We start from the raw sequence: 108,585 nt of genomic DNA, 5'->3' as shown, positions 1-108,585 counted from the left end.
CAGGTTTGTCATTTCTGTATCCTGACTTTGCGAGACAGAAATCGCGTGAGTCGAAGGCCCAGGAAAGATCTGCACACACCACTGTGGGCTGGATCTCCCGCCCCACTTAAGAGGACTTTTGTACACATGTATATAGGAATCTTTTCTACCAGGCACTAATAGGAAGAGGTGGCAGCTGTTTTCTAATTTACACTTTGCACTGTGAACCGTTGAGTTTTCGTTGGGAGGCTGGGAACCCACGTGAGACAGAGAGGAAGAGTTTGTACAGAAAACCGGCACAAACTGAACCATTGCACATTGTCTGGTTCGATCCAGAACTCATTGATGACCCCTTCCTACCAGGAAAGGAAAAAAAGGAACGCTTGGGTTTTGATCGGGGATGGGAACTGGGGACCCTTTGGGTGTTGTTGGACTACAACTCCCATGATCCTTTGGAGATGATGGAAGTTGCCTGAAAGCCGCAAGACTCCCACCCACCCCAGCCAAAATAAAACACCAGCGAAATCCCACATGGAAAGGGCTGCGTGGGTACGTGCATGTGTGGATGTTGTGACCTGTCGGGCATGCATAGACATTTTTGTTAGCTCAGCCAGGCAGGGTTTACCTGAATTTCTAGTCGCCTGGATACAAACTCCTTTTTGCGTTTGGTAGAAATCAACACACACATCACACACACTGGTGCAAGCAATTCTGTGGGTGCATGAGAAAGGGGACCAGTTTGATCACCAGCAATTTTCTTCTTCTCTTTCGAAAGAGTTTAACAAAGGTGCGGGGAGAGAAAGAACAAGGAACCTCCATTTTTTCTGCCCTTTCTCCCTCGCACAAGTCACACACCAGCCAGTTCAGAAGTTCCAAGATGCTAGCCGTCCTCTCCAAACTGTCCGTCTGTCAACATCTCCTTAGGAAGCTAAGGAATGCAACATGGCCGTTTTTGTGGGCTTGCTGGGTTGCTGGCGGGGTGGAAAAGGGCGAGGGGCGCACCCCCCCCCCCAGTTATTACGAGGCGTTTGGACAGGAAAGGGGAAAGGATGAGATCTTGTAACCCGCCAATAATAGCTGCTGTTTGGATGGTGATACGCTACCAAGCCTAACGGGGGGAATATATCGTATCGGTGAATTACTGTCTCTTAATTGGAGCTTTTCTTTTTTGATTGTCTTCCAAGTATTATTTTTTATTGTAAGCAAAACAAAAAAAAATGTGAAATGTAATTTTTACAACGGCAATATGAAATATATTTTATAATAAAATGATATGGCCTGATAAACCTACGTTTCTCTGGGTTTTTCTTCTCCTACTTGCTATTACTGTATCATCATCAAGATGACATTTATACCCTACTTTTTCCTCAAAGAAACTGAAGGTGTCGTACATAATTGTCCTCCCCATTGCAACCCTACAACAACCCTGTGAGGTAGTTTAGGCTGAGAGGCAGTGACTGGACCCCAAAGCCACCCAGAGAGCATGCAGACTGAGTGGCGATTTGAACCCTGGTCGCCCAGGTCCTCGCCTGACTCTAACCACTACACCACCGCTGCCTCTCATTCCATTACTTCAGCGGAAACCCCTGGGGGATGTGCCTGTGTGCTTCAGGTATGTGTGCAGCAACCACAAGGCCATTTAGAAACAGCCTGACAATGTTTCGGACTTGCTCTGTGTTATTCCGATTCGATTCTTTATTTGGGTTTGAACCTGTTAAACCCAAAGCTCTGGTTTTCCTCCCATTGATTATATTTTTTTTGGGGGGGGTAGGATCTAAAAGGGCTATTAAAGTTTCTTTCCCCGACTTTATTACATTCCTATCCCACCTTCCCTCTCAGCACCTGAAGGGGCCACATGAAGCTCTCCTCCCCATCCAATACTCACAACAACCTTGCGAGGGAGGGTAATAATAATAATTTATTATTTGTATCCCGCCCATCTGGCTGGGCCTCCCCAGCCACTCTGGGCGGCTTCCAACAAAGATTAAAAATACATCAAAATGTCACACATTATAAACTTCCCTGAACAGGGCTACCTTCACATGTCTTCTAAATGTCATGTAGTTATTTCCTTGACATCTGGTGGGAGGGCTTTCCACAGGGCAGGTGCCACCACGAAGAAGGCCCTCTGCCTGGTTCCCTGTAACCTCACTTCTTGCAGTGAGGGAACCGCCAGAAGGCCCTCTGTGCTGGACCTCAGTGTCCGGGCTGAGAAATGGAGGTGGAGACGCTCCTTCAGGTATACTGGAACAAGGCTATTTAGGGCTTTCAAGGTCAGCACTAACACTTTGAATTGTTCTCCGAAACGTCCTGGGAGCCAATGTAGGTCTTTCAAGACCGGTGTTATGTGGTCTCGGCGGCCGCTCCCAGTCACCAGTCTAGCTGTCGCATTCTGGATTAGTTGTAGTTTCCGGGTCACCTTCAAAAGTAGCCCCATGTGGAGCGCATCGCAGTAGTCCAAGCGGGAGATAACTAGAGCATGCACAACTCTGGTGAGACAGTCCGCAGGCAGGTAGGGTCTCATCCTGCATACCAAATGGAGCTGGTAAACAGCTGCCCTGGACACAGAATTGACCTGTGTCTCCATGGACAGCTGTGAGTCCAAAATCCCACGCTGCGCACCTGGTCCTTCAGGAGCACAGTGACCCCATTCAGGACCAGGGAGTCCTCCACACCTGTCCCCTAAGAAAAAGTACTTCTGTCTTGTCAGGATTCAACCTCAATCTGTTAGGCGCCATCCATCCTCCAACCGCCTCCAGTCGCTCACACAGGACCTTCACTGGTTCTGATTTGAAAGAGAGGTAGAGCTGGGTATCATCTGCATGTTGATGGACACCCAACCCAAACCCCCTGATGATCTCTCCCAGCGGCTGCATGTAGTTGTTAATAATAATAATAATAATAATAATAATAATAATAATAATAATAATTTAATTATTATTTATACCCCGCCCATGTGGCTGGGTTTCCCCAGCCACTCTGGGCGGCTTCCAACAAAACACTAAAATACAATAACCTATTAAATATTAAAAGCTTCCCTAAACGGGGCTGCCTTCAGATGTCTTCTAAAAGTTTGGTAGTTATTTTTCTCTTTGACATCTGGTGGTGACATCTGTTAAAAAGCATGGTAGGACTCCCTCAGAAGGTGCCGGATTCTCCTTCATGGCAAGGTTTTTAAACAGATCGGGAAGACGATCGGGTTGGATTCTTCAGCTGCAGTTCCTGCGTTGCAAGGGGGTTGGGCTGGATGACCCCCGGGGTCCCTTAAAGCCCTGCGATTCTATGATTTTTACGCGGCCGTTCAGAGAGGCTGTGCTGGGCTTGGGTGAGCTGGGTTCAGATCCTTGCCTGCTCCGCCTCAGAGGTTTGGCAGTGCGAAGGGCGATGGAGAGCTCTTATTTTATAAAGTGCCTCCAGCCTCCTTGGCAGGCTTTGATTTGGGAAATTAAAAAGGGAGGGAGAAACAAAACATGCACTAGGGTGAGGTGCGGCCTGGGTGAGGCATCAGTTCCTTGCTTCCCCATTGGAATGTCCCTCCCCCTTCCTTTCAATTTCTATGAATTATGACTTCGTAGGAATGCAAACACCATCGCCCCGAGATGGAACACCTGGGCTTTGCTTGCAGGAAAGTAATTAAAAAGTGGTCCTGGGTGGCTCACACCTCGGGCCAATGTTTCTTGCGAGGTAGGGTTGCTTGAGCAAGGAGCCTCATGGCCAGAACAGGCTGTTTTCACCCCTGATTTTGGGGGGTACGTGTGTGTGTTGTACTTAAATAGTTGTTGTTGTTCAGTCGTTTAGTCGTGTCCGACTCTTCGTGACCCCCTGGACCAGAGCATGCCAGGCACTCCTGTCTTCCACTGCCTCCCGCAGTTTGGTCAGACTCAAGTTTGTAGCTTCGAGAACACTGTCCCACCATCTCGTCCTCTGTCGTCCCCTTCTCCTTGTGCCCTCCATCTTTCCCAACATCAGGGTCTTTTCCAGGGAGTCTTCTCTTCTCGTGAGGTGGCCAAAGTCTTGGAGCCTCAGCTTCAGGATTTGTCCTTCCCGTGAGCACTCAGGGCTGATTTCCTTCAGAATGGAGAGGTTTGATCTTCTTGCAGTCCATGGGACTCTCAAGAGTCTCCTCCATCACCATAATTCAAAAGCATCCATTCTTCGACGATCAGCCTTCTTTATGGTCCAGCTCTCACTTCCATGTACTTAAATAAGAGCCTCGCTTATTCTGGTCTCAAAGAGATCACAAGTGCATTTGTATCCGTAGTTTTTGTGCAGGGTGCTGGGAATTGTAGTTCTCTGTGGGTATGCTCAATAGTTCCAGGGATTCTTTGGGGGAAAGGTCATGAGATTTGGGTGGATGTTGCAAATGTCATGTCTGTGCAGTGCCAGATCACCTATTCCACCCTCACCCGCTGCCTTATGCATAGCTCAGCTGCTTAGAGCAGGGTGCAGACAATGCCATGGTTGCAGGTTCAATTCCTGTAAACAACAGTTGCATATTTCTGCATTGCAAGGACTTGGACCAGAAGGTCCTAGGGTCTACTTAAAGGTAAAGGTAAAGGGACCCCTGACCATTAGGTCCAGTCGCGGACGACTCTGGGGTTGTGGCGCTCATCTTGCTTTACTGGCCGAGGGAGCCGGCGTACAGCTTCCGGGTCATGTGGCCAGCATGACTAAGCCGCTTCTGGTGAACCAGAGCAGTGCACAGAAACACCATTTACCTTCCCGCCAGAGCGGTCCCTATTTATCTACTTGCGCTTTGACGTGCTTTTGAACTGCTAGGTTGGCAGGAACAGGGAGCGAGCAACGGGAGCTCACCCCGTCATGGGGATTAGAACCGCCGACCTTCTGATCGGCAATTCCTAGGCTCTGTGGTTTAACCCACAGCGCCACCCACATCCCTTAGAAGCCCTGTTTAGGGAAGCTTTTAATATTTAACGCTGTATTGTTTTTAACACTCGATTGGGAGCTGCCCAGAGTGGCTGCGGAAACTCAGCTAGATGGGAAAGAAAGAAAGAAAGAAAGAAAGTCATGCTACCATGAATCCACTAGAGGGAACTGTTGACCCATTTCCCCCTCCTGCTTTACCTACAACGCACTTCAATGTTTCTCCCACCAGATGGCAGTGTCTGTCCTTTCTCGTTCCCAGATATGAGGCTTGGCTTGAAAGCAGACACATCTATCTGTCTGTCTGTCTCTCTGCCTCTGTATTAGAGATAGAGCAATGGTTATGGAAGGTGTTTAGCCATCCAAATGTGAACTTTCTTTTTTCTTGCTCGGGCACTGAAAGGTAAAGCCAGGGTGAATATCATGGTGAAAAGTTTCAGATTAAGGCTGAACTCTTCCGCTCACTTTCTCTGATTGATTTCAGGTGAGACTTACTTCTGAGTAGACACATGCAAAATTACACTGGAAGACAAGCAGTCCAGGGATGCATTAGGGATGGGAGTTTGTTATGTACTGAGTTGAATAGGATCCAAAATGCAGCAGTCTGATTGGCCCTAGAACAATGGGATTCAGCATGCAGCAGTTTGATTGGTCCCCAGGAGCCACCCAATCCAACTCCGGGTGGAAGTGAATTCCATAGCTGTCAAGCATCCCTTATTTGGCGGGACAGTCCCTTATCCCAGCGCTGTGTCCCGCTGCTGTCCCTTATTGATGATGTCCCTTAAATTTCAAAGGAAGCAGCTCCTCTTCCTCCCTCCCTGCCGGCCAGGGAGGAGGGAGGCTCCAACTGTGTTGCTTGGCTGCCCGGCCCGGCCCCCTCCGGCCCCCTCTCACCAGCCTCGGCCCCCGGGAGCCCCTCCCCGCTGGGACTGGCAGGAGCCTCGGGCCCTTCCGCCGCCATCCTCCTCCTGAGTGTCTCTGCCTGGGGCCTCCCCTCTGCCCTACGCTGCCACTCTTGCTAGGACGTACTGCGGCTGCACCGCTGAAGGACCCAGATGAGATGGGCAGCCTGGCGCGGCCTATGAATTGATGAGGAGCCTTGAGAGGAGAGCGAGGGCAACCATAGAGAAAGCAGTTCAGAGAGAGGAGGAGGAGGAAGCGGAGGCGCGGGCAGGTGTTCCAAGGGCTAACCGTAGAGGAGGAAAGCGGAGGAAGGACCGCAAGCGCTTCTCACATAGATTTGTAGTGGTAGACTAGCATAGATGGTCTGACCGGCGGGTTTACTTCGGGGGCTATTCCCCCCCCCTTCTTCCCGCCCCGCCTGATGGAACTGAGAGCTGCAGATGGAGCACGAGAGAAAAGATACAGAACTGCAGCAGCATCTTCGTAGCTTGGACTTCATTTTGCGTGAAAAGTAGTTGCTGCTTGTAGTTCTTTAATTGCAGTGTTTCATTAGCTGGTGTCTTGAGCAGCAACCTCTGGAAACGAAGGGCCAAAAACCGGCGCTGCTCTCCCAAATTATCTGGTCCCTTTTAACTTGGTATTTCAGCTGGTTGACTAAAATCCCTTATTTTGGCTGCTGGTCCCTTATTTTCAAAGTTGACAGCTATGGTGAATTCACAACCTGATTGGCCTACAAGAGAATCCCAGAATTAGCCAATCACGTGGGGTCCATTGTGTAAATAATGTATATAAAGCAGACATTTCGGGGGAACTTCCATTCCTCCTCACCACTATAAGCTGAATAAAGAGCATGAAATCCACTCTCGACTCTGAGTATATTTCAGAGTTGTTCAGGCCACATCATGTTTTAATGCAAACCTTTCCCAAAGCAAGATATGAGACGAAATGCAGCTGTCCTTGAAATTCCCACCTCTCCGAATTTTGTGGGGCAGTTGCCCAAGCACAAAATGCATATATTCAGGGAAAGGGTGCAGTGAAGTCTCTCACTGTGGGGAGATTAGGGTGTGCATAAGTGCAAAATGGATATTGTAGAGTTGGAAAAGGTTCAGAAAAGGATCTGGACAGAGGAAAGCTTTTCTCCCGCTCTCGTAACAGTCATGGAAGTCCATTGAAGTTGAGGCTGATGGGAATTGCAGTCCAACAAAATATGGAGGCACCAGCTTGGCAAAGCCTGTTCTGCTGCCTCTGGCTTGCTTTTTGCATTTCTTGTAGGTATGTCCATTTGTTAACTTTTGCTTTGATCTATGTGTGATGCTCTGTCCCAGCTCCTGCCAACCTAGCAGTTCAAAAGCACGTCAAAGGGCAAGTAGATAAATAGGTACAGATCCGGCTGGAAGGTAAACGGCGTTTCCGTGCGCTGCTCTGGTTCGCTTAGTCATGCTGGCCATATGACCCGGAAGCTGTACGCCAGCTCCCTTGGCCAATAAAGCAAGATGAGTGCCACAACCCCAGAGTTGTCTGCAACTGGACCTAATGGTCAGAGGTCCCTTTACCTTTTTATGTGTGATGCACCGCTTTGAGGGCACAACATCATTGCATAATGCCTCAGCAGTCTATATGAGTTGGTGGCATATCCATTTCTTTTTTAAGGAAAATCACTGAGGAGGTCATAAATGGGAATAATTAATGAAAGTTCTTCAGTGCCTCTGAGCATGCACAGAGTACCTAGCTTCCACATCCGGCCCTCTAGCCCCATGTGCATCGGGATTAGGGAAAGGTAGACTACTTGCACTGTATCATGTGAATTCTGGCCTCCTTTGAGCCTTGCTGCTTTCTTTGCAACGGGTTCTGCTCAGTTAAAGAAATAATAATGTGTAGCAAATAATTCAGTCCCCAACAGAAATAAGCCTGTATAGCCAATAATTCAGCCCCCAACTTGGCAGCCTCATCTCGCGCCACGAACGACCCATAAATTTTCCCCAAACTACAATGAAGAGTTGTCATTTCCGCGCCTCTCCTCTTTCCGTGGTGTTGAGTTTTATGGGTCCCCTTCTGCTCCAAAACGCTCCGAATACAAAGGACTCAGACGCCATCTAGCATGCTCAAGTGCTTCCCAGAGCTCCTGATTCGGGGCTATCAACCCGTTCCAGGCTGCTGGGCCCGCCTGGCGATCTGGGGCTCATAACTGCTGTCAAACTCTTCTTTTCTGCCTGTTTGGGCTCCCTTCTCAGCGAAGGCAGCAGGAAACATTTCCCCCGTCTCTGCAAATGGTTTTGGGGGGGGGGGTTGGATGGAGAGGCAGGCAAGGAGCACTCCTGCCATAGTCCCGAAATGCCAGCACCTAATACAGTGGTTCTCAAAGTGGGTGGTACTGACCCTCGGGGGGGGGGGGCGAGAGATTATTGGGGCACTAGGAGGCAGCATCTTACAAAGGCACCTATACAGCATCTTAAAAAGGAGAGACATCACCTTGCCGACAAAGGTCCGTATAGTAAAATCTCTGGTTTTCCCAGTAGTGATGTATGGAAGTGAGAGCTGGACCATCAAGAAGGCTGATCGCCAAAGAATTGATGCTTTTGAATTCTGGTGCTGGAGGAGACTCTTGAGAGTCCCATGGACTGCAAGAAGATCAAACCTCTCCATTCTGAAGGAAATCAGCCCTGAGTGCTCACTGGAAGGACAGATCCTGAAGCTGAGGCTCCAAGACTTTGGCCACCTCATGAGAAGAGAAGACTCCCTGGAAAAGACCCTGATGTTGGGAAAGATGGAGAGCACAAGGAGAAGGGGACGACAGAGGACGAGATGGTGGGACAGTGTTCTCGAAGCTACCAGCATGAGTTTGACCAAACTGCGGGAGGCAGTGGAGGACAGGAGTGCCTGGCGTGCTCTGGTCCAGGGGGTCACGAAGAGTCGGACACAACTAAACGACTAAACAACAACAACAACAGGAGGCAGCGGCGGGAGCTGGAGGTGTGAAAGCTGTGACTTTGGAAAGCTGGATCAAGCCCATCAATTTTGCTGAATTCATTAAACTAAATAGTTTTAACTTGGTTTTGCACAAATGTGCAACGGAAAGGCGACCACTGCCTTTCGCAACAGGGTCATTCCATATAAAATGCTCCAACTTTTTACCTCACGTCATCCAATTTTATTAATATTTTGTGCACCTGTTGAATGATCAAAACCAAGTTTAAATCTAAAATGTTAGCTTTTTATCTCATCCCGTTTTTGAGTTTCGAGGGTTTGAAATTTCAAATAAAAAGATGGTTTTAGCCTTGTTGGGCTACACAAAAGCCTTAAAAGCTCAGCCCAGCATTGAGATATGTCAAAACTGAAAACACCAATCTCTTCAGAACGCCATGGGCTTTAATATGATATGTCACAAGAGGGACTTACTTTAAATTTTAAATTTAAGTTAAGAAATTTAAAAAGTGATTACAAAAATTAATATAATTCAAAAAATATGTATTACATAATATTTCCAAGATCTACCCACAAAATTTCATTTTGGGATCTCAATGGGATCACATGGGGGGGGGGGATATTTAGCCGCTCCAAGCCCGGCCTTGGCTGGGGAGGGCGTGGTATAAATAAAAATTATTATTATTATTATCATTATCATTATCATTATCATTATCATTATCATTATCATTATCATTATCATTATCATTATTATTACATACATGTCTGCCTTATTGGGTTCTGTTTAGGATAAATGGGTCTTCTTGGAGTAAAATATAGCAGAAGAAACAAGAACTTCCAACTAGAAGATCAGGCATTTCTTTAGAAAGTTATATAATTAAAAGTCATCTGAAAAGCTAGTCAGGCTTTTATTTTAAAAGACGTGTACCAAAGGAGATTGACAGCTTGCTGAAGTTTTAGGTTGAAACTTAGTTTTGATCATTTGACAAGCGTACAAAAATATTAATAAAATTGGATGGCACAAGGTAAAAAAAGTTGGATCACTTGATATGGAACGACCAAACAGTGTGTCCTTGGCAATTCTGCTATTGAGATGCCTGCTTTGTGGTGGTGGGGGCCCTTTGCAGTTCTTCGATTCCAGTATGTTTCCGAGCACAATTCAAAGTGTTGGTGCTGACCTTTAAAGCCCTAAACGGCCTCGGTCCAGTATACCTGAAGGAGCGTCTCCACCCCATCGTCCAGCCCGGACGCTGAGGTCCAGCGCCGAGGGCCTTCTGGCGGTTCCCTCATTGCGAGAAGCAAAGCTACAGGGAACCAGGCAGAGGGCCTTCTCGGTAGTGGCACCCACCCTGTGGAACGCCCTTCCAGCAGATGTCAAAGTGATAAACAACTACCTGACATTCAGAAGACATCTTAAGGCAGCCCTGTTCAGGGAAGTTTTTAACGTGTGATTTTACTGTATTTTTGGTTTTTATGGAAGCCGCCCAGAGTGGCTGGGAAGGCCCAGCCAGATGGGCGGGATATAAATAATAAATTATTATTATTATTATTATTATTCGATTCTAGGTTCTAAGATCTCCCTGCTATGGATTGCGAGATATGAGGGAGGAAGGAACAGAGTCCAGGAGCTCCCATTGTGCCACGGCTGCCTCCTTCCCGCACTCGCCAGCTAATGCTGACCGGGCAGGAATATTAATCGGTGGAATTCTGCATCCCTGTGCGCTTATTAAACACTCCCCCCTCCCGCTAATTTTGCTAATACAATAGATTGGAGACCTGTCAGGTCTTCTGTTTCTGCTCAATGTTGTGGAAAACGCAAGCTGGCTTCTTTCTCGAAATTAAAGTATGACTCAATTACCTATTGGCTTTGATTGCTAATGAGGTTACAAAAGAGGTGAATCCCGGGTTAATTAAAGAGGGGTGTGTGTGCGTGTGAGAGAGAGAGAGAGAGAGAGAGAGAGAGAGAAAGAGAGAGAAAGAAAGAAAAAAAGAAAGAAAGAAAGAAAGAAAGAAAGAAAGAAAGAAAGAAAGAAAGGGGTTGAATAGGATCCAAAATGCAGCAGTCTGATTGGTCCTAGAACAATAGGATTCAGAATGCAGCAGTCTGATTGGTCCTAGAACAAAAGGATCCAGAATGCAGCAGTCTGATTGGTCCTAGAACAACAGGATTCAGAATGCAGCAGTCTGATTGGTCCTAGAACAATAGGATCCAGAATGCAGCAGTCTGATTGGTCCGTAGGAGCCACCCAATCCAGCTCCGGGTGGAAGTGAATCCGCAACCTGATTGGCCTACAGGAGACTCCCAGTATTAGCCAATCACGTGGGGCCCATTGTGTAAATAATGTATATAAAGCAGACATTTCGGGGGAACTTCCATTCCTCCTTACCACTATGAGCTGAATACAGAGCATGAAATCCACTCTCGACACGAAAGAAAAAAAGAAAGAAAGAAAGAAAGTTAGTTTAAAGTACCCAGGCTCAAAACTGAGCTGTGTTCATTATGCTTTGGCCATAGGTGGGTGAAGGCATTGCAACAATCTGAACAGAAAACAAAATGGGCATGGTCCATACAAACACAAATCAAGAATGCCGTGCCTTTAAACAGTAAAGGTGCTTAGGATGGCAGTGAAAACAGACTTTTTAATAGAATAAAATAAACCTATCTCCACCTTCCCTCTTCCCCGAGTTCTTATTTGCAGATTCTCCTCTTCTTCCTCTGCCTCCCTCCTTCTAACTTTGCTTCCAGGTTTCAAGTCCTCTCCTCTCTGAGCTCATAGAATCCAGGCTCCCGTAGACTCCAGCCTTGGGCTGTGAAGGGTGAAATCACCTAGGCAAGACAGAGAGGCATCCATCGCCTTGCGTATCAGAGGCACAAACACTGCAAGGTTGAAGCGTTTTGAAGTACTGCAATAGCTGCTATCTCTGGACGGTGATGAAAATGACGACGATGATTTCTAATCAGCCTTTCTGGCTTAGGACTCTCAAGGCACTTCAAAGTGAAAAAGAAAAATGTTAAAACAGAAAATTATTCTACGTTTTCCTTGATATGAATCCTTTCTCCCACCCCCACCCAAATTTTCTACTGTTTTAGCTTCATTGTACAAGAAGCAACCATTCAGCAGTTCCCTGCAACAGAAGCACCAAATGTCTACTTAATTGCATTTAACTTTTTCAGTGCTTTCCGTTTTCAAGAAAAGGCGTCATTCCTCAAGTTGCTATGTGCCTATAGCCAGTAGTACGACTCATGCAACACATTGGTGACTAATAAAGGTAAAGGTAAAGGGACCCCTGACCGTTAGGTCCAGTCCCGGACGACTCTGGGGTTGTGGCGCTCATCTCGCTTTATTGGCCGAGGGAGCCAGCGTACAGCTTCCGGGTCATGTGGCCAGCATGACCAAGCCGCTTCTGGTGAACCAGAGCAGCGCAAAGAAACGCCGTTTACCTTCTCACCAGAGCGGTACCTATTTATCTACTTCACTTTGACGTGCCTTCGAACTGCTAGGTTGGCAGGAGCAGGGACCGAGCAACGGGAGCTCACCCCGTAGAGGGGATTCGAACCGCCAACCTTTTGAGCAGAAACCCTAGGCTCTGTGGTTTAACCTACAGCGCCACCTGCGTCACTTGTAGGTGGCATAATGGTAAAGGTAAAGGGACCCCTGACCATTAGGTCCAGTCGTGGCCGACTCTGGGGTTGCGGCACTCATCTCGCTTTACTGGCCGAGGGAGCCGGCGTACAGCTTCCAGGTCATGTGGCCAGTCGAAACGCCATTTACCTTCCCGCCGGAGTGGTACCTATTTATCTACTTGCACTTTGATGTGCTTTCGAACTGCTAGATTGGCAGGAGCAGGGACTGAGCAACAGGAGCTCACCCCGTAGAGGGGATTCGAACGGCCAACCTTCTGATCGGCAAGTCCTAGGCTCTGTGGTTTAACCTCAAGTTATATTGATGCATCCCTATTCCTCTTATTATTTAGCGTTCAACTGCTTTGCACGTGGCATGATGCAGTACCCCAAAGCCACACTTTTGGGGTTTTGCTAGTTGTAATAAAAAGGGTGTGAGGGGGAGATATATATTTGGGGAGGGCCAGCCGGGGATTTGAACTGCCGACCTTCTGATCGGCAAGTCCTAGGCTCTGTGGTTTAACCCACAGCGCCACCCGCATCCTGCTTGGTGACTAATATACACACAATAATTACCAAGATGATTATGCATTCTTTATCAATCTTCTGAGAAAAATACAAAACCTTATGCAAAGCCACAGAGACTTGCGAAGTACCCATCTGAAGATGAACTTAAAATGTCTGATTTCAATGGATTTTTCAAGTGCTTAACTCAGTCTATAGCCAGGCTGATTCAAAAGTAGTGATTTTTAGTGAAGCAGGTGATCGATCTCCTGACTCCTTTTCCTTTCAGCGCAAACAGAACTGAATTCCCGCCCCCTGCACCTCATTTTAGCTGGCAGCACCTGAGTTCTGGAACTCGCCCCCCCCCCCCCCCAAGTTCACAATCCCATACCCTCCAACATTTCTCCGATGAAAGTAGGGACGTCCCATTCCATAATGATTATCTTAATTTAAACCCCACCCATCTTCCTGGGTTGCCCCAGCCACTCTGGGTGGCTTCCAACATATATAAAAACACAATAAAGCATTAAATACTTTAAAGAATCTTCCCTATACAGCATTGCCTTCAATGAAAATAGGGACATCCCTGGAAAATCAGGACTTCAATACCAGCTCTTGCTGAATGCCAAAGCACCATGGCTTTACCCTGGCTTTTAACACTTGGGGGGATGTTTTCAGAATGTGCCCTCTTCCTGGGACTGTAATTAACCTTTTTAAAATACTGAATTTTGATATATATTTTAAAATTCAAACAGTTTACACACTGCTTAAGGACGGTCTTTTCCAAGCGGCTGAAAGGTAAAGGGACGGACCCCTGACTGTTAAGTCCAGTTGCAGACAACTCTGGGGTTGCGGCACTCATCTCGCTTTATTGGCCGGCGTACAGCTTCTGGGTCATGTGGCCCGCCGGAGCGGTACCTATTTATCTGCTTGCACTGGTGTGCTTTCGAACTGCTAGGTTGGCAGGAGCAGGGACTGAGCAACGGGAGCTCACCCTGTCGTGGGGTTTTGAACCGCCAGCCTTCTGATCGGCAAGTCCTAGGCTCTGTGATTATGCAAAAATTGGATGCTTCTGAACCACAGTTCCTGGAAATCAAAGGAAGGGAGAGGGCTCTTGTTCCCGGACCCTATTTGCGGGTTTCCCACAAACATCAAGATGGCCACTGTGAGAACAGGATTCTGAATTAGAAGGGCTATCAGCCTGATCCAGCAAGTTCTTCGTCTGTTCCTGTTAACAATAAAATCTAAGGGCCACCAAAGGTCTTGTTCTGGTACCTGAGTCCCTGGTTTCCCTTTCTGCTTCCTCCATAACGTTCAGGCTGAGACCATTCCCCATCTCTGCTCAGTTTTTCCTCTTCCCACCTTCCTGCCTTTCAGTTGTTTTGGAGACGATGGAATAGAGCGTGACAATATTAAGACTGCTGGATCCTTCTTTTTTCGGAACTGCAAAAATAGACCAAACCAGACACACATACAGTCATACCTCATGTTACATACACTTCATGTTACGTTCTTTCAGGTTACGTCCCGCAGCGACCCGGAAGTACCGGAAAGGGTTACTTCTGGGTTTTGCTGCTCGCGCATGCACATATGTGCAAAATGACCACGCGCATGCGCAGAAGAGGCGAATCGCAACCTGTGCGTGCGCAGATGTGCCGCTGCGGGTTGCGCTCCTTTCATGTTGCGAACGGGCCTCCGGAATGGATCCCGTTCACAACCAGAGATACCACTGTATCTACGTAAGAGAGGAATAGCAGGGACCTTGACCATTCATTCAGTCATTCCATCTACATTCCGCCTTCCTCTTCCAAGGATCTCAAGGTGGCGCACATGTTTGTCCTCCCTATTTTATTCTCGCGACAACCTTGCGAGGTAGATGAGGCTCAGGGATGGTGACTAGCCCAAGGGCAACCAGTGAGTTCCATGGCTGAGTGGAGATTCGAACCCTGGTCTCCCAGGTTCCAGTCCAGCACTCTAACCATTACGCCACACTTCGCTGAAGTGTCAAGAAGCAATGGTTGAACTGAAAGACTACAACGCCACCATTATTTATGTGCAAAGTCAGAACCATCCCCTTAGGGCAGTAGTGGAGAGCCTTTTTCACCCGGAGGCTCCAGGCAACTTCCGAAGAGCCACATGTAATTACTACTGTAATTCGCTCTACGTGGGTCTGCCCTTGAAACTGTCCCAGAAACTCCAGCGGGTGCAGAATGCTGCAGCCAGGCTCCTCACGGGGTCCCTGCCATGGGAGCATATTCACCCAGTGCTTTATCAGTTGCACTGGCTCCCGGTGGAGTACAGGGTCAGGTTCAAGGTGCTGGTTTTGACCTTTAAAGCCCTTTGTAGCTTAGGGCCCTTGTATTTACAGGACCACCTCTCCTTGTCTGCCCCACAGAGGACCTTAAGGTCCATGAATAACCATAGTTTAGAGGTCCCAGGCCCTGAGGAAGTCAGACTATCCTCCGCCAGGGCCAGGGCCTTCTTAGTGATGGCTCCGACCTGGTGGAATGCTCTGTCCCATGAGAAGAGGGCCCTTCAGGATTTAACCTCCTTCCGCCGGGCCTGTAAGACAGAGCTATTCTGCCTGGCTTTTAATTTGAATTCAGTCTGATTTTTTATTTCCCTTCTCTTCCCTCCCCCTCCCCTTTTATGAAGATCACCTGCCCTGAGACCCCACAGCTAATTCTCCCCTGGCCTCCTCACTGGCCCAAGTAGGACCAATTCAGCCAGCTAGCCCTGGGGAAACCCAGCCAGATGGGCGGGGTACAAATAATAAATTATTATTATTATTACAGTGGTACCTCTGGTTACGTCCGCTTCAGGTTACAGACGCTGCTAACCCAGAAATAGTACCTCGGGTTAAGAACTTTGCTTCAGGATGAGATCAGAAACCAGGCGGCAGTGGCGCGGCGGCAGCAGGAGGTCCCATTAGCTTAAGTGGTGCTTCAGATTAAGAACAGTTTCAGTGTGATGGCCTGGGAGTCTGATTCAGAGGCTGAACCGGAGGAATCCCAGCCTGCACAGGAGTCCCCGCCTCCAGGGCCAGCTGAACTGGGGCAGGGCCTTGATTCTGAAGCGCCTGCACCTGTGCCGGATCCTCAGGAGCAGGAACCAGGTGAATCCACTCTGGCTCCGGAGGTGCTTGAGGACTCAGTGCCTACAGGTGAGTCCTCCCCTGGGTCCAGTAACCCTCCAGCCTCTCCTGAGCTGCAGAGGCTCAGGGCAGAGAGGCGAAGGGAACTGGTTTCTCCCAGGAGGAGTGCTCGTCTTAAGGCCAGGAGAGGCGGGTCACCTGGGGGCCGGGACCGCCCCTGGCCTCAGAGAAGATAAAGGCCAGTCAGCCCGGTCCCAGGTTGTGGGAGCAATGTCGTTGAAGAGCTGTTTCGGCCAGCGCCCAGTCCTGTTCCCCCAGAGTTCCTGTCCTTGCCCGGCTCCTCGCTTTGGACCCCGCTTCGCCTGTGGAGGACTGTCTGCCGACCCTCGACTCAGGTCCTGGACCTCGCCCCACGGTAACCTCCCCCCGGGACCAGCACATTCAGGTTAAGAAAGGACATCCGGATTGAATTAAGTACTTATTCTGGAGTCACAAGGACCACCCAAATCCCAGGAGGAAGGGAAGGGCATCCCTGTCGGAGGCAGATCTCCCTCTTTTCGTCTTCTTGAAAATCTCCCCGGAGCTAATATTGAGCCATAGTGAGGATGATGTTGTGCTTGATGGGTCTGACTCAGCCAGGAGATGTGCAGTTCCTTGCTGTAATTCTCAGTGCAGAGAGAAAGGAGGAGAGTAGACGTGGGGAATGTTTTTCTACACACCTGGGAAAACTCGCGGTGGCGAGCGAGGATTTTTGGTAGCTCTTGCAGACGAACTGCTTGACAAACTGCCAGGGGAAAAGCTTTCTGAGCTGAATAACCTAGAAATAACAACAACAATACTTAATGATGCTTTACAGGCAAACACAATGGACTTCAAGGTAGGCCAGCACTCTGACCCCTTATATTACAGAGGTGGGGGTGGGTGTCTGTGACTCAGAGGGGGCTTCACCTGTTCACTCTGTTCACGGCAGAGGTCTGAACCTGGGGTTTCCTAATTTGTCGCCCAGCCTCTTGGCCACCAAATCTCAGGGCAGCTGTCTACCAGCTCCATCTGGTGCGCAGGATGAGACCCTCCCTGCCTGCAGACTGTCGCGCCAGAGTGGTGCATGCTCTGGTTATCTCCCGCTTGGACTACTGCAATGCGCTCTACGTGGGGCTACCTTTGAAGGTGACCCGGAAACTACAACTAATCCAGAATGCGGCAGCTAGACTGGTGACTGGGAGCGGCCGCCGAGACCATATAACACCGGTCTTGAAAGACCTGCATTGGCTCCCAGTACATTTCTGAGCACAATTCAAAGTGTTGGTACTGACCCTTAAAGCCCTAAACGGCCTCGGTCCAGTATATCTGAAGGAGTGTCTCCACCCCCATCATTCTGCCCAGACACTGAGGACCAGCTCCAAGGGCCTTCTGGTGGTTCCCTCATTGCGAGAAGTAAAGCTACAGGGAACCAGGCAGAGGGCCTTCTCGGTGGTGGCACCCGCCCTGTGGAACGCTCTCCCACCAGATGTCAAAGAGATAAACAACTACCTGACATTCAGAAGACATCTGAAGGCAGCCCTATTCAGGGAAGTTTTTAATGTGTGACATTTTAATGTATTTTTAATCTTTGTTGGAAGCCGCCCAGAGTGACTGGGGAGACCCAGCCAGATGGGTGGGGTACAAATAATAAATTATTATTATTATATTATTATTATTTCTTTGTTTGCTATGGCTGGTATCCAGCCAAGTCATTCTCAGAGAAGGCTTGGTCTGAGTTCACACTGCACCTTCAAAGCACATTCAAAGCAGATTTTTCACCCTCAAAGAATTCTGGGTGCTGTAGTTTATTAAAGGTTGCTTGGAACGGCAGCTCTATGAGGGGTAAACTTCAGTGCCCATAATCCTTTGAGGGAAAGGATGTGCTCTGATATTTTTTTTAAAGGTATTGTGTGTACACAGTCCGACTCTTGACTTATCAAGACCATTAATTTCAAAGGGTCCACTTTACAACATAGCCGGATACTACCCTACATTAATTCTATACACTGTAAAAATATATCAAGACTTTTTCCAATTTCCTTCCTCATGAAAAAGTCACCTGAAAAAAATTACCGGTAATTGCAAGGGGTTTTTTTTATTATTAAAAAATCTTAATAATGTAGATTGTTGGTATTCAAGGCTTTGGCAAATTGCCCTTTTTGGAAAGATATTTCTTAATGTATCTAAAGCGCAAATCTCAAATGACTCTATATATATGGCATGGTTTTATTTCTCATACAGACATTGCAGCAAATGTTCACTCATCGCCACCAGTAAATGCAAATGTCTTTTAGATCCTTTATTCTCAATAATAATGGAACTTACAAGTAGAGAACACTTTTATTTTTTTAATAAATCTTTATTATTTGTAAAGGGAATATTTGCATGAGTCAGTACTTCATTATCTCTTTGTAGCTGCACTGTAGCTTTGTACTTTTGTCCTTCCAATCTGTGATGCTTTTATGATTTAAATTTTTGATTCTTTTCTGCCCCCCACCTTTGTTATGCTTGCACTATTTTTGTTAATAAATTAGTTAACTGAAAATTTTATTCTACAACTAACTGACATTTATCGGTTCCACTTGCCTAGGCTTGTATTGTTTGCTATGTCACTAATTTTAACTTATGAAAATTATTTTTCCAAAATTGGGGCGGGTGCGGATTTTTGGAAAATATAGCAGTGGAAGATTTTCTAGAAAATGCCCCCCTCCCCAGCACTGGTTAAGTTTGCATTTTACATCTGCAAGGCTGCCATCATCCACATCTGCAAATGTTGTCAGCTGTTATATTAGTGACAGCTGGACGATGGTCCACCAAGGGTTTATTATCCCATTATACATGCCTTGGTAAAGATGAGCACATTGTAATGAACTCTACATGGGGCTTCTCTTGAAGATCATTTGGGAAAATCATTGGGCCCTAAATGCAGTTATTAACCAGTGAAGGTCCCACGGGTCGTGTGACGCTGATGTTTAAAGAGATCTTGGCTGGCTGTGTCTTTGTTTCCCTGCTAAATACAAGGCCCTGCTGAAAGCCCAAGACGTGTCATCAAATCACAGAATTGAACCCCCTGCAAGGCAGGATTCAGAGCTAAAGATCCCTGTTAACCTCTGCTTTAGTTTTTAATGTGTGATATTTTAGTGTATTTTTTGTTTCTATGGAAGCTGCCCAGAGTGGCTGGGGAAACCCAGCCAGATGGACGGGGTACAAATAATAAATTATTATTATTATTATTATTATTATTATTATTATTATTATTTACTATTTAAAACCTCTAATGAATTAGAGCTGGACCATAAAGAAGGCTGATCGCTGAAGAATTGATGCTTTTGAGTTATGGTGCTGGAGGAGACTCTTGAGAGTCCCATGGACTGCAAGAAGATCCAACCTCTCCATTCTGAAGGAAATCAGCCCTGAGTGCTCACGGGAAGGACAGATCCTGAAGCTGAGGCTCCAAGACTTTGGCCACCTCAGGAGAAGAGAAGACTCCCTGGAAAAGACCCTGATGTTGGGAAAGATGGAGGGCACAAGGAGAAGGGGACAACAGAGGACGAGATGGTGGGACGGTGTTCTCGAAGCTACCAGCATGAGTTTGACCAAACTGCGGGAGGCAGTGGAAGACAGGAGTGCCTGGCATGCTCTGGTCCAGGGGGTCACGAAGAGTCGGACACGACTAAACGACTAAACAACAACAACTTGGATGCAGGTGAAGACTGTCTCAACAACCCCACCACAAGAGTCCTCTCTACCAGCCTTCCAAAGAACATTTTATTAGTTTTATTATTCCCTGGATTTCTGATTCCTCCGCAAGAAACTGTGGCAAGATAATAGCATCATGGAATCATAAAGTTGGAGGGGACCCAACCAGGGGTCATCTAGTCCAACCCCAAGTTGCAATGATAACTAAAGGAATGGAGTTGAGAGATGACCTAACCTGGGGAGAAAACAGCAAAGACCTGATGAAGAGAGCACAGCAGAGGTTATATTTTCTGAGAATCCTCCAGAAAAACAATCTCTCAAAGGACCTGTTGATGGCATTTTACCATTGCACTATGGAGAGTGTATTAACTTATGGTCTGTGTGTGTGGTTTGGGAGCTGCATGGTCCGAGAAAAAACAACGCTGTTCAGGGTTGTCAGAGAATAATTGGGTGCACTCTTTCCACCTTGGGTCAAATCTATGCTTCCAGGTGCCATAAGAAAGCTGCAGAGATAGTGCAGGATAGTGCGCACCCCGGAAATGATCTCTTTCAGCTTCTGCCTTCTGGAAGAAGGTACAGGGTTATAAAGACTAGGACTAGCTGCCTGAGAAGCAGTTTCTACCCAAATGTGATTTTGGTTTTAAATGCAGTGTAAGGGATGCGAGTGGTGCTGTAGGTTAAACCACAGAGCCTAGGACTTGCCGATCAGAAGGTTGGTGGTTCGAATCCCTGCGATGGGGTGAGCTCCCATTGCTCGGTTCCTGCTCCTGCCAACCTAGCAGTTCGAAAGCACTTCAAAGTGCAAGTAGATAAATAGGAACTGCTCTAGCAGGAAGGTTAATGGTGTTTCTGTGCAGTGGCGTAGCGTGGGGGGTGCAGGGGGGGCCAGCCGCACCGGCCGCGACTCCTGGGGTTAGGGTTAGGGGGCGCAAATTACTTGCCTTGCCCCGGGTGCTGACAACCCACGCTACGCCACTGTTTCTGTGCACTGCTCTGGTTCACCAGAAGCGGCTTAGTCATGCTGGCCACATGACCCGGAAGCTGTACGCCAGCTCCCTCGGCCAGGAAAGCGAGATTAGGGCCGCACCCCCGAGTCGTCCATGACTGGACCTAACGGTCCAGTCCTTTACCTTTATGGTAGTTTCTATGGGAGTATATTGTATTTAATTATGGGGTATCGGAGTTTTTCGGGGGTTAACCAGGCTGGGATAGCTGGGGTAGCAGGCTTGTGGGTTTTTGAATGTTCAATGTAAATTTTTTTTCAATTTCGTTGTTCCGTATGGGACAGTGACAATAAAGATTATCGTATCATATCTGTCAGAGCTGCCCCTAGGTCCCAGCTCACAGAGGACCAACGCCAGGCTGTCGTTATATACAAAAGTCTTTATTGATGTTCAGTTTCCATTTCCAAGCCACAGCGCGCAGCTCTACGTCTTAACCCTAGACCGGCGAAGTCCCGTCTGAGTCTCCTCCCCTATGACACCAGTTTAAGATCCTAGCCCTGCTCCAACTTTTACGCTGCTCTCTCCTCCTCTGGGTCCTCCTGCCCGCTGGGGCATTGCCCTTTCTGGACTCTTCCGACGCTGAGTCGCTTAGCTCCTCCCCCTCCCTCCGGCGGGCTTTAGGACCCGGTTCCCAATCCTCATTCTCTGCTGTCCCGCGCTCCTGTACATTTGAACTTGCCTCTCGCGCCAACCCAGTGACCTTCCTCCTGACCGTTACACTACTTCTGTCACCGCTTCCCTCTTCCGGGATACTGGCCGGATCTGACCTCCCCTCCGTTGTCTGACTCTCCGATGGAGGTGTGGTCAGCCCTGCCTTATCTTCTCTCCCTGGTGGGGAATGCACTGGCCCCGATCCTTGGGACTCTTCCCCCCCACTCTGCTCTCGTGGGGAAGCTGGTCCTGATTTCCAACTACTGCTCTGGGAGTCCCTGCTGCCCCCTTGCTCCTGGGGCGTTCCCCTTGGGAACCCCCTACCCCTGGCCACCGGCACCCCCTTCTGTGAATCTTCCGATTCGCTGGAGAGGCTCATGGAATCCCTCGGTCCACTGTCCTCTTCTCCTACGCTCCCCTCGGATTCTTCCCCTTCGCTCTCCATCTCCTCTCTTCCCTGTGCCTCTGCTCCTGAACCCCTGACAATATCGTATCGTAAAGACTCTCTGACAGATGGCTATCTGTCTTCTGTTTAAAAGCCTTCAGTGGATAATCCTAGAATTGTAGAGTTGGAGGGAACCCTCTGCCAACCCTCTGCAGTGCAGGAGTCACAGCTAAATAGTCCTTGGTAGATGGCCATCCAACCTCTGTCTGAAAGGATGATATGGATGACCAGCTGACCAAGTGGTTAGAGCAGCCTTCCCCCTACCTGGCGCCACGCACGCTGGTGGGAGTCGCAATCCAAGACATCTGGAGGGCACCAGGTTGGGGAAGGCTGAGTCTGAGACACGGCGTAGGAAATGTAACGATTCAACATTAGAGGCACCTTGTTCCGTCCTCTTCTGGTCTTACTTGGGGGTCTTTGGCAGTGTGGGGACGCTGTCGTAGATCTCATAGCTCTCTGCCCTCACGTACAGGTCCCTTAAGCTATAGTGGAACCGTCCTTCTGCCTCTATCGCTTCCCTCTCCTCTGTGGAATACTCCTCTTCCTCAAAGAGGATGCGGCTCTCAACAGGGCTTTTCACTGCCTCCTCTTTCTCCTCCTTCTCCACCTTCTCCTCTTCTGGCTCCTCCTCTGGAAGAGGAGAAACCTCCTGGAGTTCAAGGTGTAAGGGGAAAAAAAGGGAAGGAACTAGTCAGATGTAGCAGAAATGTCTGCAGAGGCAGATAATTTTTTAAGAATGTGTTTATTCACATTCCTCATGCAGGAGCCCAAGGCAGTAAACACACCATGATAAAACAACACTTTAGTTGCACCATCTACTTCCCCCAAGCAACTCATTATTGCATTGTTGCTTGCTCTTGTCTCCAAAGAATTGTAGAGTTGGAAGGGACCAAGAGGGTCACCGAGTGAGTGCAACCTCTTGCAATGCACAAATCTTTTTGCTCCACACGGGGTTCAAACCCATGGCCTGAGACTGAGACTCTATTCCTCTACCAACTGAACTGCCTCTCTCTCTCTCTCTCTCTCTCTCTCTCTCTCTCTCTCTCTCTCATTCAGAAAATGAAATAAAAGGAAGGAAGGAAGGAAGGAAGGAAGGAAGGAAGGAAGGAAGGAGACAGAGAGAGAGGGGAAGGAAGGAAGGAAAGGAAGGAAAGGAAGGAAAGGAAGGAAAGGAAGGAAAGGAAGGAAGGAGAGAGAGGGGGAGGAAGGAAGGAAGGAAGGAAGGAAGGAAGGAAGGAATAAAAGGAAGGAAGGAAAGAAGAAAGGAAGAAAGGGAAGGAAGGAAGGAAGGAAGGAAGGAAGGAAGGAAGGAAGGGCAAGAAAATGACACATGAAGGGGGGAGAGAGAACATAACTAAAACTCTATGGTACCATGAGTAAATTAAAAGGAAAAACACAATAATTTACATTGTCATTCCTTGCAAGCCTTTTCCCACCTGGCCTGGGAAAGCCAGACATTGGCAGGATTGGCAGCGACAGCAGCAGCAGATAGACTCTAATGTTTTATCCTCTTGCTAATTATGCCGCTTCATAGGGTGCCTGCAACTCCCCTCGCCCAATTCTGGCCCAAAACCGCCCCCCTGCGAAGTCCAACTCATACTCACAGCTTCATCGTCGCTTGGGAAGACGCGGATGCTGAGATTCTCCAGGACGGCGTAGGATTTGGGTTGTGGTTTCAGGTAGCAAGGAGGCGGGTGCTGGAGAAGGTAGACCAGGGAGAGCCAGCGGTCAAAGACGGGCTCCTCTTCCTCGTTGGTCGCATGAAACCGAAGGTAATAAGTGCGCCCATTGATCAGCTTGATCTTGATGATCCGCTTCTCCGGGTCGTGAATGGAGATACGCACATATCTCAGAGGGATGAGCCTGTAGTGGCAGCAGAGGGGGTGCAGAAAGAGAATATTCAGGGCAACTCAGCAGAAGGATGCGGGGAGCCACTGCCTTGTACTGAAGGAATGGGTTTCCCAAACCCCCAAACTGCACCAAAATCCCTATTTTTCCTTAGCTAAAATGCATAAACTTGAGCCGTTGAGCAAATGTATAACAAGAACACAGCTCTCCCCTTATCAGTCCGTGGCGGCAATGAGTGACCTTGCCAAGTTCCAGTAGAGCAGGGATGATGTGTCTGTACCTTATCTTATGTGCTGGCCACAAAAGACGCACAGACCCAATCTGGGAACAGTTCCAGAGCGTGTTCTCGGAGATGACGACCTCTTCCTCCAAGATAAGAGTAGGAAAAGGAAGATCCTTTTATGGTCAGAAGTACAGGAAGGAATACCCTTTTATGGTCAAGAATACCAGAGCAAGAACATATGTGATGTCAACCTGCGTACATAGGCTGACGTGGTTGGATTCCTGGGGAAGGAGGGAGAAGGTGCCTGGAGGATATATATACTGCATGAAACTTGTCATTTCTTTGGCCTTGCTGTGGACTTGATCATGCAAGTGCCTTCTGCTATCCGGAGAGCAGAATAAACTCTTTCTTTGAATCAACCTCAGTGTCATTTGACTTCCTTCCTCCTGTCCCGGAGCAACGCAGACCCAATCGGTGAACTCCAATAAGGCTACAGTACCTAAGCCAAGAGGACCGATCCATCTAGCTTATCAAGACAGATAAAAGAAAGCCCTTCTTGCAGGGCATACTTAACCTGTGGAACTACCTCCCACTGGAAGCAGTGATTGCCACCAACTTGGATGGCTTTAAAAAAGGATCACACAAATTCATAGGGGAGAGGGCTATTGTTGGCGATTAGCCAGGATGGCTCTGCTCTGCCCAGTGGTGAAGCTGCACGCTCCGAAGAATGGATGGTTTTGAATTCTGGTGCTGGAGGAGACTCTTGAGAGTCCCTTGGACTGCAAGAAGATCCAACCTCTCCATTCTGAAGAAAATCAGCCCCGAGTGCTCACTGGAAGGACAGATCATGAAGCTGAGGCTCCAATACTTTGGCCACCTCATGAGAAGAGAAGACTCCCTGGAAAAGACCCTGATGTTGGGAAAGATGGAGGGCACAAGGAGAAGGGGACGACAGAGGATGAGATGGTGGGACAGTGTTCTGGAAGCTACCAGCATGAGTTTGACCAAACTGCGGGAGGCAGTGGAAGACAGGAGTGCCTGGCGTGCTCTGGTCCAGGGGGTCACGAAGAGTCGGACACGACTAAACGACTAAACAACTAAACAACAACAACAACACAGCAGTACTTGGACGTGATGCCTTAACTTACCTGGTGAGCATTGGTTCCTCTGTGTCCTCAGAGGAGACTTGGCCAGCAACAACAGGGCGAGCAATAAACATCAGGGTGGGTAGTGGCAGCTTGATGTTGGTGGAGGCAATGCCAATGATGGCCTCGTTGCACTGGTTGTGCATGAAGATTTGCCGGCCCCTTTTCGTCACCTGGGGTAGCAGAAATAATAACAATAACAACAGCAACAGCAACAGCAACAGCAACAGCAGCAGCAACAGCAACAGCAGCAGCAGCAGCAGAAACAACAACAACAACATATTATTATTATTATTTATACCCCGCCCATCTGGCTGGGTTTCCCCAGCCACTCTGGGCAGCTTCCAACAAAACACTAAAATACAATAACCTATTAAACATTAAAAGCTTCCCTAAACAGGGCTGCCTTCAGATGTCTTCTAAAAGTTTGGTAGTTGTTGTTCTCTTTGACATCTGGTGGGAGGGCGTTCCACAGGGCAGGTGCCACCACTGAGAAGGCCCTCTGCCTGATTCCCTGTAACTTGGCTTCTCGCAGCGAGGGAACCGCCAGAAGGCCCTCAGCACTGGATCTCAACGTCTGGGCAGAATGTTGGGGGTGGAGATGCTCCTTCAGGTATACCGGGCCGAGGCCATTTAGGGCTTTAAAGGTCAGCACCAACACTTTGTATAGAGCGTATATAAAAGCGGGCTCAACACGCACCCCTGCGGTGTTCCCGTATTCATGTTGAGATCCGCAAAGACGTGGGAACCTTTTGTCCCGCGAACTTCCCCGACTGCTAACTGCTAACAGATGGGGTAAACCTGTTTGCATATGGTTGTAACTTTAAGCCTAAAGCCTGCCTTCAGGGATCACGCTCTGGTCTGCCTGATCGTGAGTAAACTTTCTTTTTGTTCCTTATGAATAAGACTGTGGTGACTTTATTCTTTAAGGAGGGTTTCAAGGGGCCTTACAAGGAACATATTAGAACACATTTCAAACTGGACAAGCCAGATTGTATTGTGTATTGTGTATCCTCTCCTGCCGCCCTGAACGTACCCACAAAAAGAAGCTCAGATCCCAAGGTGTGGTGGTGGGACACTGAGGACACATCAGACGGGGAAGGAAGGGAGGAATGGTTGCATGCTGAAGAGGCAACAGGCTTTCGTAAGCAAGAGGAGCCAGGCGCAGAAAGCGGTTCAGATTCAGCAGATGAAGCAGAGGTGGAGAGGACACAGGCTGCAGAAGCTTGCTGCTCCTACTGTATAAGCTCAACCTTGTCTCCAAGGACACGGAGGTCTTTGTAGCAGAACAAAGAACACAGACACACACACCCCATATAGTTTGAGGCTGGGAAGGAGACTTGGAGGAAGTAGAAGGCAAAGACCTCCAGTTCTGGCAACTGATTCATAGGGGCCAGTCCTGTCTATAGGCATTACTACATTATACAGTTTCCTTGAATAAAGAGCTAACTTTTCTGCTCGTCTCTGCATCTTCGGTGATGACCTGCATCTGAACCAGCCCTGACATGATTTCTGGGTCAACCTTGACACTTCCATCCTCAGGAGAGACACTCTTACTGCCGTAGGTTCCCAAGGCTTCTTTTACATTTCCCTTTATTGTCCTAGAATCGTAGAACTGTCCAGTCCAACCCCCTGCAACTTGCTTTGACAAGCTATAGGAACAGAGGAAGCTGGCCATTTGTCCATCTAGCACAGTATTGTCTACACTGACAATACCTGGGACCTTCTGCATGCAGGAAAGATGTTCTGCCGCTGAGCCACAGCAAATAGGATGCCGGGTTCCAGAGTTAGTTGAGGTCATTGTAGGTCACCTCTCTGCAGTTCCATTTACCTGGAAAAAGCTGCTCTCAAACATGGCAACAGACCGAAAGTTCGGGTATTCTCCTTTCCCGAGGTATTTCTGCAGAACTGTCTCAATCGGGGACTGGGTCAGAGAAGAGAAGTCAATGTTTTCATGTGGGCTGTGGAAGAACTTCAAGATGCGGCCACCTACAAGGGAGATTCCACAGCCTCGGCATTACATGCAAAAGAGTGCAGTTTTTAATAATAATAATAATAATAATAATAATAATAATAATAATAATAATTTATTTATACCCCGCCCATCTGGCTGGGCTTCCCCAGCCACTCTGGGCAGCTTCCAACCAAATATTAAAATACAGTAATGCATCAAACATTAAAAGCTTCCCTAAACAGGGCTGCCTTCAGATGTCTTCTAAAAGTTTGGTAGTTATTCTTCTCTTTGACATCTGGTGGGAGGGCGTTCCACAGGGCGGGTGCCACTACCGAGAAGACCCTCTGCCTGGTTCCCTGTAATTTGGCTTTTCCCAGAGAGGGAACCGCCAGAAGGCCCTCAGCGCTGGACCTCAGTGTCCGAGTAGAACGATGGAGGTGGAGACGCTCCTTCAGGTATACTGGGCCGAGGCCATTTAGGGCATTAAAGGTCAGCACCAACACTTTGAATTGTGCTCAGAAACGTACTGGGAGCCAGTGTAGGTCTTTCAAGACCGGTGTTATGTGGTCTCAGAAGTTGCTCCCAGTCACCAGTCGAGCTGCCACATTCTGGATTAGTTGTAGTTTCCAGGTCACCTTCAAAGGTAGCCCCACATAGAGCGCATTGCAGTAGTCCAAGCAAGAGATATCTAGAGCATGCACCACTCTGGCAAGACAGTCCGCAGGCAGGGAGGGTCTCATCCTGCGTACCAGATGGAGCTGGTAGACAGTTGCCCTGGACACAGAATTGACCTGCGCCTCCATAGACAGCTGTGAGTCCAGAATGACTCCCAGGCTGTGCACCTGGTCCTTTAGGGGCACAGTTACCCCATTCAGGACCAGGGAGTCCTCCGCCCCCGCCCCTCGAAAACAGTACTTTTGTCTTGTCAGGATTCAACCTCAATCCGTTAGCCACCATCCATCCTCCAACCGCCTCCATTCACTCACACAGGACCTTCACCCTCTTCATTGGTTCTGATTTAAAAGAGTAATCCCATCAAACTGAATGGATCTCACTTCTGAGTAGACATGTCTACACAAGTTTGGACTGTTGTGTGTTTTGGTTGTTTAAAACATGTTTTTGTTGTTGTTTGCTTTCCTATGTCTGTTTTTTTCCTGTATTCCCCTTTCCTCCCCTTTTACATATTCTATTTTTTGTTTTAAGAATTCTGCAAAATACTCTGGGAGGTTGTTGAAAAGAGTTATATAAATGCCGGAAATAATAAATTGTTTATTAAAGTATATGAAGCTCTGCTGTTCAGCCTGGACACTGAGGTCCAGCTCCGAGGGCCTTCTGGTGGTTCCCTCATTGCGAGAAGTGAGGTTACAGGGGACCAGGCAGAGGGCCTTCTCGGTGGTGGCACCCGCCCTGTGGAACGCCCTCCCATCAGATGTCAAGAAATAAGCAGCTATCTTATTTTTAAAAGACATCTGAAGGCAGCCTTGTTTCAGGAAGTTTTTAAATATTTAATGCTGTATTGTTTTTAACACTTGATTGGGAGCCCCCCAGAGTGACTGGGGAAACTCAGCCAGATGGGCGGGGTATAAATAATAAATTAATATTATTATTTGCATGTGCACAACACGTTTAATCCAACCACTTTTATTTTGGAGAATAAAGCAGTCCCAGAATGGTTTCGCTAACCATGTGGAACAGATAAACTGCAATTTAGTTGTATTTTGTTCTCAAATTTCAGCAGCGTTAAAATCTTCCATCATTGTTCAAGGGCCCCCTGTCAAAAATGGCACCCCTAAAACCGCCTCTGCGAGGTAGACCATTGGTCTGATGCAGTACTTACAGTGGTACCTTGGTTTTAGAACAGCTTAGTTTATGAACAACTTGGAAATAGAACACTGCAAACCCGGAAGCAGGTGTTTTGGTTTGTGAATTTTGCCTTGGAAGCGGAACATGTTCCGCTTCCTGTTGAGTGTGTTCCATTTGTAAATCGAGTCCTCCGCTGCTAATCGGGCTTCCTGTTGAGTCTGTCGGCTGTTGAGTCCCAAGCACCCACGCAACACAGAGGTAGTAGTTGGAGCTTTTGTGTTTGCTATTTTTTGTGCTTTTGTTTGTGTGGCTTTTTCTTACTGTGACTTGTTCCTCATTTTATGGGACTGTCATGTGACTGTGGCTCATGACTTCGTTTTTGTGACTTGGTTTTTGTGACTGTGTGGAACCCAGTTCAGCTACTGATTGATTGTGTGACTGCGGAAATGGATAAAAGCCCCCCATCCAAACAATGACTATCATCAGTGTCTAAGGGACGCAGGTGGCGCCGTGGGTTAAACCACAAAGCCTAGGGCTTGCTGATCGGAAGGTCGGCGGTTCGAATCCCCGCGACGGGGTGAGCTCCCGTTGCTCAGTCCCTGCTCCTGCCAACCTAGCAGTTTGAAAGCATGTCAAAGTTCAAGTAGATAAATAGGTACCGCTCCAGAGAGAAGGTAAACAGTGTTTCTGTGTGCTGCTCTGGTTCGCCAGAAGCGGCTCAGTCATGCTGGCCACATGACCCGGAAGCTGTACGCCGGCTCCCTCGGCCAATAAAGCGAAATGAGCGCAATAACCCCAGAGTCGGCCACGACTGGACCTAATGGTCAGGGGTCCCTTTACCTTTACCTTACAATACTGTCTTATTTATTTCATAGTCCAGCACAATGATTAGTGCTTTCATTTTATGGATCAATGGTCTTGTTAGATAGTAAAATTCATGTTAAATTGCTGTTTTGGGGGTTGTTTTTAAAAGTATGGAACGGATTAATTCATTTTGCATTACTTTCCATGGGAAAGGGCGCCTTGGTTTTAGAGCGCTTTGGTTTTGGAACGGCTTTCCGGAACGGATTCAGTTTGGGAACCAAGGTACCACTGTATAAGGCATCTTCCTAGGATGATAACAATTCATGCGCATGATGTATCAGGCTGCTTGCGCATGAAAGCTTAAGCTATAATCAATCTGTTTGTGATGAAGGTGCTCCGAGACTTTTGGGTTTTTGTTGCTTTTATTTTGCAGAGACAGACTTGGCAAGGCTGCTCCTCTGGTCGATGAAATATTTGCAGTGTCTAGCAGCCAACAAATAAAGCATGAATCCAGCCTCGCCATTTATAACAGTGACATTTCCTATCAACACCTGTCCTCACACTAGCAGTAACACAAAGGTAGAGAGAGTCAGAGATAGGATCTATAGATTCAACTGTGCAGCATCTGTTCTGCACCATGTAGGGCAGCCAACCTGGTGTCATCCAGATGTTTGGGCCCACAACACCCAGCAGAGTGCTGGGTGGGGATCATGGGAGTTGTAGTCTAAAACATCTGGGGAAAGAGAGTATCAATGGCTTTTTCCACCTGCCTTGCCACACCCCCTCCAGCCCGAAGAGCCTTTCTCAGTCCATGACTTTGGGAACAGCAGAAGGAGCTGGGAAGGGATAAGACAAGGACAGGGATATCTTATAAAAATAATTGTATGGGCATTGTGACTTGTTGTTATTTTTATTGATTATAGTTTAGTAATTCTTTTGTTGTTGTTTAGTCGTTTAGTCATGTCCGACTCTTTGTGACCCCCTGGACCAGAGCACGCCAGGCGCTCCTGTCATCCACTGCCTCCTGCATTTGGTCAAAAGTAATTCTTTACTTTTCCAGAAAAACATCTACTTCTGCCTGGAGACAGCATCCACTGTCTGGTCGTGCATCCACAGCAGTGGCCAGAGGAGGAATGACCGCTGGGAGGAGCACAGAGAGAAGAAATGCCAAATCTAAAAAAATGTAGTATAAATGCCGACAATTGGGAACCACTGGCCTGCGAGCGCTCCAATTGGAGAACAGCCTTTACCAAAGGTGTCCTGGGCTTTGAAGACGCTCGAACTCAGGATGCAAGGGAGAAACATGCTAAGAGGAAGACACGCTTGGCAAACCCTCACTGTGATCAACTCCCGCCCGGAAACCAATGTTCCCACTGTGGAAGGACGTGTGGATCCAGAATTGGCCTCCATAGTCACTTACGGACTCACTGTTAAGACCGTGTTCGTGAAAGACAATCTTACTCAGCTATGAGTGATCGCCAAAGAAGAAGAAGAAGTTAAACTGTGGAACTCACTGCCACAAGTGGCAGCAATGGGACCAATGTGGATGGCTACAAAAGAGGGCTGAACGAATTCATGAGGAAGAATGTAGGAAGCAATGTTTCTGAATCCCAGTTGCACTTGTGCTCCAATCCTGCTTGGAGATTTCCCACAGGCATCCGGTCAGTCCTTGTCAGTCCAGAAGAGGATTCTGGACTAGATGGTCCATTGGCATGATCCAGCAACCTCTTCTTACCTGTGCATGTTCTTAGGTACAGAGCACCTTGACTCACCTGCATGGCCTTGGAGATAGGCCTTTCCCCCCTTATGATCTTCTCTGTCTGACGCAGGCGACCTCGGCCGGCTGTTTTCTCCCCTTTGAAAGCCTGGTATCCTGGACAAAATTGACATCTGCACAATAGAAAGGTCAGAAGTGTTGGAATTTTGGGGGTTTCCTGTGCTGACCTGAATGTTTGTTGTTGTTTTTTTGTATTTTTCCCATTCTTTATCATCACAGTTTAATCCAGTAATGTCGAATAACTAACCAAAAAATCATTGTTGAAAATCTAACAATAACATGCATCAAAATCATCCTATTAGTTATACATAACAGTATATACTTTTGTCCCTTCTCATTTATCCTATTTTTTTTCGCCTTCCTCCCTCCCTCCCCTTTAACCCCTTCCCCCAAAACTTGTTCTCTCTTCAAATGTTTAACCATGTGCACAGATTATTCATTCTAATTTGGATGCTTGGGTTGGCTTTCCCCCCGTGCTGTCCATTTCCTATAACTTGTCCATTTATTCAAAATCTTCTGAGATTTATTTTCCCATGTATCTTCCGTCATTACCTGTTCAGATATATCAGATTGTATATATTTAAAACCATAGTCATTCCATTTTTCCACTGTCCATTTATCCTTTTCTATAAGGGACGCAGGTGGCGCTGTGGGTTAAACCACAGAGCCTAGGAATTGCCGATCGGAAGGTCGGCGGTTCGAATCCCCACGACGCGGTGAGCTCCCGTTGTTCGGTCCCTGCTCCTGCCAGCCTAGCAACTGTAATCAACAAATTACACTAGTAGGGCTACAAGAAGTTTTGGAAGGAGAAATATGTGAAATATTGCAAAGAAGAGAAAGAAGAGAGATATTAGTTATGATATATCAATGTAATAGTGAAAGTAAGAAATGTTAATTGAGTGGAAAAGATTGGAAAATTTTCAGATGTGATTGATGGTAGTCAAAAAAATTGAGTAAGATGTAAAGTATGTTTAATAATTGTTGAAAATGATATGTTTTATATATATATATATATATATATATATATATATATATATATGGACGCGGGTGGCACTGTGGGTAAAACCTCAGCGCCTAGGATTTGCCGATCGTATGGTCGGCGGTTCGAATCCCCGCAGCGGGGTGAGCTTCCGTCGTTCGGTCCCAGCTCCTGCCCACCTAGCAGTTCGAAAGCACCCTTAAGTGCAAGTAGATAAATAGGTACTTTATAGCGGGAAGGTAAACGGCGCCCTCTCCGATTGCATGGAGCCCGGACAGCCCCGTGGTTCTCCCCGGAGCTGAGGGTGATGAAACAATCGTTGAGACGGCTAGAGCGCCGGTGGCGGAAAACTCATTCTGAATCAGACCGGACACGGGTTAGAGCTCAACGTCGAGCCTACCAAGTGGCAATGGCGACGGCGAAGAGGGCCTTCTTCGCCGCCTCCATTGCATCTGCAGAAAACAGCAGCAGGAGACTTTTTCAGGTGGTTCGCAGTTTATCGGAACCACCTGTACCACCGGGGCCTGGTAGGGACCCCAAGATCTCCTGCAATGCTTTTGCAAAGTTTTTTGCAGATAAAATCGCTCAGATTCAGAAGGAAGTAGACTCCACAGTGGGAGCAGGGCCAGGGCGGGAGAGTGCTAGAGTTCTGTCTGGTCCTGTTATATGGGATCAATTCCAATCTGTTACCTCCGAGGATGTGGACAGGCTGCTTGGACGAGTGAAACCGACCACCTGTCTTCTTGATCCTTGCCCATCCTGGCTGATAAAAGCGAGCCGGGAAGGGCTGGGCGATGGGCTTTGCGGGGTGGTGAATGCTTCCCTCTGTGAGGGAGCCTTCCCAGACCCGCTGAAAGAGGCGGTCATTAAACCGCTTCTTAAAAAAACATCTTTAGACCCGGCCAATTTGGCCAACTATCGCCCAGTCTCAAATCTTCCATTCTTGGGCAATGTGATTGAGCGGGTGGTTGCTGAACAACTCCAAGCACGCCTGGAGGAAACGGACCATTTGGATCCCTTCCAATCGGGATTCAGGCCTCACCATGGGACTGAAACTGCCTTGGTCGCGCTGGTTGATGATCTCCGGCGGGCTAGGGACAAAGGTGAGAGCTGTTTCCTAGTTCTGCTGGATCTCTCAGCGGCCTTTGACACCATCGACCATAACATCCTTCTGGACCGTCTAGAGGGGCTGGGAGCTGGGGGCACTGTCCTACAGTGGTTCCGCTCCTTCCTCCTGGGCCGTGTTCAGAAAGTGGTGGTGGGGGATGAGTGTTCAGACCCTTGGGCCCTCACTTGTGGGGTACCTCAGGGTTCCGTCCTCTCCCCCATGCTTTTTAACATCTATATGAAGCCGCTGGGAGAGATCATCAGGGGGCTTGGACTGGGTGTTCATCAGTATGCAGATGACACCCAGCTCTACCTCTCCTTTAAATCAGAACCAGTGAAGGCGGTGAAGGTCCTGTGTGAGTGCCTGGAGGCGGTTGGAGGTTGGATGGCGGCTAACAGATTGAGGTTGAATCCTGACAAGACAGAAGTACTGTTTTTGGGGGACAGGAGGCGGGCAGGTGTGGAGGATTCCCTGGTCCTGAATGGGGTAACTGTGCCCCTGAAGGACCAGGTGCGCAGCCTGGGAGTCATTTTGGACTCACAGCTGTCCATGGAGGCACAGGTTAACTCTGTGCCCAGGGCAGCTGTCTACCAGCTCCACCTGGTACGCAGGCTAAGACCCTACCTTCCCGCGGACTGTCTCGCCAGAGTGGTGCATGCTCTGGTTATCTCACGCTTGGACTACTGCAACGCGCTCTACGTGGGGCTACCTTTGAAGGTGACCCGGAAACTGCAATTAATCCAGAATGCGGCAGCTAGACTGGTGACTGGGAGTGGCCGCCGGGACCACATAACACCGGTTCTGAGAGATCTGCACTGGCTCCCAGTACGTTTCCGAGCACGATTCAAAGTGTTGGTGCTGACCTTTAAAGCCCTAAACGGCCTCGGTCCTGTATACCTGAAGGAGCATCTCCACCCCCATCGTTCAGCCCGGACACTGAGATCCAGCGCCGAGGGCCTTCTGGCGGTTCCCTCATTGCGAGAAGTGAGGCTACAGGGAACCAGGCAGAGGGCCTTCTCGGTAGTGGCGCCCGACCTGTGGAACGCCCTCCCATCAGATGTCAAAGAGATAAAGAATTACCTGACATTCAGAAGACATCTTAAGGCAGCCCTGTTCAGGGAAGTTTTTAATATGTAATGCTGTATTGTTTTTAACACTGACTGGGAGCCGCCCAGAGTGGCTGGGGAAACTCAGCCAGATGGGCGGGGTATAAATAATAAATTATTATTATTATTATTATTATTATTATTATTATTATTATTCTGTGTGCTGCTCTGGTGCCGGTTTGCCGGAGCAGCTTCGTCACACTGGCCACGTGACCCAGAAGTGTCTGCGGACAGCGCTTGCTCCTGGCCTCTAGAGTGAGATGAGCGCACAACCCTAGAGTCTGTCAAGACTGGCCCGTACGGGCAGGGGTACCTTTACCTTTACATATATATATATATATATATATATATATATATATATATATATGAAATTGGAGGTCAGGCATGGAAATAAGGGAAGGAGCAGTCACAGAGATTGGGTGGGTGCGTGTGCGGGGAGGAATGGTTTGAAGGGTAGGGGATGGGGGGTGAAGATGCATGGCCACTGTGACGGCTGACGTTTGCTTCATGTTATGTTTTTTCAGGTTGCATCCCATGGCGACTCGGAAGTATCGGAAAGGGTTACTTCCGGGTTTTGCCACTCACGCATGCTCAGAAGTGCTAAATTGTGCTTCATGCATGTGTACATGCACACAGGACCAAATCGTTCCGCACACCTGCGCAGATACGGCGCTTCAGTTTGCGGGCTTTTCATGTTGCGAATGGGCCTCCGGAACGGATCGCGTTCGCAACCAGAGGTACCGCTGTATAGTGAAAAACCTACCCGTGCTAAAACAGATCCACATTCTCTTCTGAGCAAAAAAAAGTGATGCTTATTTTGAATTTGCTTTTCTGGTGTTCAGTGTTTGGCTGTCTATATCATATGCTGCGTGAGCTGGCAGCATATGAATGCTTGTTTCAAACAATAAATAAAAGTGGGTTTGTGACCTCACTATGCGAAAATGACAAAAATTTAGTTGTGGGAGGGGGGAAGGGTGTGTTCTGTAGACCCCCTGGGGTTCCCGGATCCCTAATTGGGAACCACTGGATTAGAGAATTGCAGCTGGAACTTCTGTGTGCTGAGAAGGAAGACCCACAAAATTGCAAGGAAGACCCACAAAATTACAGTCAGAATCTACTCAGCTGCACTTGGAAGTAAGTGCTGGCTGTTTGCAGTTCAGTCTGCTAATTAAGTAGCTAATTAAAGTGTGTGAGGTGTGGAAACCTCATTCTAGAAAGCAATTAATTACGGCTGAGTGCCAACAGATCAAGGGAAAGGACTTGTGGGGCAGGATGTGAAATAGTTTGAAACGGGAAACATGCAAGGGAGAAAGGAGGGTTGCCCCAAACAGGGAAGTTGGAGAATGGGAAACGGAAATTGCCAGTCTTCACTTATTTGCCCCAGGTCCAGAATAGAAACCCAGCCAATTAATGCAAACTTTATTTGATGTCACTGCTTCTTTCAGTCCCCAAACGATAAGTAATTGATTACATGGCCCTCACGTTTGCACTGAGTGAGAGGGACTAACGTTATGACAACCTGGTTTACCTAATTTGTCTCATTAATTACATTAACCGCAGCACAATAGTAGTTTTTGGTGGAAAGTGACCTGCAGTGGAATGGAAACAGTGATGTGTGTGTCAAATATAGGGCAGAATAGAAAAGGAAGCCTTCTTAACATCTTTACCCACAACACATCTTCTACTCCCCCACCCCCCGGGACTGTGCCTTTTCTTGTCCACTTCTGCAAAGCAGTTAGGCTGCTATTCTGCACTTTACCTTCTTAATGAAGAAGCAGAAACAGTGAGAAAATAAAATACAGTGGTACCTCCAGGCTTGACTACTGTAATTCACTCTACGTGGGTCTGCCCTTGAAACTGTCCCAGAAACTCCAGCGGGTGCAGAATGCTGCAGCGAGGCTCCTCACGGGGTCTCTGCCATGGGAGCATATTCACCCAGTGCTTTTCCAGCTGCACTGGCTCCCAGTGGAGTACAGGGTCAGGTTTAAGGTGCTGGTTTTGACCTTTAAAGCTCTTTGTGGCTTAGGGCCCTCGGATTTATGGGACCACCTCTCCTGGTATGCCCTGCAGAGGACCTTAAGGTCCATGAATAATCATAGTTTAGAGGTCCCGGGCCCTAAGGAAGTTAGATTATCCTCCACCAGGGCCAGGGCCTTCTCAGTGGTGGCTCCGACCTGGTGGAATGCTCTGTCCCATGAGACCAGGGCCCTGCAGGATTTAACTTCCTTCTGCAGGGCCTGTAAGACAGAGCTATTCTGCCTGGCTTTCAATTTGAACTTAGCCTGATCTTTTATTCCCCTTCCTTCCCTCCCTCTCCCCTTTTTATGAAGATTACCTGCTCTGGGACCCCACAACTAATTCTCCCCTGGTTTCCTCGCTGACCCAAATAGGACTAATTTAGCCAGCTAGCCCTGGTGATCATCTAATGTTTATTGGATGGATTTCCCCCCCTAAATTGATTTTTGATTTTATTGTTATTCATGTTTTATACCACATTTTATGCTGTTTTGTTTTTTTTGTAGCATCAATTAAGTGTTTTAAATTTTTTGTTAGCTGCCCTGAGCCCGGTTTTCTGAACCGGGAAGGGCGGGGTATAAATAAAAAAAAAATATTATTATTTATTATTACCTTGGGTTACAGACACTTCAGGTTACAGACTCCGCTAACCCAGAAATAGTACCTCGGGTTAAGAACTTTGCTTCATGATGAGAATAGAAATCGCATGGCGGTGTGGCAGCAGCAGGAGGCCCCATTAGCTAACGTGGTGCCTCAGGTTAAGAACAGTTTCAGGTTAAGAACGGACCTCCAAAATGAATTAAATTCTTAACCCGAGGTACCACTGTATAAAAACAGCTTCCCCACTGAAATGCAAGAGTGTTACCATCTTTGTTCAGAAATTCTTACTTATTTTCATATAATATCTGAATTATAGCATATTCCACAGCAATATGAATTATAACTCCAGATAGTTTATTGCTCTTTACCTTCAGTTATACTCAGTCTTGCCCTTTATCTGTGTTTCTGAATTTGTATTCATAGTTATTCCCAATAATTCTACTTCCCCTGTATTAACCTTATATCCTGCCAGGGTTCCCACAGACATCAAAGCGTTGTTCTGTTTCCATTGACTATGGATATCTGAAGGAGCGTCTCCTCCCCCATCGTTCTGCCCGGACACTGAGGTCCAGCTCCGAGGGCCTTCTGGCGGTTCCCTCACTGCGAGAGGCCAAGTTACAGGGAACCAGGCAGAGGGCCTTCTCAGTAGTGGCACCCGCCCTGTGGAATGCCCTCCCATCAGATGTCAAAGCGATAAACATCTACCTGACATCTAGAAGACATCTGAAGGCAGCCCTGTTCAGGGAAGTTTTTAATATGTGACATTTTAGTGTATCTTTCATCTTTGTTGGAAGCCGCCCAGAGTGGCTGGGGAAACCCAGCCAGATGGGCAGGGTACAAATAATAAATTATTATTATTATTATTATTATTATTATTATTATTATTATATCCCCCCTTTTATTCACTATAACCTCGTTTCCTCTTATTTTGATTGCTATGAGTTTTAATACAAAAGCAAATAAGGGCAGTGACACAGGGAGACTTATTTTGTTCATTAAGTTAATTGCTTTCAATATGAACTTTTCATTGTTCTCCATTTTCAACTTTCGTCCTAGGTGGGGATTTGAACCCGAGTCTCCCTCAGCTTCTAGCACAGCGGTTCTCAACCTGTGGGTCCCCAGATGTTGTTGGACGACAACTCCCATCATCCCTGAGCTCTGGCCTTGCTAGCTAGGGGTGATGGGAGTTGTAGTTCAACAACATCTGGGGACCCACAGGTTGAGAAAGGCTGGTCTAGCACAACACTCAAACTTAGCCTTCCCCGACTTGCTACCTTCCAGATGTTTCAGACCACATCTCTTATCCCCACAGCTGCATATTTCTGCATTGCAGGAGAGTCAGACTAGATGATGCTCAGAATTCCCTTCCGACTCTACAATTCTATGGTTCTTTATCACAACTCTGTTGGAGGATGTAAAGTCTTATAGTCTTATACCTGGAGGATGTAAAGTCTCTCCCTGCTTGGAATAAGTCCAGGGCCCCAGAATTCTCTTCAGCTCCACGGTTAGGGACAAGACCAAGTTACTGGGATGCCTGGGAGGGTCTGCTCTTCCTAGATCTGCAGAAGGTGAGCTGAACTGCGTCCAGCCAAGACAAGGGGGTGGTGGGCTTCATATCTCCCCAACCCCTCCAGCACCACCATTGTGATGTCACAATCCCACCATTGCATCACATCATGGCTTCATGTGACTTTCCCCCTTGCCCTGAGCAGCAGTTGTCAGGGAGCACTGGTTGGAGGCACCAGTTAGGGAACCCCCAAGGGAACCCCCAGAGAAGGAAGGCTCAGAGCCAGGGAGTTGGTGGTGGGACGCCAAGGAGAGGTCAGAGGAGAGGACCGGGAGGAGGTGCTGGATGCTGAAAGGGCAACAGGGTTTGGTGGGCAGGGAGAGTGGGCGACAGGGAGCAGTTCAGACTCCGAGACTGAAGCAGATGGGTGTGTGTTGTTAGAATTCCTGATCCATGATTCCAGTCATGGGATTGTTGTCTATCACATGACGGTGTATGTTTTGACTCCACAGAGTGGGAAGTGACGGAGACAGGATGTTTGTGTTACTGTGTAGTGGGACTATTGTCCTTTGTTCTTTTTCTCTTTGCTGTCTGATGCTAGAGAGAGAGGGAGCCATGTTGCAGTGCTCCGTGTGTGTTTATATGTATATAAAGTAGATTAGCCAAAATGCTGAGTTGCTGAGGTCTGTTACGCAACTGCAAAGACTCTGCGGATCCCTAAGTGTGCAGGTGTCTGTTGGCATCGGTCGCTGTGATGGTTGGGCTGAAGAAAGCTTATGAAACTCCTGAACAATCGACCAGGAGGGAGGGAACATGCTAGGGTCCTACTCGAGTGTAGGCTGAACTCCTGACATGTGTGTGTGTGTGTGTGTGTGTGTCAAGAGGCTGCTGAAGAATCCCAGAAGTCTCCCTTTACGGCTACGACAAGCTCCTCTCTCCCCCTGGTCTCCAAGAAGGTAATGAGGAGGGCAGGACACAGGGCCATCTTAAGCATATCCAAATGCAGTTTGAGACTGCTTGGAAAACACATCTGGGAGAGGTGGAGCCTTAGAAAGGGTGGAAGGCAGAGACCTTCAGTCCTGGCAAGGCCTCTCCTCCTCCCAGAGAGAAGGGGTTGTGAGCAGGAGCAGCTTCCCGTGGGGCTCCCTGCTCCTGATTGGTTCTGCTGCCGCGGCCAAGCCTTCCAGCTGACCAATAGGGTTGGCTGGTGGGTGGGGTTAGCTGCATTTAAACAGCCGCGGCAGCGCTCAGCTCCCAGTCTGTTCCTGCTTTCTTCGGATCTCCCTCCCTCCATCCCTCTTAGGTCAGCTTCTTTTGCGTACTGACCTTGCTATGGACTTCGGTTGGTTGCCTTGGTTGCCCAAGGGACCTGGTAGGACTTTTTTATCCATTTGGCAAATTGGCACCAGCCTCTTGGTTTTTTTGCCTACCTTGTAGCAATTCGTCACAACTTTCTGGTATTGGCGGTTAGGCATTGGAATATGTGTGCTGTGTTGGAGGACTGGGTATGGGCCATCATCTACCCCTCCTCTTTTGGGTATTCCGTTAAAGGAATCTGGTGGTCGTGGATCCTGTCCGATGCCCTGCTGGTGGCTAGGGCCATGGCACGAACCCCGGTGACATCATGGGGGAGCTTCCAGTTGTATTTCCATCAACAAGTTCCTCCCATTGGTTGTTAACCCTGATATGACTCCCGTGGAGTCTGGTATTGCTGTTTCATCCATTGCCTAAGCCAATACTACTCACATGCCGTAACCAATAAAAGTTGTGGCCTAATTTTGCCCTTTAACCTAAAATAATGTGTTTGTGTGTCTTATTATACTCCTATGCAGGTGGCGGGTCCTCGACTCACAACTGCTCCATAAGGGCAAGACCTACTAGGAAGTGTTGCTGAGTTGCGTGCCGTTTCCTTGTATGAAGAGTGAACTTCACTGACAATGGAACCCTCCTCCTTCCATGCTGGCCTGCTTCTGACTCCAGCCCTGACGGCAGCTATAGGAAGAGGAGGCAGCAGGACACTCCAGTAACACTCCAAATGAGGGTCTACCTTGGAGAGCCAGTGTGGTGTAGTGGTTAAGAGAGGTGGGCTCGTAATCTGGTGAACCGAGTTCGCTTCCCCGCTCCTCCACATGCAGTGTGGGGAAAGAATGTGGGTAAATGATTGTTGAATTTTACTGTATTTTTTTGTGTATTAAATGAAACACCAATAAAAAGCATTAAAAAAACCAAAAAACAGAAACTGATATTCAGAAGCATTGCTGCACTCCTTCCTTCCTTCCTCCTTCCTTCCTTCCTTCCTTCCTTGATAGCACAGTTGGTTAGACTATGGTGCTGATAATGCCAAACCTGCAGGTTTGATCCCTGTATGGGACAGCTGAATATTCTTGCATTGCAGAGAGTTAGACTAAGATGATCCTCAGACTCCCAATTCTATGATTCCTTCTTTCCTTCCTGGAAAGGTTTCTCCTTCTTCCTTTCTCCCTCTCCCCCCCTCCCTCTCTCTCTGGAGAAGACTCACACCTACATTACTGGATAGATCATATGACTTTCCTTCTTCCAACAAACCCTCAATTGAGGATGATTAACTCGTCTTGTTATTATCCCACAATGTCAGCCTGCAGGAGAGAACTTCTAATAAACGTCTGAGATGGGCGCTCCATCGCTGATGGAACTGTCAGTTCTCCCCCAACCCCCAGATGGGCTCCTTCAATTTATTTTGTGCTACTCCTGTCTTGTGTAATTGGGAGAGGTGTGTGAAATCATGAACAGAGGCAGCTACTCTTCCAGGACCGAAAGATAAGGAGGGGCTGATTGTGGAGAGCCTGTGTGGCATAGTGGTTAGAGTGTTGGACTAGCATGTGGGAGACCAGGGTTCGAATCCCCACTCAGTGGTGAAGCTCGTTGGGTGACCTTGGACCAGCGGCTGCCCCTCAGTCTGTGAGGATGACCCAGGAAGGAGCAGAACCATGTACCCCACCTTGAACTCCTTGAAAAGGTGGTGTGTTAATGTAATGAATAAATTGCAAAAAAGGAGAGTGTGAATTGGCACAGGAAGAGTGTGGGGTGCAGATGTGCATTGCATGTTGGGTGGTACAGCTTCTGTTCTGGCTTAACTACATGGTTGGAGGATGCATGGTGGCTAATGGATTGAGGTTGAATCCTGACAAGACAGAAGTACTATTTTGGGGGGACAGGAGGCGAGTGGGTGTGGAGGACTCCCTGGTCCTGAATGGGGTAACTGTGCCCCTGAAGAACCAGGTGTGCAGCCTGGGAGTCATTCTGGACTCGCAGCTGTCCATGGAGACGCAGGTCAGTTCTGTATCCAAGGCAGCTGTTTATCAGTTCCATCTGGTACGCAGGCTGAGACCCTCCCTGCCCACAGACTGTCTCGCCAGAGTGGTGCATGCTCTGGTTATCTCCCACTTGGACTACTGCAATGCGCTCTACGTAGGGCTACCTTTGAAGGTGACCCAGAAACTACAACTAATCCAGAATGCGGCAGCTAGACTGGTGACTGGGGGCAGCCGCTGAGACCATATAACACCGGTCTTGAAAGACCTACATTGGCTTCCAGTACGTTTCCGAGCACAATTCAAAGTGTTGGTGTTGACCTTTAAAGCCCTAAACGGCCTCAGTCCAGTATAAGGAGCGTCTCCACCCCCACCGTTCTGCCCGGACACTAAGGTCCAGCGCCGAGGGCCTTCTGGCGGTTCCCTCATTGCGAGAAGCAAAGCTACAGGGAACCAGGCAGAGGGCCTTCTCAGTAGTTGCCCCCGCCCTGTGGAACGCCCTCCCATCAGATGTCAAAGCGATAAACAACTACCTGACATTCAGAAGACAGCAGGGAAGTTTTTGTATTTTTGGTCTCTGTGGAAGCCGCCCAGAGTGGCTGGGGTACAAATAATAAAATTATTATTATTATTATTATTATTATTATTATTATTATTATTATTATTATTACTACATGATGTGTCACCATGAGAACGTCTCTCCTGTTCCCATCCCTGCTGCCTCACAGATATTTGAGGACCTAACTGGTGTTACTCAGTGATGGGGGAAACGTTGATACAAGGCGAACAATGGGTTAAAATTACACAGTGCTTGGGATCCTGTCTTGAGGAGCACATCCTCCACATCTGGATGTTCTGAGATAAGGGTTGCCATAGAAACACCATCAAGGCCAAGTCATTCACCCTCCCATTGGTTCAGGAAATATGACTACATGTAAGTAAGGTAAAGGTAAAGGACCCCTGGACAGTTAAAGGCGACTATGGGGTTGCAGCACTCATCTCGCTTTTCAGGCTGAGGGAGCCAGCGTTTATCCACAGACAGCTTTTTGGGTCATGTGGCTGGCAGGACTAAACCACTTCTGGCACAACGGGACACTGTGACGGAAGCTAGAGCGCATGGAAACGCCATTTACCTTCCCGCCCCAGCGGTACCTATTTATCTACTTGCACTGGTGTGCTTTCGAACTGCTAGGCTGGCAGGACCGGGACAGAACAACGGGAGCTCACCCCATTGAGCGGATTCGAACCACCAGCCTTCCGATCGGCAAGCCCGAGAGGTTCAGTGGTTTGGACCACAGCGCCACCTGCCTATGTGTAGAGATGGGTATAATAGTCTCTAGGGCATTGCTTTCATTATGTTGTGTCCCATCCTCTTTTGCTGTCAGAGTCTGATTCTGAATCTGTGAGAGTCAGGGGAAGAGGCTATGGGTTAGCTAGCATGGTGATGGTGGCATTGCACATATCTTCTAAGACCAGAAGAACTGTATATAGATAGTAATGTTCAGCTTTGTGCCTGGAGACAATAAACTGTTTCCTACTTGGAACTGCATGGGAGAGGAGTTTTCCCCCTGAACAGGGACTCTGGAAAAGGCTGTTTGCTGGGATCAGGAAATCTCTACGACTCGTCTGGGACTCTGCATAGCCTGCTGACACATCACACAGATTGAGGTGTGGTGAACTCCCAACTCCCTTCCACAAGTCACCAGCAGGAAAGGCTCGCTCTTCTTCATTATACCTCTGCAGCTCGTTCTGCAATAAAATGCCGCAGTGTGGCTTGCCCCTTTTCAGAAAACTCCATTCCACTCCCCCAACTCCTTGTTTTCTTTCCCCACCCCCACCGGAATTAAATTAACTACACGCCTACTAATCATTCTAGTCCTCATTGGGCTGTTTGTGGGCACCTTGGGTATCTCCGTCCTAAATAATTATTGGGACTTCAGTAAATCTTGCCGTTTCCCAAACTGTATGTTGCTGTAATATAGAAAGGTGGTGTGCAAATGTGAAATGAAATGAAAGTGAAATTGCTGATAGCTGAGTTACCGTATTTTTCGCTCTATAAGACTCACTTTTCCCCTCCTAAAAAGTAAGGGGAAATGTGTGTGCGTCTTATGGAGCAAATGCAGGCTGCGCACCTATCCCAGAAGCCAGAACAGCAAGAGGGATTGCTGCTTTCACTGCGCAGAATATTTTTTTCTTGTTTTCCTCCTCCAAAAACTAGGTGAGCCTTGTGGTCTGGTGCGTCTTATAGAGCGAAAAATACAGTACTTAAATCTGCTGATTTCAATTGGCCTGCTCTGAGCATGACTAGTGTTGGATATTACCTAATGTTTCCTGGATCATTCCTTTCCATATGTTTATGAACACACTCAAAGCACTCTAAAAAGTTAGCCAGCTAGGACTTACTCATAGAATCATAGAATCATAGAGTTGGAAGAGACCACAAGGGCCATCGAGTCCAACCCCCTGCCAAGCAGGAAACACCATCAGAGCACTCCTGACATATGGTTGTCAAGCCTCTGCTTAAAGACCTCCAAAGAAGGAGACTCCACCACACTCCTTGGCAGCAAATTCCACTGTCAAACAGCTCTTATTGTCAGGAAGTTCTTCCTCATGTTTAGGTGGAATCTTCTTTCTTGTAGTTTGGAACCATTGCTCCGTGTCCGCTTCTCTGGAGCAGCAGAAAACAACCTTTCTCCCTCCTCTAGGTGACATCCTTTTATATATTTGAACATGGCTATCGTATCACCCCTTAACCTCCTCTTCTCCAGGCTAAACATGCCCAGCTCCCTTAGCCGTTCCTCATAAGGCATCGTTTCCAGGCCTTTGACCATTTTGGTTGCCCTCCTCTGGAAACGTTCCAGTTTGTCAGTGTCCTTCTTGAACTGTGGTGCCCAGAACTGGACACAGTACTCCAGGTGAGGTCTGACCAGAGCAGAATACAGTGGCACTATTACTTCCCTTGATCTAGATGCTATACTCTTATTGATGCAGCCCAGAATTGCATTGGCTTTTTTAGCTGCTGCATCACACTGTTGGCTCATGTCAAGTTTGTGGTCAACCAAGACTCCTAGATCCTTTTCACATGTACTGCTCTCAAGCCAGGTGTCACCCATCTTGTATTTGTGCCTCTCATTTTTTTTGCCCAAGTGCAATACTTTACATTTCTCCCTGTTAAAATTCATCTTGTTTGTTCTGGCCCAGTTCTCTAATCTGTCGTGGAAGCCATGCTGCTCTTACTCTTGTGGAAGCCATGCTACTTCTATCACAGCAAGGCTTATTCTTCATATGCTTAGTGAGCGCTGTCTTTCACCAGTTTTCCCAGAACAGAGAAGTTAACCTCTGATTTCCAGGATCCCTAACCAGCTTCTAATTTCTAGGATCCAGATTCCCAGCCTCTAATTTCCAGGATTTTAAATATTGGCGTTAAGATTGGCCACTTTCTAGTTTTCGGTGAAGAGGCTCAACTGAAGGACATTCAGGGTAACACTTTGGTCTGGGGGACACCAGTACTTTGCCAGTACCGTGGTAACTTGGGTTAAGTACTTAATTCGTTCCAGAGGTCTGTTCTTAACCTGAAACTGTTCTTAACCTGAAGCACCACTTTAGCTAATGAGGCCTCCTGCTGCCGCCGTGCTGCCGGAGCACAATTTCTGTTCTCATCCTGAAGCAAAGTGCTTAACCTGAAGCACTATTTCTGGGTTAGCGGAGTCTGTAACCTGAAGCGTATGTAACCTGAGGTACCACTGTACTAAATTACCCCTGGGGCCCAGTATTCCCTGACCCTTCCAGTTCTTGGGATCCTGTATCTGTGGAGGTAGAAACAGTCCCTTTGTCTAGGTAATGGTTTTGCCGAACTTGTTAAGCACCACGATTAGCAAACCCAATAAAGTTGTTCTGTGCCGCAAAACAAATGGGTAGGTCTCTCCCACCTCACCTAGCTGCCAGGTAGGAGGAGACGAGCCAGAGTTTTGGGGTGTGAACTGAGCTGAAAGCAGACTGGAAGCGGGAGACACAGAGACTTCCTTGCTCTGTGCTGAGTCCAAAGCTGCAGTTAATGGAGAAGCAAGATCTGTTGGGGTGTCATTGCTTGGAGCCCCTTCATCTTAGGCTCGGGTTGTAAAGGTAAAGGGACCCCTGACCGATAGGTCCAGTCGTGACCGACTCTGAGGTTGCGGCGCTCATCTCGCTTTATTGGCCGAGGGAGCTGGCGTACAGCTTCCGGGTCCTGTGGCCAGCATGACTAAGCCACTTCTGGCGAACCAGAGCAGCGCACGGAAACGCCGTTTACCTTCCCGCAGGAGTGGTACCTATTTATCTACTTGCACTTTGACATGCTTTCAAACTGCTAGCTTGGCAGGAGCAGGGACTGAGCAACGGGAGCTCACCCCGTCGTGGGGATTCGAACCGCCGGCCTTCTGATCAGCAAGTCCTAGGCTCTGTGGTTTAACCCACAGCACCACCCGCATCCCTGCTCAGGTTGTACATATGTGTATATATAACCATATATCCTAAAGACACTGCAGTCTCCGCTGAGCTTCATTCCTAGGAAGTTGAACAGTGGGCAAACTCTGGAGCCCCTGGGAGCTCTTAGAGATTGGGTCAGAGAAAATTGTGTCCCACTGGCTCTTTCCATTCTGCTAGGGTTTGTCTATGCCATGGGTAGGCAAACTAAGCCCGGGGCTGGATGTGGCCCAATCGCCTTCTAAATCCGGCCTGCAGACGGTCTGGGAATCAGCGTGTTTTTACATGAGTAGAATGTGCCCTTTCATTTTAAATGCATCTCTGGGTTATTTGTGGGGCCTGCCTGGTGTTTTTACATGAGTAGAATGTGCACTTTTATTTAAAATGCATCTCTGGGTTATTTGTGGGGCATAGGAATTTGTTCATCCCCCCAAAAAAAAAATATAGTCCGGCCCCCCACATGGTCTGAGGGACAGTGGACTGGCCCTCTGCTGAAAAAGTTTGTTGACCCCTGGGTTAGGGCATGGGTTGGCAAACTAAGGGACGGGGGCTGGATCTGGCCCAATTGGCTTCTAAATCCTGCCCACGGACGGTCTGGGAATCAGCATGTTTTTACATGAGTAGAATGTGTGCTTTTGTTTAAAATGTGTCTCTGGGTTATTTGTGGGGCATAGGAATTCGTTCATTTTTTTTTTCCAAAATATAGTCCGGCCCCCCACAAGGTCTGAGGGACAGTGGACCGACCCCCTGCTGAAAAAGTTTGCTGACCCCTGGTCTATGCCCATCTATAAGTACTCCAGTTTGCCCACCTTAGCTCAGAGGCATCTGACATTATCATATAAACACCTGTGCATGTTGTTCTTCTTTTCAAATGTTTTTGGCACACACATTTTACCATCCTGGGCTTTCGCCTTTCTGACACCCCTCACTCGCGCCAAATTTAGTGTGCAAACACAAAGGTGCTTCAAAAACAACCTGTTATGTCCCCTGTGCATGGAAAGCGATCCTAAATGTTCCTTTGAAAGTTGGGGAGCGAGTTCGAGTGAGCCACGGGCGAGTGCCAAGTCTGCAAGGCAGGCCTCTGCCCGAGACTTGAGCGAGTGGGGTGGCCAGGACAGAGACAGGGGTGTGGGTGGAGAACACGCTCAGGTAGCACATTAGCGCCATGCTCCTTGTCAGTGTGCTGACCACAACGCTACAGTAGAAATAGAAAAGTAATTTATTAATCTTTTCTCTTTTTTTCTTTTTGCTCTGTACAAGTTTAATGGAGGAATCTTGGCGTCTGCAACAATTAAAAAGAACAGGGTTCCGCGTCTCATTTCCCCTGTTTTTGAACATTCAATGGTTAACAGAAGGAGGTGCGCCCAGCTTTTGCTACATTGCGAATTTTCGGTCATGCGGTCTTTTCCGGAGACGATTGTTACCAGGCAGGGCAGAGGAAGGGGGCAATGGGAGTCTCATGGGCTCCTCACCCCTTGTAATTACAAAAATACACCTTTGAAAGTGACAGCCCATAGACAGCGGCTTTGACAAAATGCATGCCATAGGGGGAGAGAGAAAGACGGAGAGGGATGAGGAAGGGGGAACAAAATATCCACAAACACCACAGTACTGCCAATCCAAAGATGTCAACCTCGTTTTGGGAACATAATTCAGGATTTTGACTCTGTCCCAATTAAATTCTGGTGCTAAAATAGAACAAATATCAAAGTCGCAAGCCAGGAACCACAGCCTTTCTTCATTTCTAGCTATCAGGGATTCTTTAGTTGAGATTCCTGCTTTGCAGGGGGTTGTTGTTCTGGATGACCCCCGGGGTCCCTTCCAACTTTACAGTTCTGTGATTCTATAAATATCCCAAGGAGGTTTATATAGAAGTCAATAAGTTGCCTACACAATCACAACGGCCTTCCTAAACCTGGCGCGCCCCCCACCCCGATGTTTTAATTAATTAATTAATTAATTAATTAATTACATTAAAATTATATACCGCTTGATTGTAAAAAACGAAATAAAACCAAAAGCAGTTTGCAAAAAAGAACAAAAACCTATTTTTTTAAAAAGGGGGAAACAATTAAAACATTTTTAAAAAATTAAAACCTGCAATAATTTTTCTTCTTCTTCTTCTTAAAACAGCATTTTAGATAACTGGCAGGCTTGGCTCAACAAAAATGTTTTTAGCAGATACTGAAATGAGTACTTTGAAGGCGCCTGCTTGATCTCAATTGGCAGGGAGTTCCAAAGGTGTAGGTGCCAACACACTAAAATATAGATTGCTTACAGATGTGGAAGGGGTGTCGTGGGTCACTTCTAACAGTGCTGGCTGGGGGTGATGTGACTCATAGACCAAAAACATCTGGAGTACAATCAATCAACAAATCAACAAATCAACAAATCAATATAAAGCCCTACATGGCTTAGGTCCAGGCAACCTGACAGACCATATTCTCACATATGAACCTGCCCAGTCTCTGAGATCCTCAGGGGAGGCCCTTCTCTCGGTCCTGCCAAGTTCAGTGGCGTGCTTTGTGGGGACGTGGGACAGGGCCTTCTCGGTGGTGGCTCCTCTTCCTGGGCAACTTTGGAACTCCATCCCTAGTGATGCAAGACAGGCTCCCTCCTCCCTGCTCTTCCACCTACAGGTGAAGACCGTTTCATTCCAACAGGCCTTTGGGAATTGTTTGTTCGAAGAAGGGCTTCTAATAGCACTTTGCTGTTTCCATCATGTGCATCTTATCTTTCCGTAGTCTTTTAATTCTGTTAGAGCTCAACTGCTTATCTCTCATATCTTTTTACCTCTTCGCAATTTATCTGCGCTGCGTATTTTCATTTGCAAGCCGCCTCAACTCCCGGTCTGGGACGGCAAACGTGGGAACGGCGATAAATAGAACGAGAACGGAAAGGGACTAAATCGGAAGCTACGGGGTTGACTCCTTAGGCTTCGGCAGACCTGAACCAATTCACTATAAGTTGGCGGTACGAGAAAAAAAACGGGAACGCCGCGAAGGGGGGGAGTCCATCCGCCTGCCTAGATCTCGTTCTGCTCTTTCGGGTCGTCGGCTAGGCCATCGTACTCGACGGATCGCGGAGACATCCCCAAGTACTGCTTCAGGAACTCGCTGAACCGCTTCTGGTTGTGCCACTTCCGAGCAGACTTCCGGACCCCAATGAAGCCCCCAAACCGCTTCTGGAGCTCCTGGACTCCGGCCTCCCCTACCGGCTCGTAACCGAACGGCCCGCTCAGGAAGCCGCTCACCCCTTTTGGTCTGTCGAGCTGGGCCGGCAAGTCCCTCAGCAGAGCTTGGACCCCGTCGCCATCTCCACCTTCAGCTTGGCGGAAGAGGCCGCTCGTCTTGGACACCCCCTTCTCGCCCCCGGCCTTGTCGAGGTCTGCCGCCCGGGCCAGGCTGCTGAGGCGTTTCAGGCCGCCTCTGCTTGGCCACAGGCCGCCGTCCCACATCTCCAAGGGCCGGCTGACGTCGTCTTCCGGGCTGTCGAGGTCGAGGGGCAAAGGAGCTTTGCCTCCGGTGGCTTTGCTGCACAGCCCCCAGGTGGCGCTGGAGAGCAGCTTCCCTTCGCACTCCATGACACAGATCTGCAAGAAGGGAGCAAGGAAGAAATAATTTCAGGAGGAGTGTGTGTGTGTGCTTTTAGTTTCGGAGTATTGCACTGGCAGCGGTTACGTTAATCATCTTTCTCTTTGAAGGAGGAAAGCTAGGAAAGGGCTATTATTAAAATAGCTGCAGGCTATTTTAAAATGAATCTCTCTCTCTTTAAACTTAAGAAGACTGTAAGCACTGTTACAGAAATATAAGGGGGGCACATCTTTAAAGTTGTTAAAGGTACAGGTAAAGGAACACCTGGCTATTAGGTCCAGTCGTGGACGACTCTGGGGTTGCAGCACTCATCTCGCTTTATTGGCCGAGGGAGCCGGGGTACAGCTTCCGGGTCATGTGGCCAGCATGACTAAGGCGCTTCTGGCGAACCAGAGCAGCGCATGGAAACGCCGTTTACCTTCCTGCCAGAGCGGTACCTATTGCTCTAGTTGCACTTTGATGTGCTTTCGAACTGCTAGGTGGGCAGGAGCTGGGACCGAGCAACGGGAGCTCACCCCGTCACGGGGATTCAAACTGCCGACCTTCTGATTGGCAAGTCCTAGGCTCTGTGGTTTAACCCACAGCACCACCCATCAATGCTACAAATATTATGCCTGAATGTATCCTTTTGACAACACCTAGATACCTAGCTTTATAAATTCGTAGAAAATCCATACTTTAACCGACTCTCCCCATTCCGATGCCATTTAACCCATTAAAGAAAGGTGAATTGGGGCTCCACCTCCCTCTGTGAACCAAGAACCAAGAAGCAGGAAGTCCTGTAGGCAGCAGGAACAGGGCATCCCGCCATAATTCCCCAAGCGTGAGAGCACATACAGCGCCCCCCACCCAGGGAGTGACCAGGGGGGCAACACTAGACATCCGCAGAGGCAGTTGAGCAAGTCAGGTGTTCTGAAAGCCCCTCTCCAGACAAGTCCTGAGGGCAAGGAGATGTGAAGAGTTTTATTGTTCTTTGGGTGATGGGGACTTAAGAGGTGTTGGGAAAGGTGTCTGATAGTGACCTAATGTTGAACTTGTATAACCCTTGTATACCCCTCCCCATTTGTGACATGCCAGTGATGTAGTGATGATGTATCCGTGATGCTGCTCGAAGTGTATTCTGGGGGAAAGAGGGAAGTTTCAAAGTCGGTGTCACCCCATGCTTACTCCTGTCTTACTCATAGAGGCTAGTGGCGCGGGGTGCCAGGGCGCCACGTTCTGGAGGGCGCCAGGGAAGAGGTAGAGTCTCGCCGCCCTCGCCCGTCTCTGCTCCCCTCCTCCCTGGTTTGCCAGAACCAAGAGAGGCACAAAAAGGGTGGAGAAGTTAGCTTCACGCAGGCATAGTCTCCGATTGTTTGTGGAAAACCCTGGAGAGGAGGGAACTTAAGTAGCTGTGCACAGGCAGGGACCTTCATTCTCCACAACTGCTTCATGGGGGCCAGACAGGGCCAGATTTAGGTTTGATGAGGCCCTCAGCTACTGAAGGTTATGGGACCTTTATATGTCCTGTTGTCAACAACAAATTGCCACTGGTTTTGTGTTGAATATATGTTCATACCCTTGGCCTATGCTGCCGGATCATCAGTCTACAAGCACTCTTTAATATTAGATAACAGGCACAACAGCTCGACCTACATTCAGCTGTGCTGCATCACAGTCTGCAGCTGCATGCTACATGTTGCCCTGCAACCAGTCCATACAGAATGTAGGCACCCTATATACAGAAAGGAGCGAAGTAGTGATATTTTAGGAAGCAGGCTAGCAGGCGGAGCCCATGACTTACATTCTAGGAGCCTACACAACACAAAACACTGCTGCTGCAGGTAGGTTTTATTTTATTTGTTTTTTTTATCTTATATTTGGGAAATGTCCATCCAGGGTTTTTCTTTCCTTTAAATATTTTGGGGGCCCCCAAGAGAGTGGGGCCCTAAGCTATAGTTTGTTTAGTTTATGCGTAAATCCAGCACTGGGGCCAGACCTACCAGTGATGAGTTGCTGTGCTCATTAGGCATGGCACTCCTGTGTTGATCCTGTTTTTTCTAATAATGAGTTAATTCCTCTTGCCTTATGTGATTGATTGTTGGTTTCACAGACTGCCTTCCTAGAGACACCACTTCTCTGAAACCTTGAACGCTTCTGATACAAACAAACAAACAAACAAACAAACAAACAAACAAACAGTTACAGATAGGTAGCCGTGTTGGTCTGCCATAGTCAAAACAAAAAAAATTCAGATAGGTATCTGAAGAAGTGTGCATGCACACAAAAGCTCATACCAAGAACTAACTTAGTTGGTCTTTAAGGTGCTACTGGAAGGAATTTTTTTTTTTTTTAACAAACAAACAGTTTCTCTTCCCTCACTCCCATCATTCACACGAGTGATTGGGCCTTCTAGAGACAGGCTTCCCAGCAAGGGCGTGGAAATTGAGGCCCGTGGGTCTAATGCAAAGACTGGCCCCAGATAGCACGGGATGACAAGGCTGAATTGGTGGCATTCGTCCAAGTGGCGACACTTTGCTTGTATTTGAGAAGGTCCCAGTCTTGCATATATTAGCAGATAGTCAGGAGATATTCCCCCCCCCCCAGACCCCAAACTTTCTCTGTTCATCTCTTCTCACCCCATAACTAATTGATTGCAAACAGGTTCTTAGAGGGATCACTGACTTCCATCAGAAGTCAATTATAAGACAGTAACTTCCTTTCCCCCCTTTGCTGGAAAGGAATTGAATTCACAGCAAGGGGTCTTTGAGTGCCAATAGCGAAGAACCCAACTCTCTTTTCACGCTCAGGTTGCTAAACCGCTTACTTCTGCAACCAGGCTACTGTTTCCAAAGGCTTTCCTTCTCCACCCCCAACTTTCATTAGCAGGTGAACTGCTTGCATTTAATTCTACCCACAATGTGTGTGTGATGGTGGCTTGTCTGTATTTTTTTAAAACGCAGCCCTGCAAAAGTCTAGCTGTCTATTTATTCTGCACAGCCTGACTCAAGGAATAGCAAAGTGGGGAACTTGGACTAATTATAAGTTCTGAAGTTCCCTGGGTCTTCTGAGCAAAGAGTTCTACATTATTTGTCCCGAATGGCTTCTTCACGCAGAAGGGAGGCCATTTGAAATTGCCCTCGCTTTGGCAAAGTGAGCTGAGATATCTGTTCAGCTCCTACTGCGTTGAAAGAAAATGTAATGAAAATGGTTTACAGATGGTATATAACGCCAGTTAAACTGGCTAAAATGTACAAAACATGTTGGAAATGTAAAGAAAAAGAAGGTACTTTCTATCATATGTGGTGGGAGTGTAAAAGGGTGAAAGGCTTCTGGGAAATGATATACAATGAATTGAAAAAGATGTTGAAATATACGTTTGTTAAAAAACCAGAGGCCTTCCTATTAGGAATGGTAGAAAACGAAATTAATAAGAGAAACTGTAAACTGTTTCGATGCGCAGTGACTGCTGCAAGGATATTTCTGGCCCAAAGATGGAAGCAGGAAGAAATTCCAGCAGTGGAAGAATGGAGAAGGAAATTGACTGAATACGCAGAATTGGACAAACTGACTGGGAAGATTCGATATCAGAAAGACCAAAAGTTTATCGAGGACTGGGGGAAATTTACAGAATATCTGAAAAACATATGTGATGTACAGACAACGCTTGTTGGTTTTGAAGAGACTCTGTGAGATAGTAAGAAATACTGCAAAAAAGAGAGTAAGAGGAAAAGGAGTTCTAAAAGGCAATATTATGTTTAGAAATACGTAAACAAATACAAACTTTACGAAAGATTGACAGAGAAACTGAGGGAAGTCAAAAATCGAAGAATGAGTGTTATTTGTTGACTGTATAAAATTGTTTGGAAAATGAATAAAAATTATTATTATTATTTTTAAAAAAAGAGATATCTGTTCAGCTCCACCACGTGGCCTGACTCTATGGCTTCAAGGGACATTGCTGGTGACGGCTGATATCATGTGGGGGCTGAACTGTGTGGGGTTAGTGCTGAGAGCCCACTGACCAGGCAAATTAATGCCGGGGGAAGCTCCCAGGGCAGGGGTAGGCAAACTAAGGCCTGGGGGCCAGATGCGGCCCAATCGCCTTCTCAATCCGGCCTGCAGACGGTCTGGGAATCAGCGTGTTTTTACATGAGTAGAATGTGTCCTTTTATTTAAAATGCATCTCTGGGTTATTTGTGGGGCATAGGAATTCATTCATTCCCCCCCCCCAAAAAAATATAGTCCAGCCCCCCACAAGGTCTGAGGGACAGTGGACTAGCCCCCTGCTGACCCCTGCTCTAACCACTGCACCATGCTATCAGAGAGCCTCTGCCTTCTGCAGTGCCCTTGGAGTGAGATTCAAGGTTGCACCCATTGTGTGTGTGTGTGTGTGTGTGTGTGGCTGGTGGCGAAATTGGCATTTCCCTGAAATGAGGCGGCTGACTAAATGAATCTTAATGACCTGTCCACTGCATTTTCTTAATGGGCAGGAGATGGTTTGCCAGCACCATGCAGAGTCCAGCCCAGACAGCTGAAGCTGGCTTCGCTCCTTGGTTTGCTAATTCATTCATTCATGCTTGCTTGCTTTCATTCATTCATTCCAATCCACAAACCGTCCGGCCATGACAGTATCAGCTGTGGAAAGGAAGCCTCCAAGGTCAAGGGCAGAAGAGTGCATTGAACTTCCTATAATTTTGAGGCAAAGGATCCTGTCCGTGCTTCATTTCAGAGAAAACGTCTTTGGTCGTTTGGCAACCAGAATGATCAAGGAGATGGAGGGACTCCTCTATGGGGGAATAAAAGATTGCAGTATTTGGGACTTTTAAATTTACATCATAGGATGTGGCTGGATGGTTACGTGGGAGCCGGTTGAAGTTAAATCCTTTGAAGACAGAGCTCCTTTGGCTGGGAAGGGACGATATGGGATTGGGGGGGCAACTCCCATCTATTGTGGGGGCGCAATTAGTGCCAGCACCGTCCGTTAAGAGTTTGGGTGTAATCTTCGACACCTCCCTTTCCATGGAGGTGCAGACTGCAGCTATAACAAAGGCGGCATTTTTCATCTCCGCCAAGCTAAGCAGTTGGCTCCTTATCTCTCTCGCCCTGACCTAGCCACTGTGATCCACGCGACGGTCACCTCCAGACTGGATTATTGTAACTCACTCTACGTGGGGCTGCCCTTGAGACTGACCCAGAAACTCCAGTGGATGCAGAATGCCGCGGCGAGACTCCTTACGGGGTCCTCGCTGCAGGATCACTTTCACCCGGTGCTATACCAGCTGCAATGGCTCCCGGTGGAGTACAGGATCAGGTTTAAGGTACTGGTTTTAACCTTTAAATCCCTATACGGCCTAGGACCCTCGTACCTACGGGACCGCCTCTCCTCGTATGTCCCACGGAGGACCTTACGGTCTTCAAACAAAAACATCTGGGAGATCCCAGGCCACAGGGAGATTAGGCTGGCCTCAACCAGAGCAAGGGCTTTTTCGGCTGTGGCCCCAATCTGGTGGAATGCTCTGTGCTAAGAGACTAGGCCCCTGCGGGACTTGGCATCTTTCTGCAGGGCTTGCAAGACAGAGATGTTCCACCAGGCCTTTGGCCAAGGCACAGCCTGACTCCCTCCTTTGGTAATCCTCACAGAACTCTAGTCCAATGGTTGCCATTAATTTGATTTGAACTGATTTTATAATGAATTTGATTTCAGAATGCTGTATTATTTTACTGTTGTTAGCCGCTCTGAGCCCGGCTTCAGCTGGGGAGGGCGGGATATAAATACAATTTTATTATTATTATTAGGAGTTTATAAAACCATGCATGACATTGAGAAAGTGGATAATTTTTTCTCCCTTTCTCATAACACTGGAAGTCGTGGACATTTGATGAAGCGGAATGTTGGACAATTCATGACAGATACAGTAGAAGAAAGGACTTCTTCATAGAATCAGAGAATTGTAGAATCAGAGAATTGCAGAGTCCTCTAGAGTCATCTAGTCCAGCCCCCAAGGGCTGGCCTGGGGCACAGGACCACATGGCACCAGATGGGCAAAGACCTCTTCTGGATTCACTTTCTGTTTCAGAGATGCTTCACAGGAGTTTGGGGGGGGGGGGAGTTATCCTAAAATAAGCTTATTGTGCAGGCAGGTGCAAATCGGCTGGGCTGGAACACGTTTCCAAGGTGAGCTCAGATGGCAGTGGCGTAGCGTGGGGGGTGCAGGGGGGGCTGGCCGCACCGGGTGCAACATCTGGGGGTAGGGTTAAGGGGCGCAAATCCATGGGTTAGGGGGCGCAAATCCACAGGTTAGGGGGCGCAAATTACTTGCCTTGCCCCGGGTGCTGACAACCCACGCTACGCCACTGTCAGATGGTGACCTAGATGAATACAGACGGATGCCTTGGCGACGATCTTTCTTTAGGGCCCCCCTCAGTGAGAAATGGAGCCAGGGCAGGGAATGGCTGGGACGTAAATTCTCATCAAATGGGAATGAGCAAGAGCCAGAAGTGGGAGAGGGAGAGGGAAGGAGAAAAAGCCCATTGCTAAAAGTGTCACTGTTGATCAGCCATTGAGGAAGGAAAAGCGTGGAGATGAGAACGGTGTTTACCTCTTCCTTTGAAACTTGGTGTTTGAGCTGCCAGGACTGGAGCTTGGAAGGCGGCCAAAAATCATTGCTGGCACATCAAGAACAGGCTGGCCCTAGCATTGGGCAGAGTGAGGCAGGGGCCTTAGGTGGCCTATGTTGAGGATAGGGGCAGGTGAATCAGTCAGTTTTGGTCCCTTTTTTTCCAATCTTATGTTGAGTTCTCCACATTTCCACATGATGTTGGGAGGGTGGCACAGGGACGTGGGTGGCGCTGTGGGTTAAACCACAGAGCCTAGGACTTGCCGATCAGAAGGTTGGCAGTTCGAATCCCTGTGACGGGGTGAGCTCCCGTTGCTCAGTCCCTGCTCCTGCCAATCTAGCAGTTCGAAAGCACGTCAAAGTGCAAGTAGATAAGTAGGTACCACTCCAGCGGGAAGGTAAACGGCGTTTCCGTGTGCTGCTCTGGTTCACCAGAAGTGGCTTAGTCATGCTGGCCACATGACCCGGAAGCTGTACACCCTCGGCCAGTAAAGCGAGATGAGCGCCGCAACCCCAGAGTCGGTCACGACTGGACCTAAAGTTCAGGGGTCCTTTTACCTTTACCTTTACCAAAAATTCACTAGCACGTCAGTGCAAACGCATGCAATTCTGCCTAATATACGCGTTTTTGCAAAGCAATCTCCCCTAATTTGTTCTTCGTTGCACTTCTGTACACACTACTTGGCTGGAGAACCTCATTGCAAAATTCAGAGAAGTGCAAATTTCAAAGGATGCTCATTGGTTCACAAATTAGGTTTGCCTCGCACTGTGTGCCATAGGACCCAAGCCCGCCGCTGCTTGGACTACTCACCAGAAGGCTGAAGTCATCTTGCTGGTGGCTGTACAAATGTCTGTGGCAGTTCAGGCAGTCTCTCCGGCAGTCGCTGAGGGCATAAGCGAGCAGGCAGAACGACAAGACGTTCCAAAGGAGGAGCCTCATGGTGTCAGTTCTCAAAAACCTGCAAAAAGGAACCGGGGAGAGTGGAATGGTCAAGAGATGGAACTGCCTTTGCCCATTTTCTGACTCTGGGTCACTAGAAGTAGAAGAAAACTCCAACCCAGAAGGTTTTTTGTCATTCTCACCAGTCCTGCGGGATTGCCTCCCCACAGAGGTTCATATTATTATTAACAGAGGTTTATTATTATTATTATTATTATTATTATTATTATTATTATTATTATTTATACCCCGCCCTCCCCAGCCAAGACCGGGCTGAGGGCGGCTAACACCAAATGTAAAAACAATTGATTGAAATACAGCTTAAAAAACAAGATTAAAATACAACATTAAAACATTAAAATGCAACCACTGAAACTCAATCAAAAACGTTTTGGGGGATAAAAACGTCAGATCTTCACCAAGGCTAACTATCCGGACTGGTCCTACGTGGGCCAGAAAAGACCCAAATAGGAGTTCCAACACAGAAGGAGAAAGGAAAAAGGAAAAATGGGGAGGGGGTCAAGTTGATTCTAAGCCAAAGGCCAGACAGAACAACTCTATCTTACAGGCCCTGCGGAAAGAAATCAGATCCTGCAGGGCCCTGGTCTCATGAGACAGAGCGTTCCACCAGGCCGGAGCCAGAGTTGAAAAGGCCCTGCCTCTGGTTGAGGCTAATCTGTAAGCGAGCATATGCTTACAATCAAGGAGTAATATATTCAAAGAATTTGCAGATAAGGTGGGTTCTGAAGAGGGATTTGAAAGACAACACAGGTGACAGCAGGGCCACGGGTCCAAGAACATGCCCACTTCCTACTGAGCCAAGTTCAAGGCTCTTGCATTCATTTACAAAGCCCTGAATAACTTAGGTCCAGGGTACCCAGGGGTCGTCTGAACCCTTACATCCCGGTAGCAGCAGAACATATGCCCACACTGCCTAGGACGGGCGCACTCCCGAGGGGTGTGTAGCGTGGAGGCTGTGTTGATATTTTCACCCCCTCCCCTTGCAAGAATCTCCTGATCTGATGATTTGAGAAAGGAGTGGGCGGGAACTGCTCTTCTACTCTTCCGCTCCTGCCTGACTGCCTGACTTTATAAGAATTGATTTTAGAATGAATTGATTTTAGAATGTATTTTAATTAATTGATTGTGATTTTATGTAAACTGTTACTTTTACTGTTGTTAGCCGCTCTGAGCTGGGCTTCGGCTGGCTAGGGCGGGATATAAATAAATTATTATTATTATTATTATTATTATTATTATTATTATTATTATTACAACTTTTTAAATATAAACAAATAAACCAATGAAAAGGGAACATGGGCGGCTTTCACAAGTTGTGCAGAAAGGTCTCTTGCACCTGACTTATGAAGGTGACGCCGAGTGTCATTTTTCTAGAAAAAGGGGTGTCAGAGCTCAGTATGAACTTCTCCTTTGTTGTCTTAGAATGGCAATGGCGCCCACCTGAAAGGTGCTGGAACTGCTCTGGTCAGACCTCACCTGGAGGACACTGACAAACTGGAAGGTGTCCAGAGGAGGGCAACCAAAATGGTCAAAGGCCTGGAAACGATGCCTTATGAGGAACGGCTAAGGGAGCTGGGCATGTTTAGCCTGGAGAAGAGGAGGTTAAGGGGTGATATGATAGCCATGTTCAAATATATAAAAGGATGTCACATAGAGGAGGGAGAAAGGTTGTTTTCTGCTGCTCCAGAGAAGCGGACACGGAGTAATGGCTCCAAACTACAAGAAAAAAGATTCTGCCTAAACATTAGGAAGAACTTCCTGACGGTAAGAGCTGTTTGACAGTGGAATTTGCTGCCAAGGAGTGTGGTGGAGTCTCCTTCTTTGGAGGTCTTTAAGCAGAGGCTTGACAACCATATGTCAGGAGTGCTCTGATGGTGTTTCCTGCTTGGCAGGGGGTTGGACTCAATGGCCCTTGTGGTCTCTTCCAACTCTATGATTCTATGATTCTATGAACATTGCTCACTGGAAGCTCTGATGACGTCCTTCTCTCCATGCTGAAACAAACCCTAGCATTGCTCAGTGGTGTGACGGCTCAAGCAGAACCTGTGACGGTGCAGTTACTCATTAAGTAAATTAAGAGAATCGGACCCCGAGGCAGGAGGGTACTCAAAGCCTGTCACAATGCGGCGAGTCAGGCCGAGCGCAGCCAAGGATATGTTTGTTTCCCCACCTCCTTCGTGCCTCGGTTTGCGAAATTCCTGATCTGCGTTTCATCTCACGCAGGGCGAGATAGCTCCTGACCGGCTCCAAGGTTTGCTGGCAGATGGAATGAAGAATTATGCTTCCTGGCTGGAGGGGAGCTCTATTTGTGACGCGCTTGCAACCCTCGCCTACTTCGCCGGTGCTGGGAAAGAGAGCATTGCGTACATTTGTCATGCTTCGGAAAGTAATGTGGCTTGCTTACCCCAAGGAGGAAAGGAAAGGCTATCTCTGACCCTGGGGAGACTAGAGATTGTGGTCGTTGGTAGGTTAAATGTTGCAGCAGGCCTTGCAAAGCCACTTCCGCCCTACAGAGGAGGTGGGGTTGCGGGCTTCACGGCCCAGCCCCACGCGATTGGGGGGATTCCCGGCCACGTCACACCCTGGCCAGCCAATCGGCTGGCTCTGGGGGTGTGGCCTGCTCTATTTAATGCAGGACGCGGCTGGGGATCTCCCTCTTTCCCCGCCTGCCAGCTGTTCCTGCTTTTCCCCACCCTCTCGCCCTATAAGGTTTCCGTTCCTTGACCTTGCTATGTATCTTGGTTGGCCGCCATTCAGGGGCCTGATAGGAATTTTTCCACTTGGCAAATTGGTACCAGGCACTTGGTTTTCGCCTGCCTCATAGCAAATCGTCACAACTTTCTTGGTATTCTTGGTTCTGTAGATGGAAGAAGGGAGGAAGCGCCATCACCTGCCCCACACATTGAAGAGTATTCCGTTAAAGGATTCCAGGGGGCGTGGCCCTGTCCAAAGCCTATGGAGGTGAGGGCCTAAGGCACATCCTGAGCGGTGACCCTGGGGGAGTTCTTAGTTGATGTGCATCAGCAGGACTCCCCCTATTGGTGGTTAACCCTTCCTGGACTTCAAGCGTATGGGTTGAAGTCAGATATAGTCAGTTAGGACCAATGCCTAAGCCAATACTGCTCATCACCTGTAACCAATAAAGTTGTGGCCTTATTTAGCCCATTAACCTTAATAATTGTGTCATGTGTCTTTATTTCCACTGGGGGGGGGGCGGGAACTCACCACGCAAGCCCTCAAGTCCAAACACCCTGATTGATGCAAGAAATCAAGCTATGAGGAGATCTGCTGAGAGGGTTCAACTCTCAGGAACTTTCTTGACACGAGGCTCATACAAGCTTATTGTGATGGCCTGGGAATCCAATTCAGAGGCTGCACCTGAGGAATCCCAGCCTGCACAGGAGTCCCCGCCTTCGGGGCCAGCTGAGCTGGGGCAGGGGCTTGAACCTGAAGGGTCCTCACCTGTGCTGGGTCCTCAGGAGCAGACACCAGCTGAATCCACTCTGGCTCTGGAGGTGATAGAAGACCTATTGCCTGCAGGTCCTCCACTCACAGCCCCGTCAGGGGAAAAGGATGTTGCCGCTGGGTCCGGTAACCCTCCAGCCTCTCCTGAGCTGCAGAGGCTCAGGGCAGAGAGGCGGAGGGAACTAAGTTCCCGCAGGAGGAGTGCTCGCCTCCAGGCCAGAAGAGGCGAGTCACCTATGGACCGGGGCTGCCCTATGCCTCGGGGCAGATAAAAGCCAGCCAGCCCAGTCCCAGGTTGTGGGAGCAACATCGTTGGTAACCTCTTCCTGCCAGCACCCTGTCCTGCTCTTCCAGAGTTCCTGACCACGCCCGGCTCCTTGCCTTAGACCCCCGCTTTGCCCTTGACGGACAGCCTCCATACCCTCGACCTAGGACCGGACTCAGACCACACCGCACGGTAACCCCCCCCCCCCCCCCGGACCAGCACACTTCTGCTTGTCCAGCTGCTTTCTCCCAGGAAACTTTTCTGCTGAATCAGAACACACATCAGTCGGTTTTTCTGCGGGTTGACGTTTGTTCTGATTCAGCAGTAAACAGCGGCTTTTCCCAGAGAAAGCAGCAGGATGAATGCAAAACCTCTCAGATCTGTGCTTTCTAGACACGGAACAAGTGCTGAAACCTCAATTTCCCCCAAACGGAAAGCTTCCCAGAACTTGCGACTCCCGCTCTGGTATTAAATTATGTAGAGTTTAACACTGTCAGAAAAAAACAACAACTCCTATGTTAAGTGTTGTCAAAGGCTTGGAGGATCATGAAAGATTCTGTTCTGTTTGGTGGGATTTTATCTTCCATACAACAAATGCAGATATGCAGGATTCTCTCTCCACAACAGTACAAGGTGAAATCTGGCTTTCCTCATGGTCTCAAGTACTCTACTTACCTGATTTAAGTATCTGCCTGATCTATTGTGCTGCTCTTTTGCATTTGCTTTGTTTGGCTTCAATAAAACCATGATTCTACGAAAATAAATTTTTGGGGGAATGGGAAATAAAGCAAGCGATAGAGTAGAGTGGGGAACTTCAGGCCTGGAGGCCAAGTGTGGTTCTCCAGACATCCCTATCTGGCCCTTGGACCCCTCCCATGGCCACACCCCTTTCCCAAGGCTGCAGCTCTGTGTCCTCCTTGAGCTCTCTTGCCTGGCTCGGATGTGTACACAAGAACAGTTCTGCTGGGTCAAGCCAATGTCTCATCTAGTGCAGCATTTGAGAATCACAGAATCAAAGAATTGTAGAGTTGGAAGAGACACATTGTAGAGTTGGAAGAGATTGACTTCCATAAACACGGTTTTAACAAGGAGTCCGTAAGTGACTGTGGAGGCCAATTCTGGATCCACACATCCTTCCACAGTGGGGACATTGGTTCCCGGGCAAGAGTTGATCATGGTGTGGATTTGCCAAGCGTGCCTTCCTCTTAGCACATTTCTCCCTTGCGTCCTGTGTCTGAACGTCTTCAGAGCCCATGACACCTTTGGTCAAGGCTGTTCTCCAACTGGAGCGCTCACACACCAGTGTTTCCCAGTTGTCGGTGTTTATACTACATTTTAAAAGATTTGCCTTGAGACAGTCTTTGAACCTCTTTTGTTGACCACCAGTATTACGCTTTCCATTTTTAAGTTTGGAATAGAGTAGTTGCTTTGGAAGATGATCATCAGGCATCCGCACAACATGACCAGTCCAACGAAGTTGATGTTGAAGAATCATTGCTTCGACACTGGTGATCTTTGCTTCTTCCAGTATACTGGTATTAGTTCACCTGTCTTCCCAAGTGATGTATAAATTTTTTCGGTGATACCATTGATGGAATGTTTTGAGGAGTTGGAGATGGCGTTTATAAGTGGTCCATGTTTCACAAGCATATTGTAAGGTTGGTAGTACAATAGCTTTGTAAACAAGCATTTTGTTTCCCTGCGAATGTCCTGGTACTCAAACTCTCTGCACTTCAGTCAGGATTAAGATGCACTCACAGAGCTCAGGCGATGATGGATTTTAGCATCAATGTTGGCCCTTGTGGAAAGAAGTACTGCCTCCAGCAATTAATGATTCCGACCGTAATGAAAGGTGGTCTGAACTTTCGTCTTGGCTTCATGATCTTCAAACAACTAACCCAGCACTTCCTCAAATCCTCTTAGGCGCCTTTAACGCAAGAATAGGTCCCAACGACGATGCTATATTATCTTCCGCAGCACTCCTGGACAATCCCCTGCAGCCCCCCTGGGGAAACAGATGCTCTCTTGATCCCATAACAAATGCATCGGGGAGGCTGATGGCCCAATTGGCCATCGAAAACGATCTTTGCATCGCAAATGGCAACGTTACTCCCTTGTCCTCGCAGCAGTTAACGTGCATCTCTTCCCGGGGAACCAGTGTTGTTGACTACATTCTATTGACGCCGGAGCTATTCTCAATTTCTACAAAAATGGAAGTGGCTGAATATTTTGGTGGTGATCACCTTCCATTGACTTTAATGTTAAACCTAATAGAGCCATTCTCAGTCCCCTCAAACTATAGTTCCACAGCACAAAGCTACCCTGTATATAAAACAAAGAAATGGACAAGCCTCAGCTCCTCTCTTGCCCTGGACATACAAAAATCACTTGATATGCCTACAGTTCTTTCTGACTCAGTTCCGCCCGCTGACCAATACCGGAAATTAATTGATGCTTTTTCAACAACTTACATAACCATCACCTCGCCTACCCACCAACGCTTCTTCTCTGAATCACCTTGGTTTGACAAGGAATGTAAAGTCCTAAGAAGGCGAATTAGGAAAATGGTCAGAATCATCAAATTTTCCAACGACCCCCAAACCTGTGCAGAGCTTCTAGTTACTAAAAGGACATACAGAAACATGATTCATTGCAAGAAACAGCAACACATCCTTGAGGCTTGGTCCACTCTTCGTTCAGCTGTAGAGAGGCATGACTCCCGCTCCTTTTGGCGCTTAGTTAGGCCTTCGGCACCACTCAATTCAGCTATCCTGATTTCCGCTGACGAATGGATCGCCTATTATTCAGCCAGTTTCGCTTCTCCAAATCTTCTTACAGATCACCTTCAATCCCCGTTGGACCTCTGTTCCTGTTCTCTTAGTTCCACCTCCTCAGTAAATTTTACCTCAACCCGCATCTTCAACATCATAATGTCCATGCGAAGGAATAAGGCCCCCGGCCCAGACATGGTCCCGTTGGACCTTTTCCTGACTGATCCTCTTTGGTGGCGTGAACAGCTGACTCCTGTATTCATCGCTATCTCCTCCGCTTTAGACATCCCCGACTCCTGGAGAGAAGCTACAATAGTTCCGATTTTCAAAGGCGGCCAGCCAAACATCCCTAGGAACTATCGCCCCATCAGCTTACTATCTATTCCGGGGAAAATATTTGCCGCTGTCTTACTGGAAGAACTTCTTTCATGGGTACATGAGAGAAACATTCTACCGCCAGAACAGATTGGCTTCCGGAAGTCAGCATCAACCATGGACCACTGTCTAACTCTTTATCACCTTGCCAGTAAATACACTGCACCAAGGCAAGGCCACCTGTTTGCCGCTTTCATGGACCTGGAGGCCGCCTTTGATTCCATTCCTAGGCATAGATTATGGTCCAAACTTGCCCATCTGGGAATTGATCCGCACCTCCTTTCCCTAATTATTTCCCTTTATTCAAACACCACAGCTCGCGTTCGAATTGGTCCCAACGGCTCCCTTACCACTCCATTCCCAACGGCCAGGGGCGTCCGACAAGGTTGTCTCTTGCCCCCTTTACTGTTTAATCTTTATCTTCATGATGCCCTTTCCCCTTTGAAGCTAGCAACTAAGTACCCTCCTCACTTAGCAGGCCACCCCGTTGCTTCCCTTTTCTATGCGGATGATGCCGTCATCTTATCCAGAACAGCTGCGGACCTAGCAAATGCAGTTAATGCATTTATCGCCTATTGTAAGGCGGAAGCTCTTAATATTAATTATAAAAAATCGAAAGTTCTCCACTTCACTCGTTCCCGCAAACTCAAGCTGGAGCCGCTTAAGATCACAGGTGGCTACTTAGAAAAGGTAAAAGCCTTTAAATATCTAGGCTTAATATTTACTTATAATCTCTCCTGGACCACCCATCTACAATCTGCCTCTCTTGCTGCAACCACGACCTCTAATGCCATTGTCCGATTTTATCACCAGAAGGGCGGCAAACACCTTCCAACAGCAATTCAAATATTTAATGCCAAAGTTGTCCCTAAACTATTATATGGCTGCGAAGTATGGACTACAGCAATATCAGGTAACTTGGATCGCCCACTTCACATGTTTCTGAGATCTCTTTCCGGCGTCCCGAGATGTGTCTCAGGTGCAGCCCTACGACCTGAGTTCGCCCAGCCCTCAATTGTAAAACGAGCATGGAGTCGAGCCATTTCCTATAGCTCCCACCTACTAGCATCGGATGCTCGAATTAGAGGTGGTTTCTCCAATCTGATCCTAAGAGATATTCATAATTCTCCTTGGAAAACTACAATTAATCTCAAATTCCGCTCTCTTCTCAATTTGAACCGCAAAACTGTCTTTAACTTAGAGTGTATTAGCCCGGCAGCCCTGCCTCTAATCAAAAAGAAGCTACAGCAACTTGACTTCTCTAACACAGCTTCCCATGCAAGAGGGCCGTGTTCAGGCTTAGCCCTAGCTATTCCACCCCCTGAAGGGATCCCTCTATACTGCTTCACAATTCCTTCGGAGGCTAAACGAAGGGCCTTTACCTGTGCCCGTCTCAACTGTTTTCCTACAGCAGTTCTGTCGGGTCGTTACTCCAGAGTTTCCATCGCAAATAGAACATGTTCCTGCAATGACACGGCTCTGGAGACTATGGAACATGTAATGCTCTTCTGTCCCAACTGGACAGATGAAAGATCTCGGTTTCTAACTCCTCTCGTGAACAAGCTTCATCTCCCAATCCAGCCCTGGATAGTGTCCCTTCTTCTGCAGGATTCTGACTGTTGGATTACCGAGATGACAGCTAATTTCCTGCTTAGTGTGATGAAGAAGAAAGCGGCACCAACTTCTTCTTTAATATCACAGATGTAATCGATACGCCGCACAATCGAACCTGTTTTTTGTACTCTCTGTCACTCGATGTTTTAAATCCCCCGTTACTTTTGTTATCCCCATTTTCTCAAAGTATTCACCCAGGACGACATCCACTTTTATCTCCCCATCCCCATTTTATGTTGTTATTTCTATGTATATTATGCTATGGCCGCATGGCTAATGCAATAAAAATCATTTGAAGTACTTTTTATTTTTTTAAGATATTTTTTATCAATAAATTTTTACCTGCTTCTAGACCTTTTTTCCACCATATTCTCTTAAAACATTACAGCTGGAAACCACTTAATTTCTATCCGACATTGTTCTAACATTCATTGATTTTGCAATATTTCTGTAAATAGTCTTTAAATTTCTTCCAATCTTCTTCCGCCGACTCTTCTCCCTGGTCTCGGATTCTGCCAGTCATTTCTGCCAGTCCCATATAGTCCATCACCTTCATCTGCCACTCTTCCAGAGTGGGTAGATCCTGTGTCTTCCAGTACTTTGCAATGAGTATTCTTGCTGCTGTTGTTGCATACATAAAAAAAGTTCTGGAAAGAAGTAAGGCAGCCCTGTTTAGGGAAGTTTTTAATCTGTGATATTTTAGTGTATTTTTGGTTTTTATGGAAGCCGCCCAGAGTGGCTGGGGAGACCCAGCCAGATGGGCGGGGTACAAATAATAAATTATTATTATTATTATTATTATTATTTCCTCTGTCCTCTGCATGTTTCCTTAGAAGTAAGCTCCTCTTTACTCAACAAGCCTTACTCCCCACAGTGTGCTTAGGGCTACAGCTGTATTTTTTTAAAAAAGAACTCCACCCTGCCTTTCAACAGACAACTCTCAGAGCAATTCACAGCTTGTTTTAAGAACCACCAATGGCAAAACAATTAAAACAGCAAAATAAAAAGGGGAAACAAAAGCAGTTCAGTAGCAACAAGGCCCCCAGGCCCTTTTAAATTCTACAAGCTGCTGAGAGGCACTGTTTGACAGTGGAATTTGCTGCCAAGGAGTGTGGTGGAGTCTCCTTCTTTGGAGGTCTTTAAGCAGAGGCTTGACAACCATATGTCAGGAGTGCTCTGATGGTGTTTCCTGCTTGGCAGGGGGTTGGACTCAATGGCTCTTGTGGTTTCTTCCAACTCTATGATACTATGATTCTATGAAAAAGCAGAGCCCTCAAACACTCATGACAGTAAAATGTTTTTACTAGGGACCTGAAGATCGGTTAGACTGGGTGCCATGGGAAGTACTGACTTTGAGGTTTCCCTGAACGCGTAATGCTGGTGGTCAACAAAAGAGGTTTAAAGACTGTCTCAAGGCAAATCTAAAAGAATGTAGTATAAACACCAACAATTGGGAAACACTGGCCTGTGAGCGCTCCAATTGGAGAACAGCCTTGACCAAAGGTGTCATGGGCTTTGAAGACACTCGAACTCAGGACGCAAGGGAGAAACGTGCTAGGAGGAAGGCACGCTTGGCAAACCCTCACCGTGATCAACTCCCGCCTGGAAATCAATGTCCCCACTGTGGAAAGATGTGTGGATCCAGAATTGGCCTCCACAGTCACTTAGGGACTTATTGTTAAAACCGTGTTTATGGAAGACAATCTTACTCGGCTACGAGGGATCGCCGAAGAAGAAGACATCACAGAGTTTTATTTTGTATACTGTCCTTCATCTGAAGATCTCAGGGCAGTTCACAAAATAGTCCAGCATCCTGTTCTCACAGTGGCCAGCCAGAAGCCCATTATGGGGAACCTGCAAGCAGGATTCGAACACAGGAGCAATACTCTCCCCTCCTGTGGTTTCCAGCAACTGGGATTCAGATGTGTTGCTGCCCCCGATTGTGGTGGTGCAGAGCATAGCCACTGTGGCCTTCTCTGTGATGGCCTGGGACTCGGGCTCAGACTCGGAACCAGAGGAGTCTCAGTCCGCACCGGATCCTTTGCCTCAGGCATCATCTGAACCTAGTCTGGGGCCTGATCCTGAAGAGTCCCAGTCTGCCCAGGTTCCCCTGCAACAAACACCAGCTGGGCAGAGTCATGGGCCCGAGCTTGCCCTGGCTCCAGATGAGGGGATGACCTTGTTGCCTCCAGCTGGGCCATCACTTACAGCTGCTCCACTACCGGTTGGGTCAGGGGAGGCTGAGGCGGCCTCTGGGTCTAGTCACCCACCGATGTTTCCTGAGCTGCAAAGACTCAGGTCTGAGAGAAGGAGAGACCTGAGTACTCGCAGGAGGAGTGCTCGCCTTTGGGCGAAACAGGGAGGTGAGTCACCGGGGGATCAGGACCGGCCGTTACCCTGACAAAGATAAAAGGCTGTCGGACCCTGCCCCAGGTTGCGGGAGCAATGTTGCTGTTTGCTAGATCCTGCCTGAGATCCTGTACCTGTCCTTGCCTGGTTTCCTGCCTCATGTCCTGCCTTGTCCCTGTCGGACTGACTCCCAATGGAACCTTCGGGTTCTGGACTGGACCTGGACCACGTTTCTCAGGTTCCCCCTGGGCCCAGCACATTCTTCTTCATGGACTTCTTAAGGAAGTGACACACCACCATCTCCTTCAAAGGGAATGGCACTTCGTCCTCTTCCAGTGAAACATTGCTTACTCTCTGGTTGCGCCCAGTCCGGCCACTATGGCTAGCTCTAAGAAGCCATGATGGAGAGAGGTTAAGCGAAGAAGTGGCCGGCTGCACTTCTTGATGCAGTTTGTCCACATCCTCAGACCACAATAATGGAAACTTATCCAATGTAGATGTGTTGCAGGGGGGTTGGACTAGATGACCCTCGGGTCCCTCTACAGTTCTATGATCCGATGGATCAGGAAGTGCCCACACCATGTGGAGGGAGCCAACTTGCAAAATTTCCTGCACAGACATATCTTTGCAGCCCCTTAGCAATCATTTAAGCAACTTCTGAGAAGAGACAAGTCAGAATAAAAGCCATTCCTCATGTCTGATTAGGAGTCAAGCACCATCAGTCCTTTATCTCCACTCAAGCATTTTCTTCTTTTCTCCCTTAAAAGCGACAACAAAGATACCAAACTGTGTCATGAAAGGAAGGGCTAAAAATATCTCTCTGGTCAGAAATCTCTTAGCCAGAGTTGGGGGATTAATTTACAATTTGATTAGGGTGACGGTGATGGGCAGATGATAGCAGGAGGAAGAGGGGGAGAAACTGCCTTTGTTTTGGAGAGGGGCTCAGGAGTTTATGGGACGCAATGAGTCTGGGATGGATGCAATGTGCAATCAAAGAAGTGGGTGTGTGATTGAAGCGCTGATTCTCGCATCAATCACCGCAGTGGGAATTTGGCCGGACTCAGAAATGATGAGGCGCTGTAAATGTCTCTTATCAAGCGCGCAAGGAGCCCATGTGATACGGTGGTTTTTATGTGGAAAGCTCAGGGAGTTAATAGCATGGGCTGCCAACCAGCTACTGAGGTAAGTTCAAGGTGTTGGTTCAAAGAGATTCTAGACCTCCGTTTTGAAGGCTCCTTTTTCTGAAGACCTTAGCATCTCCCAAGACATCTGCCTTTCCCTTGCACCTGTTGTGAACAAAAATCTGCCCTTTTCCCCCTTATGGGGTACCCAAGAACCCATATTGAGTCCTTACGTAGGTTCCCTATTGTTAGGAGAAAATAACAGAGGCCAGCCAGAGAATATTGAGAAGCAAAGCAGCTAGTAAGCCTGATCTTTATTGATCTGTTGCAACAGGGTCTCATCTTTCCGCAGGGCCTGCAAAACAGAGCTGTTCCACCAGGCCTTTGGCAAGGGCACAGCCTGACTCCCTCCCTCAGCAATCTTTGCGGAGCTCTGGCCCAATGGCTGCCAGTGGCTTGAATTAATCAATTTTATAATGAATTATTTTAGAGTGTTGTTTATGCTGTACTTTTGTACTGTTTTACTGTTGTTAGCCGCCCTGAGCCCGGCTAAGGCTGGGGAGGGCGGGATATAAATAAAATTTATTATTATTATTATTATTATTATTATTATTATTATTATTCACCACACGCAGGAGGGAGGAGGAACCCAGAACAAAGGTGTGCCTGCCCTTATATAGACATTTTAAATTCCCTGCCGTGGAGCTCAAGACCACCCCACTATATATCATACATACATCACAGAAGGGGTGTAACCTAAGACCACCCCCCACATACATCACAGAAAAGGCGGTCTACATCAGAAATCTGAGTGCATTGTTTACCTCCTGTCTGCCAGGTTACCTGTTTAATGGTCACTTGATTGGATTGCCTGGGGAGCCTGGCCAGTCTTTTGTAATGATGAATACTTAGTTCCTGAGCCAGGTCAGGCTCACACCCTATTCATATCTTAAATGTGCCCTTAAGACAGGATTTGTGAAGGAAAAGACAACATTCCCTCACACCAGGAGCATACAAAGGCGGAGCAGAGGGAGGGCGCCCTGGGCACCAGCCAGGGGGGGTGACAAGATGGCCCGCTGCCTCCCCCCAGCTGTAGAGGGGCGGAGGGCGTGCACACAGTCAGTGTGGGCGCCGCTTGTGGCATGTCCACACGGTGTCCATATGGGCTGCCACTAGCGTGGCGACCGTACGGGCTGCTGTGTGTGCGCAGTCTGTATCAGCTGCCGCGCATGCACAGTCCGTACGGACGCCGTGCATGTGTCACGAGGCGGTTAGCCCCGCCCCTCGGCATCCCACCCCCGGTGATGGAGAGGGCTTCTCCGCCACTGCTTGCACCCTCACCGCTCCCATATGAAATGTTCATTTTGTTGGGCTGCGTCCGGAGAGACGGGGGCATTTGGCTGGCTTGCTCCAGCCACCGGCCGGCAGCCGGGTGACCTCCGGTTTGTTCTCGCAACAGCATCAATCAGCGACTCGAGCCTCAGAAGCCTTCAGAAGCTGAGCACGCTCTTATCAGCAGAGTGAATAACTTTTCACAACATAAGTGGCAGACAGAGGCAGATGTAAGCATATTTACAGGCATTTATTCAGCATCAGGAACAAAGGAAAAACATGTCTGCTTCCCTTCGTGTCCAAGCAAAAACAGGAGTATAGCAGAAGCAATATACAACAGAAGTTCCCAGCAGACTGTGCTGGAAGTAAACAGACATGTGACATACAGCAATTCCACAAGCCTGTTCTAAAGGTGGAATGGAACTATATCCTAACAATAAGGAGAGCCTGCAGGATCACACCAGTGACCCAACTAGTCCAGCATCCTGTTCCCACAGTGGCCAACTAGATGTCCCCATGGGAAACCTCCAAGCAGGATCTGAGCACAAGAGCCCTCTCTCCTCTCCTGTGGTTTCTTGAAACTGACCGCGGAAGCAGGGCACAGCCACCATGCCTAGTAGTAGCCATTGATAGCCCTCCTCCTCCTCCATCCTCTTTTAAAGCCATCCGAATTGGTGGACATCACTGCCTCCTGTGGCAGGGAGTTCCGCCGTTCAACTTTGTGCTGTGTGAAAAAGGACTTCCTACTCTGGCTTTAGAGGTGAGCACGTGAGCAAACTGGCCGTGAATACATTCATACCGTGGGTTACAGACACTTGGGGTTGCACGATTTCAGGTTGTGCACCGTGCCGAACCTGGAAGTACCGGAACGGGTTACTTCCGGGTTTCGGTGCTTGCGCATGTGCAGAAGCGCTAAATCATGCTTTGCGCATGTGCAGAAGCACTGAAATGCAACCCACGCGTGCGCAGACGCAGTGCTGCGGCTTGCGGTCGCTGCAGGTTGCGAACGTGCTTCCCGCACGGATCACGATCGCAATCCGAGCGTCCACTGTACTGTTATAGATTTGGGGTGGGGACCCCTTCCCCAAACTCTAGAAATTAATAAATGGTTGGATTTTGATTATTTGGAGTGTTGAAGGGAAGACTGGAGGTCAGTGGGGTAGCACAGGCTAAGATTTCTTTCCAAGACAGGGCCTCACCTGGGATAGAGGTATTAACATGGTGAAAGGAAGGAGATTCCAACTAAACATTAGGAAGGATGGTAGGAGCTGTTCAACAGTAGAAGGGACACCCTTCGAAGATGGTGGACCCTCCTTCCTGGGAAGAGTTGGGTACCAACCTGCCAGAGATTCTTTAGCTGTGGCTCCTGCACTGCAAGGGGCTAGACTAGAGGACCTTTGGAGATCCCTCCCAACCCTACAGTTCTATGACTATGATCTAGAGATGCTCAGGCAGCTTTTTAAACCCCAAAACAAAGGCCCTTTATTCACAGCAACACTGCCTGCACTCCCCAGAGCGGGACTCTGCCGTTTGAAGGAGAGCGGTTCTGTTTTCCGCTGAATTTTAAATAAAATGCTGCCGCAACCCGAAAACGCCAGTGGCGTCCCCCTCCTTGTTTTGAGTCAGAGGGTCGCATCAGTGACTCAGGCAGAGTTTATGAACCGCTGCCGTCCCAAATGCTTCGGTCCCGGACAATTAACCCCCAAATGATATTACGCTCGTATGTGTGAGTCTCCTTCATTTCCTAGATTTCTAATTCCTTACATCCATCTCTCCTGAATACCATTTGTGGATCTGCAGCCGGCAGCAAAATGAGGTGTGATAATGATATTCAACAATGGAGTTGGTGAGGCAAGGGGCCGGTCAGCTGTGCAGTTCCACATTTGGTTCATTGCTTGGATGAAGGAGCCATAGCCCCACACAGTGTATGTGAGGTCCAGGGACGTCTGTACTCAGTGCTTGTGGCGATCCTTAGAGTGGTTGTGCTAGAATCATGTTTTCCTTCGCAGTGACAGCTGCAGTGGAGGTTTCTTAAACCATTCCCAATCCAATCTGAACTGCTACAGGTGTACCTCTGGATGCGAACGGGATCCGTTCTGGAGCCCCGTTCACATCCTGACACAAACACGCGACTGCCCGTCTGTGTGTGCACGGGTTGCGTTTCGCCACTTCCGCACATGCGTGTGACGTCATTTTGAGTGTCTGCACATGTGCGAGCGGCGAATCCCAGTAGTAATGTGTTCCATTAGTTCCAGGTCGCCGTGGAGCGCAACCCAGAAATGCTCAACCTGAAGTGTATTCAACCCGAGGTATGACTGTATAGGTAAAAAAGAAAGGTAAAGGACTCCTGAACGGTTACGTCCAGTCAAAGGCGACTATGGTATCTCGCTTTCAGGCCGAGGGAGACGGCGTTTGTCCACAGACAGCTTTCCGGGTCATGTGGCCAGCAGGACTAAGCTGCTTCTGGCGCAACAGAACACCGCGATGGAAACCAGAGCGCACAGAAACGCCGTTTACCTTCCTGCCACAGTGGTACCTCTCTTTCTACTTGCACTGGTGTGCTTTCGAACTGCCAGGTTGGCAGAAACTGGGAAAGAGCAAAGGGAGCTTACCCCGTCACCGGGATTCGAACCGCCGACCTTCCGATCAGCAAGCCCAAGAGGCTCAGTGGTTTAGACCACAGCACCACCTGCGTCTGCTATATACAGGGGCTTAGGGATGGGCAAATTTGTCTATTTCCTTCCCCCATCTTAAATTCAACTTGCCAGACATGTAATAATAATAAATAATAATAAATTTTTATTTATACCCCGCCCTTCCCGGTTCAGAAAACTGGGCTCAGGGTGGCTTACAACAAATTTAAAACATTTAATTGTGATGCAACAACAAAAAGCAGCATAAAATACAGTATAAAAGTGTGAATAACAATAAATTCAAAGTTCAAAAATCAATTTGAGGGAAAATCCATCCAATAAACATTAGATAATCCCCAGGGCTAGCTGGCTGAATTGGTCCTACTTGGGCCAGTGAGGAGGTCAGGGGAGAATTAGCTGTGGGGTCTCAGAGCGGGTGATCTTCATAAAAGGGGAGGGGGAGGGAAGAGAAGGGAAATAAAAGATCAGGCTGAATTCAAATTAAAGGCCAGGCAGAATAGCTCTGTCTTTCAGGCACTTCAGAAGGAGGTTAAATCCTGCAGGACCCTGGTCTCATGGGACAGAGGATTCCACGTCAGAGCCACCACTGAGAAGGCCCTGGCCCTGGTGGAGGATAATCTGACTTCCTTAGGCCCCGGGACCACTAAGGTGTTGCTATTTATGGACCTTGAGGCTCTCCGTGGAGCATACCGGGTGAGGCGGTCCCGTAGGTACGAGGGTCCTAGGATGTGAAGGGCTTTAAAGGTCAAAAGCAGCACCTTAAATCTGATCCTGTACTCTACCGGAAGCCAGGGCAGTTTGAAAAGCACTGGGTGAATATGCTCCCATGGCAGGGACCCTGTGAGGAGACTCTCTGCAGCATTCTGCACCCTCTGTAGTCTCTGGGTCAGCTTCAAGGGCAGCCCCGCGTAGAGCGAATTACAGTAGTCAAGCCTGGAGATGACCGTCGCATGGATCACTGTGGCCAGGTCGGGGCGGGAAAGGTAAGGGACCAACTGCTTGATGCGGCGAAGGTGGAAAAATCTCGCCTTGGCTGTTTCTGTAACCTGCGCCTCCATGGAAAGGGAGGCGTCAAGGATTACACCCAAACTCTTAACCGAAGGCAATGGCACTAATTGGCCCCCCACAAGAGAAGGGAGTTGGTCCCTCATCCCCATGCCATCCTGATCCAGCCAAAGGACCTCCGTCTTCAAGGATTTAGTTTCAATTGGCTCCCACAAAACCATCCAGCCACACCTTCCAAGCATCTGGTCAGTGTGTCCAGGGCCGAGTCGGTGTGGCCATCCATCAGCAGATAGAGCTGAGTGTCATCAGCATATTGGTGACAGCCCAGCCCAAAGCTCCAGACAATCTGGGCAAGGGGGCACATAAAGATATTAAAAAGCATCAGGGAGAGGATTGCGCCCTGCGGCACTCCACACACCAAGGAGTGGCACGATGACGTTTCCCTCCCTAGTGCCACCCTCTGTCCCCAACTAGAGATAAAAGAGCACAGCCATTTATGGGCTATGCCCTGTATCTCCACGTCGGCAAGGCGGTGGTCCAGAAGATCATGATCGACCATGTCAAAGGCTGCTGACAAATCTAAGAGAATCAGCAGTCCCAACCCGCTTCGATCCAGTTGTCTACAGAGATCAACTGTTAGGGCGACCAGAGCTGTCTTGGTCCCAAAACCAGGATGGAAACCGGACTGAAATGGATCTAAACCCAATGTTTCCTCCAGAAACCTACCAAGCTGTTCAGCAACGCTCTCTCAATTACCTTACCCAGATACGGAAGATTCGAAACTGGGCAGTAATTGGATAGATCTAATGAGGCATCTAATCATAAGCCTGCATTTTTATTAAAGCTTATATGTTTAATCAGGGCTTGTATTTTAAAATGAGTTTAAAGATTTTCAAATGTTCATGCCAGGCAGAAGAGCAGCTGCCTAAGAACCTTGGCAATGTTTTTCCTCCTAGACAAGGGGGCCCCCTGATTTATAGCAGAAAACAATTCTCAAAGTCGTAAAAAAGGGAATTACAGGCTGAGAGCCAAGGTTACACTGACCCTACAAATTAAGGGTTGATAAATAGTAAAATGAGCCATATCTTCTTCCTAAGGTTAAAAAGGCCAAGAGCAAATTGAAAAGCAACTGGTCTGGCTGGCAGAAAGAGAGCATTTTTGGGAAGTCTTTTCTAAAGCTGTTTCTTTCTTAAACTAAGATCCTTTTAAGATTTCTTTTCCTTTTAAAAGGTTATTTATGTATTAAATATATTAGTTTAAATATAATTATGCAAAGGATTTAAGAAATGCTAGATTCTTATTTCATATAGTTGTAAGAGTTGTAACTATCCTGAAATTAAGTCAGCCACCAGCCCAGCCTCCTGCCAGACAGGAGACGCCATCGAGCACTCCTGATATATGGTTGTCAGGCCTTTTGTTTAGAAACCTTCAAATGAAGGAGATCTCTCAATGTTGATGTGAACTCAAAATCCTTGACATATGTCTAAGATAAAAATTCAAGATTAACCATCTGTTTTGGAAGGCAATAGGGCAAGGAGGGCAAGAGGTGAGCTGGTAATTAAGGTTCCTTGTTGAGACACATGTAAGATATATTACTACTTATTTGTCATTTATAGATAGAAGAATATATAGCTTTTTGTTTCCCATAAAAGGGCAAAAGGAAATGGGTGTATCTTTTGTGATTGGTTCTAGCAAACAGCCAATAGGAATTTCAACCAGGCTGATTGGACAGAGGCAGCCACAGGAGGAGCAAGGGGGCTGGATTAAGGAAATATAAGTGCTGGCCAGAATGGCAAGAGGCCAGGCCAGAGCTTGGTAACCATATACCACTGTGCCTCATATTTATTTGTCTGACAAATAAATTATTATTTTAATTTCTCTATTGCTGCGTTGAATATTTCATTCCAGCTAAGCGTTAACCACAAGCAGGGTGCTACACTAAAGGATCTAATGAAGTTTTCTTTAAGAGCAGAGACACCACTGCTTCCTTCAGCTCCCCTAGGAATGTCCCTGTGCCAAGGGACAAATTGATAATTTCAGCAAGGATGTTTTTGCTCTGTTTATTTCATTGTCTATCTGTTTACCACCCTAGACTCCATGTGGAGGGAGGGGGTATAAATTGAACAAATAACCATTTGAGAGAGTGAGAAAAGAATAAATTTCTATACACTTTTTCCCTAATATATTTTAATTTCGTAAACTTTTATTGTGTTTCCTGTCTCTCATTCCACCACTCTCAATTCTCAGAATTACTCATAGATTCAACCCCCTTAAAAAAAAAGAGAGAGAAAAATTGTAACTGTAATTGTTTTGGCAACGACTGTATTGAAGAGAGGGGCAAAACAATTCCTAAAACCCAATAAAGGAAGAATGGTGCATCAAGTCAAGGAAATTTGTACATGACAATATTGACAATTTGTGCTGCTCAACACCATAAAATGGTTATGAGTTTAAATCTAGGTCATTAAAACAACAATTGCTGCAACTCCTAATTTTTAGCAAATGTGGAAATTTTTTTAATGGGGAGCAATAAAAAAGGGCTAAAAGCTCCCACAATTCTCTTTAACTGCAAAAAATGCAGAGAGAAACCAATAAACAGGCATATTATACACCAATAAATGAATAAACAAAATAATAGTTCCAAGCGGATTCTCAGAATTATAAATGTGCAAGGGTCTATGATAAGCTTGAAAGACCAGAAATCTTACAGGTCCAAAGAACCGCCAACACCTGCGTTAGCAGAGGCTTCAACTAAGCCTGAAATCATCTGAGCAGAAGTGAAAAAGAAGAGGCTTTCTGGACCAGGCCAATGGCCCATTTAGTCCAGACTCCTGTTCTCACAGGGGCCAGACCAGGTGGCCATTACGGGAAGCCAGCGTGCAGGATTCGAACACAAGAGCAGCCCTCTTTCACCTTGTGATTCCCAGCACCTGGTATTTAGGAGCAGACTGCCTTGGACAACGGAAGGAAAACACAGCTGTCGCGCAGGACCTGCCCAAGATATTTTGACACCTGAGGCCAGCCAAAAAATATGGCACCCTTCCCTCCCCACCGGGGAAGAAGGGATGGGTGAAGATCTACATCAGGAACAAAGAGGAAATAAAGATCTCCGTCGGGATCTGCTGCCCCGGTAGAGCCTGCTGCCTGAAACGGTTGCCTCACCTTGCCTCATGGGTGGGCCGGCCCCACCATTGTGGCTAGTGTTAAGTATAATTGGTTTAATTGACAGCGAAATGGGAATGGCTCAATGTGTATCGGTGGAAAGGTTTAGCATGGGGAGATTCCATTGAAGCTGGAGAACAACAAGAAGAGCTCTCTCTGAGCTTTAACTAGTTGATAGTTAACTATTGTTGCTTCTTGCTAGCTAACAGGTGGGCTTTGTAACCTTAGTTCAGGTGGCAAAGGTACTTGGTTGCAAATTTGCTTTGGAGTTACCTTTGAGCATAGGTAGGCAAACTAAGGCCTGGGGGCCGGATCCGGCCCAATCACCTTCTAAATGCAGCCTGTGGATGGTCCGGGAATCAGCATGTTTTTACATGAGTAGAGGGACACGGGTGGCGTTGTGGGTTAAACCACAGAGCCTGGGACTTGCTGATCAGAAGGTCAGCGGTTCGAATCCCTGCGACCAGGTGAGCTCCCGTTGCTCGGTCCCTGCTCCTGCCAACCTAGCTGTTCGAAGGCACGTCAAAGTGCAAGTAGATAAATAGGTACCGCTCCGGTGGGAAGGTAAACGGCGTTTCCATGCGCTGCTCTGGTTCGCCAGAAGCAGCTTAGTCATGCTGGTCACATGACCCGGAAGCTGTATGGCCAATAAAGCAAGATGAGCGCCGCAACCCCAGAGTCAGCCACGACTGGACCTAATGGTCAGGGGTCCCTTTACCTTACATGAGTAGAATGTGCGTTTTGTATTTAAAATGCATCTCTGGGTTATTTGTGGGGCATAGGAATTCGTTCATCCCACCCAAAAAAAATATATAGTCCGGCCCCCCACAAGGTCTGAGGGACAGTGGACCGGCCCCCTGCTGAAAAAGTTTGCTGACCCTTGCCTTTGAGTCTTCTGTCTCAAGACTCTGTGGAGAGAATATGTAAAAGAAGCTCTCAAGAGCTCCAGGCGTAATGTTATAGGTCTGTTTGGGTTTTTTTCATATTTTGTAAGATGCTGATCTTGTGCTGGACAGCACAAGAAATTGTACGGATAATTTTGGATTTTTCGTGTGATGTTTTGATTTTGTTTTGATACTTGTCCTGCAAGTAAAAGTTTGAACAATATTTCTATGGGTCCGAACGATTGGTTCTTCCAAAAGGAGTCAGTGCTTCTGTTTCCAGTCGCTTCAGACTGCACAATATTAATATCTGCAGTAGATAGTAGCTGATGATTGGATAGCCTTATTCCCATAAATTTGCCTAACCCCTTTTGAAGTTTCGTTAAGGAAATAGGAAGGCAATCCCCACAGCCACACAACTCTTCGACTACACTCCTTTGTCAATGTGACAGCCTTCAAATGCTTTGAACTGCAATTGCCTTCAATTGTTATGTACTGAGTTGAATAGGATCCAAAATGCAGCAGTCTGATTGGTCCTAGAACAATAGAACCCAGAATGCAGCCGTCTGATTGGTCCTAGAGCAATAGGATCCAGAATGCAGCCGTCTGATTGGTCCTAGAGCAATAGGATCCAGAATGCAGCCGTCTGATTGGTCCTAGAACAATAGGATTCAGAATGCAGCAGTCTGATTGGTCCTAGAACAATAGGACCCAGAATGCAGCAGTCTGATTGGTCCACAGGAGCCACCCAATCCAGCTCCAGGTGGAAGTGAATCCGCAACCTGATTGGCCTACAAGTGAATGCTGGAATTAGCCAATCACGAGGGGCCCATTGTGTAAATAATGTATATAAAGCAGACATTCTGGGGGAACTTCCATTCCTCCTCACCACTATGACCTGAATAAAGAGCATGAAATCCACGCTTGGCTCTGAGTATATTTCACTGGCGACAAAGGTGGGATCCCGCTGAGCTGACCGCAGCACCGCCACCTGCCGCACCGCTGCCTCTCACCGTGTATCCAGGCTTCAGCTCTGCAGCTCACCTGTCCTGGCTGGGAATGATGGGAGTTGTAGTCCCCAGCGTACAGTTGTTGCCTGTTGGCAAAGGCTTATGTGCAATAAACATAAGCCTTTGCATTCGCTACTTCGTTTAAAGACTAGCCAAGTGAAGAGCTCTGGTTTACTCAAAAGCTTGCGAAGCAATCCTTGGGCTTGTTGACATCTTGGGTGGCTGTCATAATTTCAAAATGAAAGTGGCAATGGAACCCTTAGCCCTCCCAGATGCCAGTTTAACCTGCTGCTTCCTCTGCTCAGCATCTTCGATGGGTTCCTCTCCGGGAAAATTTTATTTATTCAGCATCCTGAGGTTTGACAAACAGCTGCTGGGAAATGAGAGTCAACGCTTTGTCCCTGCCTGGCCCTGCTCCAGTGCACCAGTGGGCTAAGAGTGACGTTGAATCACTGGCATGACTAACATATCGCCACCTGTGCCAAGACTCTGGGAAGAATAATGGAATTGTAGAGCTGGGAGGAACCCTGAGGTCATCTAGTCCAACCCCCTGGAATGCAGGAATCTCAGCTAAAGCATCCATTCAACCTCTGCTTAAACACCTCAAAGTCCAACAATGTAATAGATATACGTACTTCCCTTTCTTTTTTCCTGTAGGACTAATTGCTGTCGTTAACAGTCATCAATAATAATAATAAGAATAATTATAAGAATAATACATTTTATTTATACCCTGCCCTCCCCGGCCAGAGCCGGGCTCAGGGTGGCTAACACCAATAAAATCACAGTAAAAAACATAATGGGGGGGGGGGGTGTTCCAATTTAAAATACAGGTTAAATACAATTTAAAATGCAGCCTCATTTTAAAAGTAGGCGATAAATCAAGACCATAAGGGGAGGGAAACGTAAGGGTCAGACTGAGTCCAAACCAAAGGCCAGGCAGAACAGCTCCATCTTGCAGGCCCTGCGGAAAGATGTCAAGTCTCGCAGGGCCCAAGCCTCTTGTGACAGAGCGTTCCACCAAGTCGGGGCCAGTACTGAAAAGGCCCTGGCCCTAGTTGAGACCAATCTAAGCACCTTGCGACTTGGGGACTCCAAAGTGTTGTCATTTGTGGACCTTAAGGTCCTCCGCGGGGCATACCTGGAGAGGCGGTCCCGTAGGTACGTGTGTCCTAGGCCGCATAGGGCTTTAAAGGTCAAAACCAGCACCTTAAACCTGACCATGTCCTCCACAATTTTACCATACTCATTGAGTCAATCACCCATTGAGTCACTCACCCATATCCCACTACCCTTCTGAGAAAACCCCACCCCACCCTCCCACCATATATAAGGGGGTCTGATGACTTCTGCTTCAGTCTATTTGAAGAAGTGTGCATGCACATGAAAGCTTATACCCAGAACAAATTTAGTTGGTCTCTAAAGTGCTACTGGACTGGGATGCAGGTGGCACTGTGGGTTAAACCACAGAGCCTAGGACTTGCTGATCAGAAGGTCGGCGGTTCGAATCCCCGCAACGGGGTGAGCTCCCGTTGCTCGGTCCCTGCTCCTGCCAACCTAGCAGTTCAAAAGCACATCAAAAGTGCAAGTAGATAAATAGGTACCGCTCTGGTGGGAAGGTAAGCGGCGTTTCCGTGCGCTGCTCTGGTTCACCAGAAGCGACTTAGTCATGCTGGCTGCGAGATGAGCACCGCAACCCCAGAGTCGGCCATGACTAGAACTAATGGTCAGGGGTCCCTTTACCTTTTTAAGGGGCTACTGGACAATTTTTTATTTTATTTTGAATGTAATAGATAGTTGATGTAATAGATAACCCAGGTCCAATCTCCTGCAACAATTCCAGCTAAGTCTGGAAAAGTCTCCCTTCTCTGATCTCAGCACCTGAGAGGGTCTATAGGGAAGGAGACGGTTTTTAAGCTCTTTTTAGCTATTTAGGCTGCTGGGCTCAGACACCAACTGGCAACCAGCACAGCTGTTTTAAAACACGGGTCGTGTGAGATCTAAGGATGTCACATAGAGGAGGGAGAAAGGTTGTTTTCTGCTGCTCCAGAGAAGCGGACACGGAGCAATGGTTCCAAACTACAAAAAAGAAGATTCCAGCTAAACATTAGGAAGAACTTCCTGACAGTAAGAGCTGTTTGACAGTGGAATTTGCTGCCAAGGAGTGTGGTGGAGTCTCCTTCTTTGGAGGTCTTTAAGCAGAGGCTTGACAACCATATGTCAGGAGTGCTCTGATGGTGTTTCCTGCTTGGCAGGGGGTTGGACTCGATGGCCCTTGTGGTCTCTTCCAACTCTATGATTCTATGATTAAACGGAACCCCAGCCAGCACTCTGGCTGCTCCATTTTGGACCAACTGAAGTTTCCAAGTTGTCTTCAAGGACAGCCCAGCATAGAGCAAATTGCAATATTCTATCCTGGAAGCTACCAGAGCGTGGAGTACAGTGGCCGAGTCTTCCCATGTCTTAGAATCCTAGAACCCCAGAATCAGGGAATTGTAGTGTTGCAAGGGACCCCCAGGGTCATCTAGTCCAACCCCTGCAATGCAGGAATCTTTTTGTCCAAAGTGGGACTCAAACCCACGACCCAGAGATTAAGAGTTTCCTGTTCCACCTACTCTATGAGGCTGTAAGTGTAAAGGGACCCCTGACCATTAGGTCCAGTCGTGACTGACTCTGGGGTTGTGGCGCTCATCTCACTTTACTGGCCGAGGGAGCCGGTTTAACCCACAGCACCACCCGCGTCCCTATGAGGCTGTAAGGATGAACTAATTCAGTGATAAAGGTAAAAAAAAGGTGAAGGACGCCAGATGGTTAAGTCCAGTCCAAGGTGACTATGGGGTTGCAGTGCTCATCTCGCTTTTCAGGTCAAGGGAGCCGGCGTTTATCCACAGACTGTTTTCTGGGTCATGTGACCAGCAGGACTAAACCGCTTCTGGTTCAATGGAACACCGTGACGGAAGTCAGAGCGCATGGAAACACCGTTTATCTTCCCGTCGCAGAGGTACCTATTTGCACTGGTGTGCTTTCAAACTGCTAGGTTGGCAGGAGCAGGGACCGAGCAACAGGAGCTCACCACCCTTGTGGGGATTCGAACCACCAGCCTTCCTATCGGCAAACCCAAGACACAATAACCACTCCAAAGCCACAACTCTGTCATCCTTTTCCCAGCAAGACAGAGAATACACCAGGTAGCCATGTCTTGCTGACGAGGTATTTGTTCCAGTAGGGCAGACTTTACTGCCTATGCAGCACTTCAATTAATTAAGTATTTAGTTTAGTTTAATTAAGTATTTAAAGGACTGTTTTTCTCCCGGAGGCTAAAAGGGAAATCCCATCTCAGACAGGCCTGGATCTCTTCCCTTTTTATCCTTCTCTTTCTCCTTGACGCTTTCTAATGAATTCTCTGCCCCTGCACATCATAAACAGAAGAAGTGGCCTCAGTAATAACGACACTGATTGGCCGCTACTATCCAGGTTTTGGATCCGTGTTTTACTCAGCCCTATCTGGGTCTGAACTGGGGGCGGGTGGGCGTCTTCAGATGTTCTGGCAGTGAGCTATATCAAACAGTTCCATGTGTCAGACTTAGCCCTCTTCTCTGATGGCCTATTGTAAAAGGTAAAGGTAAAGGTACCCCTGCCCGTACGGGCCAGTCGTGTCCGACTCTGGGGTTGTGCACCCATCTCACTTAAGAGGCCAGGGGCCAGCGCTGTCCAGAGACACTTCTGGGTCACTTGGCCAGCGTGACGAAGCTGCTCTGGCGAACCGGCACCAGAGCAGCACACGGAATGCTGTTTACCTTCCCGCTATAAAGCGGAACCTATTTATCTACTTGCACTTAGGGGTGCTTTCGAACTCCTAGGTGGGCAGGAGCTGGGACCGAAAGATGGGAGCTCACCCCGCCGCGGGGATTCGAACCGCTGACCATGCGATCAGCAAGTCCTAGGCACTGAGGTTTTACCCACAGCGCCACCCGCATCCCAGATGGCCTATTGAGTCGTTCATAAAATCACAGATTTTTAGAGTTGTAAGGGACCCATTAGGGGGATGCGTGTGGCACTGTGGGTTAAACCACAGAGCCTAGGACTTGCCGATCAGAAGGTCGGTGGTTCGAATCCCCGTGACGGGGTGAGCTCCCGTTGCTCGGTCCCTGCTCCTGCCAACCTAGCAGTTTGAAAGCACGTCAAAGTGCAAGTAGATAACTAGGTACCGCTCCAGCGGGAAGGTAAACAGCGTTTCCGTGCGCTGCTCTGGTTCGCCAGAAGCGGCTTAGTCATGCTGGCCAATAAAGCAAGATGAGTGCCGCAATCCCAGAATCGGTCACGACTGGACCTAATGGTCAGGGGTCCCTTTACCTTTACCCTTTAAGGGACCCATTTGACCAAACTGCGGGAGGCAGTGGAAGACAGGAGTGCCTGGTGTGATCTGGTCCATGAGGTCACGAAGAGTCAGACACGACTAAACAACAACAACAACAAGGGACCCATGGGGGTCATCTAGTCTAACCCCCTGCAAAGCAGGAATCACAGCTCAAGAATCCCTGACAGATGGCCACCCAACGTCTCCCATGATGGAGGGTCCACCACCTTCTGTTCCACTGTCAAACAGCTCTTGCCATCAGAAAGTTCTTCCTAATGTTTTGCCAAAATCTCCCTTCTTTTAACTTGAATCTATTGGTTCCTCTGGAATATCAGGAAACAAGCTTGCTCCATCTTCCATTTGACAGTCCTTCAGATATGTGAACCACAGAATCATAGAATTATAGACCTGTAGAGTTGGAAGGGACCGTCTAGGAATACGCAGCCATCCCACATGGGGATCGAACCTGCAACCTTGGTGTCATCAACACCATGCTCTAAAACGGCTATCATATCACATTGTACCATGCCTTTCCTATGGGGACATGCAATTTGAGGGACACTCATTTTGATGGAGATCGTCAGATCAAGATGATGGAATCTCATTGCTAAGGTAAAGGACCCCTGGACGGTTAAGTCCAGTCAAAGGCGAGTGTGGGTTGTGGCACTCATCTCGCTTTCAGACCGAGGGAGCTAGCATTTGTCAGCTTTCTGGGTCATGTGGCCAGCAGGACTAAACCACTTCTGGTGCAACGGGACACCATGACAGAAGCCAGAGCGCATGGAAATGCTGTTTACCTTCCTGCCACAGTTGTACCTATTTATCTACTTGCACCAGTGTGCTTTCAAACTGCTAGGTTGGCAGGAGCTGGGACAGAGCAACTGCTGCGGGATTCGAACTGCGACCTTCTGATCGGCAAGTCCAAGAGGCTCAGTGGTTTAGACCACATGCAACCCGCACCCCTCATTGCTGCCACGACCCCTGGCTCCCCTATAGGGCTCTGACCACAATGGCTTTTATGCTCTAGCCATCACAATTCTGGTGCATTGCGGGAGGTGCATGTGGCGAAGCAAGCTGTTTACTCCTGGAGCTCATGTCATAGGCTGAGCTGATACACGAAGGTGTTTTTGTTTTTTTGTAGGAGACACCACTTCAGGAAAACATTTCTCTGAACCATGCAGTGCAAGTTGTGGCCCAGAGGGTAGGCAGTGGATATGCTGAACATTCGCTTAGCATCTCACTGTCGGCTGGGTTGAAAGCCACATGGATGGAAATGTACTTCACAGCATAATTTCCCTGTAAGGACGGCCGACCTCAAACAAAAGAGGAGACAGTCCTCCTCCAGGGAGATTCTCCTTCGCCCGTTCCCATTCCATTCAACGGAGCTTGTGCAAGAGAACTTCCCCCCTCCCAGCCAGTCCGTCCTGTTTCCCGTTTTCCATGCAAAGCTGTCGGAACGGCTCAAAGAACGCTCCCCTCTCCCCCCGACGCTCATAAATATTTCATGACTGGTCGCGGGAAAAGACAGCATTTTTGGGGATAATGCGCTGTGCAATGTAATGTTCTCTCCCCCACCCCTAGTTACCAAGAGACGGAGCGCGGCTGCGGTCACAGCCCGTATTTTAAATACATCTCATCAGCCAACCTGATGCAGGCAGAGCGAACGCAGCAAGCAGACAGCTTGTTCTCTTGCTCTCCGCTTTTGGGGATAATAATAATAATAATAATAATAATAATAATAATAATAATAATTGGAAAAGCACGCAGGGATTCAGCCGGACCAAGGCAGGATACCTGGGAGCACCTGGGTGGTTTATTTGCAGCATCCACAAGCTACTTAGGACTTGGAAAGGAGAAACTGAGGCACAGGAACTGGGCTGAAATGGGCGGACTTCTTCCCAGCTCCCACAAGCCCAAAAGGGGAGCAAATCATGAAGAATTTGGAGGAAGGGGGTGATGGAGTATCCATGTAGTAAATAGGTATGTTTGGAAGTACAAAAACTCCTGGAGGCTCAGCCTAGAGGAGGGTGCTCTAAGCTTGTCCTAAACTTTCTTTTTTTATTTATACAGAATTATTTTTATTGGTTTTTACATTTTTTTCCCAAAATGACAACAGTGTTGTATAACAAAATAAACAACATTTGGCTAATAAGCCTGATACTTCCCTCCACACCCACACACCCACACAACGGCTAATGGTTTTCAAACTTATTCTCTGCTCCTGCATTTGATTATATTTTCTTCTTTTTAAATCCAATCCTTTTTTAAAAAAAACCATTATTTTTTAAATCACTCTTAGTAACAAATGATACATTTATCCTTGCAAAACTTCTTGTAACCCTGCTAATGATGTTGGCTGTTGGCAGTCGCCTTTCAAATACAACATAAATTTAAAACAAAAAAATTCCTTCCAGTAGCACCTTAAAGACCAACTAAGTTAGTTCTTGGTATGAGCTTTCGTGTGCATGCACACTTCTTCAGATACTTCTTCAGATGAAGAAGTGTGCATGCACACGAAAGCTCATACCAAGAACTAACTTAGTTGGTCTTTAAGGTGCTACTGGAAGGAATTTTTTTTGTTTTGACTATGGCAGACCAACACGGCTACCTATCTGTAACTGGAACATAAATTTATTCCAATCTTTTAGAAAAGTCTGGTCCTGCTGGTTCCGGATTTCCCCAGTCAATTTTGCCAATTTGGCATAATCCAATAATTTCATCAGCCACTCTTCTTTTGTTGGTAGTTCTTCTTGCGTCCATCTTTGGGCTAACTCCTAAACACACTTTCTGGAGAGGTGCTGGAGGAGACTCTTGAGAGTCCCATGGACTGCAAGAAGATCAAACCTCTCCATTCTGAAGGAAATCAGCCCTGAGTGCTCACTGGAAGGACAGATCCTGAAGCTGAGGCTCCAAGACTTTGGCCACCTCATGAGAAGAGAAGACTCCCTGGAAAAGACCCTGATGTTGGGAAAGATGGAGGGCACAAGGAGAAGGGGACGACAGAGGACGAGATGGTGGGACAGTGGTCTCGAAGCTACCAGCATGAGTTTGACCAAACTGCAGGAGGCAGTGGAAGACAGGAGTGCCTGGCGTGCTCTGGTCCAGGGGGTCAAGAAGTGTTGGACACGACTAAACGACTAAACAACAACAAATCCCATTGAGCATGTGGGGAGGGGGTCAACACAGGCCTTTTCTGTTGAGCAGCATCCTGCAACCTTTGCGGAGTTTTACTCGGGAGAAGGGACAGACAAACCTGTCCATTTCTCTGTTTTTCATTCCCCACCCTCAACCTTAAGTTTAATGCTTCACATTCTGACATTAGCTTGTGATTTTTTTATCTCTGAAGCCCTTGTGGAAATCCATCAGAATTTCAGACGCTACACACTTTGGTGTGCAATCTCGCCTAATTGATATGCTTTTGCAAAGTACTTTCCCCCTAACAGAATGCACATTTTCACTAATAGATGCATTTCAAACATAAGACACTGACGGTTTTATATGCTCTCAGAGGCTTTTACATGTTTCTCTACTGCTGTTTTATCGGTGTCTGGGTGCCTTTTCGTTTCAATGGCAATGTTTGCTTTTTGCATTGTTTTTGTATCACGGAGATTTTTTAAAAAAACAATTAAATGGTTGACAAACGCTTTTAACCAAATAACGAAAATAAATTCATATGTACCCTCTAGCCTAGTAAATGAGCTTTTTTCATACACGCATTACTTGGCTGCAAAATTCGGAGAGGTGCAAATCTCAAAGGCTGGCTGTGTTTCGGTTTGAATCTGGTTCTGGAAAAATGCAGATTATAAGAGCAGATGGAGAACACGCAGGATCAGGCCAATGTCCCATCTAATCTAATGCCCCCAAGGGAAGCCCACAGTCAGGTTCCGAGCACAAGGGCCTTCTGTCTACTTGCAGCAATGGCTGTTCAGAAGCATGACTGCCTTCAATCGTGAAGGCATGAATTTGTCTAATCCTAGGTTGCTGACCACCACTGCTTCTTGTTGTTGCAGGAATTTACGTATAGTGTTGGGGGGGTTGCCCCTCCAGCAGATATCATGCACATGCAGCCCACTACCAAAATCAGTCCCCACAAAACACTTCATCACAGTTTCTTCCTATCTATTCAAAGGGCCTCTGCTGCACGATACCAAATGTAAGAATTCACTGATAAATGTATCTCTGTACTGGCTCACTGGGGAAACTTCAGAAATTCATATAGACATGTGAGCTCAGCTACTCAGCAGCCCCTCTGCCTGAGGGATAATTCCTGGCATCCTGATACCTGAGTGCCAGACAGGCAGCCATTCCAGAAATGACAAACCCAGATGAAGACAAAAGGGTGGGATGAACTTGGCTGGGAAACAGGGAAATGTAAAGATCTCTTTTGTTACACTTGATGGGTGTTTGGTGGAGGGCAAGGGGAACCATGGGGCAGGGTCCAGGATTCTCAGATTCCTGCCACCAGACCTCCCCTTTCATGATGTAACCATGATGTATGAGTGATGTGGTTTGGGGGGGTATAACTTGGGGATTAGCAGCTAATAAAAGTTTGGGTTCTCTTTTGTTTGGGGCTTCCATCTTGTTCCACCTGGTGGCAGGTGAGAGTCCTGTTGCGACAGTCTTCAATAAAGACCAAGCCTACTGACTGCTGTTTTGCTCTGGTATTCCTGGCTGGTGTCCTTGTTTTTTGCCCAAGGGAGCTCTCAGATTTCTCCATTAACAGTGTGGCAGGGAGTTCCATAGTTCAACTTTGTGCTGGATGAAGTTCTCTTTTTTACCTGTTCTGAACCTTCCAACATTCGTTTACATTTATATACTTGCTAGTTCTCATGAGAAGGAGCCACGCCCACAGAGCTGCATTGCTGTTAGGCAGATACACAGACCAGAGAGATTCAATTGCTAGAGAGGGCTCTATGTGATGTCATTTCCCCTCTCCTGGAGAGGAAGGAGCGTATGGTACTTCCTCTTCCTCTCTCTTCATTTGACCAATCCTGAGCAGTGCCGGATTTATGTCTTAGCTAAACAAGCTATAGCTTAGGGCCCCACTCTCTTGGGGGCCCCAAAAAAATTTAAAGGGGAAAAACGCTGGATGTACATTTCCAAAATATAAGATAAAAAACAAATAAAATAAAACCTACATACAGCAAAAGTGTTTTGTGTTGTGTAGGCTCCTGTGATGTAAGTAATGGGCCCCGTCTGCTAGCCTGCTCCCTAAAATATCACTGGTTTGCTCATTTCTATATATAGGGTGCATATAGCATATACCGTATTCAACACAAAAAACAGTGACAATTGGTTGTTGACAAAGGACAGCTGGACATAGAAAGGGCCCCATTACCTTCAGGAGCTTAGGGCCTCATCAGACCTAAATCCGGCCCTGATCCTGAGGGCAGCTGTGCCCTGTTCTTGCTTTACTTCCAAGTACATGCCTGAAGCTGGTCATACTGCAAATATAAATATTTTGCCTGCATGGATTTTACTGCTGCCATTGCTGCAAACCAATGCAAGAATGTAAGCGATTAAATTATATTTTTAAACTTGCTTCCCAAGCTGTTGCCTGATTCTTTGTTAAGCGGGGCAAGAAGGGGGAAGCCAGCTTACTTTGTAGCTGCACTTTCTGAAAACAAGGTTTTGCAGCCTGATTGCTTCGCTTTTAATTTTGCTGCCCAGGATGGGAGTTTGAAAAACTGTTTAGCCCACACAGGTGGGCGCCTAGAGAGAGAAATTGCAACGAATATACCCCCTCCTATCCAGTAAAACCCATTCCACATAGAGAGAGGGATGAAAACTTTGCTCTGTCAACTTTCTCCACGCTGTGCTTCATGTTACAAACTTCTACCATGAGGATAATAATAGTGATATCCTAAGGAAAAGTGGGGGACGCAGGTGGCGCTGTGGGTTAAAGCCTCAGCGCCTAGGGCTTGCCGATCGAAAGGTCGGTGGTTCGAATCCCTGCGGCGGGGTGCGCTCCCGCTGCTCGGTCCCAGCGCCTGCCAACCTAGCAGTTCGAAAGCACCTCCGGGTGCAAGTAGATAAATAGGGACCGCTTACCAGCGGGAAGGTAAACGGCGTTTCCGTGTGCGGCTCTGGCTCACCAGAGCAGCGATGTCACGCTGGCCACGTGACCCGGAAGTGTCTCCGGACAGCGCTGGCCCCTGGCCTCTTAAGTGAGATGGGCGCACAACCCCAGAGTCTGTCAAGACTGGCCCGTACGGGCAGGGGTACCTTTACCTTTACCTTTAAGGAAAAGTGGGACATTCTGGGATCAAAGCAAAAACCGGGACGGCATCTGTGATTCCAGGACTGTCCCTGCGAAATAAGGGCACTTGGAAGGTCTGGTATTCCCTGCACTGCCTGGGAATGGATTTCCAAGTTTCCAAACAGCTCTGAAGATGCCCCTGTGGACCAAATCAAATGCCTCCTGTTAATGACTTGCATGGCCTGAGGACAGTCAGGTTTTGCCACCAGGGAGCTTTTACGAGGGAGGGAGGCGACTAAATTGACTGGCCTTTGCGTATTACTTGTAGCAGATGCTGAGTGGGCAGATCAGGTTCACCAAAGCGAGCCAGGAGATGGAGCAAACATCTTAAGAAGGGAGTCTGCAGCATTTGGGTGGCGCTGTGGCCTAAACCACTGAGCCTGGGGCTTGCTGATCAGAAGGTCGGCGGTTCTGAGCTCCCGTTGCTCGGTCCCTGCTCCTGCCAACCTAGCAGTCTCTGTGTGTGGTTTGGGAGCTGCACGGTCAGGGGAAAAACAACACTGTCCAGGGTTGTCAAGACTGCGGAGAGAATAATTGGGTGCACTCTTCCCACCTTGGGTCAAATCTATGCTTCCAGGTGCCATAAGAAAGCTGCAGAGATAGTGCAGGATAGTGCGCACCCCAGAAATGATCTCTTTCAGCTTCTGCCTTCTGGAAGAAGGTCCAGGGTTATAAAGACTAGGCCTAGCCGCCTGAGAAACAGTTTCTATCCAAATGCGATTTGGGTTTTAAACGCAGTGTAAGGAGTCTGAATGGACGTATACTGTATTTAAAAATGGAGTTTTTAGGGGGCTAACCAGGTTGGGATAGGTGGGATAATAGGCTTGTTGGTTTTGAATGTCTTATGAAGATTTTTCAATTTCGTTCCGTATGGGACAATGACAATAAAGATTATTGTATCGTATTGTATCGTACAAGTAGATAAATAGGTACCACTCCGGTGGGAAGGTAAACAGCGTTTCCGTGCACTGCTCTGGTTCGCCAGAAGAGGCTTAGTCATGCTGACCACATGACCCAGAAGCTGTCCGTGGACAAAAGTCAGCTCCCTTGGCCTACAGAGCGAGATGAGCGCGCAAACCCAGAGTCATCCACAACTGGACCTAACGGTCAGGGGTCCCTTTTCCTTTATTTTAGTTCAGAGAGAAGGCAAGGTAACCTGCTGGGAGTTTTCTAAAAAGAGAAAGTTGAGAGATAAAGGTTTTCCTCCTCTTCTCAACATGTGGGCATCTCATGAAGCTGAATGCTGGAAGAGTCGGGGATGGCAAATTAAAGTCCTTTATCCTCCACACAGTGCATAATTTAACTATGGAACTCCTTGCCACAGGAGGCAGTGATGGCCACCGACCTAGATGGCTTTAAAAGAGGACTGGAGAAATTATTGAAGGACAGGGCTATGGGTGGCTCCTACCAGCCGTAGTTGGAGGAAGAAATGCTTCTGAAAACCGCTAGCTGGGAACCCCAGGAGTGGTTCTGCTTGTGGGTTTCCCTTGGGGTTGGCCTTCCAGACAACCACTTGATTCACAATTTGTTCTGATTTGCTTGTGCGAGGCAGGCAGGGGGGTTATGCAACGCAGTAGCAAACAGTTGCTATTCCACATTTTCCAATTACATTTTCCTATGACTTTCCTTACCAAAAAATTCCTGTTTTTTAAAATAATAATCATAATAATAGTAATAATAGTAATAAAATAAATATAAAATATGATCATTTGAGTCCAGCAAAATGGATTCTACCTCAACAAGGTGTTGGACTAGATAATAATAATAATAATAATAATAATAATAATAATAATAATAATTCCAGTTACAGATAGGTAGCCGTGTTGGTCTGCCATAGTCAAAACAAAAAAATTCCTTCCAGTAGCACCTTAAAGACCAACTAAGTTAGTTCTTGGTATGAGCTTTCGTGTGCATGCATCTAAAGCATCCCAGGAACCATAGTTTCTACTGCAAAGAACTGTGTATCTGAAGAAGTGTGCATGCACACGAAAGCTCATACCAAGAACTAACTTAGTTGGTCTTTAAGGTGCTACTGGAAGGAATTTTTTTTGTTTTAATAATAATAATAATAATAATAATAATAATAATAATAATAATAATAATAATTTATTTATACCCCGCCCTTCCCGGTTCAAAAAAGCACTTTAAAATACTTAATTATAAAACCCTCAGGGTCCCTTCCAGCTTTACAATTCTACAGGAAAGGTGGGGGGAAGATGGCAAAGGCCATTCTTCAGCTGTAGCCCCTCTTGTTGCAAGGAGAGGGTCTTGCGTTCCATCCCCAGTGCCAATCAGTGTAGACAGTACTGGTGTCAGGCTCGTGGCTGGCTAAGTGCTGAAGCTTTTATTCCAAAAACCACTGTGCAACCTCAACGTGGACCAAGCTGCAGGTTACACAATCCTGTGGTTCAGAAGAGAGCTCTACGTTTGACCACTGCAGGGCCAGATAATCCCCTTCTATGATAAGATGGTAGGCACAAACTAAGTCTATGGGCAGAGCCGCGCATTTACAGCACAAAACTGCCCCCCAACCCCTAATCATGGGAACTGTAGTTTCTTGGAGGTGCCAGGAATTTTAGCTCTTTGCACTCTGCACATGGCTTCTCTAAAGCATCCCAGGAACCATAGTTTCTGCTGCAAAGAACTAAAGTTCCCAGTGCCTTCAAGAAACTACAGTTCCCAGTAGTTGTGGGGTGGGGGAGTTGTGCACTTTAAATGTGCAGCTCTTAAGGGAGTGCAACCGGTTCAGTCACACTGGGCATGGAGTCCTGGGGGTGCAACAACTATTACTTAGAGTGGAGTAAAACCTAGAGAGCATCTTAAAAAGCAGAGACATCACCTTGCCAACAATGGTCCATATAGTTAAAGCTATGGTTTTCCCAGTAGTGATGTATGGAAGTGAGAGCTGGACCATAAAGAAGGCTGCTCGCTGAAGAATGGATGCTTTTGAATTCTGGTGCTGGAGGAGACTCTTGAGAGTCCCATGGACTGCAAGAAGATCAAACTGATCCATTCTGAAGGAAATCAGCCCTGAGTGCTCACTGGAAGGACAGATCCTGAAGCTGAGGCTCCAAGACTTTGGCCACCTCATGAGAAGAGGAGACTCCCTGGAAAAGACCCTGATGTTGGGAAAGATGGAGGGCACAAGGAGGAGGGGACGGCAGAGGACGAGATGGTGGGACAGTGTTCTCGAAGCTACCAGCATGAGTTTGACCAAACTGGTGTGCAAAAGAAGGATCGAACCTTTTTTATGTACGCTACAACAGCAGCAAGGATACTCATCGCTAAAAGCTGGAAAACTCAAGAATTACCCACACTGGAAGAATGGCAGATGCAACTGATAGACTATATGGAACTGGCGGAGATGACTGGCAGAATCCAAGACCTGGGAGAAGAACTGGTGGAGGAGGACTGGAAGAAATTTAAGGACTATCTACAAAAATATTGTAAATTGCATGAATGTTAAGAAAGATGTAAGATTAGCAAAAACACGGCTCCAACAAACTAGTTATAAAGAATATAAATTTAAATTTAATTGGAAGATGAAAAGATAAATTTTGGATAAGTAATATTTTATGATTAAGCTTCAATAAGAGTATGTTAAATCCCAAAATTTGAGACATTAAATATTGGAAAATTATATTATACGAATTAAACTAAGTTAATAATTTGCTGGTAAAATTTATGTTTAGAAAGCAGGAACAAGAGATGTGAGGAAGTCCAAAGTTGAGAATGAAATGTGGATAATGGAAAAAATTATGTTATTATGTATGTTTTTTATTGGTTATACAAAAATTTAATAAATATTATTATAAAAAAAAAGAGTTTGACCAAACTGCGGGAGGCAGTGCAAGACAGGAGTGCCTGGCGTGCTCTGGTTCATGGGGTCACGAAGAGGCAGACACGACTGAACGACTAAACCACAACAACAAGAGAAGTAAGTGAGCCAAATTTTGATGTTGCCCGGGGCACCGCTGAAATCTGAGACCCCACGGTCTGCCACTGCCGTATGCTCTGCCCTCTGTCTCAGTGCCTGACACGCCCCCTTGGTCCTCATTTTGGAGAGTTGGGTGGGCGCAGCCATTTGCACATTTCGGGTCCTGAGAGAGAGTGTTGGGCAGGCAAGCGGGGACTCCTGCAAGCAGACAGAGGGAAACAAGGGGAGTTCTGTAGCTCCATGGTAGAGCATCTGCCTTGCGCACAGAGGGTTGTGGGTTCAAATCCCCAAGGCATCTCTGGGTATGGCTGGGGATGACCCCTCCTGGCTGAATTCCTGGAGAGCAGCTGCCAGCCAGTGTAGACCAGGGGTCGTCAACCTTTTTCAGCAGGGAGCTGGTCCACCATCCCTCAGACCTTGTGGGGGGGGGCGAACTATATTTTGGGGGGGGAAATGAGCGAATTTCTATGCCCCACAAATAACCCAGAGATGCATTTTAAATAAAAGGACACATTCTACTCATGTAAAAACACGCTGATTCCCAGACCGTCCGTGGGTCGGATTGAGAAGGCGATTGGGCCACATCCGGCCCCTGGGCCTTAGGTTACCTACCCCTGGTGCAGACGATGGTGAGGTCATTGGCCCACAGGCCTGAGGCCATAAGTCAGCTCCCTGTGTTCCTAAGAGCATAGAAGCAGCAACCAGAATGATCCAGGGACCAGAGCAACTTCCAAAAGAGAAGGAAATGGTTTGGAGCATTTTCATTTGGAAGAAATATGAATGAGAGAAGATGCAACAGAGGCGCAGGAAATTATGCACGTTGTGGATGGAGAAAAGCTTATCTCCACCTCCACACCAGAACACTAAAAGGCAGGGACCACCCAGAAAAGCTGAAGGCTGGAAGAGACAAATGGAAGGACTCCTTCAGCCAAGTTACAGCATGGGAGACCACAAGGTAGTCATCAGCAACTTCACTGGGAGATAAGGCGAACAATGACTATGGATTGTATTGCATTTATGGAGCCTCCAGGGTCAGGAATAGTCTACCTCTAAACACCTGCCAGTAGTGATGTATGGAATTGAGAGCTGGACCATAAAAAAGGCTGAATTGATGCTTTTGAATTCTGGTGCTGGAGGAGACTCTTGAGAGTCCCATGGACTGCAAGAAGATCAAACCTCTCCATTCTGAAGGAAATCAGCCCTGAGTGCTCCCTGAAAGGACTGGTCCTGAAGCTGAGACTCCAAGACTTTGGCCACCTCATGAGAAGAGAAGACTCCCTGGAAAAGACCCTGATGTTGGGAAAGATGGAGGGCACAAGGACAAGGGGATGAGAGAAGACGAGATGGTTGGACAGTGTTCTCGAAGCGACCAGCATGAGTTTGACCAAACTGCAGGAGGCAATGGAAGACAGGAGTGCCTGGCGTGCTCTGGTCCATGGGGCCATGAAGAGGCGGACACGACTAAACGACTAAACAACAACAAACACCTGCTGCTGGAGACCACAAGTGGGAGAGTCCCATGACACTCCATTCCTGTTTGTGGGCTTCCCAGATAACCCAAGCAGATGCTGGATCAGTCCAGCACCTTCCAACCAAATGCCTCTATTGGGAAACCCGCAAACAGAATCTGAGCAATTCTCCCTTCCTGTGGTTTCCAGGAACGGGGATTCAGAAGTGTTGCTGCCTCTAACTGTGGTCTGAGCAAACACACCTTCTCTGGCGGAAGAGTTAAGGATGTGGGCATCTCTTGCCCAGCTGTAGCCGGATTGTGTGATTTTAGCGATGGGCGAGAGGTGGAAGGCAGCTCAGAGACCGGTGCGCTTGGGAGCCAAGTCTCTGTGCTTCCAATGGGAATCGATTCCCAGTAAAACTGCATCTTTAGCGAAGGTTTCCTAAACCTAAAATTGCCCATCAAATGCATATATATGTGTTTGTCTTCCTTTCTTTTTTTTTTAAATGATCCAAAACATCGCAAAGATTTTGCTTTCTGCTGTCAACACCAGGTTAACTAGCAGATAAAGCATGTGGTGGACACGAAGGTCTTGGGAGAAAAGCAATGACAAACCTAGACAGCATCTTAAAAAGCAGAGACATCACCTTGCCAACAAAGGTCTGTATAGTTAAAGCTATGGTTTTCCCAGTAGTGATGTATGGAAGTGAGAGCTGGACCATAAAGAAGGCTGATCGCCGAAGAATGGATGCTTTTGAATTCTGGTGCTGGAGGAGACTCTTGAGAGTCCCATGGACTGCAAGAAGACCAAACCTCTCCATTCTGAAGGAAATCAGCCCTGAGTGCTCACTGGAAGGACAGATCATGAAGCTGAGGCTCCAAGACTTTGGCCACCTCATGAGAAGAGAAGACTCCCTGGAAAAGACCCTGATGTTGGGAAAGATGGAGGGCACAAGGAGAAGGGGACGACAGAGGACGAGATGGTTGGAAAGTGTTCTGGAAGCTACCAGCATGAGTTTGACCAAACTGGGGGAGGCAGTGGAAGATAAGAGTGCCTGGCGTGCTCTGGTCCAGGGGGCCACGAAGAGTCGGACACGACTAAACGACTAAATAACAACGGACACGAAGGAGAAGCCTGGGAGCAGGGAACCGCTGACCAGCAGTGTTCTTTATAGGATACAGTTAAACCCTCCTTCTGTTTCACCCCCCTTCTCTCTCTTACGGAATTAGCAATTAGCTTTCCTGCATGTCAGAGAACCGGCGCCAAATGTCAACACATCTAGCGGAAAGCAGGTGCCGCCGATTTAACTGAGATACTCGTAATGGGAAAGCACATTAACCTCTTTCTAAAAAACCCCCAGAGCAAACTGTAATCATGTGCGCGTTGCATTTCATCATGAGGGCATCTGGAACTTTGATAGTATTTTAATGCAATTCTGAGATAGGAGACGGCGCGCTCCTTTGTCAACGTGGCAGGCGCACAACATTCTGTCCATAGATCTACCTGCCTATTCTTTGCAAGAACTGCCCCCCTCAAAAAAAAAAACCAAGAAACCCCTCACAGTGGAGCTGCATTTGCTACAGATCTCCCTGGTCTACTGGATGCCTGCAGAGGCGCAAGTGGCGCAATGTGCATCCTATCGTAAAATTGCCTATAATCGGCTGAATTATACTGTGCAGAGAAGGCGGCAGACAAAGACTGCAAACATTCAGCCGCAGAAATGCAAACCCGGAGAAGCTGCCGAGCAGAAGGGGAAGAAGTTTGTTTTGGGGGTTCAAATTTGTCCTCAGGACACAGCTTAGAACATTTATCTCTCTGCGTGTGGCCCAAAAAGCATTGTTCTTCCAACAGTTGCTTCTGGGAATAAAGCTTTAAGATAAAGTTCCAAAGTTTTTCAGGGTTCCTTTTTCTTTTTGTTCAGAAATGGAGTTTTAAAATACCTGCTGTGGGGATTCTGGAAGACTGAGCGCGGAATCCTATGTATGGCTACTCGGAAGTAAGTCCTGCGCCCTTCACCGCAGCTTGCTCCCAGGTAAGCGCGCATAGAACTGAAGCCTAAAGGAACTTGGATTCTAAGTTGGAGAGATTTCCGTAGGAAATGCGCAGTTATCTTTGAAGGGATTATTCCCTTTGCAAGACAATGGAACGGGGGAGAGCAGAAAAATTGAGAGGGGCAGGTCTCCTGTCAACGAAATAGTTCTAAAACAAACCTGTCAGAGCTGGCTGCTGAGAAATATCCACAGAAAGGAAAAGGGGGGGAAAAGCAAACATTGCGACAAATATTTTCTTTCTTTCTATCTTTTTTTTATATATATGCATTATTTGCAAAATGCCACCTTGTTCCGGCTAATACATTTCAATACATAGAGGAATTTCCACCCGCCCTTCTCTCTCAAATTGGGTGATTTTTTTCTGCGTCCTCCACCACCCAAAAGCGTTTTTTCTTTAAAAGGGAACAAAAAGTAGCTAGTTTATCAAAAGACAAATCCTCCTTCAACGAACCCGGTTCCAATAAATCCCTGTTCAAAGAGAAGGCGTGCTTTCGACTCTGCTGTCGGACCAAAAACAAATGTTTAAGCGGCTGATCTCCCTGAAGGAGAGGTTAAGGCGGAGAAGGAGGTTCGACACCAGAGAACCATAAAGCCCCCCTCCCTCCCCAGTTCCGAACCACCCCCCCCCCAGTTCCTTCCCACCCCAAACCTGCCAGTTCCGAAGCTCTGGGTTGGTTTGAAGAGCATGCAAAGCCAGGAACTCGCAAGCCCCGCCAAGACAAAGAGGAGAGGCTGGCAACTCAGCGCTAGCAGACGCCTACCTGCCCGGGTGGGATGCCTGGGTTGCACTGTTCCGTCTGATGTTCGAGCCTTGCACTGTGTTCTCTGCCGGAGTGGCCCCCTCTATATGTACACGCAGGGACACACACACACACACACATTAACATGTGGATCGGTGAGTCCAACCCTCTGAAGGAGCCACCTGACTGATCCACTGGCTTAGCAGCTGCTGCGCCCCTCGGCACCCACCGGAGAAACCTTCCCGGAAAGTGTTTGTCACACTCCAGGAAGCTGGAACAATGGCACAGGGGCATCACCGGCAGCCCTAAAAGTGAGGCTTCCGATGGGCTCGGGCTTCTCTGGCTCTGCGATACTGCTCGCTCAGGCATCGCTGGTGAGGTTCCCTGGGAGTCCCGTGCTTCCAGACCTCACCGGGCGCTGCCTTGTGGCGGCTCTGGTTATTTGCCCATTGGGGCCAGAGTTGCCTGCTCAGGCTGGCAGCAGCTGCGGGAGGAGGGCTGCAGAGGAGGGTCCCAGAGTCAATTCTGGTGTCTCCTGGTAGGGCTGCGAGAGACTCCTCGACTGAAATTCTGGACAGCTGCTGCCGGTTGGTGTCGACAATACCACGCAGATAGGCGAATAGTCTGATGCAGTCAATGGAAGCTTCTTCTGTCCCTCTCTCCAGCAACTGAGGCACCCGCTGCCCTCCATCACCCGCTTCCTAATTCCTATTCCTTACAGCTAATCCAGAATGCGGCAGCTAGGCTGGTGACTGGGGGCGGCCGCCGAGACCACATAACACCGGTCTTGAAAGACCTACATTGGCTCCCAGTACGTTTCCGAGCACAATTCAAAGTGTTGGTGTTGACCTTTAAAGCCCTAAACGGCCTCGGCCCAGTATACCTGAAGGAGTGTCTCCACCCCCATCGTTCTGCCCGGACGCTGAGGTCCAGTGCCGAGGGCCTTCTGGCGGTTCCCTCATTGCGAGAAGCAAAGCTACAGGGAACCAGGCAGAGGGCCTTTTCGGTAGTGGCGCCCGCCCTGTGGAACGCCCTCCCATCAAATGTCAAAACGATAAACAACTACTTGACATTCAGAAGACATCTTAAGGCAGCCCTGTTCAGGGAAGTTTTTAATGTATGATATTTTAGTGTTTTCTGGTTTCTATGGAAGCCGCCCAGAGTGGCTGGGGAAACCCAGCCAGATGGGCGGGGTACAAATAATAAATTATTATTATTATTATTATTATTATTATTATTATTATTATTCCTGAGCCTTCTGACTGGGACACACTAAGCACAGAAAGCTGGAGACTTCTGCATTCCAAGCATAGGTTCCGCCACTTAGCTCCTGTCTCCCGCCTAAGAGCCAAGAGGGTGGAGTGGTTAGTGGTGTGTGGTGGGAAGCCCTGAGTTCAAATCCCACTTCTGCCACCAATTTACAAGGTGGCCTCAAACAAGATTCTGTGACTCGGTGCTTCCCATATAAAGCAAAGGTGTGTGTGTGTGGGGGGAACCTGTGGCTCTCCACGTGCCTTTGGACACCACCTCCCATCAGCATGGCAAATGGTCAGGGATTATGGGTATTGTAGTCCTGAAATATCTGGGGGCCCACAGCTGCCCAATGCCAGCAATAAAGGTCTTGAGGTCCTGCTTGAGGCCTTGCCATAGCCACCTGGTTGGCCACTGTGAGAATGGGCTACTGGACTAGATGTGCCATTGGCCTGATTCAGCTGCCAAGACTCTCTTGTTCCAGCAGCCACAATCCCAGGAAATGGCTTTGAGTTTTGGACTTCCCCTGCTTGTGAAGACAGGCTCAGCAGATGAACAAATGAGACCAAGAGTGGGTCCAATTAATAACCATAACCATAACCATAATAATTTATTATTTATACCCCGCCACTCTGGGGTACAAACAAAATATCTGTGGGAATGTTCAGGGATGCAGGAGAGGATATATTATATGATAATAGCCTTTCCAACTTGTGTTAACAAGTTCACAATTTGGCAGAGTAACATTCCCCTTTTTAAACTCACAGCGGATGCGTTTGCTCAGGCTCGCTAAAGCCTCTATAATAACTGTTCTGGTATTTCCCCCTTATTCTCTCATAAAAGATAAGACACCACACAGTCTTCTATAAAAGTATAAAAAGGTTTACTCACACATCATTCTGTTCACAATAGGATCCCAGAAGGCAGACTTAGCTTAGAAAAGTAACATATAGCCAGAAACTATCTCTTAAGGAGACAGTCCCTTTGTCCTCTCTTGGTTGGAGGCCAAGAGGGCATCTTTGGCTAAGCAGATGTTGCTTCTTTGATGCATGTAGTCAAAGAGAGGGAGATGGCTACCCTGCCCTGTGCTTTTGTCGTTACCTGCACAGGTGAGGCCACACCCACCTCTAGTCACATGCAGAGGAAGTCTGTCCCAGCCCAGAAGGAAACAGGAAGTTCATCTGCTGGCTGGACAAACATTCCTCCCCATGTGTAAACATGTTCACTCTAGGAATGTTAAAATATTAAAATACAGTAATGCATCAAACATTAAAAGCTTCCCTAAATAGGGCTGCCTTCAGATGTCTTCTAAAAGTCAGGTAGTTGTTTATTTCCTTGACATCTGGTGGGAGGGCGTTCCTCAGGGTGGGCGCCACCACTGAGAAGGCCCTCTGCCTGGTTCCCTGTAGCTTCGCTTCTCGCAATGAGGGAACCGCCAGAAGGCCCTCAGCGCTGGACCTCAGTGTCTGGGCAGAATGATGGGGGTGGAGACGCTCCTTCAGGTATCCGCTCAAGAAACCGATCAAGAAGTCGGTTTCTGCATGTGCGTGAGGTGCAGGTGGGGCTCATCAACCTGGGAAGGAAGCCCATCTAGGAGTAGGAAAACTCTGATCCCAAACCTCCACCACCTTGTGGGATATCTTCAGGAGAAGAAAAGGCTAAGGAGTAGACCCTACACAAATCCAGAGTGGAGTCCCTAAGGCGGTTGGATGGCACCTTGTACGCCTCCTTCCGGCAACTCTGGCGCCAAACTGGTGGCAAATGTCTTGCTCTGCTTTCCTTTGGACCCCATCAGTGAGGCTGAGAGGGGGGGGGTCTTGTTCAAGCAGCCCAGGACCTCCAGACACACTGCCCAGGCTTGCGCCCCGGAGAGGTCACTTTGGTTCTGCTGACACAGCAGTTTGGCTTCACCCCCAAAGGCACACTCCATTGCCTCCCAAGTCAAACAGGTGACAACAACTGTTAAAAGGTTTGGAAAAGGGCAACTAAAATTACCAAGGAGATGGAACGACTCTGCTATGAGGAAAAGGTGCAGAATTAGAGAAATAGGAGGTAACATGGCAGAAGTTTATACATTATTCCTGGCATGGCACAACTTGCAGGCCCAGACAGAGGGGGGTGGCTATATGGGCCACTTGGCCCGGGCCTCCGATTCCAAAGGGGGCCTAGGTCAGCATATTCACAATCACTAGGAAAGCATTTTTAAATGTAAATACTTAAAACAGTCCTTTTCCCTATGTGTTTTTAAAAAGCACTATTGTATATCCAGTAGTGATGCATGGAAGTGAGAGCTGGACCATAAAGAAGGTTGATCGCTGAAGAATTGATGCTTTTGAATTCTGGTGCTGGAGGAGACTCTTGAGAGTCCCATGGACTCTGGTCCAGGGGGTAACGAAGAGTCGGACACAACTAAACGACTAAACAACAACAATAATTGTATATCTATATTTTCCATTTTGTCTTTATATGCAGATACGGTTCAAGCCTTGAACTAAAATTGTCAGCATAACTTTTGTGAAAATTATTCAAATACTTTCTTATTTAGAAGACTTCAGTTATCCCCAGGGTTAAAAAAAAGGGGGAGGCCACATTATCTACCTGGCCCAGGCCTCTGCCTGGCTCTGCACGGCCCTGGGTGCAAGTGGACACAGAGAGGTTTTTCTCCAACTTCCATAAAACTAAGACTTGTGTGTTGGCTATTTGCAGTATGGTAGCGCTGCAGAGAGCTTGCTGGGGAGATCATGCATTAAAAAGAAAGGGACTCAAAAATAACTTAAGGTTTTAATTACAAAAAAACCAAAAACTCCTTATACACTAAATACATCAACAAACAACCATGACCCAACCACCAACCCAACCCCCAGGGTAATGGGAGAGCTAGGTGCTGCTCCTTATATACTACAACCAAATGCTGACACACCTTAATCAGTACAGCTCAGCAGCACCTGCTATGTTTCACAGCTGTAAAGCTGGGTCTCGTTATCTTGCTCTGGCCCTTGCTCTGGCCCCTTAAAGACATACACATTAGGTGGAACAATGATGAACCTTTACATTTAAAGTAACCATTCAACATTTCCCCTGCAGTTCATCATTGTGGAACAAAAACATAAAGCATACTTTGTACATGTCTTTCATGCGTAACCTTTGGAAGTGCTTTTGTAAAAATGTCCGCAATTTGATTATCACCTGGGACATATTCAAATACAATCATTTCATCAGCAAATAGTTTCTTTACAAACTGCAGACGTAATCTTAAGACTCTAGTGCGCTGCGTATTGGTTTCTGAACATAGGATGGCGAGTCCACTCTGGGAATCAAGGTAAACTTTTACTGGTAGTGTTACTTGCATCTGTAGGTCTGCGAATACTTGCAGATACCATTCTACATCACGAGTGGCCTGAACGCATGCACATAATTCACTCTCTGTTGTGGAGAGACAAATAATGGTTTGTGTCTGGGACTTCCATTCAAATGGACAACCGTTATAACAAAACACCATACCAGACACACCCCTGCAATTATTTTGTTCCACTGCATGAGATGCATCGCAGAAAATTTCAAAACCTTTGTCAATACATGTTGTAAACTGCAACCTATAATGTTTGGTGTGTTTAAGGTACATTACCACTCTCTTAAGAGCAGAGAAACATTGCATAGTGGGCTTTTCCACATTGTGATGCATCTTTTAACAAAAGCTTAACTGTTTCATATTTTACACTTGGTGAATAACACAAATCATAATCTTCGCCTGGAATTTGTTGAAAACCCCTAGCAACTAATCTTGCCTTGTACCTTACAACTTCATTTTTGTCATTCATTTTAACTCTATAAACCCATTTTGAATCGATAAGTCTCATATCTGGGGTTTGTGGTACAAGAGACCAAGTGTTATGTTCTTTTAAAGAAGCTATCTCGGAGTTCATAGCTTTATACCAATTTACAGCTTGGTGCTTAGGTAAATTCTGAACATCATTGTAGCTTTTTGGCTCAAAAACCGCCTTATTGGCATACACAGTATTAAAATGTTCATCTGCAAATCGTTGTGGCTTCTGCTTCTTTCTATCTGAACGTCTCAGTCCGGAAGGAGAGTCAGACTCCTCAGACTTAATGGGACTAAGTGAACTACTAGTTTCAGGTTGTAAATCATCATTGTCAGACTGAAGAGGTGCCTGTAGGCTAAGCTCATGGTCAGAAAAATCAAGAGAATCTAACCTCCCCTCGGGTGCCTGTGACTTTAAATCACCAAGCAAATTATCAGATTCAACAGGCTTTTTGTCTTTTTCCATTAATTCAGAAGCACCATTTCCTGCTGCTGCTGCTTCTTCCTCTTCTTCCTCAGTACTATCTATACCGTCAGTATCTTGGAAAACAGCAACTCCATTCCAATTTATAGTTTGTATCATGCTTCTGGTAATATGAAATTTGCCAGTTGCTGGTATGTAAATTCTGTACGCCCCCTGCTGGTAGCCCATTAATTTTCCCTGAACACTACGCTCACCCAGTTTCTGCTTAGCAGGGTAATGCATAATTACATCTGAACCCCAAATGCGTAGGTATTTCAGATTAGGGCGTTTTTTAAACAGCTTCTCATAGGGGGTGACATCTAAACCAGAATGATAACTGCGATTTCTAACATAACAAAATGCATTAAGCGCTTCAGCCCAAAAGTCTTTGGGCAGATTAGCATCGTGCAGATAAGTTTTGACCCCTGCTTGCAGATCACGCTGCACAACTTCAACAAGCCCATTTTGCCAGGGACTTCGGGGGCAAGATAACTCATGAGTAGTCCCCTGCGCTTCCAGGAATTTCTCAAAATCCTCAGAAACAAATTCTCCGCCCCGGTCAGAAAACAGGTTCTTAATAGGTTTGTTAAAGTGTGTTTTTACCCAGTTGCAAAAAACTTTATATTTCTCAAATGCTTGGGACTTCTCAGCTATTGCGTAAGTCCAACAATATCTACTATACTGGTCTATGAGAGTGAGCCAGTACTTTGAACCTCCTAATGATGGTGGGAGTGGCCCAACTAAGTGACAATGTACACGCTCAAATGGCTGAGTTACTTTCCTATCTGAGCACCTACCCTTGCATGCAACCTTAATCTTATTCTTGCAACAAGATAGACATTGCATAAAGAATTTACATGGTTTTAAGTTGAGGCCATTAACAATATTCTTTGTCCTAATTACATCAGCAAAATTCAAGTGTCCCAGAATTCTGTGCGCCTCATGGACACACCCAGAATGTGGCCTTACATTCCTCAACCCCTGGCTTGACTGTGCTGCTCTGCAATTTATAGGCGATTGGGAGTAGGTGTGAAAATACAGTCTATATAAACCATCAGAGTCCCGGGCATACAATAGACGTTTGTTCCCCTCAAAAAACTCACATTGAATTTAAGAAACGCACACTTATGCCTTGACGAGCAAAACACCTTACTGATAATAAATTGTCCACTGATGGGCAGTATATGCAGTTTGCTATTGTAATGTTTAAAGAGTCAAGTTTAACAGTACCTCTGCCAAGTGACTGCAAGACTTGTGAATTAGCTAAATGTACATTACCAATTTCCTCTTCGAAAGAAATAAACAAGCTTCGATTGTTGCAAACATGGTGAGAAGCTCCTGAGTCCACAATAAAAGAATTCCACTTGGCACCTTTAATTCTTTTATGATCTGCAGTCCGAGCATGAAAAGCTCGCGGCTCATTTCTGTCTTTACGGTGCGATGTTGGCTGCTGAGATGACAACCGTGACTGATGAGCAGAAACAGGCTTAGGAGTACTTTGCTTTCTTTTGGATCTGCAGTCCTTTGCAAAATGTCCCTGCTTATTGCAGAACCAACAACGCTTTGCAGCTTTAAATGCAGTCGCATCACCACAAGTTTGCATATGGCGTTCCTCATTACTTCTAGAAATAGGAGTGCTTATAGCACAAGCCTCCCTTCTATCCAACTCGCCCATTAATCTTGCCGTTACCCCTTCCACAGTTAATTGTGCTGGTGGGACGGCAGATATCTGGCTAGCTATGCCATCAAAGTCCTCGTTAAGGGAACAAAGAATGATAAAAACATACTGAATATCAGGTATGTCCATGTCCCTTCGAAGTAATTCGCCACGTATTGCCTCCAGACGTCTCAAGTGTGCTGCCAAATCACCACCAGGCTGCAACTTCGTCTGGTACAACTGCTTGAAAAACGTCAATGCAGACGCTGACTCCTTTCTAACATGCACTGCTGCAAGACTGTCCCACATTTCTTTGGCAGTTTTCTTATTCCTTATATAGACTACTTGCTGGTCGCTAACTGCCAAATTAATTATCGCCCTGGCTTTTGCATCTCCTTTCGACCAAGCATTTGTTACAGGGTCAGGAGGGTCATCAGTCACATAGGTCCATACTTCCCTAGAGGTCAAAAGCGCCTCCACCCGAAAAGACCATAAACTATAGTTCTCATCTGTTAGCTGTGGGAAGACCAGAGCCTTCTCAGCTTCAGGAACCCGGTCAACCATTCTGGAAATCTTCCAGACCCACAAAAACTACACTAACAGGAGAAGGAGTTTTCAAACCTTTCTCAGAGTCCAAAAATATGCAGTCATCCACTCAGCAGCTGGGCCCATAACCAAAGATGTTGGCTATTTGCAGTATGGTAGCGCTGCAGAGAGCTTGCTGGGGAGATCATGCATTAAAAAGAAAGGGACTCAAAAATAACTTAAGGTTTTAATTACAAAAAAAACAAAAACTCCTTATACACTAAATACATTAACAACAAACCAGACCCAACCACCAACCCAACCCCCAGGGTAATGGGAGAGCTAGGTGCTGCTCCTTATATACTACAACCAAATGCTGACACACCTTAATCAGTACAACTCAGCAGCACCTGCTATGTTTCACAGCTGTAAAGCTGGGTCTCGTTATCTTGCTCTGGCCCTTGCTCTGGCCCCTTAAAGACATACACATTAGGTGGAACAATGATGAACCTTTACATTTAAAGTAACCATTCAACATTGTGGACCTCCAACGAAACTGAGTGTTGGAAGATTCAGGAGAGATAAACAAAAATCCTTCCTCATGGAAAGCATAGTTAAACTGTGGAACTCTCTCCCACTGGAAGCAGCAACATCCACCGCTTTCTCCATCCCCCCCTTGTTGTCTCTCCCTTGCCGAAAGAGGAAGAGGTGGTGCCATGCAGATGCCTAAAGGATGAAATGGGATTTGTTGTTGTTTAGTCGTTTAGTCGTGTCTGACTCTTCGTGACCCCCTGGACCAGAGCACGCCAGGCCCTCCTGTCTTCCACTGCCTCCCGTAGTTCCGTCAAACTCATGCTGGTAGCTTCGAGAACACTGTCCCACCATCTCGTCCTCTGTCGTCCCCTTCTCCTTGTGCCCTCCATCTTTCCCAACATCAGGGTCTTTTCCAGGGAGTCTTCTCTTCTCATGAGGTGGCCAAAGTCTTGGAGCCTCAGCTTCAGGATCTGTCCTTCCAGTGAGCACTCAGGGCTGATTTCCTTCAGAATGGAGAGGTTTGATCTTCTTGCAGTCCATGGGACTCTCAAGAGTCTCCTCAACACCAGAATTCAAAAGCATCCATTCTTTGGTGATCAGCCTTCTTTATGGTCTAGCTCTCACTTCCATACATCACTGCTGGGAAAACCGTATAGCTTTTACTATACGGACCTTTGTCGGCAAGGTGATGTCTCTACTTTTTAGGGTGCTGTCTAGTTTTGTCATTGCTTTTCTCCCAAGAAGCAGGCGTCTTTTAATTTCGTGGCTGCTGTCACCATCTGCAATGGTGGGATTAGGCATGTCTTTATTTATTTCCACCCAGCAATTTTCAAAATCTGCACCGTGAGCGGCGATCAGGTTAAGAGCAAGGCACCAGGAACCTTTGACCCCTCTGGATGCTACGGTTCCCAGCACCCCTGCCCATTGGCCATGCTTGCTGGGGCTGCTGGGAGTTGTAGTTCAGCACCACCCCGTGGGCCAAATGTTCCCCACTCTGTGGCTTATATAGAGACAAAGGCAACCCCTCAGGACCATGGACAGGACATTGCAAGACCTGGATCCTGGATCCGGGCCACCGCAGCGCCTGGTCAGCAGTGACCAAATGAGAAATGGCCACTGGAGGAGTGCAGAGAGAATAAATGCCATTGTGCATCTGTAGCAGCACAACTAGACGTCTTCCTCTGCCTCGGCTGCAACAAAACATGTCTCTCCCGCCTCGGTCTCTACAGCCACAGCAGGCGCTGTAAGCTTCCAACAGTTTGACTTCACCCCTGAATGCGCATTCCTCCATTGTCTCCCAAGACAGACAGGTGCCAACCCACCAATTCTGGCTGGGGGCAACTGAAGCCATTAGTAGCCCCCAAGAGAGAGATGGGTCACAGCAGAAGGTCACTGTCATCAATGGTACTTTGGGGCTGAGACGAGACTTTTTTTTAATGTGGATGGTTGCTGGTGTTTTTGTTTTTTAAAAAATATTTTTATTAATTTTGTTTGTGACAAACATCGTATAAAAATAAACATTGAAAAAGGAAAAGTTTAACTACAACTGTAATGCTTTCCATACTGTTTATACAATCAATACAACCTCAAAGTGTGGGGTTTTTCAAATCCCTGACTTCCCTCCATGGTTCCATTATTTTCATTATTAATTCATGCATGTCCAAATTCAATTATCCATCTATTCGTACCTAACTCTGTCTTTCATTAAAATACTGCAATTTTTTTTAGAATCCTGCTGATGTATCAGCCTGTATACAATGCTTTGATATATATATATGCAATATATATTTCCCATTCATCTTTAAAGTGGTTATTGTTCTGTTTTCTGAGTCTTCCTGTTAACTTTGCCATTTCTGCATATTCCATTAACTTCATCTGCCAATCTTTTTTCGTGGGTATTTCCCCCATCTTTCCAACACTGGGCTATCAATATTCGTGTGGCCGATGGTTGCTGTTCGTTAATGATTTGTTTCATCCACTCTGGGACTACTTTTGGACATGAAATTATAGGATAACTTATGCATAAGAAGATAA

At 47.5% G+C, this 108,585-nt stretch overlaps 2 protein-coding genes across 5 annotated transcripts; both read right to left on the bottom strand.

Annotated features, from left to right (window-relative positions):
• Positions 1–11,308: 11,308 nt before the first annotated feature.
• LOC307211834 (Golgi-associated RAB2 interactor protein 3-like) lies at positions 11,309–38,716 on the bottom strand. Of its 4 annotated transcripts, none has more exons than XM_079968923.1 (9): positions 38,528–38,716; positions 31,278–31,395; positions 26,776–26,933; positions 24,948–25,117; positions 23,333–23,591; positions 22,136–22,377; positions 16,628–16,725; positions 14,090–14,257; positions 11,309–11,677 (listed from the first exon to the last, which is right to left on the bottom strand). In XM_079968923.1, exons 2-8 carry the CDS (start codon positions 31,393–31,395, stop codon positions 14,157–14,159), a joined length of 1,146 nt encoding a protein of 381 aa, XP_079825049.1. In that variant the 5' UTR covers positions 38,528–38,716; the 3' UTR covers positions 11,309–11,677; positions 14,090–14,156. The 4 variants fall into 4 exon arrangements, with proteins under 4 accessions (XP_079825049.1, XP_079825048.1, XP_079825050.1 ...); XM_079968922.1 differs by having other exon boundaries at positions 11,309–11,659; XM_079968924.1 differs by lacking the exon at positions 11,309–11,677 and having other exon boundaries at positions 14,216–14,257; positions 22,110–22,377.
• Positions 38,717–48,123: 9,407 nt separating this feature from the next.
• On the bottom strand, positions 48,124–98,435 carry PNOC (prepronociceptin). Its single transcript, XM_079969028.1, has 3 exons — positions 98,323–98,435; positions 57,353–57,500; positions 48,124–49,941 (listed from the first exon to the last, which is right to left on the bottom strand). Exons 2-3 carry the CDS (start codon positions 57,479–57,481, stop codon positions 49,375–49,377), a joined length of 696 nt encoding a protein of 231 aa, XP_079825154.1. The 5' UTR covers positions 57,482–57,500; positions 98,323–98,435; the 3' UTR covers positions 48,124–49,374.
• Between the last annotated feature and the right edge of the window lie 10,150 nt (positions 98,436–108,585).

Source organism: Podarcis cretensis (assembly GCF_951804945.1).
Source record: "Podarcis cretensis genome assembly, chromosome: 3".
Taxonomy (NCBI): Eukaryota; Metazoa; Chordata; class Lepidosauria; order Squamata; family Lacertidae; genus Podarcis; species Podarcis cretensis.
This window is presented reverse-complemented; position numbering and strand designations above follow the sequence as displayed.

Excerpts from the sequence above, each read along its gene's own strand:
- LOC307211834 (XM_079968923.1), bottom strand. The coding sequence starts at position 31,395 with ATGTCAATTTTGTCCAGGATACCAGGCTTTCAAAGGGGAGAAAACAGC. Across the intron at positions 16,726-22,135 it reads ACACTGCCAAAGACCCCCAA|GTTATTCAGCTCAGAAAGCT; the intron begins GTAAGACCAGAA and ends TGTTATTTCTAG. Across the intron at positions 14,258-16,627 it reads GCCACCGCGAGTTTTCCCAG|TTCCGAAAAAAGAAGGATCC; the intron begins GTGTGTAGAAAA and ends CTATTTTTGCAG.
- PNOC (XM_079969028.1), bottom strand. The coding sequence starts at position 57,481 with ATGAGGCTCCTCCTTTGGAACGTCTTGTCGTTCTGCCTGCTCGCTTAT. Across the intron at positions 49,942-57,352 it reads AAGATGACTTCAGCCTTCTG|ATCTGTGTCATGGAGTGCGA; the intron begins GTGAGTAGTCCA and ends CCCTTCTTGCAG.